At 40.0% G+C, this 132,426-nt stretch overlaps 2 protein-coding genes across 7 annotated transcripts; one reads left to right on the top strand and one right to left on the bottom strand.

Moving 5' to 3' along the window:
• Positions 1–65,026: 65,026 nt before the first annotated feature.
• Positions 65,027–126,905, top strand: TCERG1 (transcription elongation regulator 1). Of its 6 annotated transcripts, none has more exons than XM_032336275.1 (23): positions 65,027–65,143; positions 71,685–71,910; positions 74,612–74,764; positions 75,664–76,087; positions 80,394–80,636; positions 85,034–85,096; positions 86,258–86,458; positions 87,173–87,285; positions 88,061–88,149; positions 96,199–96,359; positions 98,007–98,063; positions 98,429–98,495; positions 99,578–99,628; positions 101,006–101,141; positions 101,956–102,045; positions 110,675–110,793; positions 115,303–115,453; positions 119,714–119,878; positions 120,424–120,606; positions 122,760–122,939; positions 123,696–123,779; positions 125,086–125,186; positions 126,384–126,905. In XM_032336275.1, the coding sequence occupies exons 1-23, from the start codon at positions 65,085–65,087 to the stop codon at positions 126,583–126,585; spliced, it is 3,318 nt and encodes a 1,105-aa protein (XP_032192166.1). In that variant the 5' UTR covers positions 65,027–65,084; the 3' UTR covers positions 126,586–126,905. The 6 variants fall into 6 exon arrangements, with proteins under 6 accessions (XP_032192166.1, XP_032192171.1, XP_032192168.1 ...); XM_032336280.1 differs by lacking the exon at positions 126,384–126,905 and adding an exon at positions 126,002–126,091; XM_032336277.1 differs by lacking the exon at positions 85,034–85,096.
• Positions 126,906–129,354: 2,449 nt separating this feature from the next.
• Positions 129,355–131,778, bottom strand: GPR151 (G protein-coupled receptor 151). The gene has a single exon (XM_032336282.1). The coding sequence runs from the start codon at positions 131,735–131,737 to the stop codon at positions 130,481–130,483; it is 1,257 nt and encodes a 418-aa protein (XP_032192173.1). The 5' UTR covers positions 131,738–131,778; the 3' UTR covers positions 129,355–130,480.
• Positions 131,779–132,426: the final 648 nt, after the last annotated feature.

The following is a 132,426-nucleotide window of genomic DNA, read 5'->3' as shown; positions in this document are numbered from 1 at the left end:
CCTGCTCTTTTGAAGGAGTTCCCTGCAGAAGAATGAAAGCCTCTCCGATCTCTTGTTTCGCGGGGCAGGAGGTTCCGACTCTGTGACTTTTGTCCAGGGCCTGGCGGTGCAGAGTTCAAGAGCCGCGGGCTCCGGAGTTGGGACTCAGCATCCGTGAGATCCTGGACACCTACTTACTACTTGATCGGTGCCTCTGTTTCTTCCCTTGTAAAACGGAGATGATAATCTTATCTCCCTCTTGAGATTATTGGGATATTCGGGAATAATGGACATAAATTTACCCAACAGTGTGTGGTTGTTGGTCAGCACAGAGCCTTTAACCCTTTCCGGGTGCCTCCAAATTCCGACTTCGCGGTCCGCTCTTGGGGTTCTTCGGAAGTGGCCCCTATGCTGCGGCTACCTGAAATGTACACGTGTGCACTACAAACACTGTTTTTATGGTGTACTGTTAAGTATCCGGGAACAGCTTTATGTTTTTGAGATCTATCCGTGTTGCTTCAATGCAGAGCTGGCTCATTTATGAGCTGCTGTACAGAATCCCATATCCGATTTTCTCAATCTTCTGTACCTATTCAAAATACATGATAATTAGGCCTTTCTAATTCTGCTGTTTTGCCTGACCCTACTCTGTTTGAACTTGCCTCCACTCTTCCTTTTTTAAGTTTTTTATCTTAATTCCACTTCGTTAACATACAGTGTAATGCTAGTTTCAGGTGTACAATATAGTGATTCAACACTTCCATGCCTCAGGTGCTCATCACAAGGGCCCTCCTTAATCCCTATCACCTACTTCCCCATCCCTCCATCAGCCGTCCCCTCTGAGAACCATCGATTTGTTCTCCCCTCCACTCTTTTTGTTAAATTCTTTTCTTTTAAAAGATTTTTATTTATTTATTTGATAGAGATCACAAGTAGGCAGAGAGGCAGGTGGGGGCGGGGTGGGGGGGGGAGCAGGCTCCCTGCCGAGCAGAGAGCCCCCCGTGGGGCTCCATCCCAGGACCCTGAGACGATGACCTGAGCCAAAGGCAGTCTTAACCTACTGAGCCACCCAGGTGCCCCTCTTTTATGGACTTTTCAATCAAATTTCTAGTAAGGAGCCCACACCACACCCCCAGAAGTATCTTTCTCACTGGATCAACATGTCTTCGGCATGGGAAGTTAAAAAAAAATACTTGATCAAAACTTTCTTCCTGCACACATTCTGTAGGAAAGTTTTCTCTTAAGATTCTCCCCTTGAACCCAGGGGCCCCTTGGAATCAGGGTGTCTCTTAAGCCTAATATATCTTCCTTATAAGCGACATAAATCATTGAGTACCAAAATTGGAAAAACAGTCTTACATATTAAGCAGGGAAAAGGGAAGTGCTTTCAGTTACATTGAATATTAGCTAATCACAAAAGAGCTGTACCAATGTTTTAAGATCAAAGGAAATTCAAGGGCTCAATGTGTGGCATTAGCCTCAAGAACAAAAATTACCATAGGAAAGAGCTAAAAAATGTAAAGCAAAACAAAAATCAGAAAGCAACTATCTAGGGTGACAAGAAGAAGAGAAATTGGTGTCGAAGCAGATATCTGCTAACCTGGCATCACTGATACCTAGTTTGGATGCCAAGATGACTCATTCCCATGTATACTAGTTTCCCGGACCTGCTATAATGAATTACCACACACTGGTGTTTTGAACAACAGAAATTCATTGTCTACCAGTTCCAGAGGCTAGAAGTCCTAGATCAAGGTGCCAGCAGGGTTGATTCCTCCTGAAGCCTGGAGGGAGAATGTGTTTCAGGCCCCTCTCCTAGATTCTGGTGGTTTCCTGGCGATCTGTGGTGTTCCTTGGCTTGGACACACATCACTCCCATCTCTGCCTTCATGACATTGTTCTTGTGTCTGTGTCTTTGTGTGCAGACTTTCCCTTGTAGTGAGAACACAGTCATCTTAACCTGATCATCTGCAAAGCTCTTACTTCCATTTAAGGTCACATTCACAGTATTAGGGTCTTAGCACTTCAGCATCTTTCTGGAGGACACAAATCAACCCATAACAGTGTCAACTGTGTTTTTTCTGTACTTTCCCACAATACGCAAACCAGTTTTGCCCATTCAGTGTGTTAAAGACTGCATGGGCCCTGCAGTCAAGGAGTTTACAATCCATGTAAACAACACTGATACAGCCAGACCATATACAAGTGAGCCTCGAATTCCAAAAAGATGACCTTGAGAGCGATTTGGCAAAATCAGTTGAGGTTGAAGGTGTGCCTGTCCTACAATCCAGCCAGTTCATGTCTAGAGTCACTAGCAGACATGCACAGCACGTTCACTGCATCATCATTTATGTTAACAAACCCAGGGAACAGCCTAAAACTTCAGCAGTAGGAGAATGGATAAATCTATTATAGGTTCTGGACAGCAGATTAAATAAATGCACCATAGCAACCTGTAGCTACACAGGTAAATTTTAAAAATACAGCATTGAGGATACTTTTATAGAAAAACTACCTTTTAAATTTAGTTCAGTGATTACTTCAGGGGGCCTGAAAGGAAAGGAGATGTGAGGTGAGCTCAAAGGTCACGCCCAGTGTAATATTCAGGTCTGGCACAAGTATGTTAAAATAGTACAATTTACTGATTTGTATGGTAGGTCCTTGGTTTTACTATATTATTCTCTGTGCTTTTCTCTGTGATCAAAGTTTTTAAAAAAAATATTTATTTATTCATTTTAGAGAGAGAGGGTGGGGACAGTAGGGAGAGTCCCAAGAAGACTCTACTGAGTGCAGAGCCCGACTTGGGGCTTGATCTCATGACCCTGAGATCACGACCTGAGTCACAATCAGGAGCTGGCGGCTCAACTGACTGCACCACCTAGGCACCTCTGAAATATTTAATAATAAATTTAAGCTACTCTCTAGAAAGCATTTTAGAGATCTAGATTTTTTAAAGTTTTTATTCTCAAAAATATTCATCACATATTTAGACAATAACTTGTACATAAATGTTCACAGCAGCTTTATTCATAATAGTGAAAAAGTGAAATCAACCCAAATGTCCATCAACTAACAAATGAATAAACAAATTATATTATACCCATCCAATGGAATATTACTCAGCCATAAAAAGGTACGAAGTACTGATACATGCTTCAGCATAGATAAACCTTGTAAATACTTTGCTAAATGAAAGAAGCTGAACACAAAAGGTCATATATTGTCTGATTTCATTATATAAAATGTCTAGAGTAGACAAATCTTTATAGCAGAAAGTAGGTTGGTGGCTGCCAAGAGCTGGAGGGAGTGAAGAATAGGGAATGACTACTAATAGGTATGGGGTTTCTTTTGGAGGTGATGGTCTGAATGGTCTGAAATTGGATAGTGGTAATTATCGCACAATTTGGCAAATGTGCTAAAAACCAGCGAAGAGTACACTTTGAAAGGGTGCATTTTATGGTGTGTGAATTACATCCCAATCTAAAAAAAGATACACACTTATGAGCAGGGTCCCTTTAATTGATAGTTCCTTTAGTACTTTGAAGAACTGAGTACAAGAAAAAGCATTTGTATGCATAGAAAACATCAGAATATTAGGGATGGTTATCTATGAGAAGTGGGACTAGGTTGGTTTTTTTTTTTTTTTAAAGATTTTATTTATTTATTTGACAGAGAGAGATCACAAGTAGACAGAGAGGCAGGCAGAGAGAGAGAGAGGGAAGCAGGCTCCCTGCTGAGCAGAGAGCCCGATGCGGGCCTCGATCCCAGGACCCTGAGATCATGACCTGAGCCGAAGGCAGCGGCTTAACCCACTGAGCCACCCAGGTGCCCTAGGTTGGTTTTTTTGTTGTTGTTTCTTTTTTAAGTAGGCTCCATGCCTGGTGTGGAGCTCAACGCAGGGCTTGAACTCACAACCTGGAGATCTTGACCTGAGCTGAGATCAAGAGTGGGATGCTTAACCTACTGAGCCACCCAGGCACCTCCAAGGGTCATTTTTTGTGCATATGTTTTTCTCTATTTTTATTCTACACTTTCCAAATTTTCTACAGCAAATATTTTCCAATTTTACAGTAGAAAATTTCTAAAAAAGAATTGTTTTCAAGTGGGGTTTCACAGAAATTTAAAGAAGAGCTCACAGTAATAATAACTGCTACAATTCTTTGGGTTTTTACTTTGTGCCAAGCACCATGTGTTGCCTTGCATTACTCACTGAGAGAAGGACAGACTCCATTGTAACAGTTATAAAAAATGGAATTTGAAAACATTAAGTTTGAATCCAAACTCAGGTTGGTTTCTTCACAAGTCAAGAACAATGAACTGCCACATTGTCGTACTTCTAAAGACTAAAGCTTAGCTGGAAATGAAGCTATTCTGAACTCATTTGCCAGTGGGAGAAATGGGTATCAATCAATATAACAACAATAAAACAAAACAAATCCCCAAGTCACTTACATGTATGTTTCCAAAAAACACATCTGTTTTGCAAAATAAGACTCTTATTCAAGGGGCTGCCTGGGTGGCTCAGTCATTAAGGGTCTGCCTTCGGCTCAGGTCATGATGGAACCCCACATTAGGGATGGAGCCCCACATTAGGCTCCCTGCTCAGCGGGAGGCCTGCTTCTTCCTGCCTCTCTGCCTACTTGTGCTTTCTCTCTGTTAAATAAATAAATAAAATCTTAAAAAAAAAATACTCTTATTCAGGAAGTGTCGCATTTCCCTATAACCTTTTTGGTCAGCAACTATTTCTCCATGATTGTGTTAAAAAGAGAAAGATCTTGACATTTTCTTTCCATACGTGATGAAGTGATGCCAGGACGCATGAAGGACAGTTGTAGCCTGGGATAAGGATGAAGGGTGTGAGGTGACTTACTGTAAAGGCATTAGGATTCTCAGCCTGCGGCATGTGCCCAGCACAAAGGAAAGTGGGTATTTGATAGCTCTCCAGTTCCTGTCTGGGGACTCAGCCAAATGGAATAATCTAGACTCAAAACATACTTCGGGGTCTGAATTTTCTATTTAGCTGTTGCCACTAATCAAATGGGCAGGTAAGGGAGGTGTAGAACTCAGATGCCCCATCCATCAATGTCATAGGCTGAATTTGGGATTTGAAACTCTATTGGAGGAAGAGGAAGATTGGCCAGAAAGAGGGCAATGGCATGGTCTATTGTAATACACGAAGGTTTGTCTAGATGGTTAAGCCTACCAAGGGGAAAGAGAAAGAGCCAGGTAGAAATCATAGCCAAAGAATGAATGTTGCTGGTGGGGAAAGCTACACTGTAGTGAATCTCGGGTTGAATGGTTATTATTCAGGGCTCAACTATAGGTCTTGCATTTAGCTAGGCACTCCAGGGGGCTTGGAATACATACATACATACATACATACATACATACATATAGTAAATATCCAGTTTTCCTTGGGGTTGGGTATCCATTCTCCCATGGGACTGTCAATCAAGGTATTCTTCCTCCTCCTGGCCAAAAGTGGGCCACACTGCACACTGAGAGGGCTACCCTTGAGAGATAGTTCTTCTTCTTCTTCTTTTTTTTTAATTAACATATAATGTGTTGTTAGCCCCAGGTTACAGCCCCAGGTCTGTGAATCGTCAGGCGTACACACTTCCCAGCCCTCACCATAGCACATACCCTTCCCAATGTCCATAACCAAACCACCCTCCCTACCCCCTCCCCTGGCAACCCACATACCCTTCCCAATGTCCATAACCCAACCACCTCTCCCTATCCCCCCTCCCCCGGCAACCCTCAGTTGAGAGATAGTTCTTATCACTTCCTGCTACATAGACATACGAAGCTGCTTTGGTTTCTGTCCTTCTTGGTTCTTTAGCTTTGTGTATTTATATGGGCTCCTCCATAGCCTTCTGATAAAACCTCCCCATTTTTTTTCTTAAGTTAACCAGTCAGTTTCTTTCACCTAGCTGATGACTCCCTGCTGTTTAAATTTCCCATTTCATGATGTTTCCATGACTGAAGAGAAATTTGAAGAATTTGGAGGGCATTGTGAGGGTAGTCCTAAGAATGATTAGCAGGTGATGGATATGTGGGGCCTTCTTAAGGAAATACAGTTCTGTCCCAAGAAAGGAAATTTGAGCTGAGTTAGTTGTCTTTGAGTGAGTCTATGCTTTTAAACAAGATGACACCTTGGACCAGTGTGTCTTTTGAGATAATTCAGGTGAAGATTTGCACCCACTGCTCCATTTTATTTTTTTGCATGTAGACACAACAAATTTTTGCAAAGAATTGTCTCTGTTTGTCATCTACAATTCTTCCTTTCCTATTCAATTCACTCTTCCATTCCCTGCAGTCTGGGATCATGGCTGCCAGAGTCAAATCCAATGGGCCTTTTTCCGATCTTATTTTACCCTGCCTCTTAGCCGTGTTGGACACTGTTGGCCGCTCCTTCCTTCTTAAAGTATTTTCTTGCTATGGCTTCTGTGACTCCCCATTCTCCTGATGTTTCTCTCTTACTTCTCTGGCTGATTATTCTCCACTTCTTTCGGAGACCCTTCCTGGGCCCGGTCCTTAAACGTGCGTGTCTTCAGGAGTTTGAATTAGGTGTTCATTTCTTCATGTTCCATGGAGGTGATTGTTATTTTATCTTCTCCCATGGCTTCAATTACTGTCTGTTGGCAGATAATTCTTAAAAGTGCGTCTCTCTCTCTCTTTATCTTTCAGCACTCCCTCAGTGCCAGATCCTTCTATATAACATCCCTCAGGAATATTCTTTCAGCTATGTCATGGGCACTTCAAACCCAGCACTTCCAAAACTGATTTATTCCCTTGTGTGTCATAGTTCAACAAATGGCAACACCACCCACCCAGTGTTCAAATCAGAACCTGGAGCATCTTCCGTGATTCTTCCCTTTCATTGATTTCCCAAAGGCAATAAATCACCAGGACCTATTAGCTCAAACAACTAAAACATCTCTTAAATCCACCCATTTCTCTCTGATTCCATTGCCATGTCTCTAGGCTAGTCCACCGTCATTTCTCACTCCTTGACTACCATAGTCTTCTGGATAGTTATGTTATCCTGAAGCTCTTTACCCATACCAGGCAGCCGGAACCAGCCTTTTGAAGTACAAATTGATGATCTCTCTCCTCTGTTTAAAACCCATCAATGCTTCCACTTCCCTTAGGATAATGCCCCAATTCTTGGTACAAATGGTTAGCCCTTCCTTATAGTCTCCTGTCAGCCTCTCCAACTTTATTTGTTTTCTCCTGCCTCCCTGTGCTCCTGGCACAGTGAACTTCCTGCATTCTGTTCCTTCTCTCCATCAGCCTTCCGCACATGTTTGCATTGCCTGGAATACTTTTTATGTCTCCTACTTTCACTTAACCTCTACACAACTTCCACATCTCTTCTTCTTGAAAGGTTTCCATGAGCTTCCTCTCTCCTCCTTCTTCCCATTGACTGGATTAATGCCTCCAACTCAGTGCTGTATGTTCAGCTAAGTCTCTGTTTCTCTTCAATCATATCCCCTATTACAGTGTATTGAAATCACCTGTTTTTAGCCCATGACTGTGTCTTTGGGAGATAAAATACCATGTTTTCCCACCATTCTATGAAGTAGCTAGCACCTACTTCATAGTCAGTACTCATTAGACATTTCTTGAATGAATGAATGAAATAATAACATAAAAAAGAATAAGAAAAGTGGGTAAATCATTCTTTATTACTACCAAGAATGCAAGAAGAGAAATATTTAAATGGGAGCAAGGAGGGTCTAATTAAGCTATTTGGGAAATATTTCTGTAAGCATTAGTGTAAACCAACATTAGTGTTGCTTCCTCTGTGGGAAAGGTGACATCTTCTTGGGAGATACAAAATAGAAAATTCTCTCACTAAGAAAAGCAGGCAGAAAAAGGGATTCGATGATGTCTCTAGACGTTCAAATTCATTTAAAAAGCTTGCCAAATGTGGAATCTGGCTGACTCAACAAAGTGTTGAGTTTGTAACAAAGTGTTACAAGATTATACCTACATTATAAGGACGTATATTATTAAAAGGTGAATAGCTTAAATTCTGAGAGGAATTATTATAATTACTCCTTTTCATATATCCTCAACTCCCTTACTCTTCTTCCAATTCATCATACTCAGTGAAAACCATAGTTTTGGTTCCTTCTAACGCTGACCTACTCTGAGCCCATATCCATGTAGCAGAATGTGCTAGTGAAAACCCCATAACCACACTTTAAGGTCTCACTTCCAAAGGGTGACTTTGAAACTCAAGTGGCCCCCAGGCAACCACAGTGCTTGTCTTTGGTCCATTCATCCTCTTATAACCCAGACAATTCATTCACACCTGTCCTCTCCAAGTCTCCATTAATACCCCCTCTACAACCCCCCATTTTCAACTGGTAAGTCAGTAGGAAAACTGAAGTCCTCTGCAACCAAACCTAAACCTCCCGACTCTTTCACCCACCTCATGTACTTTCCTTTTGTTTTCATAGATGAACTTTCTACACTCTTACCTAAAGCCAACACCTTTGCTTCTGGACTAAATCCTTTCTTGTCTCTCTTACTTCAAGACATGACTCCAGCAAATTTGTCCTGTCTCCTTACACAATCAGTTTTTGCTCTCTGTAACAGATTGTTCCCATCTTACAAAAGTCTTCTCTTGACCCTTTCCCCTCACCAGCTACTAAGGCCCCCTTTCTTTGCTTCCCTTTTTGTCAAAACTTCTCAAGAGTTGTCTGTGCTTCCTGTCTTCAATTCCTTTTCTCTCAGGTTCTCTAGAACCCGGTTCAGTCAAGCTCTACACTAATTGCTCTGTCATGTTTGTCAGTGACCACCACTTGGCTAAGTTCTGTGGTTACTAAGCAGTCCTCAGCATCTTTTTTCTTTTTTAAAGATTTTATTTATTTATTTGACAGAGATCACAAGTAGGCAGAGAGGCAGGCAGAGAGAGAGAGAGAGAGAGAGGAGGAGGAGGAAGCAGGCTCCTTGCTGAGCAGAGAGCCTGATGTGGGGCTTGATCCCAGGACCCTGGGATCATGGCCCAAGCCAAAGGCAGAGGCTTTAACCCACTGAGCCACCCAGGCGCCCAGCAGTTCTCAGCATCTTAAACCCATTGGCGGTGTTTGACCAGTTGATTGCTCCCTTCTCTTTGATACACTTTCCCACTTTGATTTCAGGATGGCACATTCTCTTGTTTTTCTCCTTTACCCTTGGCTAATCCTTCACAGTGTCCTTTGCAGATTTCTCCTTTTCTCTCTAAGCGCTTCGTTGTAGTGCCTTGGACCTTTTCTCTATCGACATGCACTCTCCTGGTCATCGCATCAAAGCCCAACCCAGTCCTGTGATGCACAGGTGTACATTTCCAGCCTTCATCTCTCTCCTGAGCTTCTATAAGACTTCTTTGTCCAGCTGCTGATTGACATCCCCACTCAGATGTCAGAGAGACACCTGAAACTTAATCTGTGCAAGGCTGAACTCCTGATCTTCCTCACTAAATCTGCTCTAGCCCAGCTTTCCCCATCCCAGTATGTTGTAATTACATCCTTCCAGTTGCTCAGGCCAAAAACCTCAGAGCCATTCTTCAGTTTAATTCATCAGCAAATCCGGTTCACTCTTCCCTTAGAGTCTCTCTGCCCACTGCTCACGGCTTCCGCAGCTACCGCCCTAATCCAGGCTGTCATTGTGTCTTACAACAGCCTCCTGGCAAATGAGTGTCCCTGGGTGTTGTAAAAGGGACAAAAAAGTGAGACAAAAGGGTGTCCACCCTTGCCTGTCAGTCATCTCTCAGCAAAACTGCTAACATAAGTCAGCTCACGTCACATTTGTGCTCGAAACTGTTCCCTTGGGGTAAATATCCGTGTTCCTAGTGGCCCACAGGGCCCTGCATGATCTAGATTCCTGCTGCCTCTCTGACCTCATCCTCTACTACTGTTCCCTCGCTCACTGTTCCCTAGTAAGGCAAACATGCCGGGCCAATCTCTGAATTAGGGTCTTTGCTGTAAGTAATCCCTCTGCTTGGAATGCTTTTTCCATGATTATTATTTCCATGATTATTATTATTTTCCATGATTATTATTATTTTCCATGCCTGTCTTCCTCCCCTCCCTGAGATTTACTCAAATTTCACCCACTCACCTTCTGACCACCCTGTACAATACTTCCCTACCCATTGTTCTTGATTCTCTTTACCTGGCTCAACTTTGTCTTTTTTGCAAAGGTATCAATAATTTTCTAACTTTTTATTATTTTTATACTCTATTTTCTGACTCCTTGTAGAATTTACATTCTAAAGGGCAAGGATCATTGTCTGTTTTGGGGATATAACTTTCCCAAACCTCTGGAGCAGGTTTCTCATCCTCAGCACTAAGACCTTTGAGCTGCAGAACTTTGGGATGCGGGCTGCTCTGTGCTCTGTAGGATGCTTAGCAGGATCCGTGGCCTCCACCCACTAGCTGTCAGTAGTAGCGCCTAATTGTGAAAACCAAAAATGTCCCCAGCCACTGCCAAATATCCCCTGGTGGGCAATATAGTCCCCAGCAGAGAACCACAGTTCTAGAAGACTGCCTGCCACTCTTAATGATTATTTGTTGAAAGAAAGGAAGAAAAGAGGAATTTTAGGTACGTTTATTTCTCCTGGATTCTCCCAGCATTTATAGTTCACCATAGGCATCACCAGGACGAGCTTTCACCCTAGAGCAGGAAAAGCTAAATCTTGAGCACGTGAAGGACTCCATGGCTGACACTATTATTGTTTTTGTGCAAGATGGCATGTGGCGGAGAAAGGTATAAAGTTAAGGGTAGTAAAATAAAATGATGCATCAGGACAAAGACACACTGAGAGGCTTGGTGCTGAGGAAAGTACTGCCTGTGAGAGTTGTGTGGATATACTCAGTGGGATTTCTAGATCTTGGGACACTTAGCACTTTCCCACACTGCTTCCATTTCCATCTTACAGGCATCTTTGTTTCTCAATATATCTAGGAACCAGTTTCAACAGCTGATTCTCCGTAAACTACTAGTAATAAAGAAAATATTAATAATAAGAATAATGTTTGCTGAGCACTTACGTGCCAGGCCTAATATGCTGTCATTTAATTCATGACAACCTTGGGAGGCAGGTCCTATTGTTATCCCCCATTCTCCATATGAAGAGACTGAGGCTCAGAGAGGTTAAGTAATTTGTCCAGTGTGGCACAGCTGGGATTGAGAATGAGCTGAACGATATAGTAAGTATAGTACTTTAAGTATATTACAAGTATGTTACACATAACATTACTTATAAATAATAGGGATAGTAAGATAATATAATCACAGACCCGTGCAAAAGTCAGTCTCCTTAGTTGAGAGCTATCAGTTTTTTCCCCATAATCAGAAAATATAAAATACACCAAATCATGAAGACAATAATAATTAGACTTTTGCTGGTTCTTTGATTTGAGTGTTGCTTTCTATTTTCAAAGGAAGACTACTCTGTAGGAAAGAATGAGGCCTTCAGTTCTGTTCAGCGAAAACACTTGGTGGGCTTTAGCATAATTTCATAGAGAAGGAAATGCTGGCCTTACCAACGAGCATTTTTGCTCATGGATGGGTCCCAAAAACCAGGATTCCTTTGAGTCTGTCAGTCTGTTTCTGATGGCAAAAGGCAAATCAGGTACGTGATATGACATTTAAAAGGCGGGGGGGTGGGTCTGGAGTGAAAACTAAGTTTCCATCCCTCTCTAGTCTCCCGTTCCTCTTTCTAGAGGTACCTCCGCTCTTGAGTTCTCTGAGTGCTTGCACTCAGTTCTCTGCTTAAAATGGCACCGAGGTGGATTTAAGTCTCCATCCGTTGAGGATTTCCTTGTTTCCGGAGCACAGCGCCCTGCACTTCTCTTCTGATCTCTCAGCAAACAGCCCAGCTGTGTGAGAGAAATCTACTGATCAGCTCCATGCGTGTCCCCTTCACGGCATTCCTCCGGGGCCCTGAGACAGTGAACAAGGTCTGCCATTTGTCCCACAAGTCACTGCTCCTTCTCCACTTTCTTGGAAAAATCATTAAACGTCTCACAGGTATTCAGTCCTAAAAACCAAATAAAGTGGAGAAGCACGTGCCAAGATTGGCTTTTAAAAAAGTAGTGATCCTTGAATTTCCCTTCATAGGCACGTTTCTCCCCTCCTCTGCTGGGCTCAGATGCCAGCTGTAGGTTGCCATGGTCCGAAGAAGGACCTGTGGGTCTCCCTTGGCAGATGCTGCCACTGTTTTAGCCTGAGGGCCCTGCAGGCAGCCCCTGGCAACATTTTTAATTCAACATCAAACTTCAACTTGAAATTTGAAAAAGAGGGGGGAAATGACAAGATGTCAATGTCTCGGAACCGAGCAAGTAGGGCTTGTAAATGTACCCAATCAGGATTGCTTTGAGCAGGAGGGAGGTTTTTTCACCTTCTCGTTTTTTGTGAAAGTGATTCTACCGAATGAAAGGGGCCCTCAGGGACACTGAAGGAGCTCAAAGGGGATGTTACGTCTCCAGAAGAGACCTCCAGAGAGCCTTCTAAACAAAGGCAGGTGGACAACTGTCCAGTTCTGTTCAGTGCGAAGCTCAGTGACAGAAAGGCAGTTTGTGAAACTATGTATCTAAAAGGTGCTATCTTTGGAAAAAAGGATGTGTGTGAATGCACAGCAAAAAGTTTGGAAGGCGATACCCCTAAAATTCATAGTTATAAGATTATATCATATTAAAATTTTTTTTATGTCTTTCTCTGTTGTCTGACTTTTTTTTTTCAAAGACCCTATAATTTTATAAACCACAAAATGTTATTTAAGTAGAATTCAAAAATTTTTTAAAGGTAGCACAGCTGGGTTCCTGTCCCCTCAGAGCCCACAGATTCCTAGAATTGAAAATAACAAGTCCTCAAATGCCTGGGCAGCTGGGCTGATTGTTCAAATGCCCAGCCGTCTGGGGCTCAGGGACGAGCTCACTCAGCAGCGTGCTGGGCACACCGTGAGCGAGAGCTCAGTAACCGCAGCTTCCCTCTGAACAGAGCTGCACTGTTCACCAGCGAACCCGTCCTCTCATGGGATCTCACAGCAACTTGGGCAGGTATACGGAGCAGCCACGTTTTTTTTTTTTTTTTTTCTTGACTTGCATGTAAAGCTACTGAGACTCAGAGAGCTTAGGAGGTGGCTGGTGGCCTTGGACTGAAAGCTTGTCTTCAGACTTGAAGTCCACCACACTTAACACCCCATGCTTTAAGATACGTGTGCATTTAGGAACCATCTTGTGAAAACCTGAACATGCCCTGCTCATTTGGGGTGGTGGTGGTGAAAAAGAAACTTTCCTCCAGGACTAGGACCGGAAGTGTAAACTCGGGAATCATTTGGGGCGAAGGATTCCGAGGGTCATGCCTTATCGACCCCCGTTAGATGCACTCCTGGGTAAAGAGCTGATGTTCACTGAACTGTGCTGTCCTATTGGACCTCCAGGGAAGACTCCGCAGGATTCTAAGGGACTGGAATTTTGGCAGGGGCTGGCTGTCCCTTGTTCTGGGTGTGGCTATGGCCCTGAGTGTGTATATGGCACTGCCGGATACACTGTGACACTATTTTTTGAGGAACGAAAGAATGAATGAACTCAGATCAGCTCTAGGGGAGTTTTAGGGAACAACCTTCTTTCCTTTGCCCATGCTGAGTCTGGTTGTCTGCAAGGCTCACCTCTGGTCCTCTCTTCCCCTCTGCTCCTTATCTCCCAGCAGACTGACATCCTGCCTGCTGGTTCAAACTGCTGCTCAGAAATGAGTGGGATAAAGAGTAGAGCTGAGGGAAACGTGTGTGTGTGTGTGTGTGTGTGTGTGTGTGTGTGTAAAAGCTATGTTAAGAAGAGGGATGAGTAGCAAAATTGAAGCTATAAAAAAAAAATGTCTCTTTGCTCCCTCATCTCCCGGAAAAGGAGCACAATTTTCTCTCAACTCTAGCTGCTCTGAGCACTAACTATAAAGATAAAAAAGTGAGAAATGGAGCTGGTTGTTGTCATTTCAAATACAAATGGGTGTGTACATTCAGCCTTTATGATAACTCCCACCTCCTGGGCTCTGGGTTTATTGGCTTCGACTTATTGATGGTGCATCCTGGGGCCTCAAGTCCTCCTTCCCACAGAGCAAAGACACCATCAGCAACCGCTTTCTCCTCTCGACCCATGAATAATAATGTGGAGGATGATGCCGGTGTTATTATTATCATTTGGTATTTAGCCAACGTCTTTCCCCGAAGTACTTAAAGCACTTTATAGGCATTGCCTTATTATTCCTCACAATACCTCCCTGGAGAGAGGGCGAGAACAGAGATTTGATTTCCATTTCACTGAGAGGAGAAGCTGAGACCCAGAGCAACAAGAGGGCTGCTCCAAGGTCACCTGGAGGAACCGGGCTGAGGTCAGAAGAAGAACCAAGGGCTTGTAATGGCTGTTTAAGGGCGCCTTCCCACCCAACCCAAGGGAGAATGAGTCATTAGCTCATTCACTGAGTTGTAAGTGTAATGAGACATTAAAAGGAAACTTTTGGCTAAGGCACATTCTAAAGTGAGGCGCTGGAACCAGATACAAACATTTTCAAAGTAGGTGCTTGAGAAACTCCCCACTTACCTCAAGAGGATACGAGCACCATTAGTTGGGGATTAGAGGATTCTTTTTTTTTTTAATTTTATTTATTTATTTGACAGAGAGAGATCACAAGTAGGCAGAGAGGCAGGCAGAGGGTTTGCAGGGGGAAGCAGGCTCCCTGCCAAGCACAGAGCCAGATGCGGGGCTCGATCCCAGGACCCTGAGATCATGACCTGAACCAAAGGCAGAGGCTTAACCCACTGAGCCACCCAGGCACCCCAGATTAGAGGATTTTTGAAGAGGATTTCTTCACCCCAAAGGGGAGGGCTGGGGCTACATCTGAGCACAAGGAAAAAGACTATGAGGAGACCACTCAAAGAGTTTAAAATGAGTTTTTTGCTGCTTCTGATGTACAGTGGATGGGTATGAGCCATATCCAAGAAATCTAAAAGCCTGAGGTTGGCTGAAGTGGCCTCTGGTGCTGAATGGAGGGCTGAAACATGGGAAGTAATCTCTCTCCCAGAATGCAGTGGAGTGTGTGAGTGTTTCGTGATCGGATATGGACCACATTTGATAGAGCCTCAGTGTGGGACCATCTTGGGCTTTTGGCCAAGAGGACCAGCAAAATAAGCAACGGGAGCTTGGTGCAGGAAGTGGAATCCAGGATACCCAGGGCTATGGAGTATGGAGGGAGCTGTAAGCAATCAATCAGAATAGGAATACATTCATTCACGTCAAGGAAACCGAAGGAGCAGCCTGTATTGATGGAGTCTCTGAAGAACACATGAAAGCCCCTCAAGAGAGTCAGCCTTACGCTTCTGCCAAGTCTAACATTAGCACTGTAGAGTGAGGACGTTACTTCTGTTACCTCTTCTTCCTCAGCCTGCCGGGCCCTGCAGGAGCTGGGGTGGGAAGTGCAGAATGAGAGGTACTTACAGAAGTCTATCACATCCTATTCCCCAGCTCCGGGACAAGGGGGAGGGGGCGGCAACACTTAACTTTAAGTCACATTAGACACATTTATTAAAACACGAGGGGTGTCCATTTTAATTACCAAATTGGGGCACAGTTTTGTTTTCTTTTTTCAGATTTTATTTATTTATTTGTCAGAGAGAGAGAGAGAGAGAACACAAGCAGGCAGAGTGGCAGCAGAGGCAGAGAGAGAAGCAGGTTCCCCGCTGAGCAAGGAGCCCGATGCAGGACTCGATCCCAGGACCTTGGGGTCATGTCTGGAGCCGAAGGCAGTGTGGCTTAACTGACTGAGCCACTCAGGTGTCCCGAGGCACTGTTTTAGAACTTAAAGTGACCAAAGCTACTGAAGAGTAAACAGAAGTCATGAGACCTGCCTCAAGTTTCATACAGCGAAGAGGCTCTTTTGTGCATCTTCAATGCACATTGCTCCTCCTAGCCACAGTGGCGGCGGCACACGTTTAACCTTTCTGTTTAATGCAAGGGCTATAAGCAGCCTGCAATCAGTCCAAATTGAGTACATTTGAACTTAGCACAGTGGCTCGGGACACTGCTGGCATTTAAGAGGTAGCTATGGACTGGCTGATGATACTTACGTGGAAGAGTGGGCTACGGAGTCATACATCTGTAACTTACTGGCTGTGTGATCTTAGGCGAATGACCTACTTTCGCTGAGCCTTGGTTTCTTCATCTGTGAAATAGATTGGTAATGCCTCCCTGGGAGGGCATCTGGGGGGGTTGAGTAAGTCTCCTATCACTCTGTGTGTCTTCAAAAATGATCTCTTGTATGAATCACTAACTCAAATGCTGTCTTGTCTTGTGCCTTATTCGCACAGTTATGCCTTATCTTTCCTATCAGATCAGAGACTCCAATGGTGTGGATCTGCTCACATGTTCCGTACAAGTGTTAGGCAGACAGTGTCGAGGGGACACTAGTGGCTGATTACCATTGTCTTTGCCATGGAAGAGTGCACCATCTGGAAGCCCTCCCATGGATGAAGGGAGGTATATAGTCAGGGAAGTGCGTTTCAGGGAAGTAAAGTAATATAGGTGCTCGATTAAGTTGTTGCATGATAAAAAATATATATATGTTATGAGCCAGTCGATATACTAAGTGCCTTACATACAATCTCTGCGTCCTCGCACACCCTGATGCAGTGCACTTCATTGTTGCATCCCTTATTTATTCATTTATTTATTTTTAAAAAGATTTTATTTATTTATTTGACAGAGAGAAAGATCACAAGTAGGCAGAGAGGCAGGCAGAGAGAGAGGGGGAAGCAGGCTCCCTTCCTAGCAGAGAGCCTGATGCGGGGCTCCATTCCAGGACCCTGAGATCATGACCTGAGCTGAAGGCAAAGGCTTAACCCTCTGAGCCACCCAGGTGCCCCTGCATCCCTTTTTTAAATGTTTTGTTTGATTTTGTCTTTTTGTGGCTGGAGGAAATGGAGGCTTAGACAAGTTAAGTAGCTTATGCAAGGTCACATGACTATTATGGAAATGATGGTATTGAAATGTATTAACCAGTACCTGGCCTATGGAGCTGACATTTACAGATTCCTATTTCTCATCTCCCTTACCCACGATTCCAGTGCCAACCTAGTGTGACATTAATTGCTTTTCTTATCTATTCTTATCTTTTCTTTTCTTATCTATTCTTTTGCAAGCATTTTGAGTGCAGAGATGGTGTCCTCATCTTTGTGTCTTTCCAGGGCCGTCCTCAGAGCGTGCGCTCAGTAGATGCTTGTTAGGTAGGCAGTCTGTGGGCTTGGTGTACACCCTAACAATGTATCACACCTGTTTGCTTTCCTCCACTGCCTACAGCTCCTGCTCAGGCTGCGGACACTGGCCTGGACAATTGCCTACTGGCTTCTGGCTTCTGGCGGTCTCTGTCTCTATCCTTGGCCCCTTGGATTTCTATACTGCAAATGCTGTGATCTTTTTATACCACTTACAAGAGGAATAAGAATGTGAAAATATGAAACCAAGGTATCATTCTTTTCTCCGTGGAGAACAGTCTCCAAGAACTAATCTGTTACTGCGGCCTCTGTATAAGACTGAATGGTGATGTCAATTCTGGAGGAAAGAAAAAGTGAGGCAGGAAATCCACATGGGAGGAATTAGGGGCAGAGAGGGTCAAACGTGTGCTCCATCTCCCCTGTTAGGTAGCTTGATGGGACATTTTCATGACATTTTCATCTGTGGCTTCCAGATTCTGATTTGGACCCTGGGAGGGCCCCTACTTTGCAGGGTTCCATCCAGTGAGACTGCCACATCAGAGTAAAACTGATGTCATGGCGTGCAAAGAGCTAAATCACAAAAAATCTAGCATTGGGGGCGCCTGAGTGGCTCAGTGGGTTAAAGCCTCTGCCTTCGGCTCGGGTCATGGTCCTGGGGTCCTGGGATGGAGCCCCACATCGGGCTCTCTGCTCTGTGGGGAGCCTGCTTCCTCCTCTCTCTCTCTGCCTGCCTCTCTGCCTACTTGTGATCTCTGTCTGTCAAATAAATAGATAAAATCTTTAAAAAAAAAAATCTAGCATTGGTCCCTTATAGCATGGAAGGTGTCCAGAAGCTCCCATGGATGCTGTGGAGGGATGTGGTAGAGATGTTTGGAAAGGTGACTGACCTCAGAAAAGCTGAGGATGCAAAGTCCAGGGATGAATGGGAGTCAAGGGTCGGCTGTGATCTGTAGTATGAGCAAGATCAAGGCTGGGGTATTAAAAGGATGGAGAACATTACTAGGGATAAAATAGGAATGCTCAGCAATTATGGCCTTCTGCAGCAGAGAGGTCCTATGAGGAGAGCAAGCACGGTGCTAGGGGGCTAGAAAAGACTTTGAGGCCTGCAGAAGGACCCACGACCTTAGGTCCAAGGCCCTCCCCTGCCATCACGAGGATCCCTGTGTAAGCTCATGGCCCAGAGGCCATCTTCGGAAAGAAGAGGACAAGTGCACTCTGGCATTTTCTGAGCGTGAGATACAAATATTGAAAAGTCAGCTTTTACTGGAGTTAAGAGAAGTTTAAGGTTGGATCCGTGAGAGGAAGTAGAGACTACATTTTTTTTGCACATCTGAAGACAGCTGAGTTACGTTTCCAACTGCAAATAAGCCCCCTTCCTATGGCCTACAAGACGTGGCATCGTCTGGACCAAGTCGTACTCCCCCAGGCCCTCTCCGGACTTGGGTCAGGTCTTAGAGCACACGGACCTCCTTCCTGTGGACTTGCATCGCGGCCTGCCCTCCCTGGAGCCCCCTACGCCCCTTGTTTTCACTACTGGGCCCTCCTCTAAATTCAGGGCTCCGCTTACAAGTCATCTACTCAGAGAAGCCTTCTTGACTACCTAACCCCAAAATGGGTCTCTCCCTGCCTTGTCTGTTATCTTCTCGCCCGCTACTCTATTTCCTTCAGAGCAGTGGTCTTAGTTTGGAATTATTTTGTGTATTTATCCATTTGCTTGTGCACTGCCTGTCTCCTTACAGAGACTATAAGCTCCCTGAGGACGGGTTCACTGATAAGTAGGAGGGAGGGAGAGGAGGGAAGGGCAAGGGGGGAAGAGGAAGAGGAGGGAGGAAGGGAGAATAGTAGGGGAGGAAAGAGGGGAGGAAGAAAGGAAACTCGAAAGGGAGGAGGGAAGGAAGAAGGAGGAAGGGGAGAGGGAGCCCAGGTATCTCCAGCGTGAATGGAACTGCTCAGTCATCCTCACATCGGTAGAAACTAATTCTTGAGCCCTGGAGCAGCTGCTGGTGGTACCCGGCCTGGGGCCCTTTACCGGCCCTGCACACACCACCCCAGCTGCGGCACCCGTGGGTGGCTACTGCCCCACATATCTGCACTTGTCACAAAAGGGCTGTTTTTGGTTGCAGAGAGCCTCTGGGTGGGGCGCGCCTGGGAGTTCATACCCATCCCAAGGGCAGGTATGGCATTTGGCTGACTGATGCAGGGACCCTCACAGCCCAGCCCTTTTACCTGGGCAGAACCACCTGTGAGATGCAGTTTATCCTGCAGTGTTCCTGGGGGTGGGGGAATGGGGTGGGTGGTGAGTGGGGCTGGGGGGGTGGGGGGGTGGGATCAGCTCTAGGCTAGACTTTTCCTAAGCCCCATCTTTGTCCAACACCTCCCCCCCCCCCCCCGCCCCGCTTCTCTCTTCCCCCTTGTCCCTCCACGACAGGTTTCTTCTGAAAGCGGCCCCGCAGGAAGTCAATTGCACAAGAATCCCCATCTCAGCCTCTGCGTCTAGACCCCCTGATCTGAGTGGACTCTCTTCGGGGACGCCGCTGGGCACGGGAGCTGGAGGAGGAGCGCGGAGAAGGGGGCCACAGCAGAACCACCTTCCTCCTCCCCGTCCTGCCCAGCCCGACTCAGCCACGCAGATGCCACGGCTGTGCCACTCAGAACGCCATCAATTATTGAAGAAGCTCAAAAGGGGGGAATGGAAACGAAGATGAAAGATTCCAGCGGAAGACAGACAGGTCCCACGGCTTGGGAAGAACCTCGTCTATCATGTCTGGGAAAAAAGCATTTTAGTTTCCTGCCGTGGGAAAGCTCCAAATGCTTTGGAGGCTAAAGAAGCAGTTCTGACAGCGACAGAAGCGGGTGGGCGGGGCTGACGGGTCTTTTCATCTCCCGCTTTTTGCTCATCAGGAAGCAGGCGCTGTAAATCTGATCGGAGCCGGAGATGGTAGCAGCCCCCCTCCTTCTCTCCCCTCTTGTTTTTTTTTTTCGGAGAGGAAGCCACGCAGGCCACTGGAAGGTGGCAGCCTCAGAAGGGGAGGGATCCGGCCAGAGGGAGGATCGCTCCTGTGCGCCTGGCTGCCTGGCCGGGAGAGGTTCCTGCCTTCTGAGCCATCCTCAGAGTCCTGGCAGGCACTTGCAAGGGAAGGCAGAAGGAGAGCAAATTCAGGTCAGCATGAAAATCAAAGCAGGAACCCTTTTAAAGGGATATTCAAATGAAGTGTTTTCCTCTGAAGCAACACTCCCTCTCCCTCTTTCGGAGGCCCCAAATGTTCAACAGCAACTACAAATATTTATTAAGAACTTGGATTGATGTAGACACTGAACTAGCATGGAAATAAATCCCAGCCCCAAACTGAGACAGGTGCAGTGGTGGGTTCAGACCGGCTGGGGAAGTACAGGCATGCTGGGGACATGGTTCTTGTACCTCACATGTATGTGGAAGTCCACATTTATGGTTTGGCCTTGATTGGGATGCTGGGGAGCCTGCAAGCCGTGGTCAGGGAGCTCTGTCTGCGCTCCTCCCCACTGTCTCTGCGGGATTGAGAATGGTGGCTGGGAGATGGAAGGGGCTCAGGTGTGTGAGAAACCAAAGAACCAGTGGGCAAGATAAGTGCGCCAGCTTCTCGGATAATCCAGGTCCTTTTCTCATAAGCAGGGTTTTAAAGGCAAGATATCGTGAACTTTTGGAGCTGCAGTTTCCCCAGCTCTAATGTGAAAAGAAAATGGGACCCTGCTCCCCGAGTTGTTCCGAGGGGTGGACAAGCTGTGACAGACAGGGCGCAGTGAAGGGCATGGAGGAAGCTCGAGCAGATGGCAATTACTGTCGTTCTGGAGACTTGTACATTTCTTGCGAACAGTAAAATGAACAATAAAATTGGGATTTCATAGGTGTAAAAACTGAATTGCAAGGAGATCTGTGAATACATAAAATAAAATCAAACAGGTCAGTGAAATCCCAGTCACCCTGGCCAATCATTGGAAAAACTGTCAGAAAGAAATAAGGCCGTTCTTAGTTGTCAAGAAATCTAAAATAGCAATTTTGAAATCAAGGAGTCAGTAATGTGTTACAAAATCCAGGGTGTCTATTTCCATCTATTTCAAAAGACTCAAAATTAAATGATCATAAAGAGATCTTTGAGAAATACCACGAAGGGAAGAAAGCAAGTTATCTAATTATGCATTGTGTGAATTACTCCTAACTCGAATCCAAATTTAATGTAAATGCATTCACTTATAATAGGAACCTAATGATGATTTAAAAGCATCCTATTCAGCTTTGATTTTAAAGTGAAATATTTTTCCCTTGCACAGATTTGATGTGATATGTCTAGGAAAGCCTGTGCATATTCATAGCCTGTGTATGAAGTCCATGTCTACTATCCATATAATAAACCCTTCTCACCCAAGTGGAAGGATCCACCCTATTTCTTCCGGGAAAGAAAATTGTTAAAGTGTAGTTGAAAGTGGCAAAGCCAACAGTCCCTTCAATAAAAGTTGCAACAACCAGAGGGGCTGCCATTCTAATAAATTGTTTGTTTAACTGGTTTGGGATGATGAGGCTGACAAGCCAACATGAAGCTTAAAAAGGAAATCTGCCAAGGTGGCCAATATGCCTGGGGCTCTGGCTGCCTCCGGTGCCTCCAACATGCACAGTGAAACTCTCCAAAGCCCTACATGCTCCGCCGGAAGCAAAGACACCATGGGCTGACCGGTGGCAATCCGGAAGTCCCACTTCACCCTTCCAACTGCAGGCGGTCCCGTTCCTGGGGCCCAGGGAGTTCCTCTCCGCTTAGTGCTGCGTCTGGCTGCTCCACCTCTCAGAGGACCACCAGGCAGAGACATCTCAAGTGAGAGTTTGGGGTCTTGAGCAAGGATGTGCCCATACACAGGTGCACCTCATTTTACTCACTCGCTGGGGTTCTCAAAATAACATGGGGGAAAACAAGGTTTGTCTGCGCGGACTGCCTCTTTTCATGTACTATAATATAAACTAATCTTACAGCAAATTCTGTTGTAAAATAGGGAATGATTTTGGAAAGCTCTTCTATAATTATGGGTTGGGAGGAGCCTGGCGGGCACATACTGAGTGGGTTGACAATAGAGTGCATGGTCTTCGGCGGGGGTGGGGGGCGACAGTCCCCATGTAAGTTTGGGTTCTACTGCGGCATTGACTAGGGCTGTTTACCCTAGCTAAGCCCCTTAAGAAAGGAATCTTTGTCACTAAAATCGAGATTCTATCTGCCCTAAAAGCAACTGGATGATGACACGGGCACCGGCACAGTGGCGCAGGAAGCCCTCGCTCAGCATTCGCATTCCATAGAGCTTATGCTTCTTGAGTGGGAGACATGCCCCGCAAGACTGGGCGGAGTCACGGCTGTGACTCATACAGGACAGAGGAGGGAGAACCTCTGGGCGGATTTCATGGTTCCTTGCCTGTTCTGCAGTCTTTGCGTGCGCCTCTGTGAAAGCTCTCATCCCACTGTCCTCTGGTTGTTCACATGTCTGTCCGCCTCTCTACACTGAAGGTCTTCTAGTGGATGTGGTACCCTGCCCCAGTCCACTGCCTGGCATGCACTGACTGTGGAACTTAATTAATTCAACTGCAATTATAAATATCCCTGAATGTGGCTTTGGGTAGCAAGAAGAGGGGAAAGAAAAACCTGTAAGTTAGAATGCTTTTATTTGTAAGCACAGAAAACCCAGTCTAAACTGGCTTAAAAACAGCAAGCTGGAAAGTGCAGGAGGGGGGTTGGTTTGAACAATGCCCAGAGGAAATGATTTCTCTTCTTCTCTTGGCCCCGATTTCCCAGCTTGGCCCCGTTTCAAACAGGCTCTTTGCCTCCAGCTAGCAAAATGGCTGCATAGCTCCAGACCTAAAGCTTTCCCAGTTTCTAATCCAGCAGGAAAAAAAAAAAAAAACAAGAGGTTTTGTCCTAGCAAAACACTCGGTACAACTTTAATGTGCTCGTGTGTTCATCTCTGAGACTATCCTGATGCCAAGAGTTTGTTGGCTCAGACGTGAGCCATGAGCCGTATGCTCCTCCCTGAGTGGGAGGAGAGAATAATTTCCCTTTAACCATGAATTGAGACTGGAGTGTTTTCAAGGTTGATTTTTGTTTTGAAATGTATCTGGAGGGCGCCTGGGTGGCTCAGTCAGTTAAGTGTTTACCTTTGGCCCAGGTCATGATCTCAGAGTCCTGGCATCGAGTCCTGCCTCAGGTTCCCTGTTCAGCAGGGAGCCTGCTTCTCCCTCTCCTCCACACTCCTGCTCTCTCTCACTCTGTCTTTCAAATAAATAAATAAAATCTTAAAATAAATAAATAAATAAAGGGTACCTGGAGTTGGTTATTGTGATAAGGCCAGGCCAACATAGCAAGAGAGGATGGCTACTGAAAAGGTAGTTTGTTCCCCACAGTTCCCAAGAGGAGGGGGCCAGCCACACCAACGGGGGGCCACATGGGGGAAATGCCTTGGAGCAGAGGCAAGAGTAAAGAAAAGAAATCGGGGCCAAAGCCTTGGTTGTGGCTTTCATGGGAAGGAATGGGCAGGAAAGGCTCAACAGCTGGCCAGGTTTGGGACTGGGTAGTTGGAATAATGGAATTATTTTGGTGGGCTCTGTCCTACAGGGGTGGTCCCTAGCTATCTCATACCTGGCCTTAGGGTAACATAGGGCAAGGAGATGGTGTCCACAGAAGAAGCCTGATAAAAAGAGGCAGAGGGGGTATATGGATTTGTCTGCATATTAAAGGGGTGCTCACAGGAAGTTGTTCATTAATTCTAGGAATTAGCTACCCCTGGGAGGGGCAGTCCCTTGCTGCGTCTGCAAGGTCCCAAGATGGCAAAGCAACATAAAATACAGAAAATTAAAACACGATTAATACCCCGCTGGGTGGCAAAAAGCCATAGATACCTACTGCGAAGACTGAAGTGTCACATAGGGATGTTATCTCATCCATGCACTCGCCATGTACTGAGTGTTCAGGACCTACCACACACTGAACGAGGTGCAAGGGACATAGGAGTGAAAGAAATAGGCCTGGTCCCTGCCCTCCTGATTTGAGCCACAGAGCAAGTTGGTCCCTGCCCTCCTGATTCAAGCCACAGAAGAAGTCATCAGAATTCCTAAGAATGCTTAGTTCAGTCCTACTGGGGACTATCCCACATCATACAGGATACAGTATCTCATTTTTAAAGGCTTTAATCCACTTACTTCTTTTAGGCTATAGTGACATGTTTAGCCTGGAAATGTATTCTGGACCTCCGGAGAAAAGATTCGATTCCTATAAATAAAAATGCTCTCAAAAGTGAGGCTAATCCTCCATGACGTATAGAATTTTAGAGATTACAGAATGCTTTATTCTCGAGATATCCCTGACGGCGATGATTATTATCATCTCATTTTACAGCTGGGAAAGCTGAGGTTTTAAGAAGAGTTGGCATGATTCACCTGAGAATTTAGAGTCAGCAAACAGCCAGGCCAGGGCTCAAAACCAAATCTGGTTCTCCTTCTCCTTCATTGGTACTTTCTAAACTGTGGGACCCCTACTAGTGTCACACAGAGTATCCATGAATACATGATCTCACGTGTGAGAAGTTTACTTCCATTCCAGTTCTCCTTCAATGCTTGTATTTGTGCCAAGGGCCGAGTCTCATAGTCGTGCTAACTTATCTTTAACACCTTTCACGTGCTAGTCAATCTCTCTCTTTTTTCATCGCTCTCTCTCTTTGGAAACCAAGAAGGTATAGGACTCAATGTCAGAATCTTTGGCAGGCCAATTAGATCTAGAATCTAATAACATCATTTCACTTTATTGAAGACAAATGATATTGGTGTTAACGTTCGTGAAGTTTCATAAATTCCAAAAATTTATTTTTTGAGTTACAAAAGTATTGATTTAAAACAAATGCTAAATAAATAACAACATGGGCAGTTTGTGGAGATGCAGAAGCTATGAAAATGATACCCAAATTAATGTGACATAGACCAAGCGAGGAGGAAGAGACTCCTAGAAGGAAGAGAGGGTTCCTTGCCCTTCTTTCTTGTCCAGGGAGGAAGAGGACTGGGTCAGACCCCACTCTGTGTAGCAGACATGGTTACCAGGTTCTCAAGCCAGGGTCCACGGATTGATGCAAGTCCAAAAGGCTGTCTCCAGATCCTCGGTGAGAAGAAAAATAAGGACCATGTGAGTATCAGTGCAAGAGCGCCAGTTGCTCAGTCCTAGGGAGGAATGCACTTTATCCTGGAATACCCTCCTCGTCCTTTTTTTTTGGTTCAAGAGCCTGGGTCTTAAATGCTCATTCTTTAGTGATTACTTGATGATAGTAAATGGCCATTGTTTATTGTTAGTATCTTAATTTGGCCAAACAAAAAGGTGGCAATTTTATTTTAACAACTCCTTTCACTCTTTTCTACATATCGCTGAACCTCTGCTCCAGGAGACTTCAATTGCAGGAAACAGCTTGCCTTCTATTGTTAGAGGAAGAAGATATTGATGGACCCAGCATAATAACTGTGGTTGACAGTAATGCAGAACAGTCAGCCATAACTCCTTGCTGAGCCCAGCTGTGCTCTTTATCATTGAAGAGATCCTTCTTTCTCTCCAGTGTCACTAAATAAAGATGGGAGATTAGCGAAACACGATAGCTGTTAAATTAAAGAGGAAAAAAGTTCAGGTTTCAAGGAGGCTGTTACAAAAACAAACAAATGTAAAAACCGACTGACCCCCAAACTCCTGGACCAATTCGTACCTCTCAGTGACCTCACAGACCATCCTGCTTTCAGACGAGTGAGCTGACAGTCCCCTGAAAGTGCCAGCCCCACCCCCTCTCAAACTCTGATCTTGGAAACGTCCACTGGCACTACAGACTAACTCTTTGACCTGGCAATTCCTTTTCCACTCATTTGCCTGAGAAAACATCATCACTGGGTACAAATAATTAATTAGAAGGATGTTCAGCAAAACCATCACTTCCATAGCAGAAAGCAGGATACAACTTAAATAGCCAACCCCAAGTTGGTTGAGTTAATCATGGTACATTCATACTCTAGATTATTGTATAAATATATAAAAGCATGCCGTAGAAAAGCACTCAATGTCCTGCAAAGATGTTGAGAATTGATTGTTAAACTAGAAAAGCGGAACAATGACACGGGTTCAAACATTGGTTACAGTATCATTTGTTTCATTTAAAAGATGGGCACAAGACTTCTGGATGGTGAAACTATGGGTGAGTTCTCTTCTTATGATGTCAAGGTATTCTGTAAAGACGGTGACAGTGAAGATATACCACTTTCACTTTAAGAAAAAACAGTGATTTCTTTAAGTGGGGCTTCATTCACCTGGTTAAAAGGGGTCAGCCACCGTCAGCACCGGCTTAAAGTTGTGTGTTTGTGGGTTTGCATTCTGCGGTGCTGCCGTGCTTCCCCGAGAACCGAAGGGAGACACTAAACCTCTCTGCAAACTCTTTGTAGATTCCCATCTGTGACTTGATAAATATTTGATGCAGTGGCCAGTCAACATCCCTACATTAGTGAAACTTCTGCCCAGGAGCGACTGCACAGCTCTCAGCAATGAGATCGGAGTAAGTTAAAAAGAGTGTATTCATTAGCCACTACAAAGGGTTTGGTTTTTTTGAGCTGGCAATTTTGCAGGCTGGCTTATTGGCTTGGCTGTCTGCTGCTTGATGACCAAAAAACGTACTATTAGAAGGAGAAGCTTGCTTCTTCCCTGAACGATAATTTCCTTCGTGTTCACAGGAGGCAGATGCAGCCTGAATCACCCCTCTCTTTCCCTTGGTTAAACAGCTGTGAATGGCTAAAGCGAGTTTAGGATCTACCCAGTAACCCTGATGCCAAAAACCTGGAGTCTGGTCCCCCTTTCTCATGGAGTTTTGTGTAACGGGACGGGCTTTTTATTCTCTTTTCACTTCCGTGGTTACAACTGATAATTAAAAGGTTAGCACTTTTGTTCCCAAATATCCTAGCTGACCAGCAGAATAGATAAACAGAAGGCATGGATAAGCAGCAGGCAGAGAAGGGACCCGAAACTCCCTGAAATGGATCCCAGCTCCAGGACCTTTCAGAAGGACCTGGGCAAACTTCTGCTCATTCTTCAAACCTCTTGGAACCTCTTTCTAGAAGACTGCTGGGCTCCACCTCCGCTGTTCCGGGCTTGGTGGCCTTCCTCTGAGCTTCTAGAGCTTCTGTGCTCCTCTTGTGACAGCTGTGTTATACTGACCTGGTTGTTCATATCTTTCCTAGGAAACTGAGTTTCAAGAAGACTGCCCTGTTCATCACTGCCTCGCATAGTATCTGGCCCTTTAAAAAGAGCTGAGTAAGTGTTTACTGATTCGGGTATGTTTTTTTCTTGAAATTACTGCTGCAGAAGACTTAGAAAATTACAGGATCATAGGATGTCAAATTTGAAAGTTTCCTTCATTCATTGCTCAATGCCTTACCCACCAGAGCTTTCCAAGCGAGCAGGCTGGACAACTGTAAGGGCAGGGAGTTTACTTTTGCCTCAAAGCTGCCAGAGGTAGACTAGGAGGATGATTTTTTTTAAAAGATTTTATTTATTTATTTGACAGAGAGAGAGATCACAAGTAGGCAGAGAGGCTGGCAGAGAGAGAGAGAGAGAGAAGCAGGCTCCCTGATGAGCAGAGAGCCCGATGCGGGACTCGATCCCAGGACCCCGAGATTATGACACGAGCCGAAGGCAGTGGCCCAACCCTCTGAGCCACCTAGGCACCCCTGGACTAGGAGGATGATTAAAGTAAAAGACAAACAGGACAGGTCCTGAACTAAACTGGGAAGGAGTTAATCTAGCTTCCTGTTTTTGCAGGATTATGAGCTCACCTAACAGTCAAGTAAACCCTACTGAGGTAGCCACTGATAGCAGCGGAGGGCTCTGCCTTTCAGACTGGAGGAGCAGACAGAATGCTGGACTCCTTGAGCTCTAAGACGAGCATAAAATCCCTTCTAAAGCCTCATTTTTACTTGACGATCTGGAAGAAGAACATTATACATGCACACACATACACAGAATGGAGAAAAATCTATATATGATTATAAGGAGACAGCACAAGAAATTGATCAGAAATTGATCAGATCTTTTGGGCTGAACCCAAAGAGTTAAGAATTCACTCTTAGTCTGATGGGTTATTTTGGTGGAAAAAGTACGAGAAATACTACTGGCTTTACATGCTATCATCTTAGGCCCCCTGGAAGTATTTCTAGTTTCACTGGTTTCTTTTGTAGACTGGGAAGTCTTTGAAACAAAAAGCCATCAGTGCCTAATGATGGCCTTTCAGGGGGAGAGAGAGATTTCCCAGGAGAGGCCCTGCGTTCCCTGATGTTCCATCAGCCCTTAACAGCCAGTCCTCATCGGGGTGGGCGCAGTGACTATGCACTTGACTCAGCTTTGACAGCAACTGGGCAAGCAACTGTGCTTCTCCGAGCCTCAGTTTACAGCCCTAGCTGTAAAGTGAAATTGGAAAGTCTACCTCATGGAGGTGTTGTGCGCCATCCTATAAGCGGTAACAAGCTCAGTGCCTAGCTCATAATGAGCACTTAATAAATACTAGTTATTATTGGCATTAATTATAAAATTAGTAAGTCCTCACTCATATCCACCCCTGAAATTTGTGGACCTGGTGCAAACATATAAATGGAGAAGTATCTAAATCTTTAAAGTTATAAACAAGCTAACAAACTGTTAAATATAATAAAATATGTTCTATCCCTCTACTTTTATAACACAATTGAATACAGCTTTTTTTTGTCCTTTTTTTTTTAACAAAAACTATTATTATTATTTTTTAAAGATTTTATTTATTTATTTGACAGAGAGAGATCACAAGTAGATGGAGAGGCAGGCAGAGAGAGAGAGAGGGAAGCAGGCTCCCTGCTGAGCAGAGAGCCCGACGTGGGACCCGATCCCAAGACCCTGAGATCATGACCTGAGCCGAAGGCAGCGGCTTAACCCACTGAGCCACCCAGGCGCCCTAACAAAAATTATTTTATTGTGGTAAGAACACTGAACCTGAGATCTACAAAACATTTTTGTATGACTGAAAATCAGCAAACTTGAAAGCTGACCAATCTTTACTTTTTTATACATATCTAGGAGTTCTGCTATCTGCCTGATGTTTGAATGCATTGTAATAAACACATGCATAATCCATACATTACTATGACTTATTACCTAAATTCATTTTTTTCACATCTTTTATTTAAGCTAAATTACTAATTACATTGTTATAAAGGATTTTTACATAACTTGTGATCTAACGGTGGTAATGCCAAATTAGTCACCAGTTCTTAAATCATTGCGTTCTCATGTTTTACTTAATTTAAATATTGAGGAGAGTTGCTGCTAGCCAATAACAACTGAAGTTATCAATAGAGTTATTGCAGTAACATTTACATTCAGAATTCAACAATGGATTTTACATACAAAGTTCAAATAGTGTGATGGGGTCTCACGATAAATTTTTACCATCAAAAATGGCATAGAATACGCTGACTTCATCGTGTAAATCACTGTGACTTTTACTACAATTTGCAACTCCTCTAAAAGCAGTATCTAGATCTAGAAAATATTTAAGTTCTTTTTTCCAAAAAATTTAAGGCTGGAATATAAGGAGAACAAAAAAAAAAATGACACTGTGTTGTGTGATTTATTCAAATCTTTCTTGAATTGGCATGATATGTTGATTTATAATGACCCTGAGAATAGTCTCACTAGAAATTAGTTGGGGATTATTTGTATCTGAATATTCTCTTTTATAGTGCTACAAACATTTTTGTTGACTTGTTCTGATTTTCTAATATTTTATAGGAATGTCAAATTTATTATATGCTTCGCATACAGTTTATTTCAATTTGGAGAAATGATTCTCTCTAAATTAAAAACAAATGAGTCTTAGGCAAAATAGCCAAATCCGTCGGTGCATGTGTTTGGAGTTTCTGCAAGCTTTGGCTAACATTACTACCAGTAGGCAACAGTTCACACCTGGGAACTGTTTGGATAGTGCAAAATGAAAAATCACTATTTTTTTTAACTTAAGGATCATTTTTTAATTTCTTGTAAAATTATAATCCATCTTGTTGTCATGTATAAATTAAATCTTACTGCTTTAATGGTGATTCATCGGTATTGCCTTTGCTTGTCCAAAGTGGTTGTAGTGGCAGATCTAACATGGTTTTCATCATGATGACTCCTATTTGGGCAGATACAGAAAATATCTATGCCATCATGAATTGTTCAAAGATGCCATCACTTATTGGTACAGCTGAGAACTTGTTTCTTTTTTTTTCTTTTAAAGATTTTGCTTATTTATTTGACAGACAAAGATCACAAGTAGGCAGAGAGGCAGGCAGAGAGAGAGGAAGGGAAGCAGGCTCCCTGCTGAGCAGAGAGCCCAATGCGGGGCTCGATCCCAGGACTCTGAGATCATGACCTGAGCCGAAGGCAGAGGCTTTAACCTACTGAGCCACCCAGGCGCCCCTGAGAACTTGTTTCTTAATAAGAAATTCAAATGGTGCATTGTCCATGGTTCACAAAAAATGCTTGTTCCTTATCAACTGCTATTACAGTAGCTAGCCCTCATTATTCTTTTAAATCAATGCCTAAAATGCAAGGTTATTTTTGCGATTCTATTTTTTACAATGGGCATCACCAATAAACTACTCATTAGTTTTGATTTCTTCTATCTTTACCTTCTGATAGTTTGACAATGTGTATGCTGAATGTTCTTTAATATCATCTGCCCTAATATAAGCAAAAGTAGTTATTTTTAGAATTATATGTGTAATTTTTGTACTCACTTTTAATACTGTTTTGCATTCTCTTCCTTTTATGTAATTTCCAAGAGTTTAGCTTTTATCTAATGTATTTGATTATTCTGGCATCAAATTTTGAAGGTTTTTTTTCTACTAAACTAGAAACTTTCCATTGTTTTCTGTGACTGTTGTGCTGCTGTTGTCACATAAGGTTGGTTAAATACACATCATGTATTCTTTTTTTATTTTTTAAGATTTTATTCATTCATTTGACAGACAGAGATCATAAGTAGGCAGAGAAGCAGGCAGAGAGAGAGGAGGAAGCAGGCTCCCCACCGAGCAGAGAGTTCGATGTGGGGCTTGATCCCAGGACCCTGAGATCATGACCTGAGCAGAAGGCAGAGGCTTAACCCACTGAGCCACCCAGGCACCCCACACAACATCTGTTCTTAATAATATCACAGCAATATCTTATACCCCTGTTTACTGGTTGACGAGTTTCCTTGTTGATTACTCTTGTTCAGTTACTGTCATTTTAGACTTTTTTACAGTTCTTGTATTTGCACAGGCAGCTTTTTGTGTTGTTTTGTTTATGTATTTTTGGTTGTAAGTAATAATGTGTGTTCTTTTAATTGAGAACCTAAATATTTCCATTCACAAATACTTTCCTTGGCCAGAGCTGCTTGTGAGGACTGGCTGGGAAATGTGTAGTAAAGCTAACAAAATATTTGTCTTTCAACTCAAAATATAACAAAGATTCTATAGTTTCTCCATTTGAAAAAAATATTTTATTATAATATGAAATATTACATTTTCCCTCATCTTTATCCAATAGAAAATTATTAAGGAATCATTTGAATCAACTTACGTTGTTCTGGAAACATTTTCCTGATTTAAAACTCGTGACAGACTTTTTGTAGGATCACTTGCCTGTAAACAATAAAGATTCAAAGTTTTTATTTTTCTCATCCAATTTCCCAAATTTCTTTGTTATTTTTTTTATTGTCTAATAGGCAGGCCAGAATCACATTTATTTCTTCTAAGTTGTGAATTTTATAGATAAAAATTATCTTTTTCATTGTCATCTTTTGATCAGAAAAAAAGAACTTTTAGTAAAGAACAATAAAGACATCGTTGTTTTGTCTGACCAGTTGGGTTATGATTTGCTAAGAGTACTTTCTTTGCTTATTTTGTTGTTTTGCTCAGTCCGTAAGTCTTCGTTCAGTAAATAGTTGGTAGTATTTGTAAATTGTATGTGGATCATGCTTAGCAAAAATCTGCTTACTTTCCCTCTCTGCAATTTTAAAAACTTTGACTTTTTACAAAAACAAAAACTTTTCAGCCCCTTCTCTTCTGAGCTCCACTTTCATTACGTATGTTGTATCCCAGTGCCAGCTTGCTCTTATTCTCTGTGATCTATAGGATTAAGAGATTAAATGTAATCATAATCAAAATATTCCAAGTTCACCTGTACGTCATCAAAAATATAATTAAAGTAAATGTTAAAATATTGAAAAGTTAAAAATTTTTTTCCTGTATGGTCTCAAAAAGTAATTAAAGAGCAAAAAAATTAACGAAGAGTAAAATCTGAACAAAAATTATTCAAGTAAAGCTTAGTTACTTGTTTTACAATTTAATTATCTCTTGGGGTGCCTGGGTGGCTCAGTTGGTTAAGCCTCTGTCTCCTGATTTCAGCTCACGTCACGATCTTGGGGTTGTAAGACTGAGCTCCTTCTGGGGGTGGCAGGTGGGGGGGAGTCTGCACTCAGCGGGAAGTCTGCTTGAGATTTTCTCCCTCTGCCCCTTCCTGGCTCTCTCTCTCTTTCATAAATAAATAAATCTTTAAAAATTTTTACTTATATCTTATGAAATACATATTTTTTAAGATTTTATTTATTTGACAGAGAAAGAGAATGAGAGAGAGCGAGCATGAGAAGGGCAAAGTCAGAGGAAGAAGCAGACCTCTTGCTTGCTGAGCAGGGAGCCCGATGCAGGACTCAGTCCTGGGACTCCAGGATCATGACCTGAGCTGAAGACATTTGCTCAACCAACTGAGCCACCCAGGCACCCTTATAAAATATTTTTATTAATATAAAATTGTATGCAATTCCTGTGTGCATGACCATCAGTTGCTAATGCAAAAAATTGGGATTATGCTTCATGCTTCAAGCTTGCTGTATCTAGACTCTGCATAAAAAAGAATTAGGAATGATATTATTTAATATTGCAAACTGTTCTTTGCTGCTGTATGTAGCAATTGCAAAGACTATAGTAATGTGTGAGTGCTTCTAGGTCTGTAAACCGGAATTTAAAGAAAGCAAGAAAATACCTGCTAAGCACTCCTGGGAAAAGATACTTTATTATGCAAGAATCTATAACATTGATGATATGCGAGAAGAAGGATTTGACAAGCTAATTAATTTGTCTCTTCTCTTACCTAAGTGCTTCCACAGCTCAAATTTTCCTCACACTCCTATGCAGTGTCCTTCCAGGATGTTGGCAGAACAACGCATGCTTCCTCACAACATTGGAGAAAGTCACAATTGTTTTTAGAATAGAGGGCAAGAGGTGCAGAGAAACATGTCCTGTGGCCTTGGTGGTGGAAGTCCCGGTGTGGACTCTAGTGTGGCTGCTCTGTGTCAGCAGTGAGTACATGATCCGTTAGGGTCTTGAATATATTTACCTTTGCATTGTGTGCTTGTGACTTTCACAAGTCACCCATGAGGTCTGAGGTAGGAGCTTCTCTTGACCAGGCCTAAGGGCTGTCCTGAGCTCAATAAAATACTCAACATGACTTATATGTACAACCCACATGTATAAAATAGACATAGCTTTCCCCAACCAGTACCTGAATAAACTACCAGGTTAACAGTTTGGTGTTTAATTTTCTAGATATCTTTTATACTAACCTACACAGATATATGTATTTTTGACATAAAATAAAAAATTCATATATACACAAATGAGATCACAATATAAAAGCTTTAGTAAGCTTCTTTTCCTACTTAACAATATATTATGTACTGCTTTTCATGTTACATAAAACTCACCATTGACTTTATCTGATTAATAACTACGTGATACACACTAATTTTTTTTTAGCCAATTACTTCTTAAATGGTTTTTACCCCAATTTTCTTAAAGGTATTACTTATTTGAGAGAGAGAGAGAGCGAGAGAGAGCGCACATACAAGCAGGGAGAAGAGCAGAGGCAGAGGGCGACGGAGGCTGCCCACTGAGCAGGAAGTCCAATGCGGGGCTCCATCCCAGGACTCCAGGGATGCCTTAACCCACTGAGCTTCCCGAGCACCCCTGGTTTTTACCCCAGTTTTTACCATTATAAAATTCATGCAGGGCGCCTGGGTGGCTCAGTGGGTTAAGCCGCTGCCTTCGGCTCAGGTCATGATCTCAGGGTCCTGGGATCGAGGCCCGCATCGGGCTCTCTGCTCAGCAGGGAGCCTGCTTCCCTCTCTCTCTCTCTCTGCCTGCCTCTCCATCTACTTGTGATTTCTCTCTGTCAAATAAATAAATAAAATCTTTAAAAAAAAAAAAAAAAAAAAAAAAAAAAAAAAAAAAAAAAAAAAAATTCATGCAGTGAATACACTTTTGTGGGTGATTTGATTCTCATTATTAAAAAAAATAAGCTTTTTCCTTTGGAATAATTTTATACTTACAGAAACATGCAAAGACAGTGCAGGGAGTTACTGTAGTCCCTTCAGCTAACTTCCCTGAATGGTAACATCTTCCATAACCAGCATCCATTGGTCAAAACTAAGAAATTAGGGACGCCTGGGTGGCTCAGTTGGTTAAGCAGCTGCCTTCGGCTCAGGTCATGATCCCAGCGTCCTGGGATCGAGTCCCACATCAGGGTCTTTGCTCCGCGGGGAGTCTGCTTCTCCCTCTGACTCTGCCTTCCACTCTGTCTGCCTGTGCTCGCTCTCGCTCTCCCTCTGAAAAATAAATAAATAAAATCTTAAAAAAAAAAAAACTAAGTAATTAATGTTAATTCAGTATTATTGGATAAGTTACAGGTTTCTTCAAATTTTCTACTAACACCCCTCCTTTTTTTATTATTGTGGTAAGAACACATAACTTGAGATATACCCTCTTTTATTTAAATACTTTATTTATTTATTTGACAGAGAGATACACAGCAAGGAACACAAGCAGGGAGAGTGGGAAAGGGAGAAGCAGGCTTCCCGCCAAGCAAGGAGCCTAATGAGGGCCTTGACGTGGGGCTCAATCCCAGGATCTTGGGATCCTGAGCCGAAGGCAGACTCATTTTTAAAAATTATTTATATTAACATATAATGTATTGTTTGCCCCAGGGGTACGGGTCTGTGAATCACCAGGTTTACACACTTCACAGCATTCACCACAGCACATACCCTCCCCAATGTCCATCACCCAGCCACCCTCTCCCTACCGAAGGCAGACTCTTAACGACTGAACCACCCAGGTGCCCAAAGAGATCTACCCTCTTAACAACTCTTCAAATACATAGTTAAGTATTCTCAACTCTAAGCACAATGTTGTACAGCAGATCTAGAACTTTTTAATCCCGCATGACTGAGACTTTATCCCTGTTGAATGGCACCTCCCCCACTTTCCCCTCCCTCCAGCTCCCAGCACACGCATTGTTCTGGGTTTTTACTACTTTTAAACTTACAACTGCATTTGGTCAGTTACAACTAATTTATGAATGTTAGAAATGGGCCGTATGGAGCCCCTGCTCCTGTTTTTCATCTCAAGACTTTTCTGGGCCACAAGGTTCCAGATGAATATTTCATATTAATGTGTCTTGTTTAGGATTCAAGGCAGTATGACAAATTAATGTGTTAACATTTACTGTCCAGAAATGGCAGAAGAATTAGAAATCTATATTAATTAGGAATAGCAAATGGAAACTCAAGTATGTATGTAATGTGTATTTAAATATTTTATTTTCATATATTGTAAGGAGATATTCTATATCTCCATCTTAATCATAAGCAACATACATATGCATGCTATTATTTCCACACTTTGCTCGGAGCTAGAAAGTGGTAGATACAAAATGAAATTCCAGGTTTGGTTGACACCAATGCTAGTGGTCCTGCCATCATGCCATGTCTTCTAGTAGGGATTAGAATTTGCTGGTGGTCATGGTGCCTCAAAGAGCTTTTAATTCTTTTTAAAATACGAAATAATTTTTACACACAGCAAACCAATCATAGTTTGGATCACACATTTAGGGAATGGAGAGGGATTGATGAGAGAAAAGGGAATTTTGCATCTCTGTGTTGATTATTTAAATGATGAGCATGGGTTCGTGGAGTACCTGTCAAATTTTAAAAAGTAATGAAAGATAGTCCTGTACATAGGTGCCAGATACTAATATTCAGTACAGCCGTGTTTGAAAACAGCTTGGAAGTTGTTTATCAAGTTAAACGTCCAGGTATCATATGACCTAGCGATTGCATTCTTACCCACTAGAAAGGAAAGTATATGCCCACAAATAAATCTGTACACAAATGCTTATTACCGCTCAATTCATAATCACTAGAAACTGGAAACAATCCATATGTCCATCTATAGGTGACTAGATAAACAAGCTTTGGTACATCCTTACAAGGGAATAAAACTCAGCAAGAATTACGAAGCAACAAACTATTGATATGTGTAACAACATAGCTGAATTACAAGAGTGTTGTGCTAAGTTAAAGAAGTCTGGGGGCGCCTGGGTGGCTCAGTCAGTTAAGCATCTGCCTTTGGCTACAGTCATAATCCCACGGTCCTGGGATCAAGACCCACATCGGGCACCCTGCTCAGCAGGGAGTCTGCTTCTCCCTCTCAGTCTGCCTGCTGTTCCCCCTGCTTGTACTCTCTCTCTCTCTTTCTGCCAAATAAATAAATAAATAGCTTTAAAAAAAAAGACATCTGACACAGTAGGTTACATCTGTGATTCTGTTGATATGACATGCGCTAAAAGGGATAACTATAGAGACAGACATCAGATCAGTGGTTGCTGGGGTTGAGAGGAGGGAGCTGATTATGTAGTAGCACAAAGGATCTTTTTGGAGTGATACAAATATTTTTACTTGATTGTGTTGGTGGTTACACAATTGTGTGTGCGTTCATCAGAACCCATTTAATTTTATACCAAAAAGGTTCAATTACAGACTAAATTATAAATTATAGTTTATATTATAATTATATGTAATATAGTATAGAATATGTAATATTGTGTATAATACATAGTGTATACTATAGTGTATATTAATTTAAATTATATAATATAATTTATAATTGTTATATACTATAGTATATACTATAAATGATAATTACTATATATAGTTATGTATCTATATTTAGTTATACCTATAATTTGTAGTTTGTATTTTTTTAAGGGTTTTATTTATTTATTTGACAGGCAGAGATCACAATTAGGCAGAAAGGCAGGCAGAGAGAGAGAGAGGAGGAAGCAGGCTCCCTGCTGAGCAGAGAGCCTGATGTGGAGACTCGATCCCAGGACCCTGGGACCATGACCTGAGCGGAAGGCAGAGGCTCCAACCCACTGAGCCCCTCAGGGGCCTCTATAGTTTGTATTTTATGTGTAGTTATATGGTTTATATATAATTGTAGTTTTATTTTAATGTAACATCCTTTATATTATAAATTACAGATCAATAAATATAAGTTAAAAGTTAATAAACAGAAAAAGCTCCAGCCACGGAGCACTCCTTGGCTGGCAGATGGTGCCTTAGTGAACCTCATGGACGTCTCAGGACAGGCGGAACAAAGATGTGTCTAGTAATAGTCCCAGGCAGGAAGAAGGGAATCTATCTGCTCAGCTCCATCCTTTTTACTGTTTCCCACTGGTCATGGTTTGCCCCAAGGAGAGTTAACTCTCTTATGCGTCAAGTTACCTCATGCAATGCTTTTAGCAGCCATTCGGGAAGCTAGATTAAATGTACTCTGCCTTTTTTTTTCCCCCCCAAAGAGTTTATTTAGGAGCATCTGGGTGGCTCAGTGGATTAAAGTCTCTGCCTTCCAGTCAGGTCATGATCCCAGGGTCCTGGGATTGAGCCCCTTTTTGGGCTTTCTGCTCAGCCGGGAGCCTGCTTCCTCCTCTCTCTCTGCCTGCCTCTCTGCTTCTTAAAAAAAAAAAAAAAAAAAGTATTTATTTGAGGAGAGGGGAGGGGCAGAGCGAGAAGAAGCAGCAGATTCACCCTGAGCTCAGAGCCTGACTAGGGGCTCCATCTCGCAGCACTGACACCAGGACCTGAGCCATAATCGGGAGTTGGATACTTAACCAACTGAGCCACCCAGATGTCCCAATGCACTATGCTCTTATAGTCTAAGTCCAGAGGTGGCAAGAGAAGCAAGAAACACAGAGCACGTTGCTGTTGGGTTTAGCTGCACAGAGGCATTGGGGAAGAGAGTTGTTGACTTCTCCCAGTAATGAATCATCAGCCCGAGGTGGCAGATACCTCTGGGCTTAAGTGGAGTCAGGTAATTACAGGCAGCAGGGTCCTGAAGTTAATGGCACCAATAGAAAAGGAAAAGGCATACGATTACAATTCAGGGCTCAAAATTATTTGTTGAATAAATGAATGAAACAATAAATCAGTGGAAATGATGGGAAGATGATAGCAGGGGCAGGATGGTTTTTAAATCTTTTGAAATCCCCTTAAAAAAAAAAAAAAGATAAACTCGAATGGCAAAACCCAAGGCCTAATGTCAACATCTCACAAAATCTGGTTGAACACGGTATCTTCACGAACCATAAATGCGAGCAGGTGAAGGAAAACTACCAATCATAACTAAGGGTGCAGTGTCTATCCACGTCGCAGGAAGAAGCAGAGGGGAAGCTGGCAGGCCTGAAGACAGGACTCTAAGGCTGGCAACAGGACTCCATGAAACACAGTGAAGCAGTTTGAGAACAACTGGAATGGGGAGGAGTTTGACACATTTTCAACAAAGCTGTGGCTGTGTGGGGCCAAGATAAGATCTAAAGGAGCTGGTATAGTCTTGGCTCCGTGAACTGTCAAAATTACCAAGCTCTTTTCAGGAGAAAGTCTCACACCAAGGGTAGCGTTCTGAGGGTGGAATCCAAGTGGAAAGGAAAGGGTAGAAGAAAGGAGAAAAAGTGTGAATGAAAGAGCAGAGGAACCACATCTCAGAAAGCAAAAGGCCGTTAAAGAATTCTTTGTGCGGGGCGCCTGGGTGGCTCAGTTGGTTAAGCAGCTGCCTTCTGCTCAGGTCATGATCCCAGCGTCCTGGGATCGAGTCCCACATCGGGCTCCTTGCTCAGCAGGGAGCCTGCTTCTCCCTCTGCCTCTGCCTGCCATTCTGTCTGCCTGTGCTCGCTTTCTCCCTCTCTCTCTGATAAATAAATAAAAATCTTAAAAAAAAAAAAAATTCTTTGTGCAGATGCTGCAAGAGGAGGACCTAGAGCACCGAAGCCGGAAGAGTCGTCCTGACTCACCCTTTTTCATAAAAGAAAAACCGAATTCATATAAAAAGAAACAGTAGAATTAGATCGTGCTCAAATCCAACATGAAGCGGGATGTTTTAACTTTTTGCATATTACAATTTTGGGGGTAAATTTTTTTTACATTTACATCACAATTTTTACATTTTGCAGTATATACATACATAAAATCATTGAATTGTATATGCTAAACTTACACCATATTATAGGTCAATTGTATCTTAAACTGAGAAAAAAACCCAACACTAAGTTATCCTAGAAAAAAAGACAAAAACATAACATTCCAATAATGAAAACATATCAGAAAGACATGCTTATAAAATAGCTGAAAAACAGAACTTTTTACTTCAAGATGAGCTTAAAAACTAGTAAGACATTAAATGAGAAAGGACTATAATCCAAATTAGAAAATCTCAGAAATGAGGCCAGAGAATTCAGAATTAATATTAATTATTTGAGAAATGGAGATTAAAATGGAAACTGAAGGTGAATAAATACAGGAGATAATGACTTAAAATAAATACAAGATGAAAGGAGTGAATTTCAACAAGTCCAAGAGATTTAAGAGAAAGTGGTGAATATAGAAGGTAAGCAAAGAATATCAACACACATTCCCATAGGTTGAATGATCTATTAGACCTACATAGAAGAAAATAAAAAATAATGGCAACTTAAAAAGTAATTTAAATTACAAGAAGGTAAGATTTAAGAAAACTTCCCTGAGAAATAGAGATTTGACACTAGAACCTAGGAAATTGACCCTGAATAGTCATTGTCAAGAGATATTCTAAAAGACATCTGGAGTTTACAAAAAATAAAATAAAAATAAAAACATGGAGTGCCTGGGTGGCTCAGTGGGTTAAGTTGCCTTTGCCTTAGGCTCAGGTCATGGTCTCAGGATCCTGGGATAGAGCCCCTCGGGCTCTCTGCTCAGCAGGGAGCCTGCTTTCTTTTCTCTCTCTCTGTCAAATAAATAAATAAAATCTTAAAAAAAAATTTAAAAGGACATGGGGAGATGGAGAGGAGATGGGAGCTGAGGGAAATTGGAAGGGGAGGTGAACCATGAGAGACTATGGACTCTGAAAAACAACCTAAGGGTTTTGAAGGGGCGGGGGGTGGGAGGTTGGGGGAACCAGGTGGTGGGTATTAGAGCACGTATTGCATGGAGCACTGGGTGTGGTGCAAAAACAATGAATGTTGTTACGCTGAAAAGAAATTTTTAAAAAATTAAAAAAAATAAAAACATTTGGGCATTTAATCAAAATACCAAGCGACTTAAGTGACTGTCTTTGGACTTTATTCCAGGATAAATAGAGCAACATATTGAAAATATTCAAAGAAGGGAAACACAAGGCAAAGATTTTAGATCTAGCCAACATGTTAAAAGTTATGATCATGAGAGAACCAGAGAATAGAGCTTCCATGTGCCCTTCGTGAGAAATTTACTAAGGAAAGGTTTTTTAGACGACCAAAAGGGAAAGACATTGACTAAAGGACCAATGATGAGCATAAATATGTAATTCCCCATAAAACTATGACGGTTATAATAAACGTACACGCCCAGTCCACTTGAAAAACAGAATGTACTTGTTGATTATTTTATAGTTACTGATGTGGGTAAAAGGATATTTATTCAAATGAGAAGCTGGTAAATTGGGATGAGAGGAAAGAAATTATTAACTACTTTAAATATTGTTGGGGAACCAATAGCTACTAACAAAAATAAGATGGTATGTGTGTGTGCTGGAAACAACAGTTATTTTAGCTTTACTACAAAACTAGCCATTAAAGGTGTACCTGGGTGGCTCAGTTGGTTAAAGTGTCCAACTTTTATTTTTTTTTTAGATTTTATGTATTTGACAGAAAGAGACACAGCAAGAGAGGGAACATAAGCAGGGGGAGTGGGAGAGGGAGAAGCAGGCTTCCTGCTGAGGAGGGAGCCCGATGTGGCGCTCCCTATGGGGACCCTGGGATCAGGACCCGAGCCAAAGGCAGATACTTAATGACTGACACCCCCCCACCAGGTGCCCCAAAGCATGCAACTCTTGATCTCAGCTCAGGTCTTGATCTCCAGCTGTGAGTTTAGGCCCCGCGTTGGGCTCCAGGCTGAGTTTGGAGTCTATTTAAAAACATGAATACCAACAACAAAACTAATCATTAAAACAAAGCAAATACAAATATATTTGAGAAGGCGGATAAAATAGACCACACAAAGAAAAATTAGTGCTATGAAAGCCTTGCATGTATATGGTATAGAACAATAGGAAGTGAGAAGAATGCAGTGCAAAGGAGTACATACTGTATACCACCATCTGAATAAAAAAGAAGGCAAAACAAAGACGCATGTATGTATATGCATGTATTGCTTATTTTTGCAAATAAGAAAGGGTAAAGCAGAAACTAATAAAATTTATTATGTATAGGAATTGAAGAAAACATCTCTGAGTTACTTTTTCATATGATTTTGACTTTTATTTATATTTTATATTTTAAATATTTTATATTTTAAAAAACCATATTGGCACTCCCTTTAGCAGCACGTACACTAACAGTGGAGTGATAGAAGAAGAATAACAGGGCCCTTGTACAAACATAATATGTAACTTCTTGAGGTGTTCCATATTTTCATGGTGGATGTTAATTAAACTTATTGTGGCGATCATTTTGCAATATATACTTTTACCAAATCATTTTGTTGTTCACCTGAAACTAACCCAATGTTAGTTATATTTCAATAGAATTGGAAAAAATAAAAATACTAAAATTAAAAAAAAATAAAGATAACAAAAAGCCCATTACCACAAAGGAAAAAAAAAAAAGAAATCAACATGGAGAGGAAAACATTAATTTGAAGAGAAACAAGTAAATTTACTTCAACGTTTAAAGGCTTTTAGACACACCATTACCTTTAGTGGGCTATATTCTAAGGATAAATCTTGTACTTTATTAGTAAGTCTGTTTTGGTCTAGACATAGTCATTCTCATATTATTCAGTGTATTGTAGGGAGCGGTAAATGAGCAAATATATTGATGATGGTGAAAATCGGGGTTTTCAATGTAGGAGAAAGGAGATAAAAATATGGACTGATGCAGAGGTGCCTGGGTGGCTCAGTCAGTTGAACGTCTGCATCTTTTTTTTCTTTTTTAAGATTTTATTTGTTTATTTGACAGAGAGAGATCACAAGTAGGCATAGAGGCAGGCAGAGAAAGAGAGAGAGAGGGAAGCAGGCCCCACGCTGAGCAGAGAGCCTGATGCGGGACTCGATCCCAGGACCCTGAGATCATGACCTGAGCCGAAGGCAGCGGCTTAACCCACTGAGCCACCCAGGCGCCCTGAACGTCTGCATCTTGATTCAGTTCAGGGCATGATCTCAGGGTCCTGGAGCCTCACGCCAGGCTCCCTGCACAGTGGGGAATCTGCTTCTCCCTTTCCCTCTTGGCTTTCCTTCTCTCTCTCATTCTTTCTTTCTCTCAAATGAATACATTAAAAAATCTTTAAAAAAAAATATGGACTAAAGGAAAAGAGGAAGAATCCTGTAGTGTTGGATTGAAGTTGGGGGATTGAGATAAATTAATGCTTTAAAATAAAATACAGGAGCACCTGGGTGGCTCAGTCAGTTAAGTGTGTGCCTTCAGTTCAGGTCATGATCCCAGGGTCCTGGGATTGAGCCCTTCATCTGGCTCTCTGCTCAGTGGGAAGTCTGCTTCTTCCTCTCTCTCTGCAGTTTCCCCTGCTTGTACTCTCTCTCTCTCTCTCCATCAAATAAATAAATAAAATATTTAAAAAATATACACTTCCTGGCTCTGTCCTCTGAAAGGACATAGAGTGAAACCCCACTTGCCATGAGGACTCATCATTTGGTTGTTGGTTTCTAACAATTGTTTCTCGCTGAAAAGAATGAGGTCTGATTCCAGGTCTCCATCAAGGGAAGTATAAGATGAGCTTGGGACTTCCTTTGCTAGAAGAGCAAAGAAGCGCTCAAAACCAGATAGGTATGTGTCAAGAGGACACAGAAGCCAATTCAAAAGGGCTCCCACTTTAAAGAGGGCAAATTTGGGACAAACTGAAAATAAAAAAGAAAGTGAGTGGTAATGAATATTCTGAGTTTGTCATGATACTCCAGAAAATCACAAAAGTGTGTTTGAGGGAAGAGAAAAATCTTTTTCTTAAACAGTGGAGTGCCAGCTATTAAATGCAAGGAAAAAATGATGGAATTTTTAAAATAGTGATTTTTGTAATCCCTACCTACCAGTTGACTCAGCCAAGCCTTATTAATGACGGTTAACACAATGGTTAAAAGTTTTGAGGGCACGAGATAGTCTCATGTTCTGGAAGTACAATCCCTCAGCTTACTGATTAATCACAAAGGAGAAAGAGATGCCTTTATGATACAGAGTTCTATCAGACAGCACCTCCATCAACGGATTAAACCTAGTGTGACCAATGAAAGAACACAATGGCATCATGTGCCTTTTGTTACGATGCCCTGAGAAGGACCCAGCCTCACCTCTGTAGAGCTTTTGCTAAAGGTCTTTAACTGGATATAATTCTGAAGGAACAGCCAGACAATCCAAACTGTGGGCATTCTATAAAAGCACTGGCCTGGGGCACCTGGGCAGGCACAGTCAGTTAAGTATCAGATTCCTAGTTTTGGCTCAGGTCAGGATATTGGGGTTGTGAGTTTGAGCCCCACGTCGTGCTCTGTGCTGAGCAGAGAATCCACTTAAGACTCTCTCTCTCTCCCTCTCTGGCTGTCCCTCCCCACCGCACTCTCTTTCAAATAAACAAATAAATAATTTAAAATAAAACAAAGTAACGTAAAATAAAATGAAGTGGGCCTGAAAGTCAATGACAGGAAAGAGAAAAAAAAGAAAAAGGCAGGAGAATTGTTTTGGAATAAAGGAGAGGCAATAGGATGACTTTAAAACAGCACATAATTCTTGATGAATCCTGGAGAAGAACAAAAACAAAAACAAAGACAATCCCCACAAAGCTCCAAAGGATACTACTGGTTATTCAGAAGAATGTCCTTGTTCCTTAGGAGGTGTAAAATCTCTAACTACCTTTGAAATGATTCGGTTACAAAATGCCCTTATATAAGGAAATATGTCCCATGTACAGCTAAATGTTAACAACTGATGACAGAGGTGAAGCATGTTTAAGCATTCATTGTATTATTTACTCAACTTTTTTATAGGTTTTTTACATTTTCATAATAAGAGGTTGGGGTGGGGGACAACCACATGGACTGGAGGTAGGTGTATGACCTAAGGCAATAAATCTGCAGGATAGCCAGCTCGTGACCTAGGACCCGAGTGACCTGGCCTGAAAAGATGAGCTATACTGTATCTGCTGGGATCCTTTAGGCTTCAAGTAACAGGATACCCGAGTCAAAGTAGCTAAAACTGTAAGGACATCTAATTATCTCATGTAACAAGAAGTCTAAAGGTAAATGGCTCCAGGGTTGGTTAATTTGTCAGCTCGAGGATGTTCTAGCCCTCCGTCAGTTCCTCTCTAGCTCTCTTGGCTTTGCTTCATGGTTGCAAAATGGCTGCCACAGCCTCAGGTATCACGTCCTCACATGACATGTCCAAACCCAGCAGGAAGGGCACAGGCTGGCTCTTCCAAAGGCTTTGTCCTCTGAGAACAAGGATAAAATGCTTTCCCCTGAGCCTCCCCACCCTTCCTGAAGATTCTTACCTCTCTTCGCCCTTCAAACCAATTTAGTTCACCACTTGGGGTTGTTCACCAGAACGAAAATGACTGGGAGGGCTGGTTGTTGGACGGGCGGCCAAACCACGTTTGCCACATGAGCCAGTCAGACTCACTTGGTCAGAACCTGAGTCAAGAAATTTGGCCTGGGTTTGCTGTCAGCACTCACGCTGCTAGTGAATGGACAACCAGAAGCTGAGTCGGGGCCATGGCATGCCAGGCTGTGTACAAACCAGGGTTAGGACCAGAGAAAGCTCTACAGAGAGGGTTAGGAAGCCATTTGGTAAGGAAAGGAGAATATAGCAACTTGTGCTAGGAGGGTGGGGCTGCCTAGAGGGCTAGAAACTGCCTAGATCGCTTGTTTCCCGGTTGTGATTTCAGTTCCAGGCCACAGAGAATATACCACCACTTAAGACTCATTTGCCAGCAACAGAACAAACAAACAAACAAACAAGAAACTGCCCTAGGAGGAGAGAGCAATTAGTTATAATGGTACAGGAATATCTTAACCCAAGGCAGGAAGCTTGGCCTGTCTGGAAAACACTAGAACTAGAAGACTTCTTTCTGCCTCTTCCTCTGTGCTCCTCTGGAGTTATTTCATTCTTATCTCTGCAGTAGGATACCTCTGCTTGCTGGCCTGATGGTAGCCTATATTCTTCCACACCTTCTAAATTTGTGGTCAAGTTTTAAACCCAGGTGGTAGTCAGTCCCTAGGTCCTAGTTTCAAATTCCCAGAGGAGAGAAGCTGAGAGGCCTAAGTTGGGTCAGATGACCAACATACTAAGTCTGTAGGCTTCAGGTCACAGCAGCCAGGCATGGGACAGGGAGGAGAGACAGTGCTAGGAGAAAGGGTCATTGACCCAGGCTGGAAAGATATCCCCAAAGTTATCCATCATGATCTTTAAGATCGTGGGGCCCCTGGGTGGCTCAGTGGGTTAAAGCCTGTGCCTTTGGCTCAGGTCATGGTCCCAGGGTCCTGGGATCGAGCCCCCCATCAGGCTCTCCGCTCAGCTGGGAACCTGCTTCCTCCTCCTCCTCTCTCTCTCTGCCTCCCTCTCTGCCTACTTGTGATCTCTGTCTGTCAAATAAATAAAAATTAAAAAAAAAAAAAAGATCATGGTTTCAAGCTTTGGGTGGAAATTGCCCCCCTCCAGGTGGACTTTTAGCAATGCCTGGAAACATCTTTGGTTATCACAGCCTAGGGTGTCTGTGCTACCTGGATATCATGGGCAGAGGCCAGGAAAGTTGCAAAACATCCTTAGGGTGCTCCCACAACGGAGAACTATCTAGTCCAAAATGTCAGTATTGTTAAGATTGAGAACCCCTGCCTCCCTGTGGACTCTAGTAACTGTTCTTTCAATCCAGTGCAGTATCTGTCCCTACAGAGAATAGACCAGGCCTGTAAGTCCTAGGGCTCAGGCAGTATTTGTGGGGCAGAAAGTGAATGAAAACACTGTTCTAAGAGTGCGTGGCAGCTGATTCTACTGCTGGTTACCTGGGCTCTGGGGAGCACTCTTGGTGTAGGAGCCCACAAAGGCAGGAGACCGTGAGGTCCTTGCCCTGGGAGGGTTTGTCCAACAAAAAGAGGAGATAGAAGAAGCGGAAACATATAAGCCGAAGACAGAAGTATAAACACACACACTTTGCTCGTACATATGCTCCAAGCACAAACAGCAGCTGCCCAGCCGGTCCCGGCTCCTCCCCACACACCATAAGGGAGAGCTGCAAATCCTCCGGTCCCAGACAGCTGCCAGCTATGGTCACGGTGTCTTTTTTTTTTTTTTTTCCTCTTTTTTCTTTTTCCACACACTAACCTGTCATGCAGAAAGGGACAGGCTCCAGGCCACTGGGTCTCTTCTTGGCTTAGGCAGTTTAACATCTGCTTTCCTTTTCTGAGGAAAGGAAAAGCCTGAAAGCTTTAAAAAATAAATAAATAAATAAAAATTCTATAAATGGTACAGAGCAGAGAAGGCTTCAAGAACAAGAAGAGTTTTTAAGGCTGGACTCTTCCCCGAAATTCCTGATAAAATCATGTCTACCATTTGGCAAAGGAAGTAAGTTTTCTGGAGCTTCACCCCCCTCCATTCCCGGCCCCCCACCAGGGGAGCAGAGCCGGCGCAGGTGGATAACTCAGGGTCTTTGCTGCCCTCTACTGATAGTAATGAGGACTAGCAAGGGGCTCAGAGGAGAGCGGTTTTTCAGTAGAGCGCTTTGTCCCTTCGTTTAATTTCTCAACACGTATTTACTGAGCTTATGCTCTGTACATATGCTGGGCTGGGCATTAAACTCACTCGTGAGAAACACACACTAGGTCCCTGTTCTCGTGGGATGTGCATTCTAGCAAAGGTGACAGACTGTAAGTCAACAAGGAAGGAAAAATTTTAAGGTTGTTCAGACTGCTCTGAAAGTAATGAACAGGGTAATGGGGGAGAGGGGACAATCCAAGATTGGGGGGATCAGGAGGTGATCTGTGAGCTAAGAATGGAAGAGTGGGACACAGCCTCAGGGCTGAGAACAGGACCCAAGTCTTTCCAGGCAGATCAAGAGGTGGATGTAAACTCGGGGAGCAAGAAAGAGCTCGGGGGTTCCTGAACCCAGTGGGGAACAGGGGACCGAGGGGAGGGAAGGTCAGGTCATGAGGAGACCCTGCAGTCTGCAAAGGAACTTGGATTTTATTCTGAATAAATCTTTCTCAGTGCGGGGAGCTATTGAAGGTTGCTATTTTTGTTTTTAAAAGAGTATTCTTCTGTTTAGTTTTGTTTCATTGAAAGTAGGCTTCGTGCCCAGCGTGGAGCCCAACGCAGGGCTTGAGCTCACGACCTTGCGGTCAAGACCTGAGCTGAAATCAAGAGTTGGACGCTTAACTAACTGAGCCACCCGGGAACCCCTTAAAGATTATTCTTTTTGATGCAACATATTTCCTATAGGATATCAATAAAGATGTTTCCAGAAGTACCGAGAAGTTCACAAAGGTGCATACGTTATATGCACATGTGAATAATAAGTAAGCATACTTTGTCTCCTGTGCAGATAATGGAAGGTAGGGCTGGGGACAAGACGGGTACTGGGCGCGGGGGCGGGGGAGGTGGGGGAAGGCCGTGTGGGAAGCGGGCTGGGCCAGAGCGATGCCATGGAGATGAACAGAAACAGATGGACCCGAAGTGCCTTTGGGAGCTCCACCTGCAGGACCTGCGGAGGGGCCGCAGGGGCAAGAGGGTGAGAGAGAGCTGCCAAAGTTACAAGGACAAAAAAGTCAACTCTGACATGAAGCTGGAGGGAAGTGGCATTTGCAGCCTCTGCCCCTTGCTCCCTGTGGGCCAGCAGGTGAGGGCCATTCTCTAGTGCGCTTTGCTCTCTTTCCTTCGGCTCAGTCCGGGTGAGTATCCCTGACAGGTCTCAGGGAGGCATTGCTCATAAAAGCCACTGTAAAGCCTTTTGCTAATATGAAACCTTCCATAAATGTCAGAGGATGAGAATTACAACCCCACAGCCTCATAAAAGAGAGAGCGTGTCGTGGCTTGAGGAAGCCACAGCGACTGCGAGGGCACCCAGCTGTCTTTGCAAGCTGTATCTTCATTTCGAGAAAGATAGGACGGGAGGAAGGGGAGTGCTGGCTGAGGACAGAGTGGCTCCCAGCCTCTCTGGAAAGGCCAACTTATCAAACCTGGCAGCAAAGCCTCCCTACCCCTGGCCCGGGGCATCCTCAAGGTGAAGAACAAACTCTTGACTTGCTCTTACTTTTAACTCATCAGTCTGAATGCAAAGTTAATCTTCCCTGCAGTTCTTTGTAACTGTTCTTAGTGACTCAGCCAGGAGGAGTCAGGGTCTTAAGGGAATGTGGCCTCAGGCAGCCTCTGATTCTGGGGAATAAACAACATACTGTTTCCCACCTTCTCTGGTCCTTGACCCACCTGTCAGCTAATTAGTACATGTTACCCAGGTGTTTTTCCTGCCCTGAGCCGCTCCCCTGCTTGCCATCTGCCTTGACATCCCTTTGAAGTACCCCATATGTCTAATAGCTGCGACCCCGGTGCCCTTTATTTCTCCCCTTTTATTTCTCTCTCTTTACTATGCTTTCAACATACGGCAAGACGTCCCCGGGATCATGCGATAAGCATGGCATTGTGCTGAGGTCCTGGAAACTGGGCCGAGGGGCCTGGAAATGTGATCCGAAGCCCTGCTCAGAAAAAGTTACTCATCCAGCTGACTGCCAGCTGGGTGAGTGACTTTGGGGAGCACATGAGCACTGAAAAAGGCAAATCAAAATAACGGTGGCTAACCTCTCTATTGAGGCCCAACCAAGAGCTAGGCATCTGCCCAAGAGCATTATCTCAGGGGGGCCTCAGAATAACCCGAGGAGGTGAGTACAACTACTGTTTTCATTTTCACGTGAAGAAGCAGAGGTTTGGGGGGGTGGTGACTACTGCAGGGTGAGAGCTGGTGAGGGGAGGAGCCCTTCCTCAATGTAAGTCAGCCTGATCTTGAACCCCGTGCACTGCTTCATCTCTGGCACCTCCGTTGGGATGACGTGAGGCTCCCAATGGCATGGGGGATATTCTCCACACTGTTCCAGTTCTGAAGCCATGCTGCCCCCCCTTTTTTAGAGATTTATTTATTTATTTGGGGGATAGGGCAGAGGGAGAGAAAGAGAGAGACTCTCCAGTAGACTCCTGTAGACATGGAGCCAGAGGTGGGGCTTGGTTCTCACATCCTTGAGATCATGACCTGAGCAGAGGTAGACACTCAACTGACTGAGCCACCCTGGTGTCCCACGCTGCCTTCATTTTTTTATTCCCCAACTTTTCTTCTACATGTCTGCATGTGTATGCACACACACACACACACCCCTTGATCTATACGCCCATCCCAACTCTTGGACCCTAGTGCATTTTGACATTGAATCAAAATTATACCTACATTTTTACATGTTTGTTGAGAAAGCTCTTTCAGGAGCAAACACCAATAGCCCCAATAACTTCCGATAAACTCTAACAAATAATAAGCCCTCCCCGAACACCAAGAAACTTATGGATCAATTTTCTGTATCATAAAATATTTTTATGATTTTTGCTATACTTTTTTATTTACTAAGGTAATGATAATAAATAATAATAGCAAAGCAATCACTCTCTTTCTGACAGAATTAAGTGTTCATTTAAATTGCAGAGTGAAGGGGCACCTGGGTGGCTCAGCGGGTTGAGCCTCTCCCTTCCTGGGATCAAGCCCTGAGTTGGGCTCTCTGCTCAGCGGGGAGCCTGCTTCCCCCTGTCTCTGCCTGCCTCTCTGCCTACTTGTGATCTCTGTCTGTCAAATAAATAAATAAAATCTTTTAAAAAAATAAATTGCAAAGTGAAGATTTGAATCATCCTGCAGTGCTTTTTTTTAAGATTGTATTTATTTGACAGAGAGAGAGAGAGGGCACAAGCAAGGGGAGTGGGAGAGGGAAAAGCAGGCCTCCCCCACTGAGCAGGGAGCCCGATGTGGGGCTCGATCCCAGGACCCTGGGATCATGACCCAAGCTGAAGGCAGATGCCTAACATCTGAGGCACCCAGGTACCCCTCATCCTGCAGTTTTGCCTGCATCAAGTCTTATCAATTTTTATATTGTTTTTCTGAGTGTTCTTTGGTGACTATTGTTTCTGCCACATCCAACTTTCCTGAGACAAATTTTGCAAATATGCATTGAAGATTTGATCGTCAGCCAATCTTTTAAAAAGATCTATCTATCTATCATCTATCTATGCCAGCAGGGGGTGGTGAGGGAGAGGGAGAGAAACAGACTGCTGAGCATGGAGCCTAGCATGGGACTGGATCCCAGGACCCAGAGATCACAACCTGAGCTGAAACCAAGGATCGGATGCTTAACCGACTGAGCCACCTGGGCGCCCTGGGCTTCAGGCAGTATTTAGTCAGCAATCACATCTTACCGCATGCAGTATAGCCATTTTTGGTTTTAATTTGTATTTGTTATTTTTACCAGAAATATCCATTACAGATTGGATACCAGACTAATAGTTTGTATTTATTTCTTAGTTACCCCTGAGAAAGTTGAGAGCATTTAATGCAACAGAGAGAGCTAAGTAAAACAAAGAGGAAGGTCCAGACATGGAGAGATAAATAGAACAAGCAAGGATCAAGCAAAAAGAATAAAATTATATTTATAGTAATGGTAATAGCTACTGTTGATGGAGCACTTACTATGTCCCATTCTGAATATTTTAAATGGGCTTACATTTATTTAACCCTCACAATAACTCTTTGCAGAGATATTATTATTTTTTTTATTATTATAATTATATAATTAATTAGGATATAATTAATATTTCTCTTAACTATCTATAATTATTATTTCTATTTTAACGTGGGGAAGCTTTGGCACAAAGATTGGAAATCAGTTGTCCCCACATACACAGCTGGTAGAGGGTTGATGCAGGATTCAAACCCGGGAAGCTTGTGACAGAGAAGCTCCAGGGTTCATTGTACACTGACGGTTTACTTCTCAATACTGCTGCATCAAAACGTCCTCTGGAACAATGGTGACCTGAGTCAAAATGTCCTTCTTCCACCCCATGCTTTTCTACAACCTGAAACGCCCTCCCATATCTTCTGTGCCTAATGCAATCATACACTTCCTATAGAGGAGCTGGTCCGACCCGGAGGAGGATTGATGGTCCTACTGCCCGCAGGGCTGGGACTTCCCAGAATCTGAGCTAATCCTTGCTGGAGATCTTATCATATATTTTGCAATTTTTGCTTCTGAGTCTTTCTCCTTAGACCACAAACTTCTTAAGGGTAGGAGTTGGGTTTCATTATATCTGTTTCCTAATGTCCTAATTTTGGACTGGTACAGATTAGAAAGACTATGAAATTTCTTGAATGAATGAATATGTCATTACACTAATAATGAATTCCACTAATGGTGATTTGCTTTATTATTTTCTTTTTAGTGCTATTACTTTGGTCTGAAGTTCTCAGGGTCCTGGGATCGAGCCCTTCATCGGGCTCTCTGCTCAGCAGGGAGCCTGCTTCTCCCTCTCTCTGCCTGTTGCTCTGCCTACTTGTGATCTCTCTCTCTCTGTCAAATAAATAAATAAAATCTTTTAAAAAAAAAAAAAGGTCTGACTCTGCCCCCTCCCCTCTTATCCCTTTCACTTGTCATTGTTTTACCTCAAAATCTCATCATGATGAGTAACAAAAGCTTTTTACTGTTTCCCTAACTTCAGTCTTGCTCTGTTTTAACTCCTTATTCTCTGTATTCACTGTAGTCCAACTGATCATTTTCAAGAAGCAAATCTGATCCTGGCACTCTCCTGCACATTGGTTCTTTCATCCTGTAGCTCCTAGAATTACTTCCAAAACACTGTCCCTAATGCATTTTTCCTAGTTCCTTTGCTGCCTCAGTTTCTGCATCCACAGTGGAGTCTCCCTCCAAATATAACCTTCTGGTTTCTTCCTGAGTTCCAAGCAGTGTGGCATATATATTCAGAGTAAATGCAGATGTGTGGAATTGCCCGAGTGGCCCACTTACACCGCAGGCATTTGAGCAATTCGGTTCAACTTCCTTTTTTTTAAGATTTTATTTGACAGGCAGAGATCACAAGTAGGCAGAGAGGCAGGCAGAGAGAGAGAGAGGAGGAAGCAGGCTCCCCACTGAGCAAAGACCACCCCCCCCCCGACTCGGGGCTCGATCCCAGGACCCTGGGATCATGACCTGAGCCGAAGGCAGAGGCTTTAACCCACTGAGCCACCCAGGTGCCCCTCAATTCAACTTTCTAATTCTCATCTGTTAAGTGGGGATAATAAGTAGTTGCTGTATATGATTGTTATGAGGAGTTCTATGAGAAGTTCCATGTAAAATGCTTGCATATAGTAATCCCTTTGTAAATACTCGTCGTTTGTCTTAGCTACCTCCTCTTCTAGATAGTGTACTCCATGGACAATGACTCTTGCATCTTTAGCAACTGGGATAGTGTCTCACACAAAATGAATGTCCATTACATGTTTGATCAGTGGAAAATGAATGGATTTGCCAAATGGACAAGTTAATTATCTTCTGAATCACTTGGTCTGATACGTTTTGTGTAATGGAGAAGAGTTCAAGTAACTTCTGAAATGGTGAGTTATTACTTCAGCAATAAAAAGTTATTACTTTACTCTGTCCCAAGCCTGGTGAGTTGCTTAATGACACACCGCAGAGGTTGAGTTTCATAAATTTTAAGAGACAGAGCTTTCATTCAGATTTAACTAAGGAAGCATAAGGTCATGGGGACCTGGCTTCTAGTCCCTCCTCTGCCACTAACTGGACCTGTGACCATGAGAAAGTTAAGTGCCAGGGTCTCTGTTTCCTTATCTGTAGGCAAAGAATGCTGGGTGAGGGGTGTCTGGGTGGCTCAGTGGGTTAAAGCCTCTGCCTTCAGCTCAGGTCATGATCCCATGAGAAAGTTAAGTGCCAGGGTCTCTGTTTCCTTATCTGTAGGCAAAGAATGCTGGGTGAGGGGTGTCTGGGTGGCTCAGTGGGTTAAAGCCTCTGCCTTCAGCTCAGGTCATGATCCCAGAGTCCTGGAATCGAGCCCCACATCAGGCTCTTTGCTCAGCAGGGAGCCTGCTTCCCCCTTCCCCCCACCCTCTGCCTGCCTCTGCCTACTTGTGATTTCTGTCTGCCAAATAAATAAATAAAATATTTTTAAAAATTTTATTTATTTATTTGATAGACAGAGATCACAAGTAGGCAGAGAGGCAGGCAGAGAGAGAGGAAGGGAAATAGGCTCCCTGCTGAGCAGAGAGCCCGATGCAGGGCTTGATCCCAGGACCCTGAGATCATGACCTGAGCAGAAGGCAGAGGCTTAACCCACTGAGCTACCCAGGCACCCCAATAAATAAAATCTTAAAAAAAAAAAAAAAAAAGAATGTTGGGTCAGATAATATCAAAGATTGCTTTCAGCTCCCAATTAAATTCTTTTGTAACTTCTCAAAGTAGTAATTGGGAAAAATTGCATATGACACATAATATAAAAAACGAATGCAATATAATAGTCTTAAATAGTATCTTTCAATGAAGATTCCTGATATGATATCATTTTAATTTTGAGAAACCAAAAAAATTTTAATAGTATGATTTTGGAGCTGGAATGAACCATAAAAGACATGACTATTGTTAATAAAAGAAAGAGAAAGTCTCCCTCCCACCACTCCAGTAAAAGAAATGATGTTTACTTTACACAATGGGTTTGATTAACTATTTGTGTTAATAACCAAGATATTGTAAATGTGTCATTGAGTATTTGGGGAAAAATCCAAAGGTTCTGAGAGTTAATCTAGTATAGTGCATATTCATAGTGGACTTAGGTCTTGTCGTCTGTGTTAAAAAACCAAAAGCTCGCTCCTGAGTGGGTGACTATTTCAGGACCAATCCAAATTAGGGTAATCTTAGGGAATGTGATTATCGTTTAATAAGTGGAGGCCTAAGTAATCACATGGTATCCTAAGGGGGAAAAGTGTGGAAACAAAAGCATAGATGGTTGTCTTAAAGCAGTGTACTCCGGTGGCTCACTGATCCCAGGTGGTTCATGGAATTATTGTAAGCGTCTACAAATTCATGAGCTCATCAACCATTTGTTGTATTTATATTATTTTATTTTTTCAGTGTTCCAAGATTCATTGTTTATGCACCACACCCAGTGCTCCATACAATACGTGCTCATCAATCATTTATTGTCTGTTGCCTGAACCAACCAATGATGTTAATGATAAAAATGACTTTCTTTCCGTTTGTTTCCTATAAAGCAGAATAGAAAAGAACACATCTCTTTTTAAAACGCCCTTCTAGGGGCGCCTGGGTGGCTCAGTGGGTTAAAGCCTCTGCCTTCGGCTCAGGTCGTGATCCCAGGGTTCTGGGATGGAGTCCCACATCGGGCTCTCTGCTCAGCGGGGAGCCTGCTTCCCTTCCTCTCTCTCTCTCTCAGCAGGGAGCTTGCTTCCTCCCCTCTCTCTCTGCCTGCCTCTCTGCCTATTTGTAATCTCTGTCTGTCAAATAAATAAATAAAATCTTAAAAAATATATTAAAAAAAATAAAAATAAAATAAAATAAAATAAAACGCCCTTCTAGGGGCACCTGAGTGGCTCAGTGGGTTTAAAGCCTCTGCCTTTGGCTAAGGTCATGATCCCAGGGTCCTGGGATCCAGCCCCACATCGGACTCTCTGCTCAGCAGGGAGACTGCTTCCTTCTCTCTCTGCCTGTCTCTCCGCCTAATTGTGATCTCTGTCTGTCAAATAAATAAATAAAATCTTAAAAAAATAAAATAAAATGCCCTTTTAGGAGCGCCTGGATGGCTCAGGTGTTGGGCATCTGCCTTTGGCTTAGGTCATGATCCCAGGGTCCTGGGATCGAGCCCCACATCGGGCTCCCTACTCGGCGGGAAGCCTGCTTCTCCCTCTCCCTCTGCTGCTCCCCTGCTTGTGTTCCCTCTCTCGCTGTGTCTCTCTCTGTCAAATAAATGGATAAAATCTTTGAAAAAAAAATGTCCTTCTATCTAGAGAAGTAGGCTTAGGTGTACATGGGAAGCAGTTCTTGGGTAGGGCAGAGAGGTCCTCAGTGCAAGGGCAGACACCGACTGTTTAAATGGAAGGTATGTCTCTATTTGGAACAGTGAATTATCAGGCTGTCATGACCCAATGTTATTAAAAATTCGAATCAAATAACTTACTGCCCTTGCTCTGCTTCCAGTCTCACTGAGCTGTTTTCTGCTAATTTTGCTAGCTCAGTAAGTTTGCCCACAGAGAGGACAGGGACATCTTGCTCACTGACTACTGTAATTCTCTGTAAATAAATTGGCATTCTGGCTTATGGAGATGGATCTTTGTGTGTTCAGTTTAAAATGAGTGTTATTGACTTTGGTTTTGGTCTTCTTCTGCTGATCAAATCTCTTTTGGATTCTGTAAAGCTGGGAATTCAATCCTTAACCACAAGTATTTCCCAAGATCAAGGGTACTTTGGGAGGTCACTTGGCGCTCATGGAGGTGGGGCTTTTCTAGGGACATTTTGCACTGCTCGTCCTTTTCACTAGATAAACATCTTGTCCAGTCCTCTCATTTCGTAGACAAACAAGGGCATATAGCACAACATGACTGTGGTTTTACCCCTGCCCTTAGTTGGCACTGAGAGCTAGCTATCTGCAAGTTTATGATATATTTTGAAAATATTTTGAAACAGTTTCCAATTTACACAAGAAACACAAAGTACAGAGATACTCTGCATCCAGCTTCCCCTAATGTTAAGGTATTACATAACCATAGTGCATTTATCAAAACTCAGAGGTCCAATACTAACTGAACTACAAAAGCTTTATTCAGATTTCCTCAGTTTTTCCCACTAGTGTCCTTTTCCTGCTCCAGGATGCAATCCAAGATACTACACTGCCTTTAGCTGTCACATTTCTTTTGTTGCCTTAAATTGGTGACAGTTTCTTAGTCCTTACCTTTCTTTGATGACTTACACACTTAAAAAAAAAAAGACTTTATTTATTTGACACAGAGAGAGGGGGATCACAAGTAGGCAGAGAAGCAGGCAGAGAGAGAGGGGGAAGCAGGCTCCCTGCTGAGCAGAGAGCCTGACGTGGGGCTCAATCCCAGGACTCTGAGATCATGACCTGAGCTGAAGGCAGAGGCTTTAACCCTCTGAGCCACCCAGGAACCCTGATGACTTATACACTTTTGAGGAGTATGGATGAGGTACTTTGTAGAATGTCCCTCAGTTTGTATTTGTTTAATGTTTCCTTGGGTCTAGTGTTACAGATTTTGGGGGAGAGCCCTTCTTTTTTTTTAAGTTTTTTTTTTTTTTTTTTTTTTTAATTTGAGAGAGAGAGAGAGAATGAAAGAGAGCATGAGAGGGGAGAAGGTCAGAGGGAGAAGCAGACTCCTGGCAGAGCCGGGAGCTCCATGCGGGACTCGATCCCAGGACTCCAGGATCATGACCTGAGCCGAAGGCAGTGGCTTAACCAACAGAACCACCCAGGTGCCACGGGGAAGAGCCCTTCCTATCACATGGTATCACGAATGCATAGGATCACTGAAGATATTAACCCAGAACACTTGGTTGAAATGGTGTGTGTTAGAATTCTCCACTGTAAGTGTAAATGCTGTTAGGTAGAGTTACTAACATTGACCTTCACTCAAGGAGAGGGACATTGAACTCTATCTTTTGGAGGGAGGAGCATCAAAGAATTAATTGGTGTGTCTTAAAACCACCACACTATTTTATAATTTTGGGATGGAGATATTTCAAGTCTATGCAATATCTTGTTTCTCTTTACAGTTTCATCTACTAATTTAGCATGCATCAGATGAACCTACCTAGAGCATAATTACTGTGGTATTCTAATGATAATTTTATTTTCCTTGTTCTGTCCAAGTTTATTAGAAATCATATTTTTAATGAATATCTATTTGTACCCCAGTGTGTTTTATGACCTGGCATCTTTTTATCTGTCTTCTGAACTTGGTCACCAGGATAAGTCCTTGTCTTGAGATCTTATCTTCTAGAAGAGAGATTCATAGTTTTCTTTCCCCATTCCTTTTGTAGTGATCAGATTTTCTCTGAGTCCTGGCATTTAAACAATATTACACATACCATTGTTGTGAGATCTCCAACAAAAAAGTCAAGCATGAGATTGCTGCTGTCTCAATCTGTTTTATAGGATGCTCTTACTCTTTAAAGATTTTTTTCTATTAAGTTTAGTTGAGTTTAGTTAGAGAAAGTTTAGTTGACATATAATGTTACATTAGTTTCAGGTGCACAATATAGTCCTCGGACAATTCTATACATTATGCAATGTTCACTACGTGAAGTGTGGTTACCATCTATGACTATAAGAAGGATCTTTCTCTTTGCATATCTAATTTAGCTTGTGTTGGGATAGCTGGTATCATCAGTTCACTTTCTTTTTTTTAAAAAAATATTTATATATTTATTTTAGAGAAAGAGTGTGTGAGTTGTGGGGGGAGGGAGGGATAGAGGAGAGGGAGGGAGAGAATCTCAAGCAGACTCCCTGATGAGTGCAGAGCTAGAGGTGAGGCTCAATCTCACGACCCTGAGATCATGACCTGATCTGAAATCAAAAGTCCCATGCTTAACCGACTGGGCCACCCAGGTGCCCCCATTCACTTTACCTTCTTACCTTTTGTCAGACAACAGGCTAAAAATGCAAACAATCAATTTTGTTGTGTATCAGTTTAAACACTTTTATGTAGTTTCCTATATTTTAATGTTTCAAAAGCTTAAAATATTTTCTTTAAGATTTTATCTATTTATTTGACAGAGAAAGATCACAAGCAGGCAGAGAGGCAGGCAGAGAGAGAGAGGAGGAAGCAAGGTCCCCGCTGAGCAGAGAGCCTGACTTGGGGCTCAATCCCAGGACGCTGGGATCATGTCCTGAGCCAAAGGCAGAGGCTTTAACCCAGGCACCCCAAATATTTTCTTTGTTAATGGAAATTTTCAAGTATTAAAAAGTAGAGAGGATAGTATCATGAACTCTCATGTACCTATGACCCAGTTTCAACATATCTCAAGGTGCAGTCAAACTTGTTTCATCAGGAACCTTCTCCCCTGCCTTGCAGCTCCCTACTCTTATTTTGAACCTAATCCCGGGTATTACATTATTTAATCTGAAAGTCTTTCTTAGGTATTAGAATTTTTTTGGTGTTAACTAGAAATGATGATCAATTAATTAATTTGCTCATTGACTTACTTATTGACTGGCACTGAGTTACATTCAAGAGAAATGAATCGGAAGAAACCATGAATTCATTCCCTACTCTCTGAGGGTCTAGATTCGATTGCACACGGAAGTTACTATCTGAGCCACCTTTGTTACTTAACTTCTCTTTAGCCCTGTTTTTTGGTATGTAAAAGGGGATAGTAATGATACCTTACTCAAAAGATCCTTGTGAAGAACAAATGGATAATTTATGGAAATTCAAGCATCAGAAATGATTATTGATTTTAGTTAATTGAAATGGACTCAGTCTGCTGAAAACTTGTGAGTCCATGCTAATGCTTAAAGAAAGGAGTCAAGAAAAAACAAAAACTAATTTGTCTCTAGTTGAGATGGCCATCAAACCACCTTTTTATTTTGAGAGCTGATAAATAAAGGCAAAGCATTAAGCATTTATCTCCCTTTAAAATAGAAACTATATTTTGGGGTAACAAAACAGCCACTATTATTCAGGGAAACCTCTAATTTACAGAAGTGTTAGCTAGTAAATGTAGAAGGTAACATATAATTAGAAACTCATTATTTGGCCACCCCCTAAGGAGAATATTGATTCAGGAAAAGACAAAACCATTAAACCATTTAAGTGAATGGTTGATAGCTGGGGTGACCATTCATTCAATTTTGCCAGAAATAGTCCTGGTTTCTGACTTCTAGTCCAGATGCACTATTCCCAGGGCAGATAGTAGTATTCTGATTACAATGGAGGGACAGAGCTGTCGTCCCTGAAACCCACGTCTGTGTCAGCATCATCAAGGGTGGGATCCTCATGGACGCATGTATTTCTTGGTGTATTATAACTGAAATAAACAGCACAACTTCTCGAGTTCTCTTCATCAAAACATTCAATTTCTATCTAACCAAGTCTTTAGACCTAATTTCCAGCTCACAGAAATACCACGGTGAGAGGGAGTGATCAAACAGTTCCAGAAGCTGGGACGGGCCTGGTATCTTCAGCAAGTCAGCGTTCTGACCAGAGGAACTCTTCTAGGTAAAAAGTGACTTAAGTAACATAGCAACCAGAGGCATTGCGTGGTTCTGAATCAGATCGTAATTTGGACAAATCAGCTGAAAATGACATCTTAGAGACAGCTGGGGGAAATGTGGATATGAACCAGGCATTACCGTTAATTTTGTTAGGTGTAAAAATGTTATTTTTGATACGTAGAAAATGGGTTTTTGATTGAAGAGAGCCATAGTGATGTATTTAGTTGTGGAATGTTAGGATGTCCATTATTTACAGTACTACAGCACTAAAAGCAAAAGAGTTGACAGGAAAAGAAATAAGATGATATAGCTCAAACATGTCATATACATAATGCTCCGTGTTAAGATATGTAGAAACGAGTGGTTGGAATGTTAAGAGGGGCGCCTGGGTGGCTCAGTGGGTTAAGGCCTCTGCCTTCGGCTCGGGTCGTGATCCCGGGGTCCTGGGATCGAGCCCCCGCATTGGGCTGTCTGCTCCGCGGAGAGCCTGCTTCCTCCTCTCTCTCCGCCTGCCTCTCTGCCTACTTGTGGTCTCTGACTGTCAAATAAATAAATAAAATCTTTAAAAAAAAAAAAAAAGAAGGGTGAATAGGGCAAGTCACCAAGATGCACTCTGAAGCAGGAGGTCAGATTTGCACTCTGAAGAATGCTTTCTGGAAGAAGAGATGTGGAAACTGAGACCTGAAAAAGAGTGTGGCAGGTAAGATGGCCCCAGGGTTCCCTGGGTCCCCTCTTGGGGTATCTCCTCTTGAGAGGGAGCTGGATTGGCTAACGTCCTGCTTCTAATGAATAGGATAGGAGTAGCAGTGATGATATTTCACGGCCAACATTAGGCTCCAAAAAATCTGTGGCTTCTGTTTTGGGTATCCCCCCCCCCCCAGCCACTTCTCTCCATTTGTCTTTTTCCTCTCCCTTTCTTTCTCGCTTTCTTAGATTGCTTGTACTAGGAGAAGCAAACTTCCACGTTGTCATCAGCCCCACGGAGAGAACCATGGGTGTGTCCTCAGTTGTTAACAATGTACAAGGAAGCGACACTTGTCGACAGCCAGATGAGAGTACTTAAAAGCAGATTCTTGAATTTCGGGTGCGTCTTCTCCTTTGGCTGACAGCCTGACTGCCGCCACACACTGGATTTCTGCAGCCAGAGGCTGCACCTGGATTCCTGACCTGTGAAAACTGTGATATAATAAATTTTGTTGCCTTGAGCTGTTAAATTGTGGGGCAATTTGTTATACCCAGAAATAGATAACTAATACAGATAAGAAAGAGTTACCTGGTTGAACAAAGGCAGAGGTGAGCCACTATGATTCTTTTCTGCTCTGACCCTTAATGTTGATTTAGTATGATGTTTACTATTCTTAGACTAATATTGTTCTAGCTCTTGGCTGCAAGCTCAAAGTCTTCGCCTGTATGGGCGCAAAAAGCTGAAGACTATCTTGATTTGAATGATCGAGGTAAAGCGTTAGCTAGGAAAATGTCCCAGAGCAACTCACGGAGGCCTGTTAGTGGCTGCCTAGGCCATGGAGAATGGTTACTTATAAAATGTCACTGTAACTCTTTCTTTTCCAAACAAAGAAGCTGAAGCAATGGGAAGTCAAGGAATTTGCCCAAGATTACACAACCAGAAGTGAGTAGAGCCGGGATGAGAACCTTGATCTCATTTACTCCAAAACCTGTTAGTAATTGCTATCCACGTGCCCCCCACTTAGGTAGTCAGCAAATGTGTCTCCATTTCTGAGTTCTTTTTCAGTGTTTCAAGGGCCAATATTTCTGGTAAGGAATAATACAGCTGCACAGCACAGTAGACAGCACTGGCCTTATATGGGAATGGATACTGTACTAGAACTTGGGGATTCAGTGAAGAAAATAGAGTCCTTTCAAAGAATTTCAGTCTGGAGGAGAGAGAAAGAAATGATATATTAGCTCTGCTATCTTTCTTCTTTGGGTGAGATGTGGGATTTAGCAGTCTGCAGTTGGTTTTGGTGTGGCACCCATCTGTGTTTGAATCCTTGCTTCACCTCTTATCAGCTGTGTCAATGTCACTCTGAGCCATTTCCGTAATCTCTGTGAGCCTCAGTTTCTCTGTATGTAAAATGGTAACAATAGGTCTGCCATGCAGGGCTGTTGAAGGGAATTAAAGATGGTGTATGCAAAGTACCTACCATAGGTTTAAGAAGGGTGTTCTGAAATGGCAGTTACTAAAAAGAAAAGTCTGATTTTGTATTGGAACCACTTTTAATTATTTTATTTTTTTTAAAAAAGATTTTATTTAGTTGACAGTGAGAGAGGGAGCACAAGCAGGGGAAGTAGGAGAGGGAGAAGCAGGCTTCTCACCGAGCAAGTAGCCTGATGCAAGACTTGATCCCCAGGCCTGCGATCATGACCTGAGCCAAAGGCGGATGCTTAATGACTGAGCCACCCAGGCACTCCTGGAACCACTTTTAAAGAGTTACTTCTGAAGAGTGACTTCATATTAAAGCTTAAAGCCGTGATGATATTAATTCATCTTAAACAAACACTGTCTCTTTACTTCCCTTTGATAGAGTAAGATTTAGGGTCTATAATCCAACAGCTGCCAATTGCTCAAGGGTGGTATTTGTTTTTTCTGTTCTCTGTAGCTATGCACATTTTCAATATCCTGAGTTATCAAGCTTTGACTATAGGAAAGTGCATTTGGTCTCTTGAAAAATGCAATGAGTCCCTTTAATTTTTTTTTCACATTGATTCAGTAAAATGGTTCACTGTAAATGCGGCTCAGATCAGATATTTGCAGTATGATTTGTGTAACTATTGAGTGCAGAATGACTGAATTTCAAGCTCACGTTCATGTGAATAAGCTGTGACAATGAAACAATGAAATGATTATATGTGAATAACCATGTACATGTGATACATATATATCTGTACGTATGCCTTCTCTAAATAGCTAAAAAGAAGATAATCCAGTGACTTAAATATCTTAATTTCTATATATAGACAAATAATAAAACTTTCAAATGATGAAACTTTCATGACAAATGCAAAGAGCTTTTTCTGTTTATTCAAGCTGATGGTTTGTTTTCACTCATTATACAGGCCAGTGATTTGCTTTCTCTAAGGTAACTATTTTGAGGTGTTTTGTTGCTCCCCCAGCAGTGGGGATTAGTTCATCCTCAGCCATCTATACCAGTATTTTTCTCAGAAGAGTTTGCTAGGATTTGGGGATGCAGGCTGATGTTGAAAAAGGGATCTGCCCTCTCACTCTGAGACTGCAGTTTGTTTGCGTGTCACATCTGTATCACAGGTTTTTTTTTAAGATTTTATTTATTTATTTGACAGAGAGAGATCACAAGTAGGCAGAGAGGCAGGCAGAGAGAGAGGAGGAAGCAGGCTCCCCGCTGAGCAGAGAGCCCCATATGGGACTCAATCCCAGGACCCTGAGATCATGACCCCAGCCGAAGGCAGCGGCTTAACCCACTGAGCCACCCAGGCGCCCCATATATTGCAGTTTTAACCATTCTTTCCTTCACCAGACGATCACCTCAGAACTGTGTTCATTCTGACATTTTATCCTAATTGATCTTGAATATTTTATGAGGTTTCAATATGGCAGGTATTGCATTATAATTCACATTGAATCAACGCCACCATTTAAAAGTGTACAGTTCAACGCATTTTAGGATGTTACCAAATTGTGCAGCCATCATCACTATAATTCCAGAGCATATACATCATCCAAAAACTAATCCCATACCAATTAGCAGTCACTCCCATCACCCCCTGGAAGTCCCTAATCTACTTTCTGTCTGTATTTGATTTGTTTATTCCGGACAGTTAATATAAATGGAATCACACAAGATGTAGCCTTTTCTTTTTTTTTTTCCACTTAATGAAATGTTTTCAAGTCTCTTCTATGTTGTAGCATGTATCGGTACTTCCCTTTAATGACCAATATTCCTGTGTATAGATTAGATATAGCGCTTTTTAAAAGTCCATTCAGTGCTTGATTGGACATTTGGGTAAATTTACTCTTTGGCTATTATGGATAATGTTGCTATAAACACTTTGCCCAAGTTTTTATGGTGGGAGTATGTTTTCAAATTTCTTGGATGTGATGCTTAAGAATGGTGGGTTTAAGGGCACACTCTACCGTTTATAGTTTTGTGAAGTTACTTAACTTCTCTGTACCTTAGTGTCATCGATAGACTGTGGCTATTCATAGTACCCACCTCTCGTGTTTGTGAGACTTCAGAGAGCTGATACATGCCAAGTACTAATGACCGTCCCTGGTACGTGTGGTTAGGTGTGAGCAAAAATTATCTACTATTTTAATATTTTGAATTCCTTCATGATACATAGGGTTAATCCTTATTCCTATGATATCTAAGTTTAAAGGTTTATTTTTGATTTTTCCCCTTTAATAAAAAAGAGAAATAAACAATTCCTTCGGGGTATCAGGGTGTGCTGATTTCAGGCAAGCGTATTTTGAAATTGAAGGACGGATGTTTTGAGCAGAGGCTTGCCACCTCCAACTTGTACAGCAACTTACAACATTCATCAGCCGGCGATACAATTTAGAGGGTACTTTTGTACTTAGTAACCTATTATTAATAACACGGCTGTAATAGCAGGGTCGTTTAAGACTCTCAATTCTGAAAAGCTGGGAGATGGCTTAATTCCACAGCCGCTCTGTGATTGGCTTAGGCGCGACCCAGGTTGATTTTTTGATTGGCTCTCGCATGGAAAGGGGCTCAGCCTGAGCCAGTATTGCCAAATGTGTGGTCAACATGGCTCCACAATTGGCTTTCCTGGAAGCCGGCAGACACGTGGCTACCGCAGCCCGGAGTCCGTGGGAGGACCTAGTTTTGTTGACCGCGAGAGGGCGCCGGCGCTCCCTCGTTGCTCAAGTCTCATTTCCCATAAAGCCTCCGAGTGACCAATCAACTGGCTGTCTCGATACCGCTTTCAAAGTCGGCGGGCCCTTTCACCAATCATAAGGCAGATACCACCCCCAGCCTGCGGATTGATGGAAAGCTTCACCAATCATCTCATAGATCTCTGCGATCTCCGCCTCGCTCGCACGGGATTGACGATCCGTCCGGCCAATAGGGCACGCTCAGTCGGCGGGTGGATGAACGCGGCCCTCTGTAATGGCGGAGCGTGGCGGGGACGGGGGGGACGGTGAGCGATTCAACCCGGGGGAGCTCAGGTAAGGGGCTCTGCCCCCCCCATATATTTCAGCACAGTGGAGTCCCAGGGGCTAGGCTTGTGGCGCGGAGATCCGCGGTGGGGGGTGGGCGGAGGAGCCGCGGCGGCTCGGGGCCAGGACCGCATGGGGTTGGCGAAGGGGGAAGGGGAAGGTGGCTTGAATGAGAGAGCGGGACCGGGGCTGGGCCGCGGCCTCTTGCGCCTTGTCCGGGCGCTCCCTGCGGTTTTCACGGGTCCCCCGCGCCCCTCGCGGCCTGCGGCCGGGGTCCGGCGTTCCCGCCTTGGGGCCCCGCCTCAGCCGCGTGCCGCCTCCGCCTCGGCCCCCCTCAGCCTTCTTCTCGGCCTCGCACTGCCGCGGGCCTGGTTTTCCTCCTCGAGCCCCTACACCCCGCGCTGAACTGAACTCCCGGGGACCCCTCGCCACTTCTGGCCCAGCCTTCCCCACGCCCTCCGCGGCCCTCCGCGGCCCTCCGCGGTCTCCGCGTCCGCCCTGTGCCTTCATCCCCACATCGCTTGCTTCTCTGAACTTCCCGTGTGTTTCCGTTCTTTCTCTCCTCCTCGTATTCGTCCTGCCGCATTTGGGAATCACAGCGGTAGCCGCGGCCGTTTGTTACCGTGCCTCGGTGTGCCTTTGGAGTAGTTGCTCTTGTCATTTTGCAGGCCCCTCCTCAGTGAAGTTACTTGCCCATCTTACAGGTGAGGAAACTGAACCCCGTAGAGGTTGAGGAAGTGGGACAAGGTCGTATTGGTGGAATTGTGGCTCCGGGAAGTGGCTTGAACCCAGGTGGTCAGGCTCCCGAGCCTGCAGTCGGGATCGCTGTTCATTCTTCTGCTTACGCCATTGCCCTAAAGAGTGCAGTGACCTTTCTTCCTCTGGTATCTCAGTGCCTATGGAATTTGTAATTAAGATTTGGTACAGCAAGAGTGCCTCGATAAAGTAAAATTCTTCAGTCCGTGATTTTCGAGGACGAGAGGTACAGAGCTGTATGTATGTTTGGTACATTTTCGCCCCCCACCCCCCGCATGGGAAAAATGTCATTTCAGACGTTCAGCTTTCATTCTGAATTGTGCCATTGTCAGCATTTGAAAATGAAAAAGAGCACTGTAGGTTTTGAGGACGCTTTGGTATCGTCTGGAGCTCGAGATGAAATTGTATGAAGAAGTGGGTATTGTTACTCAAGTTTTCGGGAAGAATGTCTTTTAAATTCTGAATTGTCACACACAAAAATCTTTATTTGACAGGAATAAAATCGTTTCTTTCAGAGATGAATTTCAAACCCTTTAAACCCATATGTACACTTTAATAATGAGTGATCAAAGTGTTTTGTCAGGGTGGTTCGATATTAGTGATAGAAAGTTTATTTCTGATCGTGATCTCAAGAGAAGAGTTACTTCAGCTAGTCATATTGGGAACAGTACTTTGCATTTTAGAGTTTTACAGTAAGTAGCCTTTTCAGACTTTTTTTTTTGACAGAGATCGCAAGTGGGGGGGGCGGGGCGGGGCGCGAAGGGTGGGAAGTGGGAGAAGCAGGCTCCCTACTGAGCAGAGAGCCCAAGGAGGGGCTCCATCCCAGAACACTGAGATCACGACCTGAGCCGAAGGCAGAGGCTTTAACCCACTGAGCCACCCAGGGGCCCCTAGACTTTATTAATAGTAGCTAGACACTGTAGCAAAACTGATTTGAATAGGGTTTTTAATTAGGTGTTCTGTTGCACATATTTTATACTTTGGCCTCTTGGGTTGGAAGTTGCTTCCAGATCGTATTGTAAAACTATTTCATTTAAATAAAACAATTTATTTTAGCATCTCAGGGTTTAAGAGGAAATTACCTGTCTATGCGGCTTCTTTGAAAGAAATTGAGGCTTAGTTTTTGTATTAGTGTCCTTTATGTATATCATGGTGTGTCTGTCACAGTCCCTGGCAAATGAGGTGTTCAGTGGATATATGGTAAATAAATGAATATAGGAGATTAAGAGATGATTTCCTTTTTGGACCTATATTTAGTGTGTCCTTGTACCAGTCATTGACCTCTGTACCCACTGGCAGTAGAGCCTTGAGCCAGACCAGAAACCTTTGTCCTCAAGGAACTTCCATGCTAATTAACATTGATCTAAATTCTGAATTAAACTAACCTCATCAAATGATAGCCTGCAAGTGTGAAGAGACTTATGTAGGGTCCTTGAGTAATTGGCAGGGTCTAGGTCTCCTCACAATCTTACCACTTAATTTGACTCCCATCAGTAGTATCTCTCTATTTTTGCCCCTTCTATTAAAGTAATGGCAGCCTTGTCTTCATCACTGGGGACATTGCATGTCTGGATAAAATAGTTAGTAGGGTAGTACATGTGTTCTTGTTAAAAAAAAAAAATCTATTTTTCTATTCATATAAGTAGCCTTCTCTTTTTCCAAAAAGGTTGAAAGTGGTAGGGATGTAAATAACCTACAATCAACAGAATTTATTCAGAGATCCAAATGCCATCCATCCCTTAATGGTTAAGGACCATTAAGAAAACTTTTATAGAGTTGTATTTGTATTTGTTTACTTACCTATTAGTGCTTAATGTTTTATAACAAGGTGCTTGCAATCTCAGTTTCCTCAATTGTAAAATGTGAATAAAAATACAGGGGTCCTAACATGGCCAGCTGCCTTTAAAAAATTACTTTTCTGTGCCATAGTTTTCTTCTTAGAAATGGTGCCAAACTTAATCTTATTGGGTTGTGATGAGAATAAAATAGTGCCCATATTGTCCATATAACTTGCTTGGTATGTAAGAAGTATCCAGTTTAATATTAATATTATATTAATATTAAATATTAATATTATAATTATATTAATATTATATTAATAATAATATCATTATTAAAAGAGTAATGCTTTAACAGTTACTAACACTGGGTTGCAGCAGTATACTAAGGGGAAATTATATTCTATTGGGTACAGAAGTAAACAAGTGAGAAATTTTTTGTTTATCATGTCATATCTCTATCATAATTGAAAACTCAAACTGAGCCAGAGAGGGACTAGGAGAGGTTTGGGATGGGAAGAGTTTGAGGTAACATTTGAATGAGGCTGAATAATGAGGAGCCAGTTATGTAAACATTTTGGAAAAGCATGCCAGGCAGAGGCTTCACGGTAGTGAGCTTTTGAAATACTTGATCAAAAAAGAAGACTGGAGTCTATAAAAAGGTCAAGTTATAGAGGGGTCAGGTTATAGGGAGTCTGTTAGTAGTAATTATAGTAATAGAGCTGACAAGATAGTATAGCTAACGTTCTAATATTAATGCCATTTAACACTTAACTGATCTTACTATACTGATGTTAGAGCCACAACAGTAATAGCTAATACAGAGGACTTAAGTGCTAGGTGCTGTTCCAGGTGCTTTATTGGCTCATTTATTCCTCCTGTTGGAATATTATTATTATTATTATATATTAATATATATTATTATTATTCCTGTTGGAATAATGGCATAGAGAGCTCAACACGAGTGCCATACAGATCTGACATAGGAAGGTGGCAACGTTAGGCTGTTTATGGAGGAAGTTCTGTAATTTCGTCACCATTTTTAATGGCAGAGTTGATAGCTAAGCTGTCTAGTCAAATTGACAGTGAATTGCCTTTTCAGGTAGAGCACTGTGCTAGGTTTTGTGGGGGAATGAAAGTAATGATAAAGTAGTTTAGTGTGTAGCAGATACTATCCTAAATGTTTCACAGGCATTAACTCATCGAACAGAGTTAGGAGGTAGGTTTTACTTCTCTTCCCCTGCTAATTTACATCTGAGTATATTCAGGCTCAGAAATTATGTAACTAGCCTCACAACAAAAGGCAGAGCCCTGATTTGACTTCTCTGTGATTCTAGAGCCTAAATGCTTAACTTCAAGCTGTAACTGGGAAGTGAAATTCTAAAGAATTACTGTAAATTTTTCAAAAAGGGAGATGCAGATTCACAGGAAATCAGAAGACTAAGGTACATTATTAACTCAGTGCTAAGAGTATTTTTCCTTGGTGCTTAACTTTTTTTCTGCTCAAAAGTTAAGATTTTCCTCAATAACAGTGGCTATCTGTTTTTGGGGAGTGCATATAATTTGAAGACTGATCATTCTGATAAGATTCTTACTTCTTTTTGTAGACATTTTTACCTCATACTTTGTAACTTTGAGTGCAGGATCATTTGCAAATTTGGTTAAATAAACTTGGTATAGTAGTTTGTGGATGTGTTTATAATCCTAGTGTTCTCATGGAAGGCATCTTGGTTCTTAGAATTTTTTGTGACAGTTGAACTACAATGTGGAAAATTTAGAGAAAGTTCAAAGGATAATCTTAAGTGGAGGGTTAAAAATGTAGAAAAGTTGGAAGAGCTTGGTGAGGAGAGTATAAAAATGATTATTTTCAAATATACATAAGGAATGTAACTATTAATCTTGGGAACAAAGAAACAAATTTCGGATATAAAGTAGAAAGTTACAGTAGCTACTGGGAAGACTAAGGTGAATTATATTAAAAATAATTTTTATAATCTATATAACTTACTTGTAAAGTAACTTAGGTACAATATCACCTAGGTATTTATTGGTTGATTCCACACATACTGAGACCTACTGTGTGCAGACCTGCGTGCTGGGAGTATACAGGAGAACAGGACAGACAGAATTCCGGCTCTAAAGGCACTTCTATAGAAAGCCTGGTGTAGTCTTTAAGAGCCAGTTGCCTGTGTTCAAATCCTGGTTTTCCTGCTGAACCACTGTGAGGTCTTGGGCAAGTGATAAACTTCCCTGTGCCTTAATGTCCTCATCTTAAAACGAGGTTGATCATACAGTTGACCCTTGAACAATATGGGGATTAGGGATGCTGACCCCCAAACCCCATGAGATTTGAAAGCTCAATATAACTTTTGACTCCCCTTAATCTAAACTATTAATAGCCCTCTCTTGTCTGGAAGCCCTACCCATGACATAAGCAATTGATTAACACATATTTTGTATGTTATATGTATTGTATACTGTATTCTTATAATAAAGTAAGTTAAAGAAAAGAAAATGTTAAGAAAATCCTAAGGAAGAGTACATGGATTAGTATTGTACTGAATTTATCGAAGAAAATTCACCCGTAAGTGGACCTGTGCAATTGAAACCTATATTGTTCAAGGGTCAGCTGTAGCATTTATCTCATAGGGTTGTTACGGTGGTTAAATGAGTTAAAAAGAGCTTAAAGCGCTGCCTGACACATTGTAAGCAGAGTTAATAATTTTTTAAGAACACTTGTGAGAGGAGATAGATAATATCCTCTTAGGTGATACTACCTATCTGTTTAAGTGCCATGGAGAAAACAAACCAGGGTGTTTAGAGATTGAGGGATGTGGTGAGGTGCAATGTAGTGAAAGGCTTTTCGGTTAGTAAAAGAACACTTGGGATCTCTTAAGCTGCTATCCACCTCTCCTGTAAAAGCTTTGTGTTTGGAAGTAATTTCAAAAAGTTGCAGAAATGAAGGTTATACACCTAGTGTTATTATTTTGTCTTTTCTGCTTTATTATTTGCACACATGCATGCTCTCTGTTACTCTGAACCATCTGAGGGTAAGATCCATATACCATGGCCCTTTACCCCTAAATACTTAAGTGTCTGTTTTCTAAGAGTGGAGATAACTCTTAACTACAACACAGTTATCACTTCATAAATTTACACTGCACAGTACTTTCCATATCCTAAGTGTTTTCCACTAATTCAGAATGTCCTGTATAGCATTTCATCTCCTTATCTAGTCTGGAGTCAGTATTGTGTTGTCATCTCTTTAGCTTCCTTTAAAATCTAGAACATTTCCACAACCTCCCTTCACAGTCTTTTATGTGTAACATCGACATTTGTAAAGAATACACTCCCATTCCTCCCTTTTTTCTTTTAAGATTTATTTATTTTGTTTTAGAGAGAGCACATGCTGAATTGGGAGGGTGGAGGGAGAGAGAATCTGAAGCAGACTCTGTGTTGAGCTTGGACCCAGTCTCATGACCCTGAAATCATGAATTGAGGCAAAATCAAGTCAGACACTTAACTGACAGTGCCACCCAGGCACCCCTCCTTTCTCTCTTTCTAATGGAACATTCCTCAGTTTGTGTTTGTCTGATATTTCCTCATTATTAGATTGAGGTTAACATTCTTGCTTGGAATAGGGGATATCGTGTCCCTCTCAGTCATATAATGTCCATTTCTCCTTTTTAGATGATAGTAATTTTGATCACTTGGTCGGGGTGTTGCCCAGTTTCCTTAATATGTAGTCAGTAGTTCTTCATCCTGTCCTGCAACTGTAGATAGCATATGGGGAGACATTTTAAGATCATCCAGATATCATCCTCATCCAAATTTCCTCCTGAATTTGGTGACCATTGATCATTCTGACTGATGCACTTTTTAACATGTGTGTTAAATGATGACTTTCCAACTCCACTTGCTCTTAAGGGCCTTTTAAATTTGATTTTAATTAGAGATCAATAGCTACATTTTATAATTTTGAGATGGAAAAACTTAAACATTGCTTTCCCACACAGGATGGCTCAACAGCAGGCCTTGAGATTCCGAGGCCCGGCTCCCCCACCAAATGCAGTGATGAGAGGCCCACCACCTCTTATGCGGCCTCCGCCACCTTTTGGTATGATGCGAGGCCCTCCACCACCACCTCGGCCCCCTTTTGGACGTCCTCCTTTTGATCCTAATATGCCGCCAATGCCTCCTCCAGGAGGGATTCCTCCACCTATGGGCCCTCCGCACCTCCAGGTAATGAACGTAGAGATTGTTTTTTGTCAGTGTCAGTATCAATATTATCTATGAGTTTTGCTTAAAAAACTAGTTCTTCGTTTCACTGTTTTTACAGTGAAAAATGGGAGCTGAAGAGAACTTTCAAATGTTAACGCGTTTAACAAAAAACGTGTTTCCAAAAGCATTGGAAACATAATTAGTATAGAAATTCAGAATGGGAATTTAGATGGTGATAAAAAACCATACATATAAAACTAGGATTCAGCAAGGTATTTCTGACATGCCTTTATCTCTTGAGAATTTAGTAATCTGTCTTTATGGGTTATGAAATTTGAAGTCTTAATATATAGAGTGGGTCAAATTTATTTTCAGTTGTACATGTTGCCAATAAATGTAAATACATGTGTATGTGTTTCTGAGCAATTCTCCCCAGAAGTGATGCTTAGGATAGACTCTAGAAAGTGACAACAAAGACATTAAGTTTAGTACTTGGATTTTCTCTCCCTGAGGGGGAAAATAGGGTTATCTTAAAACTAAAATTAAATAAAATTAAAATTAAATAATTCCACTAGAAATGGAATTATTGTGGGATTTCTTTAAATAAATACTTTTCTGGTATTTTATTTATTTATTTATTATTTAAAAGATTTTATTTATTTGACAGACAGAGATCACAAGTAGGCAGAGAGGCAGGCAGAGAGAGAGAGGAAGGGAATCAGGCTCCCTGCTGAGCAGAGAGCCCGTTGTGGGGCTCCATCCCAGGACCCTGGGATCATGACCTGAGCTGAAGGCAGAGGCTTTAACCCACTGAGCCACTCAGGCACCCCACTTTTCTGGTATTTTTCTGAGGCATAGTATTTCTTTCTGGTTTATGTAGACCCAGTTATTGTCTGAAATGGTGTCATGAAGGTATCAACTCTCAAATGTCTACTTTTGAGATGTTTTCATTTGAGTATGTATCTGTTTTCACGTTTATCCAGCCTGCACATCTCTGAAACCAAATAAATACAGTGCTGTCATCTGCCCTCCATTAGCTTAGATAATCAAGAATGAACTTAACTAAAAATAGAAAAGGGTAATGAGGTAATATTTAAGTGATGTCAACTCAGTTTAGATCAGGTTATATTTATGGAAGAGACACAGAGTTTTAATATTTTGCTTAATGATTTTCTTAAAAAGATTTTATTTATTTATTTGAGAGAGAGAGAGAGAGAACATGAGTGGAGAGAGGTCAGTGGGAGAAGCAGACTCCCTGCACAGCGGGGAGCCCAATGTGGGACTTGACACTCCAGGATTGCGACCAGAGCTGAAGGCAGTTGCTTAACCAACTGAGCCACCGAGGAGCCCCTGGCTTAATGATTAGTTGTCTTCCAAGTAATGGGTATTTCCTCCCCTCCCTCCCAACAAAGTGTCAGGTGGTTTTATTATTTCCTTGAAGATTAGAGTAAGAAATAGGTTTTTGACCTACTGTCTCTGGTATAACTTGTAATAATAGGTAGATTTATTCTGATTTGTGCTTTAAGAGTTAAATCTACTTGTAGAATATTATAAAATGTAATGGACTGATGTGACCCTCTAATGGAAATAAATCAGATGGTATAATGTGATACTTTCTAATGTTTTGATGCTTTTCTTGGTCTTGATGGATAAGTGTGTGGTTTTACTTGAAGTCCAAATGATTTCCAGCTAATGGTGCATGAGACATATTTGGGGTAGTTATTTCATAGAACAAGGGTTTTTCTGCAGTTGCTGGAAAGACTAAACTGGATCCAGAAAAACCTAGTATATGGGAAAGAAGACAGTTTTAGGAAAAGGAAATGCAGTTTCATGATATTAGCATAGTGTCCCTTCCATTATATAGATTAAAGTGTTTTGGATAATTGAATTTTAAAGTAACTTACAGATTTTAGAGAAACTGTTTTTAATTCATGTTCAGAATCTGTTTTTAAAATGTCAGGGCACATTTCAGCTTTAGTAAGTAAGATATAGCAGTTTCACTTAAATTATTTGATTTGGGGTCTTGTTTCAGTAATGTTTGAAGAATGTTAGTAAGGGAATTATCAGAGATAGGATTAGATCAGTAATGGCTCCAGGAAATTTGTTTAAAAATTGTAATATATACCATTTAAATTCTTTCCACTAAAGTAAAATGGGCAACTATTTTACTATGTCCTTTAACTTCTTGATGTTTGTGTGTGTGAGCTGCATTATTAGTATTACTTGAAAAAGAATGGAAATGATGAATATTTTCTTACCTTATAGTTCTTAATAGGAAAAGAGAATAAAGGGTTAGGTATAACCAGTCTTTCTTTTTCAGTTATTGATATGTTGTTTGTAAAATAATGTTTCTTTTACGGTTGGTTCCTGTTGTAGGTGAGGTATGAAGGCATTGTTGTGCTTAGTGTTCAGCAAGATATATAAATAAATTATTAGTTTTTTCTTCTGAAAGTAATCCAGTACCCAATGTATGAAACAGTGCTGTTAAAGAAAAAAGCAAGATTGATTCATCCATGATGCCATAACAGGGAGGACCCCTGTTAGTGTTTTGATCTATTCCTTTCTAGTCTGTTTTAGTAGTCATTTTTGTTAAAGAGAAACTTGGCTTATTCAACGTAGATGAATGTATTTGAATGGGCTCTAAAACCAGTTTTTCTTACAGTATTTTAAGGGAAAAAAAAGATCAATGCAAGTGACTGTTATTCTTCTTATTAATTGACAGAGACCACCTTTTATGCCTCCACCCATGGGAACCATGCCTCCTCCTCCGGGTATGATGTTTCCACCAGGAATGCCTCCTGTGACTGCTCCTGGTACTCCAGCATTGCCTCCTACTGAAGAGATATGGGTTGAAAATAAAACTCCAGATGGGAAGGTAAATTATAAAATGTATTTAGGTTGTTACCTCATTGCTGACAAGAGAGTAAAAGTTAAAAGTTTTGGCAAATGGAGATAAGTGACTGTATCCTTGCCAATGAAGATGAGTCTCAGACAGGCACCAGATAGGGTAGAACTCCACGAAAGGCTCGCTGGATTGGATTTCTGCATAGACATAAGGTTGCCTGAAGTGCTTACATACCTGTTTACCTGTGATTCCAGAAGCTTGTATTTTAAATGGTGTCATAAGGTTTGGTGTTCTCTAGGAGGACTCAAAGAATTCAGCATGTAGTAGTACTCAGAGCTAAGACTAATTAATTACAGTGAAAGGATCCAAAGCAAAACCAGCAAAGAAAAAGTGGTGTATGGGGCAAAGACTGGAGAAAACCAAGCATAAGCTTCCAGGAGTCCCCTCAGGGGAATCACACTGAGCATGTTTAATTCTTCCAGCATGGAATTGTGAGAATACGTGTGAAGTGTTGTCTGCCAGGGAAGCTTGCCTGAGCCAAGGAGTTGAGGGATTCCAGGAAATGGTGGGAGCCCTTTTAAAATTCAGGTGTCCACATGGCAGTCACGGGCCAACTTTGCAAGCAAGGCTTTCTAAGGAGAGCAATCTGAGGCTAAGTTAACTTTGTGCACAAGATATAACCTTGGTTTTCCTTTTTATGTTAAAAGTACAGTGCTCTCAGTATAGAAAATTAGGGGAAGGGGAGAAATGAGGGAAAAACTACCTCTAGTATCAATATACCAACAACCAGTTTCCATGTACTTTTCTAAGTTTTGTTTTTTGTTTTTGTTTTTTAAAAATACCTTCTAAGACAGGATATAGTTGCGTTAGTGTTTTTTTAATGATAGTTGACAGATTCTGGGATACCAATGATTTTGCTTCCTCTGCAGGTTTATTATTATAATGCTCGGACACGTGAATCTGCATGGACCAAACCAGATGGAGTTAAGGTTATTCAGCAGTCAGAACTGACACCTATGCTTGCAGCCCAGGCTCAGGTTCAGGCCCAAGCCCAGGCCCAGGCCCAGGCCCAGGCCCAGGCGCAGGCTCAGGCGCAGGCACAAGCACAAGCTCAAGCGCAGGCCCAGGCCCAGGCCCAGGCGCAGGCCCAGGCTCAGGCACAAGCACAGGCTCAGGCGCAGGCCCAGGCGCAGGCCCAGGTGCAGGCTCAAGTACAAGCACAAGCAGTAGGAGCTTCCACCCCTACAACCAGTAGCCCAGCACCTGCAGTGTCCACTTCAACATCATCATCCACCCCATCCTCTACCACTTCTACCACAACAACTGCCTCTTCGGTTTCGCAGACAGTATCAAGTGAGTACCAGCCAGCATGTATTTTCATTTAGGGGCTAGAGAAATGGACAAGTAGGGACTGCATTGCCAAATGATCCTAGTGTTTGAGGTGTTATCCTTGATGTTATTTAAATTCATTTTTGACACCTAGACTTCTGGGTTAAAAAAAGAACAGGAATTTTAATTAGTAGAAGAAATTATTTGTCCTCTTGGCATTCATGAAGCTAAACCGCAAAGTGTAGAGGTAGCTGTTCATCTTGGCCTGCAGTAATGATGGGTGCTGTGGGATTTGTAAAATAAGTGTAAGTCGTTGTTCCTGCCTTATAGGACTTCCAGTTTTTCTCATTGAGGCAAGAATAATGTATGTGCAGTAATTCGGAAAGCAGTGTGCCCAGTTATACAGTGAAAATAGAAGATGTAGGAATTTGAGAAAAGGGAGAGGAGTAAATGGGTGAACAGACTTTGTGGGTATTGAGATTAATCATGAAGGATGTGTGGTAGGATTTGAGTAAGTTTCATAGTAAAGAGATCTTTCAGGTATGGGGATAACATAAACAAAGGTCAGGAGATGAGGATAAATGCAATTTATGGGATTGTTAAGAAAGTCTTCTGAGGTGGGGTGGTTGATAATAGTTGACATACTTATTCAGAGTGAGACCAGGTTACAGAGAGTTTTAAGAACCAGTGAAATGGGTGAGGCAGGTTAGGCTCCAGGGGTCCAGTATCAGTGCAGTGTTTTGGAACATTTTTCTGGTGTCCTTTTTTTTGGGTGGGGGGTTAGTTATTGAAATCAGGGAAAGTTATTAGGAACTTTTTAGTAATCTCATTTAGAGGTTGGTTGGTCCTAGAATGGGATATAGGGAGATGAATGAGGAGCAGAGATAGAAGTAGTCAGAGTCGTAAGAGAATTTTCATGTATAACATCACAGAGGCCCTGGGGTTAGACCTTTCCTAAAAAGGTGAGAGAGGATTAAGCATAGATTTTGGGAAGGAGGAGAGAATTACTAATTTGCCTAAAAGATTGCCATTGATATTAACACGAGTTCTGGGAGGTTTTTGGTTTTATATTTATGGTACTACTTAATCTTTAAGGTGAGCCCCAAAATATTTAAATAATGATTTTATTGATTTGCTTATTTGTTTTGATACGGGTATGAAGATACCTAGTTAACCCTATAGGTGATTAGAAGTTGGATTGTTTTGCTACCTGGATAATAGAATAAAAAAAGTCCCTTAGCTTCAGGGATTTGGGAATTTTTAATGTCTTTTATCCTATTAAAAATATGTGAGAGAGATTAATCATAGTAGATTCAAATTGGATTGATAACCAGAAGTAACTGAAGAAGTAAGGTACACCTAATACAGAGACAGTTTTTGTTTGTTTGTTTGTTTTTTTCAGAGACAGTTTTTTTAACAACTGTACTCGATATACTATAGACAGGTTGGAGGAAAATGCACTTAGTAGGAAGATGTAAGTAATGCTTTACATCTTCATTAGCTAAGGTGAATTCTGATATGAAGTATTACTGACAGTTACTAGCTGATTGAAGGGCTTTCCCTTCTCACAGGCTAGTGTTTCTAAAAACTTGTGTGGTAAGGCAGGAAACTGCCAGTTTTTATGGGGTACCTCTTGTAATGACAGAAGGAGATTAACAAAAGCGTTGCAGTTCTGTGTGGAGGGTGTTTGCTTCTGCTTTTCTTCTCTTCCTTCTTAGGAAGGAGAAATAGTCGTACTTTGTTTTAAAGAAAGTTGGTGGCAGAATACTTAACTATCCTATATGTATTCCATTTCTGTATCAGAGTGGTCTGTCCGTAGGCCCATAACTATCTTGCTGCTATGAACTATTCTATTCAGAACTCCGGTTTGCTATTTTTCCACTGCTCTTCACTGATTGGGAGGCCCTTATTCTAAGAACAGAATACCAGAAACATGTTCTTTTTACTGCCCTGAAACATCACTTTTGATGTTCTTTCTGAGTATTCCTGATGTCTGTTTTTATTTCACTTGGTTCAGTATCCTGAAGTGTTGTCATACTACAGTCTTAGTATTTCTCCATCTGTTGTAATTGCTTGTCTTTTTTAATTAAGATCTGAGGCTGGATTAGGAGTATATTTGAGGCCTAGCCTTTCACTCGGTATTTCAGCAAAAGGTGTTAGTAGGAGTTAGTGACCATTAAGTTCTAGCTCCCATTCTCCCAGTTTCCCATTGAATTCTTTCATTGCCTTTATGTCTTTTCTCTCATGACTCATGGCCACTAATCAGATTTAGAAAATCCTGTGTCAGCAGGAGGAGTGGGTTGAGTGAATAACTTTGCCATCTCCGTTGGTGTTCCTTTCCACTTGAAATTTGATGCTTTGTAACTCCTGTTCTTTTCCTGAGTATAGTACTTGTTGTCATACTTCTGATCTTATCTAAATATTATTACCATAACATTTTAAAAAATTTGTTGTATGAGCTGCGGTATAGTCCTATGGTAAATGGAAATGCAAATTAAGAAATTTATATTTTAGCCCCAGTTGAGCATAAACTCATTTTATCCTGTGCAAGTTTGTGAAAAATGCTGATGAAATCCTCCTCAGGGATGTTGGGAAGAATAACTAGACATATTTTCAGCCATTACAGTATATTACAGATGCTAAGTGGTATATTTATGGGACTGGGAAAATGTTGCATGTAATTTGTATTTTTCACACTGTTATAAAATTATATTAATATGATACTGTACCCTAAGGCTAGGTCTATGCTAGACCAACAATTCATTCCTGGGCCCCTGAAGATACTTGTTTGGCCCTGCTGTCTATTTAGCCAAGGTGAGTCCCGCATTAACAAGTATGAAATTGCTCACATCTTCCCAGCCTAAGTGAGTTTTTCATTATTAGGAGCTGAAAAACGATACAAATTTTGTCAGGTGGATTATTGGGTGGCTTGTATTCAACAGCGTGCTTTCCCTTAAAATTGGCATGAAGATTGGGGATGCACTGTTTTATTTCATTTAATTTGATAAATTCATTCTTAGTCCAGTACAGGTAATTGAAGTTTTTCTTTACATCAAGAAAAAATGAAGTATTTGTTACCAGTGAGTTACCAAAATGAATTTTGTTTTGGAACTAAATGGGTTATAAGTAAATAACAAAAATGTTTTATAATACTTGAGAACTGAAACTTTTTAAAAAGTAAAAAAAAAAGTTTATTTTTTTGGGTCTCAATTTGATTTTAAATGTGATAACTAGAGATGAAGTGTTTTATTTTTGATACTTAAAATAATGTATTAGAATCAGATAATCCCAAATTTCATATTCTCCTGGTCTCTCACACTGGAAACATGAGTTTTTATTATTTTTTCTTTTTTTACCTTTTTATTTTTAAATAATCATAGAGAAACCCAACTTGTTTTTTCACTCCATTTGTTCATACTCAAGTCATCGGTTATTGCCTATCTTTTTCTCACTTCTCCCTTGCTTGGATGGTCCAGATAGGTTGAAATTGATTTTTCCACCTCTGTTCTTCCTTTTCTTCCCATTCATCTGCCAGATTAATTCATCAAATGAACACTGCTTAATTCTCTTCCATACAGAAACCTTCATTTTGCATCCCCAGACCTGTTTTATGCTCACGAAGTCACACGAATAACACACGAATGCATTCTTAAAAAAAAAAAATTTAGACTGTAATGAAGGCTATGTAGCAAAATGTGAAAGGCATACACAGATGTAATTAGTACATGCATTTTGGTGTGCATTCTCCTAGGTCAGTTTTCTGCGTTTACCTTAGTTCTTCCCTTTCTCTACCCGGCAAAGTGTAGACTCCCTAGTCTTCTGTCAGAGCCTTCTACTTTATGCCTCTGGCCTGCCTTTCCAGTCATAACTCCCTGGTTCTTTTGATATGCCTAGTGTTTTACTAGTTGACTGCGTGCTTTGTATTTTCTGAATAATTCCTTGTTGTTATCTCCTCTTTGCTTTTACTCACTTTTCCCACCACTTACTTATTTTCTCCTTCTACTTTGTCATTGTCCTTGTTGAAATCATAGTCTTTCAAGGCCTGTCATCAGTATACAATTTTCTTTACCCTCTCACGGTTAGAAATGATCTTTGCGTCTTGATTCATATCCCTATTCATTTATCCCATTTCACTTTGTATTTTAGTTGTTTTTTTGTATTTCATTTAATCAACTGTTTTCAAGCTTCTGAAAGACAGAGACCTTGTTAGAAGTTTCTTGCAGTGCATGGAATGGGCTCTTAAATACTTACTGAATGAGTGAATGATGAATGAATATGGCGACATGGTTTATGAAGGAGTGATACATATTTTTGTTTTATCTTTCATCAGCACCCACAACACAAGATCAGACCCCAAGTTCTGCTGTTTCAGTTGCCACGCCTACAGTTAGTGTTTCAACTCCTGCTCCTACAGCCACACCTGTGCAAACTGTTCCCCAGCCGCATCCCCAGACGTTACCTCCTGCTGTTCCTCATTCAGTACCTCAGCCAGCAGCAGCAATACCTGCCTTTCCACCAGTAATGGTACCTCCGTTTCGTGTTCCCCTTCCTGGCATGCCAATTCCACTTCCAGGTAAACTGATAGATTCTAATAGTCCTTTCCAGCTATGTTTTCATATTGTCAGTTAGTTTGTTCTCATGTGTCTGTTGCATTTGAAATTTGCCTTGAATCTGACCAGTTTGAAATGTTTCTGAAAGATTCATGGCTAACTGCAGTATTTTCTCTTCAGTTTTGGTAAATGTCCTTTTTTTGTTGTTGTTTACATGTCTTAAAATTAGAGCCACATTTGAAACTACACTCATTTTTGGATAATGGCCTCAGTGAATTAAAAATGATCATCTTTTCATGTAACTATGTTCAAATGCAATATCTTTAAAGGATTGAGTCTGTGAAGTTGAGAACTTATAAGTCATCAATAGCAAATACAAATTGAGTGATTTTATATATTGTGCCCTGTTCTAAGCACCTTATGTGTAATAACTCAGTTTAATTTTTGCAACCATTGTATGAGGTAGGTACACAGACAGGTTAAATTACTTACCCATGGTCACAAAGCTGATAAGTGATGGTGTTGGGATAGGAGCTGAGCATTCCAGACCCGAATACCATGCTCTTAGTAACTATGCTATATTGGGAAGAAAATGCAGATCACCTGACTGTAAGAAATTAATCTAAAGCAAAACCAGAGCTTTACCTTGGGAGGTGAAGTGAAATATAACTTGCACCATTTAAACACTTAAATAGTTACAGTGAGGTTGTGGCATAGAATCCTTCCTGTAGGGATTAAACAGTGGTAGTGTCAGGCATCCTAATTTGAATGCATTTGCTGTTGGCAAACACGTTTAACCCTTAATCCGTGGTCTGTTTTCCTAGTATTACAGTTTGAAGCTTTTCTACCTTATATAGCTCAAGTTCACAGGGCTAGTTTGTAGTAAGGATGGATAGAACTAGGCCTTTTGTCCCCAGTTTCATATTCCTCCTGCTCTCTATTATTGCTGTTCTTGTACTCTTTTTTTTGTAAGAATAGGGTTGTAGTACAGCTGTTTCTTAGATTTGTATATATTTTAATTATCGCTATTCTTCTAATTGTTTTTGTCCTTGTGACCGCTTGGAAAAGAAGCATTCACTTAGGTATTGCACCTTAGCAAGAAAGAAACGAGAAATTTTAAGAATTGGTAGGATTTTTTCCCTAAGGAAAACCTTTTGCACATTGTTGATATAGTGTTAGATAATTAAATGCCCAATATGTGATGTTTAAGAAACTCAAATCATTTAAAAGTAGGAGGAAAATGAAAAATCTTTCCTCATACTAGGGATTATCCTTTTTCTAAATTAAATTTTAAGACAAGCTGCTGGATAATTGCCTCTAGATAGACTTTTGGTAGAAAACCAGGTGATACATGGAGACTAGGTTGATATTGGTCACAAGCTCTCACAGTCTTGCTCTGCTTTGGGGCCAAGGACAGTATTCAGACCATGTACTGAATTCTGAATCACCTGAAGGACCTAGGGTTACGAATTCTGTAGAGAAGATTGAGGTATAGCATAGTAATGTTACCAAAGTATTTGAGAGGTTTTGCAAAAGGACGTTTGTTTTGCTTTGGAGGTTCTTAATAGGGACTGGTAGGTGAAAGGTGCAGAGTAACAAAGTTCATTTCTATAGACTGCTGAATTTTGTCACAAAAAAATCCCTTATTGCTCTGTTTTGATATGGTCTTTTCTGACCCTCACCCCATCTAGACATTTTAAAACAGGTGGTGGTGACCATTTGACTAAGCGAGGTGGTACCTATGAAGTTTAGCAATAAAAGGCATTTAATAAATGACAGTCACTAATGTCATCTTGTAGGTCATTTGGAAGAGAGCTTGAGTTAGGTAATCTATAAAATTTTGTTCAGGATGCCAAGATTCCTTAAAGAGAGAGTTAATGTTTTACAGAAAATAATAATAATATTTGTTTATATGGTAAGGCATCTTTGATACTGCAAATTCATTTTCTTATTTTCCCTTTTAATTCAGTTTTCCAAGGTGCTTTAGTGGGGTGGGGGGGTAGGAATGATGACTTGTTTTTCTCCTCCCCAGATCTTTTATGTACAGTGGGATTGATCTCTTTTTGTTTCTTTTTATCAGTTTGGCAGTAAGGTAAACAGGAAAGATTTGGTTGTGATTTATCTTGGAGCTTTAAGTTCTTTCTGTAAGAGCAGTGTATGGCTCTAATGAGGATGATTAAAGAAGGGATAATCAAATAAGATGAGTGAAAGTGGAAGAGTTATAGGTACAATATAAAAATTAGAGTTGGAATTGGGAATAGTAAAATGGATTGGAATTATAGGATTTCTAAGACTATAAAATCTTTGAATTTTAAGAAACTTGTTGGCATCAGAATTATTCAGAATGCTAAATGGAATTTTCTAATTACCTAGTAGAACATAATTTGAGAATAAAGTTATAGGAAAATTGAACAGATGCTCCCTTTAGATTTTTAAAAATTTTAAATGTATTTATTTGAGATAGAGTACCAGAGCCAGCAAGAGCAGAGGGAAGGGCAGAGGGAGAGGCAGATAGAAAATCCTCAAGCAGACTCCCTGCTGAATATGGTGCCCCACACGTGGGTTGATCTCAAGACCCAGTGATAATGACCTGAGCCAAAATTGAGAGTTGGTTGCTTAACCAGCTGAGGCACCCAGGTGCCCCAGATGCTCCCTTTAAATAGAAGATTAAAAATTTAGATGTGTGGCGGTTTTGTGAGTCTTATGTATGTAATCAGCCCCAAAGAAGACCTTACATTTATCTTTTTAGCATGAGAAGAAACACGTATGGGCTTTCAGTATGGTCTCTTTGTTGTCAGTCAGTAGGAGCTCTGTGTTGGCCCAGTTCATATTTAACAATGGTACTTGGGCCTAAACATGAATAGATTTGATTTTCTTCTGTTTAAGTTGAATAGTTAAGATTACCTTTTGGGGAGAGTGGTTTTGGAGAACATTGAGAAAAAAGTTCATGTATTCTAAGAATTGAATTTCTAGGGCTAACTTCTTAGGTTCTAGTCGTCCTGCAGATGGCAGTATTTATACTAGTTGAAACCTCATGGTGCGGTGTGACTTCTTTAACCAAATGAATTTTTCCATTGCTTTCTTTTAACATTAGGGAAAACAGAAGCATACATATGACTTAACGCAGCATGCTTTATTGATCCAGTGCTTTTGTTTTAGTTCCAGAGGTAATAGAAAGTTTAGCTTTAATATTTACTTAAAGTAGTAAATAAGAAATAAAAGGCATTTTTTCAAAAATTGGCCGTATTTTTGTGTGTGTGTGCGTGAACTTAGGTACATTATTTACAAAGCCAGGGGTTTAATTTCCTTTTTTAACTCCAAGAGAAATTTTTTGTCCTATACTTCAGTGGGGAATATGAATATGATTTTAAATTTTCATTGTTACCCAGCTAGGTTTAGTTTTTTTCAGCCAAAACAGAAATTAAAACTTAATTCCGCAACCCCCTTTCTTCCTGCCTTCAGCCTTCAGCCCTTTCCTTTAAAATTTTTTTTTCCAATTCACACTTAATTTTGGATTTCTTCAATTAATCAGTCTTAGTTTTCCAGCTTTTCCTTTCATTCCCTTTTTATCACCATTGTAATGCATCATGATGAGTCTTCATTCTTCTAAGAACTGTACGTAATTTCCATTCTTTGATACAAGTGCTGCTTCTTTAGTTGGCTTAAATAATAGAGGTTTCTGAGCAATCAGCCCATGTAGTCATTGGTGCTACTACAGGGGCTGTATTTTTCTTCGTATGTTAGCCTGCTTCCACACTGTTTCAAGCCTGTGACATTCCTTAGAGCAGGTCCTAAACATGGATATTTTGTCATTAGTTGAGTGCTACCCTTCTTTTCATCTCTGTCCTTTTATTTAAAATATTATTTGCATTGGAATATTTGAATCCATCCCATACCTTACTTTCTTCCTTTCTCTCGTACCCCTCTTTGTCCTATTTTATTCATTTTCTCCTTCTGCATGGTTATGCCCCATGCTTCAGCTTCTGCATGTAGTTTCCACTTAGCAGCAGCACAGAGAAAGTGTCTTGTCAGTGTCATGCTGCATCTGCCTTTCACTGGTATCTAAGCAACAGCAGCATGGGTTTGATGTCCTGTGGGAAAATGTCCCACATGAGAACTTGTTATATATATGTAATGAAGGGGCTTCCTTCATTGAATTTAAACTCTCGAGTCTCCTTCAAATATTATCAGAGCTGGTTTGATAAAAAGGTAATTGATGCTATAATTTAGAATTAGTTATCAGTGGATTTGGCACCACTTCCCACAAAATGTCAAACAAAAAGAAATTCTACTCCATTCCTGGTCTTTTTCAATGGGAATAGCATTCTAAATTGTAGTGGTAAATTACTTCCCTGAATCCCAGTGGTAGCCGACATTCCATGGCAGCTTTCCAACGTATGCTTGCTTATCCATTTTACAGGTGTAGCAATGATGCAAATAGTCAGCTGCCCGTATGTAAAGACAGTCGCTACCACCAAGACCGGTAATTTTTAAAACCATCTTAGTTTGTTTTGTCTGTAAGTTGGCATGGTAGTGAATGTTGTTGTTTATCCTTTTATTTATTTATTTTTGCCCAAGTGAGTGGATTTTTTTATATTTTTCTTTTTAATAAGCAGTATAAATGCAGTTGTCATATTTGGCCAACACTTAATTTTCCCAATTGCCTGTAGTATTAGCTTCTTTGGTTCACAAAAAACAAATAAGGTCAGATTAACTTTATATCTTAATTTTTGTAATAAGTGTAAACAACTTCATTCTCATTTTCATTACATTTATTTTATTTTTGATGTGTTTTTAAGTTAAATATAAAAAAATCATTTCCATGTGTAAAGTGATGTGATTATGCTTGCATGCTAGTGGGTATATGTGTGTGAATATTTGTGTGCATAGTATAACTTTACATTTGAAACTTATTGAAGATAGCTACCCACAACTTAAATTCTGAAATAAGATATGAGGGTTTTTTTTTTCCAATTTGGATTTATATGTCCTTAATTATTTCTATAATGTCAGCTTATGTAGCTGTCTTATAAAAAATAATTATCTTGGCTTATCTTTTAAAAAATTAGAAGAAATTGCCTTTTTTTTTTTTTTTTTAAGGAAAAGACTAAACTGACAAAGAGTTAACAGGGACGTCTGACTTAATCACTTAGTATATTAAAGTGGATTTGATAATGAACTCAGTCATTTACTTGAAAACTGAGAATTTTATCATACCCTTTTAGGTACCTTAGAACTAAAAAATAATTTTGCCTCAGAAATATGCTCACTAAATATGTCTGTTGTCTTGATTTCATTAGAATTTGAGAAATTCTTTATAAAAATATATCTTTCTTCACACATACAGAATGTGTCATGATTTTTATAATTGTTAAGACTTCATCGTTACTTCAGTCCAAATTTTTGGCTGTTCTTAAGGTACTTCATGGGTTGAATTTCTGAATCTAATTGAATTTAGATCTTAGAACTAAACCAGAGAAATAGTGTTAAGTAATTAAATCACATTTTAAACGATTCGTTGTTTTGTTCCAACTGGCTCATTCATTTATTAATATTTAATAGAAAGATGTAGCTCATATTTTAAAGTTTCATTTTGCTTTACAATTTGATACTTGGACCTAACTTCGTATTATTCTTCTTTTAGGTGTGTTGCCAGGCATGGCCCCTCCTATCGTACCTATGATACATCCCCAGGTTGCTATTGCAGCTTCCCCTGCTACCTTAGCTGGAGCGACGGCAGTTTCTGAGTGGACTGAATATAAAACAGCGGATGGAAAGACCTATTACTATAATAATAGAACTTTAGAATCAACCTGGGAAAAACCCCAAGAGCTAAAGGAAAAAGGTATAGTTTTAATGACTTGTTGAGGCATAGTGAAAGCTATGATAATAGAATGCTATTTGAAATTCTGAGTTACTTCCTTTTTAACACATTCGAAGGAATTACTCATCTTGTAGTTGTTGGATTATTTATTTCTACCAGATTGATAAATATGTGTATATTTAAAAAGCCAGTTCCACTTAACATGCTTGTCCTTGGTTTTTCCATCTGGAGAAATTTAATTATACATCTGTACACATATATATGCTGTTAGGAATCTCATAATTATTCTCCTATGCAATTACTGAGACTGACAGTGCTCTCAGGAAGAGATGTCTGTGTTGCATGTGTTCTGAAGGAAGAAATGCAGGCCCTTGGAGTCTGAGATGGAGAAAATTCATACAGTTTTCTGTATCACAAGTTCCTGTTTCCAAGTATCTTAGTATCTTCTCCCTTTGAGCAAAACGAATCATTGCTACAAAGAATAACGAGAGAGACTTGAAAGACTGTGTCCCTCTACAGGCAGTGGTTCTTTTCTAGTGAAAGTGTTCTGATGGTAGAGCAAGTATTAAACTTGACTAGTACGTTACATTGAAATTGATGATAGAAAGAAAGAACATTTTATTTTTGTGGTTAATAACTTCTACTTAACGGAATATCTTAATTACTTAGTCTCTGAAAGTTCTTAGAAAATTACACCAAAAACCATTGAATGCCATTGTCTTAACTTTATAATAGAAAAATTAGAGGAGAAGATTAAAGAGCCAATTAAAGAACCTTCTGAAGAACCTCTGCCAATGGAGACGGAGGAGGAGGACCCTAAAGAAGAGCCAATAAAGGAGATAAAGGAGGTAAAGAGCAGCGGCCTGTTAACCTGGGAGCCAGCAGTAATTGTTGGGTGCAATAGACTTGTGATTGAACACCCATTTGATACAGTTGTAGATAATTGCTACAGTCTGATTTGTGAAATTTTAGAGTTCTTTGAACTTTGTAATTCAGTTTTTCCTTTGAAAGTTTCATTAACTTACTTCTTAGAGTAAACCGAGGCCCCTGGAAAGAAAGGGTGTTGGACCAGAGCATTGACCCAATCCCAGCCTTCTGATTTATAGACTGGCACATGGTAAAAATTATAAGTACAATTTTATATTTGGGGAATGTTTTATTTTATCTGTCTTCTCCTGGCATGGGATGATCTCTACACAGCACTGAAAGAGCTCTCCTTTTTGGAAGCTTCCTTTATTCAGTGAGGGACTAATGATAGGCATGTCTTATTAGTTAAGAAGTTAGCAGGAGAAAGAAATAATCTTAAAAGAGGAAGTCTCATCTAATTTTCTTATCCTCAGTTCTCCATTTCTGTTCCTAAGCAGATGGTTAGTGACTCTGTAAGTTAGGATCATCTGCTGTTGCTGGGGTCTGCTGTTGTAGAATTTGGCTCTGTCTAGGGAGCAAGGATTTAGAACTTTTCTTAGAAATTCCTACACAGGATCCTCACTACGCTAGTAACAGACCCTATGTTGGTTGCACTTTGAGTTATTCACAGTATAACTTGGATTTGTGTAAGATTCAGGTATGGTTTTGTGATACCTGAAATACCTAATTAAATGGGAGTAACATCATTTCCCATAGGAGCCCAAAGAGGAGGAGATGACTGAAGAAGAAAAGGCTGCCCAGAAGGCAAAGCCAGTAGCTACTACCCCTATTCCCGGTACTCCATGGTATGTACTTGGCTCAATAAGTAAATGACTTAAATTCTTGTTTGCTGAGTTATTGCCGTGGTTCATCATGTAGTAAGAAAAGGTGCTTTTAAAAAATACACACCAAGTAGACTTTTTTATCTAAAGCATATTTTGGTTTTTATTTCTTGTATTTTGGGTGTTCAGACCTAAAACCCAATTGCTGCATTGTCTTTCTCCTTTCACGGTACTGTCCATTAATGTTAATTGTACATAATTACAGACTTGAACTGCTGTGAGATCTGAATCTCCTTTTTAGTGTTTAAGATTTTTAAAAATTAATTTTGTACATATTCCCTCATACATGATTATATTTTTAGAACTGTGTAAAATTGTCTTTTTATTTAAGTGTACTTTTTCTTCTTTGGTTTGGTTTTCCTTTTCTCTTTCTCCCTGTGTCAGTGCTCTCTCCTGTTCCTACTCCAGCCTGTTTAATCCCTATATAATTCACACATTGCAGGGAGTTCTCCCTTATGTCTTGTAATCCCCTTCATTGTGTTTTCATTGCTTTTTCTTTTCTGTTTTTATTATTTAAAAAATATGTTTGTTATGTGGAGAATCACAGTCTGAGTGTTGTTGCATTCCTGTGGTACCGTTTCAGTCTTCTATTCCTGAATTTCCTGCAGAGCCCCGATCAAGTTCATGTGACCTTTTGACAAGACTAGTTCACAAGTGGATGTTTAGCAGTGTCTGAAGACATTTTGTTTGTCATAACTTGGAAGGGATTGATAGCTTGTAGCATCTAGTTGTTAGAGGGCAGAGATGTTCCTAAACATCCTAGCAGGTACAGGAGAGCTCCCTACAGGAATTGGTTATTTGGCCCATAATGTCAGTGTGGAGGTTTTCACAATAATGAGTTGGTTTGACTATTTAACAAATTCATGGATTTAAATACATTTTCTTTGCTTCTGTCTGTTATAGTTATTATCCTTACTAAAGTTCAGTTGTTGCATCTTGGGCTGGGTGAAGCCTCCTAAGGTTGACCCTGAGGTTTTGTGTTGCAACCCTGTCTTTGATAACTTCCTTGTTTTCTACTCTGACAAAGATGTTCCTGGCTTTCTCATGTATTTCCTGTCTTGGATATAGATTCGTCCATTTTGCTTTTTGTGGGATGTGGCATTTATAGGATCTAGGGATAGTTGTTACTACTGAATAAGTCATTATCTTTAAGCCTCTTTGGTAGGAACAGATTGAAGATGCACACATTTAAAGATACATCATGAGTTTGTATCATTACTTGCAGTTCAGATTTACTATGAGGTTTTTACTGAACTTCATCATCTATTTTAATTCAACATCCCCTTTCCTGCTGAAAATCCTTTTCTGAGTGATATAAACGCAATTACTCATTTGCTTATCTCACACACAAGTCACAGAATTGTAGTACCAACACTGTCACTCACAGTATGATACTGAAGACATTTTTAACCTTTATTATCCTCCTCGCTCCCCACGTTACTTTTATGTTCAGAGTATGTCACTCTAGGCTGACTATAGTCAAATTACTGTGTTTTAAAGGCATTTAGAGTAAGTCTTCTGTATATTTTATTCCACCAACTTGATACATAGCCTCATTTTAAAAAATAATTAAGCGAAATATTTACCTGGATCCAAAATTGAAGTTATAGAAAGAGCCTATTTAAAGAATTTGTTCCTAGGTTGTGGTTCCTGAATTTGACTATTGTACGTGAAAAGCTGATAACCGCCTCCAAACCCCACTAGTCTGAAGCTTCATGGACCCTCATCAGTTTTCAGATTTGAGCCTGTCCCCAGATGAGTGGAATTTTCTTTTGGAATTTGTTTAATTATTGCTTCTCTTTATCTGTTTGTTTTTTCCTTTTCTGGAACATTTGTTACTTGCATGTCAAATCTCTCTTTTTTTTTTTTTTTTTTTTTTATTGCCCTCCAAACCTCTTTTTCTGTATACTCTATAGCTGTAGTTTTTGTGTCCTGCTTTCAGTTATTTTTTCATTGATCTGATATTATTAGAAAAGAATAATGTGAATCCATAAAAACATATAATATGAAAGAATTATTTGGAGGAAAAAATTAATTCCACTTGTCCCAAGCCTCATTAATGAAAGTTTGGTTACATATGCCTTCTGGACCCTTTGTTTTGTGTACATGTGTACAGAGTTGTACATGTGGTCTGCATGCATCTTAGAGTGTCTTAAAAACTGTATTCCTCAGCGGTTTTTACTAAAAATGTCTCAAGAAATTTTGCTGTTTTTGTACATATAAATCTGTTTGTGATGGATAGCATAGTTTTCTGTAAATGCATAGTTTTTCTATAAATGGATGATGAGATGAGGTTGTCAACCTCTGCCCTGCATTAACAGAAATTGCTGTTTAGGACATCCTTGTACATATTTCTTTGTGAACATGTGCAAGTATTTCTGTTGGATTGATTCAAGTGAATCAATTCAATGAGGTGATACTGTTATTTAATATTTCAGTAGCTACTGGTAGGTTGACCTCAGAAAGGTTTTGACAGGGGTGCTGAACTATGCCAGTTAATATTCCAAGCAGTGGCCTCAGAGTACCAGTTTTCTCTCCCTCTTACCAGTGTGGCATAGTCTATTTAAATCTTTGGTAACCTGTTGAGAAAAAGGTTCCTGTTAAATGTTTTCAGAATGCTGGTATAATTTGATATTTCATGTTCATTGGGGCTGTGGATTCTTCCCTTCACAGTTTTCCTCATCTTTTTTATGGTTTTGTCTTTCTCTTAATGATAGGAGAAACTTTTTTTTTTTTTTAAGTTTTTTTTTTTTTTTTTTTTTTTTTTTAATTCATTTGAGAGGGAGATAGAGAGCTTAGGGTAGTGGGGAGAGGCAGAAAGAGGGAGAAGGATGAGCAGACTCCTCTTGAGTGTGGAGCCTCTTGGAGGGCTTGATCCCACAACCCTGATGAGCTGAGGTTAGACGCTTAACCTACCAAGCCACCCAGGTGCCCCAGAAGACTTTTATGCATGCTATTAACAGTACCCTTTGCTTTTTACATACATTACACTTTCGCCCTACCTATTCATTTTTGTTTTGATGTCTTGTCATAACATAAATTTTGTATTTTTATGGGATCAAATGTATTGATCTTTCATTTATATCTTCTAGATTTAGGTATTTCTTAGGGGCTGTCCCCCACCCCCCATGCAACTATATGTTCCTAGTGCTTTTACAGTCCATCTGAATACATATAAGATAACTGCTTGTTTAAATTATTTTCCAAGTTCTGGTCAGTGAAAAATGTATTGTCAGTAGAACTTTAATTCTTCAATTTTTTTCTAAAATGGGTGAATGCTAACTTTAAGCAAAACAAATTACTTAGAAGGCACCTGGCTGGCTCATTTGGTGGAGCATATGACTTTAGATCTCGGGATTATAAGTCTCTACACCAAACAGCCCCATGTTTGGTGTAGAGATTACTTAGAAAAAAGAAGAAAGAAGACCCAACAAATTTCTTAGTTAAGCGGGCTATGCCACTTCATTTGGATAATCAGATTTTTATTACTCTTTCTTCATATCTTCAAATTTCTTTTTTTTTTTTAAGATTTTATTTATTTATTTGAGAGAGAGACAGTGAGAGCATGAGAGGGGAGAAGGTCAGAGGGAGAAGCAGACTCCCCTTGGAGCTGGGAGTCCGATGTGGGACTCGATCCTGAGACTCCAGGATCAAGACCTGAGCCGAAGGCAGTTGCTTAACCAACTGAGCCACCCAGGCACCCCAAATTTCTTGAAGTAACTGTTTCTTTACAGTTAAGAAGCTAAATGCAAAACATGAAGCTTCATATTTTCTGTACCAATATTGGGATTTTTATTTTCCTGGCATATCACAACATTTGTTTGACTCTTTAAAGAGGGATCAAAATTAGAAGCATTTTTTATTCCTTAGATCAATAAACTTTAGTTTCTGGTCCAAGAGAGCTTTTAATGTTTTGACAAAAGTTTTTAAAGATTATGGACTGGGATGCCTGCTGGCTTAGCCGGTTAAGCGTCTGCCTTCAGTTTAGGTTATGATCCTGGGATCTTGGGATTGAGTCTTATATTGGGCTCCCAGCTTAGCAGGGAGCCTGCTTCTCCCTCTGCTTGTGCTCTCTCTGACAAATAAATAAAATCTTAAAAAAAAAATAAAGGTTATGGACTAATTATATTTTTTCCCATTGCTTACTGAGATTGCATCCTACAGCTTTAGCTTGCAGTTAGTTTTATGGTGTCTTGCAGCGTGCCCAGTGAGAGTTGCTTGTATTTGCTGTGCTTTCTTTGCATGTACTCTGTATTGGGTTTTAACTTAGGAAAAGTGATCTTTCAAGTTTTGCTCACTTTCGCATATACAGAGAGTGGCACAGGACCACTAATTAATTAGCTCTTGTGTTTCTGTAGGTTTTTGTTTTTGTTTCCAAAGGTTTTTGTTCCAGTATATTATTATGAAAAAGTTGAAACCTGTAGAAACATTGGAAGAATGTTTCTAGAACTGTGAGTGCCATATATTGACTTAGCGTCTACAAGTAACATTTTATTCTGTTTGCATTATTATTTATCATCTCTCAGTACATTATTTTTTTAAAAGGTTAAAAGTTGTAGATATTAATTAGTACACTTCATCCCTAAATATTTTATCATGAGTACATGCATATTATTAGCACAGGGCAATTTTTTTTTTTTAATTTTATTTATTTATTAGAGCTTGGGAGAGGGCGAGCAGAGGGAATGGGACAAGCAGTCTCTGCTTAGCATGGAGCCCGATGTAGGGCTCAATCCATGATGCATGAAATCATGAGACTGAACTGAAATCAGGAGTGAGATGCTCAGTGCACTGAGCCATCTAGGTGCCCCAGCACAGGGCAGTTTTTTGGTACAAGAATTCTTTGTCCGTGATTTTTGTTTTCTGAAATGTTCTGACAGTGTCTCACTCCACCTTTATTGTTAGTACTAAGGAAGTACATTAGCACACTTTGGTGTTTTGAAGCCAGCATGAATTAGTAAAATAGCATCTCTGTCTTAATAGTTACTGCTGTCAATAATTAAATAGTGTTTAGAAACCAGCATAGAAAATTAAGGGTTTTTTTTCCCCCCATGTAAAGTTAAACATCTATCAGGGTGGCTTAAATATCCCAGGATTGTTCCTTTTTTAGATTTTTGTAAGATTTTATTTTTAGTTTCTACTAGAAATAAACCTCACAATGCCAAGATCAAGAGTCACATGCTCTTCTGACTGAGCCAACCCTGTGCCCCCTCAGGATTATTCTGATGGAATGTGGTATATAACATGTTTCCCCCCAGACCTGCTTTTATTTATTTATGTTTTTAAAGATTTACTTGTTTGAGAATGAGAGAGAGTGCATATGCATGGACATGAGCACGAGCAACAGCGGGGTGGGAGAGGGAGATTCCCAAGCCGACTCTGTGCTGAGCACAGAGCTGGACATGGGGCTTGATCTCAACATCCTGAGATCAAGATCTGAGCTGAAACCAAGAGTTGGACACTTAACTGACTGTGCCACCCAGGGCCCCCACACTTCGTTTTAAAATTAACTGTAAGGAGAGGTGAAAAGTAGAAGTGTTTTGTTTTTCTTAGGATCACTGAGCCTTGTTTTTTGTTGGATTCCATGACAAATGCCTCTAGTCCCATTTCCACAAACGATTTGGATTTAGTAGTACATTATACATTTTCTCACTTTTTAAAAAAGATTTTCTTTTCTTTTCTTTTTTTTAAGATTTTATTTATTTATTTGACATAGAGAGATCACAAGTAGGCAGAGAGGCAGGCAGAGAGAGAGAGAGAGAGGAGGAAGCAGACTCCCTGCTGAGCAGAGAGCCCGATGCGGGACTCAATCCCAGGACCCTGAGATCATGACCTGAGCCGAAGGCAGCGGCTTAACCCACTGAGCCACCCAGGCGCCCTAGGGTGTTTTTTTTTTGTTTTTTTTTTTTAAGATTTTATTTAAAGATTTTCTTTTCAAGTAATATCTACAACCAGCGTGGGGCTCAAACTTAGAAACCCGAGATCAAGAGTTGCATGCTTTTCTGATTGAGTCAGCCAGGAGGCCCCATTTTCTTACTTGTGTGTGTGTGTGTGTGTGTGTGTATGTGTGTTACTTAAATAAACTTGAAGTACAAGGACTGAAATATTTAAAGTTCATTTCCACAATCAAAATAAATATTTCCAGTAACCCTGAAAGTTTTCTTGTGTTCCATTGTTATCCCTCCCTCTTCTAATCCCATCCCTACGGAGCCTTCTGCTTTTATTTAAGATTACTTTGTATTTTCTAGAATGTTATGTCAGGAATCATATATACTTTTTTTGTCTAGCTGTTTCTTAAAAATCCAACAAGTGTGTTGAGATGATTCACATCCCATACAGTTCACTCATTAGAATTGTACAACTTCATGACTTTTGTATTCACAGAGTTGTGTAGCCATTACCGTATTCGATTTTAGAACATTTCATTCCCATCCCCCCTCCCCACCCCTCCAATCCCCGGACGTAACGGATGTTGTTTTACTTTGTTCTTTCCTCTATGGTTTCTGGTAAGAAACCCATGGTCCAATGTTTTCCTGTTTGTAGTGTGACATATTTTAGAAACTGGCATAGAAAATTTAGGATAGGTTTTTTCCCAAATAAAGTTAAACATCTACATAAGTGACATTTATGTAAGGCATTTTGCTGTAGTCCCTTAGGTTTCCTGAAAGCCTATTGATTCTTTTTTTCCTCTCTTTATTCTTTAGGCGGGATAATTACTGATGTACTTAGTAGTTCACTGATCATTCCGTCATCTCTGTTCTGTACTTGAGCCAGTCCAAAGAATTACTTTCAGTTTATTTTTTTTCCTAATGTTTTAATTTTAATGTATGATATTGTTTCAGGTGTACAGTGTACAGTGATACAGCACTTCATACGTTACCGGTGTTCATGACAAGTGTCCTTAATCCCGATCCCCCTACCCACTTCCCCTCTGGTAACCATCAGTTTGCTCTCTCTAGTTAAGAGTCTGCTTCTTGGCTTGTCTCTTTTTTTCCCTTTGCTTCAGTTGTGTAAAAACACACAACTCTAAAATTTGTGGTTTTGTTTTTTTACAATTTCTGTTTCTCTGATGAGAACAGTGTTTTCATTTGTTTCAAGTTTTCTTTCCTTCATCTCATGAACTCTAGTTATAATTGTTGCTGTAAAGTCTTTGATTATCTCAACAATAGAGGTTTTGTCTGTTATTTTCAACATCTAGATCAACTTGGCTTGGCAGCTGTTGATGAACTTATAATTATCTGGCCACAAGTACCTGGTTTCTATTGGGAGTTTTCACTGGCTGTACTGCCACTGCCGTGCTACTGTGTGACTGGGGGCCCTTAGGGTAGAGGTGTGAGGGAGGAAAAATGGGAAATTTATACCCTCACAGTTGCTGCTGTAAATACTGACTTTCTTCCGTACTTACATTTATTTTTTAAAAACTGTACACAGTCCTTAACATTCTTGTTTGTTCTATTTTGTTTGAATTTCTTGTAATGAAGAGGAACAGTGAGTTCTAGTGGGCTCTGGTGTCATAGTGCAATCAGTATTTCTTATTTTTATACCAGATATAATAAGATATTAAAGACTTCTTAGCAGGTTGCATTTGAGTATGTAAAATTCTGATTTGGTAAGAAATACTAAGAAGTATTACATAATAGGTATGGTGCTGTGGTCTGTTCTTTAGTTTTAGAACTGTTTAATAGCATTCTTATTTGTTTCCATTGAATTCATCCTTTGTGATAGGTTAAAATGTAACACTCCGATTGAACCAACTACACCAAGTTCTTGAGCACTCTAACCACTGATTATGAATTTGCTTTTCTTGGTTTTCTCAGTTAAAATGTTGAACTGCTGCTCCAACCTTAGCCACTCAGCTCTCTCCTCTAGAAATTGTATTTGGCTCTGTAACTATTAAGTACCAAGGTGTCCTCACCACCCCTCCACCTCTCCTTTAGGCAGAATGACAGTAAAAGACTTACTTATCAAATATGTTCCATAACAGAAGAAACTAATATTTGAATCAATTCGTAGGTGTGTCGTTTGGACTGGTGATGAGCGGGTCTTCTTTTATAATCCTACCACCCGTCTTTCTATGTGGGACCGACCTGATGATCTGATTGGAAGGGCAGATGTTGACAAAATTATTCAGGAGCCTCCTCATAAAAAAGGAATGGAAGAAGTGAAGAAACTAAGTAAGTTTTAAATTAGGAATTTATCCTCTAATTTTGTCATTCTTTTAATACTTTTACAGAAAATATGAGGCCATTTAGGAAAACTTGCTGTTTCTAAGGAATATAAGAAATTTGAGAATGGGAAATAGACCACTCTCCTAGTTTGAGTTTGCTAGTAGAGATATTAAAAATTAGAGAGTGTGAATAATTAGTTTTTTGTAAAATATTTATATGTATTTTTTTTAACTCATTGTCCTTATCAAGATTTTTAGTCCAAGTTATGTTGGTTCTGCTTCAGGTTTTCTCTGTGCTTACTAATAATATTAAAACACTCTTCAGTGAGCCTCTTAACACTTTTTATAACTAGTAATAAATTTTTTGAAATAATCAGAACTCTACAGAGTATTTTAAAATATTGTTTACTACTTTTGTAAAAGAAAGTTTTATAAAATTATAAAAGCTTACTCTTAAATATTTATTTATGTTAGAGACAGTGTGTGCAGTGTGTGGGGGGTGATGGTGGGAGGGGCAGAGAGAGAGAGAGGAATCCTAAGCAATCTCCCCAATGAGCGCAGAGCCCAACACAGGGCTCTATCGCATGACTTGAACTGAAATCAAGAATTGAATGCTTAACTGACTGTGCCACCTAGTCGCCCCCAAAGCTTACTCTTTTCAAGTAAATAAAATTTAGGGAATAAAAGCCTTAATCCTGACAGTATAGTGACAAACCTGTATAGTGACAAACCTTATTAAGAGATTATCTTTTTTAAGGTATCTTGCGTTAAGATAGCATTTCAGTAGATATAATGAACATAGATATTTTTACATAATTTTTATTGCATATTTTATATTGGTAATTTGCCCTCATATTGACATGATTATGTTTTTATAGACTCCCTTATGTGCTGTAGAAGCATGAATGAATCACCTGATTCTTCCAATGAAATCAATCCAAATATATGTCATTTATAAGAATTGAGAAACCTTTATAAGTTGTGTGTATGTATATATATATATATATATATATATATATATGGTGCTACACTTTTTACTTGCAAATCATTTCCAAATCATTGAAACTTTGCCTGCTAGTGGTAAAGTTACTAGGTAACACTTTTCCCCTTTAGCAATGTCTGTTTTATAGCTGTAATACTGATGATATTTTATAATCCTAGTGTTGAATTATGCCAAGGAGATACGAGATTTGCTTTTGTTTTTATGACTCTTTTCAAATATTCAGTACAGTTATTTGATAAATGCATGCATGTCTTGAATAAACATTTCAAAGTGATTTAGAAATTTAAAGGGAAGATTAATTTAGGAAGTATAGAATTATTTAATGTTTTATAAAGGAGAGAGGATTATGGGATGGGTATTTTACGTAAACAGTAACTTTTTTTTTTTAAAGATTTTATTTATTTATTTGACAGAGATCACAAGTAAGCAGAGAGGCAGGCAGAGAGAGAGTGGGGGAAGCAGGCTCCCCACTGAGCAGAGAGCCTGACATGGGGCTCAATCCCAGGACCCTGAGATCATGACCCGAGCTGAAGGCAGAGGCTTAACCCACTGAGCCACCCAGGCGCCCCTAAACAGTAACTTTTTAAAAGAGAATATTGTGTAATATGTGCATGTAACTATTCATAATAATATTTGATATGTTTTTGCCAGGACATCCAACTCCCACAATGCTGTCCATCCAAAAATGGCAGTTTTCTATGAGTGCAAGTGAGTAAACTATGGGTTCTAACTACTGGGTTTTTTTGTTTTGTTTTGTTTTGAAGATTTTATTTTTTATTTGGGGGAGAGAGAGACAGGACAGAAATAGCATGAGTGGGGAGGAGAGGGAGAAGCAGGCTTCCTGCTGACAGGGAGACCATTGTGGGGTTCCATCCCAGGACTCTGGGATGGTGACCTGAGCTGAAGGCAGACACTTAACTGACTGAGCCACCCAGGTGCTCCTGTAGCTACTTTTTAATACTATTAAAGCAAGTGTTCTGGTAGTGGCTAGAAGAGGGATTCAGACTTAAATGTTTTAATTCTTACTTGATGAATTTTATTCTGACAAGTTTTAATTAAATTTGATCTTATAGTTAAAGAAGAACAAGAATTAATGGAAGAACTTAATGAAGATGAACCTGTTAAGGCCAAAAAACGGAAGTAAGTAATAATTATAGTTCATGTAATTCAGGTAGATAATACCTTTTTAAAAAGTTGATTAGATCCCAGTCAGTTTGTGGTTGGGACAGGTAATGTGTATGTTAGGAGACAGAAGTCATGATTGCTCTCTAAAGCCTGGTATTAGAAAGCTTTGCTTTAGAATGAAGACATGGTGTCCCTTCTATTGCTAGATGTGCAGAATACATGATTACTTAAATTATGTATTATAAAGCCAAGTAACATTTTGGGAATTAGATGATAAATTATTTTCAGACATTCATTAAGCCTGAATTTTATTACAAATTTCCTACTCTATGTAGACCCCAACGGATACCATTCTAGAAATTTCATAAATACACACAGACTTCTCTTTTTATGTACTTGTCACTTAGCTAGTTCTTGAGTCTGTGTCTTAACTACCTGGTGAAGAGGGAACCTGTGAGCTTAGAAAATGCTTTGGGAGAAAGTGATTGCCATAAGCAGGAGCATTAGGTTGGCCAGTGCTTTGCAGTTGGGTAAAATATGAATGTTTCTAATTGTGGGGGATGGAAGGCTGAGGTAGGGGGTATCTGTGTCTGGGTGGGGGAGGAATGGGACCATTATTTAGCAGCAAAAAAGGAAAGTTTGAAGACATTATTAGGAAATGGATGAACCATAGTCCTTATCTAAAACGGACAGATTGAATGCAGCCACGTTATGGCAAAGAAATCACTAAGACAGTCCCCCCGGAAGGGTGGTTCTTTTTAAAAAAAATTGTTAGGAGCATCGTTAAAGATGTTAAGATATTAAAGAGAGTCACTCATAATCAACCAAAGTAACATAGCTGTTTTCATTTTTGCAGTTGACTTTTTTAGTTCTTGACCAAATATGTAGATATTTTTCTTAGTTGTAATCAACCGATTTTGTGTTTCTTTAAAAAAAAATGTAGAATAAGACATTTGTTTTCTTAATTATAAATGACTGTATTCATTCTGTTTATATAACCATAATTTTGGATGTTCCTACAATGTTAAACTTCTAGGTTGTTTTTAATTGTTTGTTCTTATAGACAACTCTGTAAGGTTTTTAACTGCTTTTATCAGGAGAATGTCAAAGAAGTCCTTTATGTGGATTGCCCGAGCTTCTCTATTTAGGTACAAAGTTAAAAGCCTATTTTTCCTGGCTTAGTTTTTCTTTATTTCTTTTATTGAGATAGATAGTAATAGTTTGTATTGTGACATTTCCATTTAGTGTAATTCTATAAAGGTTATTTGTTTTCATTAGTTATATTTCTTGGATGTCTTTTAACTATTTAAATAGTTCTTAAATAAATTATTATAAGAGGGTGTATTGTTTGGCAAATTACTTTTACCTGTTTGTTTTGTGCATATCTTAGGTCACAGACTATCTCGCTAAGTTCCTGCAGGTCACGGACTCTGTCTTCTATTTCTTTTGATTTATTCCCTAAGTTGCTAATTACCTCTCACTTAACATGTATTTGTGGGTTAGCCTTAGTTCCATTTAACTCTCTGGGGCTACCTTCACTTCCCTGTATAGCATGCTTTTGAAATTGTTGATGTTTTGTTTTCCTGATTCCCTTAAGTTTGTTTAGGCAATATGAACCAATTTTATTTTTATATCTAGCAGATCTTATTTAAGAAGGAAGATCTGCTAAAATATACCCGAATATTACTAACTTACTTACTGTTATGGATTATTCACATGAACTGGCCTTCTTCGTAGTGCAGATGTTTGAGAGGTGACTCGATTTCATGTTTACAGTCTCACTTGAGTGAGAGCAACAGCAGCAGGGTTGTCCTTAGCCCTGAGGTGCATTTTTGGAGGAGAAAGAAGTAGTTTAGTCATTGGTGAACAGTTCTAATTCCATCTAACTACTCCTGGGCCTATGTTGCTCTCTGGGACCTGTCCTTCAACTTAAATCTCAACTTACCACCCAGAAAGTGAGTAAAAAAGATGTCAGGTAGGTAAGGTATATATCTCACATATCCACTTGGCCAAGTTTAGAGATATTTTCAAAATAAATATTTGAGATTACTAAGACTTATACCAGTTTTTATTAGAGTAAGAAATATTTTATGCAAAAAAATCAAGAAATATTTTATGCATCTATAATATAAAACATTTTGGAAAATACTATTTTTCCTGTATCATTTCAAGAACTAAAAATTATATTTTGTGCTGTTTGTTTCTAACCACATAGAATTTTACTGCAATGTTAGTTTTTTGTTTTTGTTTTTGAAAGTAAGGTAGTTCATTCTGTGTATCAGGGAGAGAGACAGCACAACAATATAGCCATTGTAACATCATTAGAAGCTCATTGTAACTTTATTATTATCATTACAATGAAAGTTGCTTATCCCTTAGAGTTCATTTGAAACCCTCAATATAATTTTTTTGCCAAAAATATGCTGCTCAGTAGTGAGTCTTGAATATTCCATTGTTGTAAAGATTTTAGTAAGATTCCTTATTAATATTTTGCCAGTTGATGCCTTATATTTTATTTTTTATAGGAGAGACGATAATAAAGACATTGATTCAGAGAAAGAAGCTGCGATGGAAGCTGAAATTAAAGCTGCCCGAGAAAGGGCCATTGTCCCTCTGGAGGCCCGAATGAAGCAGTTCAAGGACATGCTGCTAGAGAGAGGGGTCAGAAAACAATCTTTGGGGGAGATATTTCTGTTTTGTATAAGTAATATAAATATGTCTTGCTAAAAGGTCAAATCTAAGGTTAGTGCTCATGTTGTGGGGGGGGATAAGGGAAGCTGTCAAATGACTGTACTTTCTCAAACAGCCTTTTTCTTGGCTCATCCTATCATGTTTGAACTAAATGCCATTTTATTGTCCTTTTAAATACAAATAACATTTAACATTTATTGGGTCATTACATTTTGGTGAGTAATATGAGTATTAACAGAGTATTAACATTACAGAATGGCGGACTACGTGGGATAGGTAAGGTATATATGATTCTTTAATACTTCCAGAATGGTATTGGTTAAAGGAGAACTGCTACTTTATGATAATATTAATAAAGTTAATTGAGAGGGTGTTTCAGCCTTTTGGTTATATTCACATATTCATTTGAATAAGTATAATTGTTCAATTTAAAATCACAACTTTGTTCACAAGATTGGAGCAAGCATAGGAAATCAAAATGCAAATCTTCAAGGCTTTTTCTGATGTACTGATTTTTAAAATGTCACACAGTAGTGGTTATTTTAATGACTAATTAAGTGTGTGTTACTTCTGTATAGTATAGAAATGTTCAGAGCCAATTAGTGTGGAAATTTGCTGTTGCTAGCCTCCCACTGCTTGTCATTTATTAGTGATGGAAACTTCAGTACGGTTTTTATTATGTCTCCTTTTTAAGCAGATGTCCTGTAGATTTCAAGGAAAATTATATGACCTTTATGTTTTTAGAGCCAACTTAATTATGAGGCAATACATTTTTATTTTAAAGGTGTCTGCTTTTTCAACATGGGAGAAGGAGTTGCACAAGATAGTTTTTGATCCTCGGTACTTACTTCTCAATCCTAAAGAGAGGAAACAGGTAAAAGGAAAATAACATTACTTAAGAAGTGTATATCCCTTAGCAGCATTATTTTTAAAATGTAAGGAATAAAATACCATCCTTTTTTCCCCCTGTAACAAAGTGCGCTTTTTTTTTTTTAAGATTTTATTTATTTATTTGACAGAGATCACAAGTAGGCAGAGAGGCAGGCAGAGAGAGAGGAGGAGGAAGCAGGCTCCCTGCTGAGCAGAAGCCCGATGTGGGGGGCTCGATCCCAGGACCTTGGGATCATGACCTGAGCCGAAGGCAGAGGCTTTAACCCACTGAGCCACCCAGGCACCCTCAGAGTGCTTTAAAAACATAGTCTTAAATCTTAGAACACTGTTATCATCTATACGGACATTTCTGCCTCAGAAATAGACTTGGTTAGTTTTGCCTTTATTGTAGACGTCACTGTTGCTTCATGCGCATTTTATTTTCTCTTTATGTCTCATATACACTGAGGTTATATCTAAAATTTTCAATGCATTTCATTGTGCTCATTAATTTACTTTTTCCTGGGCAAATGATGTAGATTTAGAGTAGAAAAGAAAAGTACCAAAGAATTGAAAGGAAAAAGAAACACCTACAATCATTCCCAACAAATGGGATCAGGATTGGGTACTGGTGTTATAACTTTCCTGTTAGTGCCAATATATGTTTGAATGTGTGTGTGTATTGTAGGTAGACAACACTGAAAAGACATGTTTATGTTTCATTTGCACATCCTACATTTAAGTGGCATCTTTTAAATTTTTTTTCTTATACACTAAAAGAATTGATGGACACTTGAGAGTCTCTGCTGAACTAGAGTTAACATGGATTAGAGTTGCCTGTTTATTGGGTTTCCGTTGATTCCCATGATGACGCAGTGATACATATCTCACAATGATTGCTTCTTCCTCTAAAGCATTGCACACTTGCAACTTACATAGTTTCTGAATTACCTGGACCACCCTGACACTGATCTCTTTAGAATGGTGAGTATGTTGAACCACTTGCTATAGGGCCATTGAGCTACAGGATTTCATTTGGTAGTCTGTCCTTTATACTGACAATTTAGCAGTTGGAATAATTCTCTACACTGTTTGTGCCATTATGCATGTAGGTCTCGTCATAAACTTAAGAAGAGAGGACATTTAACAGTGTGCCAGACATGTATTTTAGTATGTGTAATAGAAAAGCATGACTTTCAGATATATTTGCATCTGCATTTCAAGCATAGTAGGGTTTTTTGTTTTTGTTTTAAACTGTGTGATGGTCTCATTCTCACATGGGTTGATGGCTCTATCAAAAATTACAAATCAGCCTTGATTCTTTACTTCTCCCCATTGCACATTTCAAGTCTGTCTGTAAAATCTACCTCTAAAAGCTTGTAAATATAACTTCTTAGTCACCATTTCCCCCACTGCCACTGTATTTCAAGGCACTGTGACCATTTCTCAGCACCTGTGTAGCCTCTGACTGATCTCTTTGCTTCCTTCCATTATTACTTTTTCTGTAGTCAGGTTGTTTTTCCACCTAGCAGCCACACTGATTTTAAAGTTTAACAGATTAAGGCAGTGTTACTATTCCTTTGCTTAAAAAATGTCCAGTGCTTCCCATTTCATTTAGGATAAAATTGAAATTCTTTATCGCAGCTTGTAAGATTCTGCTTACACTCTTTTACTACATACTTCTTGAAGCTCTTTTCTTAGATCCATTCATTCTGGCCACACTTCCTTTGTTACTCCTTGAACAAGTTAGGCACTTTCTGATACTTTCTCTTTTCTCTACCTGGAATGTTTTTCTCTCAGATATCTGTATATGCTCTATCATTTTATTCAGGTGCATGTGCAAGTGCCTTTGGATCATTGTATCTCTTTGCCTTCTTTCCTTTATAGCACTCCTAGCTCTGATTATCTAAAATTAGCTTATATTCTGTCTCCTACTGTAGAATATAAATTCTGAGTGCTGGAACTTTGTTTTGTTCATTGCTATATGTGTAATGCCTGGAACAGTGCTTAACCTGCATATCTCTGGAGGTTTACTTAAAAATTTTTTTGACTTTCTCTTCATTATGAGTGTTACAGCTTTTTACTGAGTTAAATTACAAGTGTATATTGAGAGCTAAAATTCTGTCCAAATTTAGGAGGCATTTTGTAAGGTGATGCTTTTACCTCCTGTTAAGAGTAATAGTTAAAAAGAGGAAAACTGTCAAGCATTATTTTATTTAAATAAAAACTGTACTTAATTTGAGTAGAATTCTAAACTGGAGTGTAAGAAATGAAAGGATAAGCTGACATTTGGCATTAATCCATGTACTTTTTCAGTACTTAGTTTTATTTTTTGCATAAGAATATAAAATCAAGGAGAAATCAATTAAGTGCTAGTTACATATGTGCACTTTGTAACTTTATTTCTGAAATTTGTGTTTTGATTTTTTTTTTTTAAGATTTTATTTATTTATTTGACAGACAGAGATCACAAGCAGGCAGAGAGGCAGGCAGAGAGAGGGGAGGAAGCAGGCTCCCCGCCAAGCAGAGAGCCTGGCCAAGCAGAGAGCCTGATGCGGGGCTCAATCCCAGGACCCTGAGATCATGACCTGAGCCGAAGGCAGAGGCTTTAACCCACTGAGCCACCCAGGCACCACTGTGTTTTGATTTTTAAAAAAACTAAGAATTTCATTGATCGTCTCGTAATCCAAAAGTACATCTCTTTCACTTCTGTCCTTTTCTAGTTATCTGTAGTTTTATGTATATCTTACCTCATTATAAAATAAGTATTTTATATAATTGTAACCATAGGTTTTAACTTGAGATTTTCCTTATATAATCTTTTTTTTATAAAAGATCACTTAAGGAGTCATATTTTTGTTATATTTGTTTTTGTTTTGACAAGTTTTAAAGTGAATAACATTTTTCAACAGAATCAGACCATGTCCATGCAGGATTTTAGGCTCTAATGTAGAGACTAGTTATGCCAACACTTTAAAATTATCTGTTACCTTATTTCCAAAATAAACATTTTATTGTATATGTGGTATTGAGAGCTTTTTAAGATTGATAATGTTATAATATGGTAAGGCATTATTACCAGGATAGTTACTGACTATCAACTGGCTGTCTTGGCCACTGTTTACTGAATCAGTATCAAATTATAAATTGAATTAAATTGAAGTGAGAATCAAATATTGGAGATCTTTTGAAAAGGAAAAACTATTCCTCTACAGATTGAATACTTGGACATCAAAAATGTGTGGGTATTTTTCCACATTGGTCAGTTCTCTGACAGTGGCTGGCTGACCTACCATTAAATTGAATTCTGACATTGGAGTCAGGATCCAGTCCCACAAATTAAGGGCTCAGTCCCGCAAGATCTGCCCTCTCCTCGAATGCCAGTCACCAGGAGTAGGTTCCCACGTTCTGCACCCTTTTGTTGAGTTTGGCTACAAATCAAGGATTCCCATAGTAACCTCTTCAGGTTTAATAATTTGCTATAGTGGCTAAAGAACTCTGGAAAACACTTATGTTTAGTGGTTTATAAGAAAGGATATGATAAAGGATACAGTTGAACAGCAGATGATGTAGGTAGGGTGAGATCTGGAAGGGTCCTAGGTTTTGGAGCTTCTCTCCCTCAGAGTTGGGAGTGTGCCATTTTCCTGGGACATGGAAGTGTTCACCAAGCTAATAGCTCTCTGAATCCCTTTGGTTACCATTTTTATGGAGGCAGCATGACATAGGTTGATTGACCTAAGTCATTGATCATTGGCGATTAGACTCAGTTGCAGCCCTTGAAAGTTCCAAAGCTCTAATGACATGGTTAGTTCCACTGGTGATTCTCTGCCATCCTGTGGTTATCTGAAAGCTTTCCAGAAATCACTTCACTCATGCTAGTTTAGGTATAGGTGAAAGGGCCTTGTTACGAATAACAAAATTGTTCTTTTCACCTTTATCTATATCAAAGCTACAAGGCAAGAGCCAGGTACAACAGTAGGGGGTCTCTGTCGCTCTTATCATTTAGGAAATTATAAGGGTTTTAGGAACTCGGGCCAAGAGCCAGGATGAAGACCAAATACATTTTTTTTTTTCATTTTTTAAAAAATTCCAGTTAGTTAACATACGGTGTAATGTTAGTTTCTGGTACACAATCTAGTGATTCAGCACTTCTTACAGTATCAGGTGCTTATTCCAACAAGTGCTTTCCTTAATCTCCCCTCCTCCCCTGCCCCCTTGTAATCAGCTTGTTCTCTGTAGTTAAGAGTCCATTTCTTGGTTTGTCTCTCACTCTTTCTTCCCTTGGCTCATTTGTTTTGTTTCTTAAATTCCTCGTATGAGTAAAATCATACGGTATTTGCCTTTCTCTTAACTGCCTTATTTTGCTTAGCATAATACTCTACTCCATCTGTGTTGTTATAAATGGTAATATTTCATTCTTTATCAAATACGTATATATAGAGTTTCTTACAATATTACACTCATACTTTTCACAAATTTATATTTGAAGAAAAATACACATACGGAAAAGTCTGAAAATCCTGTTTCACAAAGTGCATAAAACAGTTATGCAAGACAGCTAAATCCTAGAGGTTTGTGTAGTATAGTGCTTGTAGCTAGTAGTATGGTATTGGATGCTTAACATTTTGCTAACATAAGATAAATCTTACGTTAAGTTTCTTAATATCACATTCAAAATAAGAATAAATTAAAAGGGCTGGAGGAATGTTTTGGAGGTGATAGATATGTTTTTGGCATAGACTGTGGTGGTTTCCTAGATGTATATTTATCTCCAAACTTACCAAGTTGTATACATTAAATGTGTATAGTTTTTTTGAATGTCTATCATACTTCAATAAAGTGGTGTAAAAAATGCAAAGAAATGGACTATAACCACCACCAAGAAGCTGCTTTGGCTTAGACAGTATAGCCCTTTAATTTGGATGGTTTTGATTATGCCTATAAAATTCAACTAGGAGTTGTTTTTAAAAAGTTATTAACTTTCATGGTGTTAATTACAACATTTTGTTCACAAGTTGATGTTGTAGGAAATTAAGCGCTTAAAATAGGAACATAAAGCTCAAGTGTATTGAGGCATGACACAAATAATTAGGAGATACTTGGAAGCATAACAGAATTCCTAATTTTCTTTGAGAAGTTAATCTCAGCTCGTGATTCCTAACCTTGGTGTGGGATATCCCAGAGGAGGGGATGTCAAGTCTTCTTGAGCTTCTGGAAAGAAAGTTAACATAAATTCACTTGGGTTTTATTTCTGATTTACCACTTTTACAAATAAGAAAGTATATACCAAGGGGGTACGTGGGTGGCTCACTTGATTGGGGCCCTCCCCTCATCGTCTCGGTGGGAAGTCCACTTCCCCTCCTCCCCTCCCTTCCTGGTGCACTCTCTCTGAAATGGGTAAATTTAAAAAAAAAAAAAGAGAGAGAAAGTATGTACCAAGGAAGGCGAAAGGGGTTGAAAAGAGCCCTCTTTGCCATTTCTGTCACCATGCATATGCTTTCAGGATTTATTGCAGTGCTATATTTAGAGGGTACTGAAAATGACCTACATGTGTAGCAAGAGACTGGTGAGATAATTATAGGTATTTCTATACAGCTATTAAAGATTAGTAGATATATATGGCCTGACCTGGAAAGAAGTTTGTTTTTTTTTTTTTTTAAAGATTATTTATTTGGCAGACAGAGATCACAAGTAGGCAGAGAGGCAGGCAGAGAGAGAGGGGGAAGGGAAGCAGGCTCCCAAGACCCCGGGATCATGACCTTAGCCGAAGGCAGAGGCTTTAACCCACTGAGCCACCCAGGCACCCCTGGAAAGAAGTATTTTAAAGAAAATTTTTTTGTTTGACTTTCTCTGAAGATGTGCATGCACACATTTAAAGAGTGAAATAGTTCTATAAGATTACACTATGAAAAATAGTAGACTGCTGCCCCAGTTTTATCTTTCTGAAGACATTTCTTCCGGAGCCTTCTGACTTGATTGATTCTGGACTGGTAACCCTCTATACCTGATATATTGCTGTCATTTTTTAAGGATGATCATCCTGGGATTTACCTCATTTTTCTTTTTGGTGGTTGGGGGTAGTTTATGAATGGGGGTTCCACCTGTTTGCTCCATCATTAAGTCTTTTCTTTCTTTCTTGGTTTACTCCCTTTTGACACATTTAACTCCTATAATAGCTTTTTGGGGAGAACATGCATCGGAAATAAATTTCTGAAGCCTGGCTGGCATGTTTGAAATCACCTTTGTTGTATGTCCTTAATTTGGAATTGTTTGACGGGTTAATATACTTGAAATTGGAAATCTTTTTCAGGATTTTGAAGATGTTGCCCTCTTTCTTGTTTTCATTGTTGTTTTTGAAGCCATATTTACTTGTTCCTTTATGGACGTGTTTATTTTTCCTCCGTGGGCATGTAGAGTCCTTGTCTTAGTGTACAGAGTTCTGAAATCTCATGGTGATTATGTGCCTTGGTGGGAGGGGTCCATTGTGCTGGGTCCTTGGTGGCCCTTCTAGTATGTGAACTTGTATCTTTGAATTCTGGGAGATTTTCTTCTGTTGCTTTTTTGATTTGTTTCCACCTGTTTATTTTTTCTTTATGGGACAGAGTATTTGCCCTTGTGGCCTTGTCCTTAAAGTTTCTTTTCTCTTTTCTCTTTTCTATTTCTGCCTTTTTAAAAACAAAAAACCAAAAAACATTTTGGGTGACTTTCTTTTCTTTGTAGTCTGATCTTTTAATTTTTTCATTTCTTCTGTCATCCTTTAATTTCTAGGATTTCATTTTTCTTTTTCTTGTTTTATGGTTGTAGTATCTTAATTTTATGACATTGTTTAAACTTTTTTTTCTTTTAAGTTTTCATATTCCTGCATAGTTTCTATTTTGGTTTCTTTTTCATGCTGGAGAGTTTCTTTAGATGTCTTTAAAGAGACGCTGACTTCTCATGATTAAGAATGAAGGATTAAAATGCTCTCTGGGCACTCTGAGCATCTAAGTGGGCTCCCACGACTTGCCTTTACTGTAAAGCCTTGCTTCTCAATCAGGGGCAGTTTTGCCCCAGGAGACACATTTGGTTGTCGCAACTGAGGGGGTGCTACTGGTATCTGGGGGCCGTGGATGCTGCTAAACATTATCTGGCTCAAGTGCCATAAGTACGGAGGTTGAAAAGCCCTGTTGTAGGGTGACTAAAGCGGGTTTTTTGAGGATCTCCTGGTGGAGGTAATTTTCAGGCTGTTCAGATTCTTGATACGGTCCTTTAGTGTCCTGATGAGGGGACACAGTCCTTTCTGCTTTTGTCCTGGGAGAACTATGTCTTACTGTTTGGTATGTAACTGGTTAATTCGCTGTTTTCTCTAACTGGTATGCCTCATTTCTAATTCATGTTGTGTTTCCCTCCCTCTCTTCCCAACCCAGGCAGATATCCTGCTTTCCTTTTAGAGGCAAGAATCAGCAGAGTTTTAATATAAAGGGTCGGATAATAAATATTACAGCTTTGGGGACCATCTGGTCTCTGTCACTATAGTATAATATGCAGGTCTAGTGTAGGAGGATCCATAGACGAGTGGTATGACTCTTCAGATAAAGCTTTAGTTATGGACCCTAAAATTTGGATTTCATTTAATTGTCCTGTGTCCTGAAATGTCATGAAATTTTCTAGTATGTTTTTTCCTAACTATTTAAAAATGTTAAAACTTTTTTGGGCTGTGCAAAAACAGGCAGCAGGCCAGATTTGGCCAGCAGATTGTGAACTGCCGTCCCTTATTCTGGAGACTTAATCACTTGCCTTTAACTGAGGTTTAGGAGTGGCAGTCCCCTGCGGTATGTGAAGTTGGCAAGGGGGATCTACTGATGGACTCATTCTTAAACAACCTTATTGTAGCTATACTCTACCCTCACTTCTTTGGATATCTAGTGCTGTCACTTGTGGAGCTGTTTGAGTATTCTCTAATAAGAAAAAAAGAATTGGTTTCTTTGTTTTCTTGACTGCTGAGTTAGGGTCTACTTTATCATGCCTGCCAAGTCCTTTAGTACTTACCCACTTTTCACCATTGTGAGTTGCTTTTTCTCTTTTTTCCCTTTGGCATGTTCTTGTTGGTTCGTGATTTAAAAACAACAACAACAACAACGAACCTTTATTGGCATTTTATTGGCACTTGAAGAGGAAATAGATGTGCATGTTCAGTCTATTAAGTTGTCTGTACATTATTAAGTGGGAAAATATTCTAGGATAGATGTAAAGCATTACATTTTATTGAAAATAGTTATGCCTTAAAGAGAACCACAGAAATAAATTTAAATTCTCTGTTCCAAAAGCTTGATGTTTTTAACTAGAGAGATTTGGAAGGACTGTAATTTCTTTTATACATTTTATATTGCCTGAAATTTTTTTAGTGAAAATGTATTTAATTTGTAATCAGGGAAAATGAAAGTTACAGGGGCTTTTGGTCTGGAAATCGAAACAGATGGCTTCTGGGATTTGCTGTGGATAATTTGCTTATAATTGAGATACCTGTATTTTATTTTTCTATTACATTTTGGACAAAGGTATTGACTTAGTATTTTCTTATAGATTCCGTAGCTTGGTAATTAAATTATTTATATGAAAGACTAACTTGTCAAATTGGTTTATTTTTGTGATAGGTATTTGATCAGTATGTAAAGACGAGGGCAGAAGAAGAACGCAGGGAAAAGAAAAACAAAATAATGCAAGCCAAGGAAGATTTCAAAAAAATGATGGAAGAAGCAAAATTTAATCCCAGGTATATGGTTCATTACTGTAACATTTCAAAATATTTATGTGCTTTCTCCTAAGACCAGCTAAGAGAATAGGTATCTTTTGGATAATTGGATTGTTTGGTTAGCGGTGTCCACATTTTTTGTCTTCATTCTTAATATATTTACTTTAGAGGAATCTCTTGTGCCCTTGAAAGGTATTGGATTTCAGGAAGGGTACCTTGTTTTAAAAGCTTCCCTGTGGGAATAAATTTCCTTCTCTAGAAACTGGTAAATGATTAAAAAAAACAAAACAAAACTGTCTCCATCTTAAAGTTTTATACATAATGACTTGCAGTGCAGGAACATTATTTTGCTTGAAGTGGTGAAGGACCTGTCTGTCTAGATTATGTTTTTTTCTGACATTTTCAGTTGATCTTAATGGGTATTGAGTATGCATAAAAGGCTGAAGAAGATGAGATATTTTAAACTTATGTGACTAGTGTCACAACAATAATGGCATCATCTCGTGGATATTTTATGTGCACTTAAAGATACATGTACACACTTAAATGCATGATTAATGTACTCATCGCATACCTATTTTGCAGAGAAGGAAAGTAAGACAGAGTAAATTAGGTAACTTACCCAAGTGAATTTGGGATTTCAATTAGATTCTGGTGTTAACACAGAATAGTCTAGGCAAGGGAGAATTACTTTCTTATTTATAGCAGTGGTGTTACTATGCTGCTGTGAGCACCTCATATCATGGAGAATTTCCAAAACTATGGAATAGAATCACGGAGCGTCTGGGTTAAATGGTAGTTTTTATAAAAATTCATCTTGTTTAAACAGTTACTTTTGTCATTGGAGATAAGAGTGATTTTGTTTGAGAAAGTATTTGGTGTTACGATTTTGTATTTGAAGTATGAAGAGAAACCTGTGGCATTAATATAATAGCATTTCAGACAATAAAGCTAACAGAGTATTTGTGGCTATGAAGAATGTAATATTTGTTAGGGAGTAATTGAGTTTCAGACTCTCCAAGGGGTCTTGGGCCTTTCCATTTGGTTAATCAGAAGGGTGAGTTCTTGGGTCAGGTGCTTGGCGACTGGGTTATAAAAGACATTTTGGGAGGCTGTTGAGGAAATTTGAACATGGTTTGTTATTACGTATTAGAGAATTTACAGTTTTGGGGGGATATTGTGGAGGGAAAAGGGTTTACTCTGAAGGAGATATGTGCTGAAATATTTATAGATGATGTCTCATGATGTCTGCATGTCTGCAGCTTGTATTCAAGTGATTCAGCAAAATGTATTTATTAAAACCATTATGAATCTGGCGATAACTGAGACTGAAGAGATTTCCATTTTCTGGATTTGACAAAGTCAAAATCCTGTTGGTGTTCTTTTGGGGCTGGTAGAATTGTTAGAGTGATCTCTGCTTTGCAGGTTACTTCAAAAAAATAAAACCATGAGGCACATAACTAGAAGTATTGGCACTGGGGACATTGTGCTGTATTGTTATATTAATACATTCAACACTAGCATAGAGGTAAGGACCAGTTTTAGGGAGTGGCAGAAAATGAAGAGGAAAAACTTGAAATGGAGAAGGTAGTGTCCATTAACTTAAGTTTACTTTGTAATGGAAAAAGATGTAGTAGAGTTTGTAGATAAAAAGCCCCAGAGTTTATTCTGAGGAAAGAGTGACAGAATGGGGAGAATTACCTTAGTGCCCATTCCCAGTCTTTTTTCTATTTTGATGGAAATCTTAAGGCATTCCTCCTAGGGTCAACTCCTGGTCACTCTACTCTTACTGGTCTCCTACTAGTATCATCCACTCTCATCTCTCCCTGAGAAAAAAGGGCAACATGTCTGTTACCAAGCAGTGCTTTTGGGAGTTAAGAGATGAGTCATATAAAAATCTATCTGAATCTACTCTTAAAACTTCATCTTATCTTTTCTGGTGAAAAATAATTATTATTTTCCCTACTTTATTAGAAGTAAAAGAAATACCTGTAGAGTAATTCTCACTTTCATAAGTTGATTTTTACATTAAAAAAAGTTTATTCTTTAATCATAGTAATTGCTCTTCTTTCTTAAAATTATAATGCAAGGTGCTTAATCATGAAAACATTTGGTGGACTACATGTGATCCCTTTTCTGGGACATGTAATTTTTACTTTAAAATTTTATTGAAGTTACATGTCCATTATTCAGACCAGGTTGGCAGTAGATCCTATTGTTAAAATGTTGTATTAATGAAATTAGGTATTCTGAGTAACAATAGTTGAATGTAAAAGATTTTTAGAATCTAGGTTTGGTTGCCAAAGCATAAAGTAAAAATAGCAAACGTTAGCTGTGAGTGGTACTCCTAGTTTTCATTTGATGTTTTAAATTGTAAATTCTGAAGTTAACCAGTTTTTTCATTATTAATGAAAGTTGTAGTAGAACCTTTAACACCTGAGAAGATGTGTTTTATATGTGAGTTGAAATAGTTCTTAAAAGGAGAAAGTAAGATTTTTCCTCTCTTAAAAACATGTTAAATGTAGGAGAATTTATTTTAAGCAAATTATTATTATGTAAGGTGAAAGCTTCAGATATTGAGGTATATGCAAACATGAGGAAATTTTTTTTTTCTATGCTGAGCCTCATTAGCCCTCATAGGCCTCATCTTTTTTTTTTTTTTTTTTTTAAGATTTTATTTATTTATTTGTCGGAGAGAGAGCGAGCGAGAGTGAGCACAGGCAGACAGAGTGGAAGGCAGAGTCAGAGGGTGAAGCAGGCTCCCTGCGGAGCAAGGATCCCGATGTGGGACTCGATCCCAGGACGCTGGGATCATGACCGGAGCCGAAGGCAGCTGCTTAACCAACTGAGCCACCCATCTTTTTATATAGCCTGCTTGGCAGCTCTTTGTTCTTTTTTTTTTTTTAAGATTTTATTTATTTATTTGACAGACAGAGCTCACAAGTAGGCAGAGGCAGGCAGAGAAAGTGGAGGAAGCAGGCTCCACGTGGAGCAGAGAGCCCGATGTGGGGCTTGATCCCAGGACCCTGGGATCATGACCTGAGCCGAAGGCAGAGGCTCAACCCGCTGAGCCACCCAGGCGCCCCAGCTCTGTGTTCTTTTTGTATCTCTGTACATTGATGTTTTCATTAAATCTGGAAAATTTTTGATCAGCATTTTTTCCACTCTGATTCATTCTTTTCTCTTTTGGAATTCTAATTACACCTGTTTTAAAGTGTTTGGTATTATCTCACATGTCCCTGAGACTATTCTCCTCCTCCCGCTAAATTTTTTTCTGTGTTCTCTTTTGAGCAGATAACTGTTACTGCTCTAACTTGGAGTCACTGGATCTTTATTCTTTGTCTCATCTTTTGTTAATAAGCCCATCCATTGAATTTTTCCTTTCAGTTAGCTTTAGGTTCTTTTTTTCTATTTTTGTATCTGCTGAAACTCCCTTTTTTTGTTCATTCATTAAGACCCTGTTTTTAGTTCCTTGAACCTAATTTTCTTTAATCCTTTCAGTATATTATAATAATTTTAAAGGATTTGTCTTTGCATAGAACAATATCTGGGCATTTTGGGTTTAATTTCTGTTGATTAAAAATTTTTTTTGGTATGGATTATGCATTTGTATGTTTAGTGTTTTCTGATTTAATGTTGGAAATTCTGGGGTTTTGTTTTCATAGGCAGTTCACTTTATTACAGGCTCATATGTTAATTTAGTTTTGATTTAAGACTTTCTTAATGTGGCTCTCAGGAAGTGGAGGTGTTTTTCAGCAGTCCAGCTTTGCCTCCCTTGTGCATCTTTTGTGGATTTTATTGTCTTAATGCTGTTCTTTTTTCTGCTGTCAGTTTCTAAGGTATTTTTTGCTCTTAACTATGTAGTGCTTTACTGAGGGCGGGCGCGGTCTTGCCCTACTCTTGTGGTCCAGTCTTGGCTATACACTGGTGGGGAATTGCTTTTTGGTATACTTATGGGGTACCCTCTTCCTATAGCTTTTTCCTCTGCCATTTTAGCACCCAAACTCTCATCTTCATGCTTCTGGCTATTGAGACCACTGTACTCTGTTTGGAGTAGTTTTTTGGAAAATTGTTCTGAGGCAGAGGATAGTGGGGCTTTCCTCAGTCTTTGTACTCTACCTGTTGTCCACTGTTTTGCAATCAGTTGCTTCATATATTTTATCCTATTCAATAGTTGTTTCTGGAAGGAGAGCTAATTCCGTAAAGTTACTCCTCCATGGCTAGAAGCAAGACTGAGCCTCTTCTTAGTGTGGAAATAAATTAGCTCTGAAGTCTCTTGAAGCACATTTTTTGCTCTCTGATGTGTTACCCCCAGTGTCACTGCTGATAATATATAAGTGTTAACCACATTTTTACCCTTTAGCCCTTTTTTTACTCCTGTCTGTAGCTCATTATTCCCTATTTGGGCAGATATTGGAGCTCAGTGACTCTTTGGTACATACTCTTGTGGGAAAATGGTATCTTCTGCTATACCTTTCTACAAGCAGAAATAGCTCTACCAAAGTTAGCACACTTGCCATTTTGTTACAGAGCTACTTTTAGTGAATTTGCAGCCAAGCATGCTAAAGATTCAAGATTCAAAGCGATTGAAAAGATGAAAGATCGAGAAGCCTTGTTTAATGAATTTGTGGCAGCTGCAAGAAAGAAAGAGAAAGAAGATTCGAAGACCAGAGGTGAGAAGGTAAGATGGTTTTAGTTCTGGTGGTATGATTGATGGGAGTGTGAATAGGAGAGGACTAATGTGGGGCTGTGTTGCTAATCTTGTTCATGGGCATAAATTACAGGAATCACATTTACTGTTTAGCTTTAAAGGTAAGTTTTATAGTTATTTTTTGTGTGTGTGAATTGTCTCTTTACTTCCCTGATCTTTATTTTTAAAAAGATTTTATTTATTTATTTGAGAGAGAGAGTTAGAGAGGGGAAGAGGGAGAAGCAGGCCCCCCACTGAGCAGGGAGCCCCATGTGGGGCTCGATCCCAGGTATTGGGATCATGACCTCAGCCAAGGCAGACACTTAACCAAGTGAGCCACTCAGGTGCCCCATGATGTATATTTTACTAACTGCACTAAACTACCTAGATTTGCTTTATATTTTATTTTGCTTTTACATTTTATTAATACTGAGATGCCCAGTAAACCCAGGACTGACTGTTAGGTCTGTTTATTCTGTTTATTTAAGATTTCAAGGTTCTTAATAAGTAGTAACCTTTACATTTCAAAAAGCTTTTTTATCTTTTTTGCCTTCTAAAAGATAGCATTTTAGTGACTTTCTAATCTTTTAGCAAGCATATCTTACATATAAATTATTGCTTATCAGAAATAAAGGTCAGCTATTAAAGATTAATGAATTCCAAATGTCATTTGATAGCAGTGTCAGGAATGGAGAGGAGCCCACCACCGGAGAAGCAGACTGGTGGAGATGGCACCAGTGGTGTGTGAACCATCAAAACATGCAGCCACTCTCCTTAGTGTCCCTGTGTGCTTTGTGAATGGAGAAAAAGAACCTCTGAAGCCTAATCATTATTGACATTTAAAGTGGCCTGTTATTCCAGAAAGTTAAAACATCACAGATTTTGTTAAGAAATTTTATTAGAGAAGTAATACCTTCTTACTGAGAAAAAGCCTCTTTCACTGTAAATAGCAGTAGTATTGGGTGACATGACTTTTGTCAGAAATACCTGCAATTTCCTGATTACATGCTTATTGGGCTTCAGTGTAGATCCTTTCAGAATTATTTAACTGTCAACTTTTTTTTTTCCCAAATGATTATGCTTCTCAGGAAATGTGCAAAATTGAGTGTTGAATTAGTCATGTTAATGAATTGTTTGCTACTTTTGACTTCTAGTAATAAAACCTATTAAAAAGAGAAGCAAGTAAATAAGTGATTGCTACTATGTGATTTATACAAATTGAATGTTTTTCTCTTTGCATTTATAACTAAAGTTCTTTTTCTGAACACTTTTTTTGGATAACTATTTTGTGTATTCTGTTTTATAACAAGTGGATAGACTTTACAGTTTTGTGCTGTGCGGCCTGTCAATCAGTTCAGTCTGACAGCTGTCAATCACTGATACGCAAAGTATTGTGGGATTCCCTAGTGAGGAAAGAATTGGTATCTCTGTGTGGTGACTTTAGCCTCCCGCAGTTCCGGTACTTTATATTTTTTTAGTCTTTTTCCTTATGAAGTGATGAGAGTTGTGCCCAGAATATGTTAACTGTAGTAAATTAAATAGACATTACATCTAAATAAACGTAATATATACAGCTTTATTTTCTTCTGATTGTAAAATTAATTCTTTGTAGGTTTGGTTTTGTATCATTACTTAATTTTTTTTAAAAAAGGCTAGAAATTACTAAAGTGAAAACTTCCTCAACCAGTTTAAAGAATGCAAAATTACTAACCAGGCCATGAAACAGAATAAAGTAAGGGTTTAAATATAGTTTATTTAATATTCACCTTCTGAGAAGTAGCTGGTTAATGAAGTTCCTTCATGACTTCTACTGTGCCATTTATTTTTATGAAGTATATTGTCTGTACCTTTTTTTTTAATCACAATTTTTTTAAAATCACATAATTGGGTGGTGATTAGTGCTAGTAGCATGGTGCTGGGATATTGGAATTGCTTTATGCTTGTGATTCTCTAGTTGCTGTTTGTAGCATTGAGGTAATGCAATTAATAGCTGAATAGTAAAGGTTTAAAGGTAATTACTTGCGGATTCAAAAAGCTCTGAAGGACATTGACTTTTGGTGAAGTTGCTTTTTTTCCCCTTTCATTAGACATTTTTAAGCTAAAGGGTAAAATCATTTTCATATAGCTTTTACTGTTAATTTTCAGTTTTATTAAAAAAAAAAAAGTCCCTAAAATTCTGTTTATTTTAATGGGCTGTTTTATAGCTACCCTCAAGGTTTTTTTTAATTTTATTGCAATTTTTTTTTATAACCAATTTTTATAAAATTATGGTTTAAGTAATAATACTTTTTGGAACAGCACATTTGAAGTTGCATATGATAGAATTAATCCTCTCATAAAGTTGGCATTTTTCTCCCTACCCTCCCTTAAATTTCATTTTGAACAAGTTAAATATTTTTGTTACAGTACATAAGGCTAGGGAGACTGTTTTTTCCTATTAAACTGAACCGCTTAGATGGTAAGTTACTTCCATTTGGAGAGAGAAGAAAATAGGGGATATAGGGCTCTGAGTTGCTGCTAGAGTAACTTATATATAAATTTTTTTGACTTTTATGCAGTTGTTAAGTAATTCCCATATAAATAGCAGCTTTGGTAAACCATGTAATTAGCCTGTCATGGTAGTATCCACAATGAAAGGAAGTTTAACTTTATTTAAAGTTCACTTTGTTTATACATCACACATTTTTAAAAACCTATATGATAATCCTTACTTCATAGATTTCATGTCTAATATGTGAAAATTTGTCCTAAGTCAATTTAAATTCCTATGGCTTGGAAAGATTCCTGTTAGATACAGCTTGCATGCTTTATTTCACATAAATTTTGTCAATTTTGCTTTGTGGTTTATATGCATCTAGGAATTGGGTGTTCATCATGTCAGATACAGAGTACACAAGATGAACAGAATTGTTAAATCACTATTTCAAGTAGTTTCTTTTTCACTGTCTGGAAATACTGGGTTTATGAGTATTTCTTACTATTCCAAACAAAGGCAAGAGTTAAATTCAGTAGTAAAGAAATCCAGAGCTAGTTAGCTCTTTTTTTTTTTTAAATCTCTAATAGGGAAACTTGCTTGTAAACTTACAGCTGTTTTACAGAAAAGACATCATTTTCCCTTTTAATCCACTCATAGGGGAAGTGAGGGTTGGAATAGGGAGAAAGAATGATTCCATTCCTAATTTCTCAGTCCCTTGATCAGGTGGGAAGTCAGGATGTTTTAATCCCTATGGGGAGGAGAGGTTCTTGACATGGTCAGAATCCTCTATTGAATTACTGCTACCTCATCTGTCTCCCCTGGTAGGAGTACAAGATAATTTAAATGAGACTAAATTTTTAAACAGGACCTCAATGGTGCATAAAAATAAATGCCTCCTTTATCCCTTTCTTCCCTGTTTAAAAAAAAAATGAGAATTACAGTTTGGGAAAGGGATTCTAAGTATTTTACATGTTGACACTAAAGGATTAATACCATTTCATACCTTTGGTATTATGTTACTAACTTGGTCCTTGATTGGTTAAGAATGTTAATTCATTAAAACTTTTATTTTGAGTTCTTTAATGGTAAAGGCATATATATTTAATGGCTAAAAAATACAAAAGATCTAAATAAAGTTTATGTAATGATCGATTATGACCATAGAAATTCTGTATATATAAGGGTGTGAACATTGCTTTTTTAAACTAAATTACAAAAATTTGCCCTGTTTTTTTAATCTCTTTAGACATTTGACAATATACTTTCAATTTTCAAATGAATGTGACTTTCTTTCGAAATTCACCTTTTGTAACAAAAAATGTTATTCGTCTACTTTTTAAAATAAGTCATTCTTACTGTCTTGATATTAAAGTATAATTTAGTATCAGTTCATAAGCCTGAATCTTACCTAAAAATAAATGTGAATTCTTATTTTAAAAAAATGGCAGTTCTGAAATGCAAAAGTTAGAAACAACCTAAGATTTTATTTTTCTGTATTTTAGTAATTTCACTGGAGAAAATGATTTATATTGAATTTGGTAGATTTTAAATGAGAGCTTAATGTGTGTGTTGATTTTTTATATTTTTCCTAAAAGAGTGATTCTGATAATCTTCTTTACTAAAAATTACTCCACTCTAAATACATGTATTTAAAAAGTTACTAATATTCCCATCTTTAAGGTAAGTGAATAGTTTTTTCTGGTTAAAATGTTTGCATATGAGGAATTTCTCATGGCACATTTCCCCCCTATCCTACTACATGTTTTGAAATACAGATTAAATCGGATTTCTTTGAACTGTTATCTAATCATCACCTGGACAGTCAGTCTCGATGGAGCAAAGTGAAAGACAAAGTAGAAAGTGACCCACGTTACAAAGCAGTGGACAGTTCATCAATGAGAGAAGACCTTTTCAAACAGTATATTGAAAAAATAGCCAAGGTAACTGTTGCGTTTACTTGTACTGTAAGCATGGAATAATAAAATTCTTAATTGTATTATAAAGGTATTCACTCCTGTTTGGGATTTGGAGTTCTTCTTTTTGGTATGCTTTTTTTTTTTTTTTACCCCACAAGATATTATTTATTTATTTGACGAGAGACAGCGAGAGAGGGTTAGTATTCTTAATATAAGAATCTTTAGGGGCGCCTGGGTGGCTCAGTGGGTTAAGCCGCTGCCTTCGGCTCGGGTCATGATCTCGGGGTCCTGGGATCGAGTCCCGCATCGGGCTCTCTGCTCGGCAGGGAGCCTGCTTCCCTCTCTCTCTCTCTCTCTACCTGCCTCTCCATCTACTTGTGATCTCTCTCTGTCAAATAAATAAATAAAATCTTTAAAAAAAAAAAAAAAAAAGAATCTTTAGTAGTTGGGGTGGAAACAAGGTATAGTGTTTAGGAGTATCCTTGGTAAAAACCAGGTTTGAGATTTTTTATTTGGCAGCTAGTTACTTTGTGGAAACATATTTTGATACTGTAATTTTACTTTTACAGAATTTAGACTCGGAAAAAGAAAAGGAGCTTGAAAGGCAAGCCCGCATTGAGGCAAGCCTTCGAGAAAGAGAAAGAGAGGTCCAAAAGGCTCGTTCAGAGCAAACAAAAGAAATAGACCGAGAGAGAGAGCAACACAAACGAGAAGAAGCTATCCAGAATTTCAAGGCTCTTTTGTCTGACATGGTATGTATTACTCTTGTTTTGTCCCCCACCCCTTTATAGTACTGGATATTAGAGATCTATTATATTACGTTGTTAGTGAAAATTTTCATATTTAAATTGACTCTGAGAGAAATAATTTGGTAAGTTTTATAAAGTGTTTTAAAAGTGAGTTTTTGGTATTAGCACCCTTAGAATAGGAAAACCCTAGTTATTTAACATTTTCAGAGATAGATATTTTGTGTATATAAAAATTTATGATCTTTTAGTCTCAAAGGTAAGTTCTTTATTCTTGATGGAAATCATGTTAAATTATCACATACTGTATGCCACAGTAATAAACAAAATATGCTGAACATAATTAAACCTTTTTCTTTGATGATTCAGGGTCACTGTGATGATGAATTATTGTACATGTAGACGGTGTGAGATCTAGAAAGAACTGGAGGTGTACTAACCCCAGGAGATACCCTGGAATTTTCTTGAAAAACCCTTCTGCATCACCCAGGGTTGTTGAGGTGTGTAGGGTGTTCTCTGTACAGTGAATGCCCAAGGCCGCTCTGCTGTTTTACTTGTTTTGTTCCTTCTCCCCGTCACTGTCTCTGTTTGTCTTCTCCTCCTCTTCTCTTCTTTTTGTTACTACTGTCATGTCTTCTGATTTCTTTCCTTTCTTCTGATGATCTGTTTTCACTTTCCTCTTTCTGTTCTCTGGACAGTTACAGTCATTCCTTGATTGGTTTCCTTGCTTTTACTTTCCCCAAATTCATCCTCCTTATTGCAGTTATAGAAATCTTCGTAAAAATCAAATGATTTTGTCACTCTCCCTGTGGCTTACAGAGAGAGAAGCTTCTCTGTGCTTCTAGTGGTCATCTACATTTAAAACTCCATCTTCTTAGCATAATATATTAGGCTATTCATTTCTTAACTCCCCAACCTTCTGTTATGTTACCCTCTTTGGTTTCCTCTCTTGCCCCCTAAGCTCCAGCGTGTCTGAACTTAACTCTAATGAAACCATACTCACATATTAATGAATCCTGTCATTGCTCATGCCGGCCCCTCGACCTAGAATGCTTCCTGCTGCAGTTACACATTCATTGTTCAAGATCAACTCAAATCTCTCTCTCTGGTGAGGTTGATCTTGACCCAACTAAGGCAGATTTGTTTTTCCTGTTCCCCTTTGCCACCTTGTGTTCAGCATACAACTCTGCAGCCCTTGCTACATGCTGTTGGGATTATTTGGTTAGACGCCTCTTTTCCCTTAAAAAAAAGTGAGTCCTTGGGGTGCCTGGGTGGCTCAGTGGGTTAAAGCCTCTGCCTTTGGCTCAGGTCATGATCCCAGGGTCCTGGGATCAAGCCCCGCATCGGGCTCTCTGCTCAGCGGGGAGCCTGCTTCCTCCTCTCTCTCTCTGCCTGCCTCTCTGCCTGCTCATGATCTCTGTCTGTCAAATAAATAAATAAAATATTAAAAAAAAAAAAAAAAGTGAGTCCTTTGAAGGAAGGGATGGTGTCTTACTTGTTTTCCCAGTAGTATCAAGCTCTGTGTTCAGCTGACACGGTTATCGATGCTTGATAAATGTTGGTTAAATAAAAGTTTTTGTATTTTTCTTCTTTCTTACCTGTCTTTCCAGCCTCCCATATTTCTTAGCATTGGTAGCAATGTGACTAGCAATAACTTGTGATGCCATTTGCAACTGTGAAGCGTACCTTTCTGCTGGTTGTTGAGCTAACCGGATCCGCCATGTCTTCTCTTGTTAGCCATGTTAATTCTTGTTTATGCTCAGAAGTGTCACTTCCCGTATGTAGTTGATAGGAACACATTTGAGCTCAAGATTTGTTGAGTGGCGCTTTTCCCCTGTGACCTCTCTAGTATATAGTAAGATACTTCCTCTTTTATTTGTTTCCATTTCATGTACTAAAAGTTGGTAAGATGTTAAACAGAAATTCTTCTCTTCATCCTTCTCCAGTTCTAAATCCATACTTGACAACTTAGGTGAGCTCTCAGCGGAGGGCTTTCTGGCTTTACAAAAGGAGATTTTCAGTGACTGCTTAACTAAGGTGGAATCATCAGAAGCTTTTATTACTAAATGTATCATTCCTAAACTAAATAAATAAGCCTTTTATTGTTGAAATATGAGAAGATAGGTCTCTGGTGATAAAATTTTTTGGTTCATTTTTAGGTACGGTCTTCGGATGTGTCATGGTCTGATACTCGGAGGACTCTGCGGAAAGATCACCGTTGGGAGTCTGGATCCTTGTTGGAAAGAGAGGAGAAAGAGAAGCTTTTTAATGAACACATTGAAGCACTTACCAAAAAGAAGAGGGAGCACTTTAGGCAACTTCTGGATGAAACTTCTGCAGTAAGTCCCTTGTTTTCCTTGTTTTAATCTAGATGGGCCTTTATGAATAATTACAAAAGTAAAACATTGATGTGATTATTGGCATCATGGTCTTTAGAGCCATTACTGGAATTCATGAGTTTTGTGATACTTTGTTCTCTGACTTTATTTCTCCTTTTTTAAGTAAAATGTTCATGGCATACTTACTATATAGAAATTACTTCCTTCTGTAGTTTCCATATTCGTACTTGCTCTTGTAGTTCATAAGGTCCTAGCTGTGTGATCATTGATCCCTCCTGATGAGTTTAATAGATTCCATCTTTCACCCCATTTTCAGTTTGGCACCACGGCCAAACTAAAGAAGCTATCCAGAATTTCAAGGCTCTCTTTTCCAGTTTATGTTACTCTTGTTTTGCCCCCCGACTCCTTTATAGTACTGGCAGTTTGTACCCTCTCGTTCAGGTTTTCTCCTGATTATCTGATATCTTTTTGGTGATGGTTTCTTTAGAAGTTAATGGTATTACCTATGGAGACACAGGGTTTGCAGGTGATAGTCTTAAGGCCACATTGAAATAATGGCCATGAAAATAACTCTTGTGGCAAGCCAAAAAGAAATTGCATTAAAGCTGCTTCCCTTGCTTAACTAGTCCTGTTACATTTGGGCATTACAAGAGATGCCAGGTCAGTGTGATATCATGTACTACATGTGCTGCCCATTCAGCCCTCTCAATAAAAGTGAATTGTATTCATGTTTTTTTATTCACTTGCCTTTCAAAGATTACCTTAACATCCACATGGAAAGAAGTAAAAAAAATCATTAAAGAAGATCCTCGGTGCATTAAGTTCTCCTCCAGTGACAGGGTAAGAGAGTTTTGTCTGAGATTTACTACTGTCAGTTTATAAATATTAACTGGGTGCTTAATTGGTACCACTAGTATCTTGACCAAAATGAAATTGATGGTTTTAGTTGAATTACTTTTAAGAGTATGAGAAATAAATCTGAAATTTAAATTCATATTTTTTGTCTTGCACAATACATAAACAGGAAAGCACAGTAGAAACTAGAAAATTCAATCCTTGGGTTTAAGCCTGTCTTTGGGGATGTTAGAGCTTTAATGAAGCTCAAGTTTTTATTCATTATATAGTCCGGTCCCGCTAGGTAGATGCATTCACGCTGCTACCAGGCTGTCAGAGCCCATGAGCCCTCCTAGCAGAATGCTGTAACACCACTTCTTGTTCCTCTGTGCTCCAGACACTGGAGTAGAGGAACATCAGACGAATGAAGTTTTAGAAACCAAGCTCTGTTCTGTTGCACTCTGCCTCCCGTGTGGGAAACGAAGTCAGCTGGGTTCTGAAATAGTGATGAGGCTAAGGGAGCCATAGCTGACTGCTGTCTTATTTTAGCCCTTTGCCTTTCATTTGTTCTCCATCCCCATCATTCTCCTTGCCTGGTTGGTTTCTCCAGGTCTAGAGTGCACAGCCCCATAGATTGACTTTGATAAGTTGGATTGTAGACGGTGTGGACCACAAACTACACACGACTGGGGAAGAGTGGTAGACTGATAGCTGACAGGTCCAGTTTTAGTTTCTGACTTTGCTGATTGTTCACAATTGACAATAAGGTCTTTTAAATTTTATTTACTTTTTGTCCAAAGAGTTTATACCCATCATTCCTATTCCCTTAGTAGAAAAGCTAAATGCTCAGTATGACTTAGTAAAGTTATGACTGTTAGTTGGCGTTCCCTGTAAGTCATACCACCTTATGGTCTTGGTGCTGGAAGAGAGAAATATCTTAGTCTGTAGGAAAGGCACGTTTACCCCTTAATCTTTTTATTTTTTAGAGCGTCTACCGCTTGAGGTTGTTAGGAACATGAAGGGAGATAGTCTCATCAAACCCTCAGCAGTGTGGCACTTAGCAAGTCCTCAAGTCTTAGCTGCTGCTAATACAGAGTATGGGACCTTGTTCTTGGTTTCTTTCAGTCTTAAAAATGTACTTTGTGCATTTTGCATTTTAGTGAATGTTACATGAACAAAAATGCACCTTAGTGCCTTTTCCTTTTGAATTATTTATAACGTGACTTACAAATAACTGGTTTAATAAGTAATTGATTCTAATTTTGGAATTAGTGACTTTTTTTTTTTTTCTAATTTTACTGTCTTTTTGCAGAAAAAACAAAGAGAATTTGAAGAATACATCAGAGACAAATACATCACAGCCAAAGCTGACTTCAGGACGCTTTTGAAAGAGACCAAATTTATAACCTATAGGTGTGTGCAATGAAATGTTTCATATCAGCAGTCATTGTCTTTACTAGTCCTTACTCTAATGGCCAAAGCATTCTTTGCATTCACACACATGTTGACATTATTAATTTTTAGGAATAAGAAGAAGCCAACTTTTACCAAAGGCCAGATACAGCCCATATATACGTTACCTTTTTTTTTTTTTTTTTTTTTAAAGAAAGGGCCCAGATGTCAATTCTTATTTTGTGTTACCCACCCATCCAGTTTTTTAGACACACTTTTGTTTTTACTTCACTGCTTTTTTAGGAGTACCCCCTATTTAAGAATTGTATTCATGAAGAGACTTTTAAAATAATCCTTCACTATCCATTATCTTTGCTTCCTATGAAGACTATTCAGTGTTGTGGAACAGGTTGAAAGCTTGAAATCATCTTATTTAAGCTCAGCAAAAACATTTTTTTTTTTTTAGACGATAGCAGTTTGCTAGATACTTTAAAAATCTTAAATGATAAAATCAGAGTTTTGAAACAAGATTTCTCTGTAACATGCCCAGTAGTTCCACATTCCCAACAGTTTTACCATCAGGAAAACAAGTTAACGTTGCTTAGCATTCAGTGCACAGGAAACAGTTTTGTTTCATGCTCCAGCTTTTCTTCCTTTAAGAGAAAAATTGGAAACATCTTAATGAAGGGTATGTGCACGGGAGGATAGATAGTGCTGAGGGTGTGGTTTTTAGGTATTTTGTCATTGGATTTTTTTGGTCAGGATCCTTAATGTTTTGCATCAGCTTGGGCTTTTAAATTAGATGTGAAGTAAGACTTCTTTCTACATTTTTATAGTTAATTTAGTGAAAGATGTGAAAGTGAAAGCTTGTGAGAGATGCTGGGATTGGCAGCCCCGCAGACTGAAGTCCTCTGTTCATCCACAGAACAGGTACAGCACGGGCAAGATTTACCTACCCACCCTCAGCCCTGATCTGGAGGGACCACCAGTAGGGGCGGGAGGGTAATTCAGCTTCTGAGGCCCTTTCACTCCTTGGAGTCTTTGCTGAGGCGACTTACAAAGGTGACCACTGCAGTGAAATTTTTCTTAAAAAAAAAAAAAATAATAATAATAAATAAAATGGAAACACAATTAGGAACTAGATGGACATTTCCAGCTCATTTCTGAAAGACCTAGGAACAGCAGTCAGTAATTCTTGGACTTCTTTTCTTATTTCAGATCCAAAAAGCTAATCCAGGAATCTGATCAACACCTGAAAGATGTAGAAAAAATCTTGCAGAACGACAAACGGTATCTAGTACTAGACTGTGTGCCCGAGGAGAGGCGTAAACTGATTGTGGCATATGTGGACGACCTGGACCGCCGGGGTCCACCCCCGCCTCCCACAGCGTCAGAGCCCACAAGACGATCAACAAAATAATTCTCAGTACTCTTCCACAGGGGGATCTTCATTCAGAACGCTTGCATGAGCCAATTTTCAGGTTTTTACATGTATGTGCATTAGTCAAACTATTGCAGAACCATCTGACGAACAGAAGGAGAAGCATTCGTGAACCGTTTCTGAACAGAGAACACTTTGGAAATAATTTATGCTTTTCTTTGTGTGGCATGACTGACATACATACTCAAATATAGGCTGTCTCTAGTAAATCTAAAATCTCGAAGCTAAAAATCATCCTTTTATGAGGTGTGGAAGTCAGTGACTTTGGTGACGTTCTTTCTAGCAGTGTTAAACATGCAAGACGTTAAGAGCATTTGTGGTTTGAACTCACAAAATGCAAATACCACAGACTCCAAGAAAACCTAAGTTGTGGGTTGTTTTGTTTTGATTTTGTTTTTTAAAGCGGGTAAAAGAGAAAACACTGAAAATTGAATTCTTATCTTCCAGAGGCTAAGATTATTATAATGGACATACTTTTACCTTTGTCTCTAAAGAACACTTTAGTTTTGTTTGTTCACTTATGTGCTTTGATTATCCCCTCAGAATTAGAGGCCAAGTCTTGTTGTTTAGCCTAAGAGAAGATTTATTTAGTAATTTCTTCTCAGGTATGGAACCATGGTCATAACTAACATGTTGGCCAGAATAGGACTGCTGGTTAAACACATTTTATTTACCATTAAGTGATCTTTATCAATATTCTGGATTAGACAACAAATTATCTTTCTTGGGTGTTCCCTGTAAACTATACTCCTGTTTGAATGTTAAACTTTTGTTTCTAAAGTTAATTTTAAGATGTTTGAATGTTCAGTTTATGTATTTGAACTACAATAAACCAACCCTTTTTATATATGTGGATTGTATATGATTATTGTTAAAGAATTTATTAAAAAATTTCTTTTAAACCTGTTCTTAAAAGCAGAAGGAAATGTAATTTGGCACAAAGAAAGCTGACTTTACACCCTAAATATCACAGTTTTTAAAGGCTTGAATATAATGAATTATTGGCAGTATAAAAGGGAAGGAATGTAAAGAACCATTTTGGTGCTCAGTCTCCTAGCAATATCTTACTGCTTCATAGCAAGAAGACCCAGATTTGTTTGTTTGTTGACTTGTTTTTGTCTTTTATATCACCATATGGCTGATTGATGCCTTCTTGGCGTCCTTTTGGTGTGTCCTGCACAGCATACCCTGATACCCACCTTTGACCCCCACTTGCCCTTTCTAGCCGTACCGCCCCAGTTTAGACTCCTCTGTCTCATTCCTTCATAGATTTCTCATTCCGAAGTACCACCGAAATGCTTAAGAAAAATATGTTAATTGGATAATTTATTTTCCCTGTTTGCTCACACCGGCTGTGACTGCAACAAAACATAAAATGAGGAAGAACCAATAGGTCTGTATTTGTATGCCATGTGCACGCAGACACACATCACAACCATACATGGACTTGTTCACTTGTTACTTAGTACTTGTATATGAAGTGCCACAGAAATTATATATGTAGGAAACTGGAGTTACCTAAGGTCTTAACCTCTACAACTGAAAATTAACAAAATATTTTTCTCCCTTTTTTCGAAGGTCATTTTTGTAATTCTGTTGAGTGGCTTTTAAGTCCTGTGAGGAATGAAACTGCAGTGTTTGCCAAAAGGAACACAACTATTACAGGAATATAATCCGCAAAAGTGAACTTTGTAGAATGTTTTATTTTATTTTTCTGAATTCCACAAGTATTGTTTGCCCATTCGCTACTTTCTGTTCCTCACAGGTGAAAAGTGTGAAAAAAAAATGCTTTGGTGATACCTATTCTAATTTCCACTTCTGTTGTTAACTATTTGGGATTAATTTGTTCATTTAAGGTGCAAATCAAACTTTACTATGCAGATTTCTTTAAAAGATCAAGTCAGGACTGTGTAGGTTCTTAATGAAAAGGTCATTGTAATTACACTGTCTCAAAATGTCCATTTTGACTTGGCACTTACCAGCAAACTCCTTAAAAATACTTGACTCAGTTTATCCAGAGACCTGTATCAGTGTTAAGGTCTGAACTCCCCATTAAGTCCCCATTGTGCCAGATGATGATTTTGAAAGGAGGTTTCAAACAAAGACAGCTTTTAAGTCTCCCAAACTGTCTGAAATAAAGCAATTGTTTTTATTTGTTTACAAGTTAGAATGTCAAACACTAGAAGCTTACATCAAACATTTACTATATATAATGAATAGTCTTTAATTCAAATAGCTCATCACAGACGATTTTAAAGGTACTCCCTTTGTATAACTATTGTCTCACAAAACAATATTTGGATATTTGGGTTAAATTGTACTTTGTGATCTTGTGAGCCTTAAAATAAAATTTGTAATGAACCAAGTAAAATGAAAACAGCCCTATCTTCTGTGTTGAAAAGCAAACCACAACCATTTGTAAAGACAACAAACAAACCAAAAAACCCACAGACTGAATATTTTTTTAAACATAAAAGTTCTATCCACAGCATATTTTTATATCTTAACTTCTCCATGGCTTCTCCAGGCAGTTATTTTCCTGAGGGAACCCCTCAGTGCAAATACCCCAGAATTCCATTACAAAGTAATCAAGAATTGTGGCTAAGTGTCCTTATATCTAATAGGGAAAGAAATGTATCATAATCATGTTTTATCGGGTATGCTTTACCTTGCTGCAAAATGAATAGTTACTGCCTTTTTATCCAAACTACACCAGTAATATGTTTGGGAACACAATTTAATAGTTTCCTTTTTTTTTTCTTTTTCCTTTTTTTTTTTTTCCTGTATTGCCCTTGTGCTGTTTGCTTTCTTAGCCAAATTCTCATTTGTATCCCTGGAGTTTTTCTTTTCATACTATTTTTTTTTTAAACATAAGTACTTCTCTTGTACTCTTGATTATCTTTATAACAAAGACCCTTAGGTATTTTAAAACTTGGGCAGGGGCAGGGTTCAACTTGAGTGTTCGGGAGATATTTAGTATCATTTAACAAGAAAGATGACCATCCCTATTCCTTCTTACTTGGAGGTTGCCTGCAGCAATTGCTACCTTTATCATTAGTTATAGCTTCTATTTGCCTTGACTGAAAGGAGGTATTGGGAGGAACAGGTAACTGGGAAGAGAGAGAAGGGCAATAAAAAGTTCTTTCTCCATATCAGAATTTAGAATGTCATGGTAAGGTGCTAAAATCCTCAGACTTAGAAACTGAAGACAGAAGTAGCTTTACAAAGACAAGTGAAACACATTATTGAGGATAAGGTGAAGTGTGAATTTACTTAAACTTGGGTTTGAAGTCAGTCCACAGTAAAGTGGTGATCCTTATTCTGTCAACTCCAGTCATGGAAATTCGATATGGATTAAGTAAGTGAAGTTCACTCCTTAACATTCATTAACGTGTTTAAAATCTCTTAAGTGGAAGTAGACTTTGAGCTTTGGTTATATGAAATAAAGTTTGGTAAGCAACATTAAGGCTAGCAGGCTCAGGAAGAAAGTAAAAGGAAAGGAGTTCAGCTTTTGGCAAAGATGGGCTCTGCTCCGGCCAGTGTAGGATGGTCCCGAGGAGCCCCCAATAAAACCACAGTTGTGAACAAGGGACAAAATAGCTGGAATTTCTAGTTGTGTGTGCTGGAAACATCTCTACACAACACTCAGCTTAACTCCGGATAGCCAAGATACAATTCTGAAACACAATCATTGCCCCTACCATGGTGTTCTACTTACCAAATTGCATGTTTCAAAAATGGATACTGTGAAGCATTTTTGTAATTCCTAACGTTAGTAATTTTACTGGGTTATATATGGTCAAGGCTGTGGTGTTGGCAAGCAGCAGTAAAAGTCAATACGATAATCACAATTTGTTTTGCTTTGAAACTTAACCTATTTGTCACAGTCTCCTGTCTCCTGATCTTCGTGTTCCCAGGGGACAGGGTCATTGTCTTGTACACAAGGGACTGTGTCCCTCTCATGCCAAAACTGCTCTACATCAGGGAGGATGGGCATCTGTGCCTTCTCGCTCTTCTCTATGCCCGAGGAGGGAGAGCCAGTTTTCTCCTTCTCTGGTATGGATGTTGGGAACTCGGGAGCTGGAACATCGTCGGGAGGGGCCTCTGAGTGGCCAGCTGGTGTTTTCTGAGACTCTGAGGCAGTTGGTTGCTTTTTGGTTATCATCCATTTCCATAAGCCTTTCAAATCTTCCTTGAACTCCTCTGACATCACTAGAAAAATGAGAGGATTTGCCGAAGAGGTGGAAAACACGAGGACTTGAGACAGGGCTATAAAACCCTGTGGCGGCGCCGGGCCTCTGGCCTTCACGTGCCATACCCACAGCCAGGCTACCCATTCAGGGAGCCAGAGGACCGCGGAGGTGACAGCGATGCTCAGCAGCATCACTGTGAGTTGCTTGGAGCGCATCTGGTTTCTGAGATTTTGAGTCTTGGTTCCTCGTTTTCTACACTGGCCATAAGCTCTCCAGAAATAAAAACTGGCAAAGAGTGATGGAAGGCAAAATGCCAGGAGAGGGTAGAGCTTCCCAAACATGGCCATGAGCTCTTCGGCCACAGGCGGTACATCCATGAGGCACATTTCCACACCCTCATGAAGCCTGGTGGTGCTGAAGAACCACTCAGGCAGGGGCAGCAGGCTAGCCACAGCCCAGATGGCCACGAGCACCGACCAGATGGTGCAGTTGTGCATACTTACTGGCTTGGCTGGGGCGCTTGCATACATGAAGCACACTTTGGCCACTGCAACGATCGTCAGGCTCTTGGCTGCCATGCACGTGTGGACGAACCAGTCCGAGGACTTGCAGACAAACCAGCCAAGGTCCCACACACTTTTGAAGTATGCTGTAGCTCGGACAGGTGCCGAAAACAGCAGGAGGGAGAGGTCGGCCAGGCTGAGATTCAGAATCAGGGAGTGGATCATGGACGGCTTTCCTTTCCAAGCGCTGTGAAGGAGAACGCTGATCACGCAAACGTTCCCCGTGAAGCCCACCAGGCACACGGCCACCAAGAGAGCTGGGACGATGGTCCTCCAGTCCTTTGAGTCAGAGGGCAGGTACCCTCCGGCAAAGTGGAGATGAGCAGACATGTTCATGGTGCTGGAGTTGGCGTCTGCAAAGGCAGCTGCCAGCATCACCTTTCCCACGCAGCTCGTCCTTACAGAAGTTAACTTCTTTCTGTCTTTCTGCCTTGGCTCTTCTGTGTAGGAAATAAATATGCTGTCATCCCTGTCAGATGACGCCTCTGGACCCTCCCCTTGCTTGTTTCCTGAGAGCAGAATGTGGAAGAAGATTGACTGCTCGCCTCTGCTCTGTCGCCTGTGAGACACCGCCGCTGCCCTGAATGGCCGGCAGCGGGGGTGCTTGGGTCCTGCTCATTAGCAACCCTCAAGTCACACCGTCAGCCCCATGGAGTTAAAACCCCACATACTCATAAATGATAAATGAGGACAACATACATGTAAGTGGGATATATTCTGGGGGGGAGGGTCGCGAGCCAGTCAGGCAATTATTTTCCACCAGCTGTTTCTAAAACCTTGACTGCCGTCTGTCATTCGGGAACCACTGCCTCTGAGCGAGGGACTTTTAACACTTCAGTCTGCCCCAGAATCCCCTGTGTTCCCGTTCTGGGGCGGGGGTGGGGGGGTGGGGGGGCAGGGCAGCGGTCAGGAGCAAGGCCCAAGACGGTGCGTTTCCAACAAGTTCCCGGTGGTTGCGGAGGTTGCAGGTTGGGGGGACCTGCCCTGTTTTAAAGCAAGAACCAGTGCTGCTTTCCCCCTGCACAGATGAGTCGCTGCCTCGACCCAGCCTCCCCACCAGCAGC

The sequence above is a fragment of the Mustela erminea genome, chromosome 3, assembly GCF_009829155.1.
Source record: "Mustela erminea isolate mMusErm1 chromosome 3, mMusErm1.Pri, whole genome shotgun sequence".
In the NCBI taxonomy this organism is placed as follows: Eukaryota; Metazoa; Chordata; class Mammalia; order Carnivora; family Mustelidae; genus Mustela; species Mustela erminea.
Note: the sequence above shows the minus strand (reverse complement) of the source record. Positions and strands in the feature narration are given on the sequence as shown.

What these genes read in the sequence shown, in the direction of transcription:
- GPR151 (XM_032336282.1), bottom strand. Translation starts at nt 131,737, where the DNA reads ATGCTGGCAGCTGCCTTTGCAGACGCCAACTCCAGCACCATGAACATG.
- TCERG1 (XM_032336275.1), top strand. Translation starts at nt 65,085, where the DNA reads ATGGCGGAGCGTGGCGGGGACGGGGGGGACGGTGAGCGATTCAACCCG. An exon ending in AGTCGCTACCACCAAGACCG is followed by an intron (nt 85,097 to 86,257) that starts GTAATTTTTAAA and finishes TTCTTCTTTTAG; the next exon opens with GTGTGTTGCCAGGCATGGCC. An exon ending in CCTATTCCCGGTACTCCATG is followed by an intron (nt 88,150 to 96,198) that starts GTATGTACTTGG and finishes ATCAATTCGTAG; the next exon opens with GTGTGTCGTTTGGACTGGTG.